The sequence below is a fragment of the Diplotaxodon limnothrissa genome, linkage group LG20 (genome assembly GCF_057381915.1).
Source record: "Diplotaxodon limnothrissa isolate DT_005_m linkage group LG20, D_limnothrissa_male_GT1.1, whole genome shotgun sequence".
Lineage (NCBI taxonomy): Eukaryota > Metazoa > Chordata > Actinopteri > Cichliformes > Cichlidae > Diplotaxodon > Diplotaxodon limnothrissa.
Window position 1 is genome coordinate 21,806,276 of NC_140615.1, and position 142,568 is coordinate 21,948,843.

The 142,568-nt window shown below is 40.5% G+C and overlaps 11 protein-coding genes across 12 annotated transcripts; 4 read left to right on the top strand and 7 right to left on the bottom strand.

Moving 5' to 3' along the window:
* Nucleotides 1-422: 422 nt before the first annotated feature.
* dnajc5aa (DnaJ (Hsp40) homolog, subfamily C, member 5aa) lies at nt 423-2,092 on the bottom strand. Its single transcript, XM_085344458.1, has 4 exons — nt 1,983-2,092; nt 1,688-1,901; nt 1,429-1,600; nt 423-526 (listed from the first exon to the last, which is right to left on the bottom strand). The coding sequence occupies exons 1-4, from the start codon at nt 2,090-2,092 to the stop codon at nt 423-425; spliced, it is 600 nt and encodes a 199-aa protein (XP_085200584.1).
* A 5,268-nt stretch (nt 2,093-7,360) lies between these two features.
* Nucleotides 7,361-9,353, bottom strand: LOC146610862 (tripartite motif-containing protein 16-like). The gene has a single exon (XM_085344847.1). It carries the CDS (start codon nt 9,336-9,338, stop codon nt 7,647-7,649), a length of 1,692 nt encoding a protein of 563 aa, XP_085200973.1. The 5' UTR covers nt 9,339-9,353; the 3' UTR covers nt 7,361-7,646.
* A 2,260-nt stretch (nt 9,354-11,613) lies between these two features.
* LOC146610863 (glucose-induced degradation protein 8-B homolog) lies at nt 11,614-16,644 on the top strand. Its single transcript, XM_085344801.1, has 5 exons — nt 11,614-11,759; nt 12,113-12,239; nt 12,333-12,529; nt 12,774-12,971; nt 16,245-16,644. Exons 2-5 carry the CDS (start codon nt 12,119-12,121, stop codon nt 16,416-16,418), a joined length of 690 nt encoding a protein of 229 aa, XP_085200927.1. The 5' UTR covers nt 11,614-11,759; nt 12,113-12,118; the 3' UTR covers nt 16,419-16,644.
* Nucleotides 16,645-18,076: 1,432 nt separating this feature from the next.
* LOC146610864 (voltage-gated purine nucleotide uniporter SLC17A9-like) lies at nt 18,077-27,008 on the top strand. Its single transcript, XM_085344896.1, has 13 exons — nt 18,077-18,201; nt 19,110-19,307; nt 19,436-19,575; nt 22,390-22,489; nt 22,578-22,702; nt 24,119-24,215; nt 24,339-24,435; nt 24,529-24,616; nt 24,718-24,752; nt 25,142-25,257; nt 26,573-26,628; nt 26,715-26,744; nt 26,839-27,008. The coding sequence occupies exons 1-13, from the start codon at nt 18,077-18,079 to the stop codon at nt 27,006-27,008; spliced, it is 1,377 nt and encodes a 458-aa protein (XP_085201022.1).
* A 6,444-nt stretch (nt 27,009-33,452) lies between these two features.
* On the bottom strand, nt 33,453-41,824 carry ythdf1 (YTH N6-methyladenosine RNA binding protein F1). The gene is made up of 6 exons (XM_085344212.1): nt 41,461-41,824; nt 41,063-41,090; nt 40,466-40,560; nt 37,582-39,195; nt 34,131-34,175; nt 33,453-34,008 (listed from the first exon to the last, which is right to left on the bottom strand). Exons 1-6 carry the CDS (start codon nt 41,488-41,490, stop codon nt 33,994-33,996), a joined length of 1,827 nt encoding a protein of 608 aa, XP_085200338.1. The 5' UTR covers nt 41,491-41,824; the 3' UTR covers nt 33,453-33,993.
* Nucleotides 41,825-43,400: 1,576 nt separating this feature from the next.
* On the bottom strand, nt 43,401-50,857 carry LOC146610866 (sodium/potassium-transporting ATPase subunit beta-1-interacting protein 3-like). The gene is made up of 6 exons (XM_085344469.1): nt 50,804-50,857; nt 49,709-49,846; nt 47,580-47,660; nt 45,801-45,998; nt 43,592-43,652; nt 43,401-43,456 (listed from the first exon to the last, which is right to left on the bottom strand). Exons 1-6 carry the CDS (start codon nt 50,855-50,857, stop codon nt 43,401-43,403), a joined length of 588 nt encoding a protein of 195 aa, XP_085200595.1.
* An 11,904-nt stretch (nt 50,858-62,761) lies between these two features.
* Nucleotides 62,762-74,064, top strand: LOC146610867 (uncharacterized). Its single transcript, XM_085345433.1, has 6 exons — nt 62,762-62,895; nt 63,835-63,892; nt 64,062-64,140; nt 65,829-66,292; nt 71,374-71,511; nt 73,525-74,064. Exons 1-6 carry the CDS (start codon nt 62,762-62,764, stop codon nt 74,062-74,064), a joined length of 1,413 nt encoding a protein of 470 aa, XP_085201559.1.
* A 5,639-nt stretch (nt 74,065-79,703) lies between these two features.
* uckl1a (uridine-cytidine kinase 1-like 1a) lies at nt 79,704-98,722 on the bottom strand. The gene is given in 16 exon segments (XM_085343973.1): nt 79,704-79,786; nt 84,181-84,337; nt 84,588-84,695; nt 84,921-85,043; nt 85,144-85,206; nt 87,340-87,433; nt 87,514-87,612; nt 87,819-87,835; nt 88,903-88,964; nt 89,066-89,255; nt 89,393-89,464; nt 89,704-89,874; nt 93,812-93,918; nt 94,124-94,311; nt 98,633-98,658; nt 98,660-98,722. Coding segments are annotated over 16 exon segments (1,623 nt in total).
* Nucleotides 98,723-99,334: 612 nt separating this feature from the next.
* On the bottom strand, nt 99,335-117,335 carry samd10a (sterile alpha motif domain containing 10a). 2 transcript variants are annotated; one of them, XM_085345181.1, is made up of 5 exons: nt 117,323-117,335; nt 115,569-115,750; nt 102,592-102,760; nt 102,365-102,505; nt 99,335-99,357 (listed from the first exon to the last, which is right to left on the bottom strand). In XM_085345181.1, exons 1-5 carry the CDS (start codon nt 117,333-117,335, stop codon nt 99,335-99,337), a joined length of 528 nt encoding a protein of 175 aa, XP_085201307.1. The 2 variants fall into 2 exon arrangements, with proteins under 2 accessions (XP_085201307.1, XP_085201306.1); XM_085345180.1 differs by lacking the exon at nt 99,335-99,357 and adding an exon at nt 102,038-102,201.
* LOC146610870 (uncharacterized) lies at nt 111,614-113,990 on the bottom strand. The gene is made up of 4 exons (XM_085345063.1): nt 113,133-113,990; nt 112,332-113,066; nt 112,089-112,214; nt 111,614-111,790 (listed from the first exon to the last, which is right to left on the bottom strand). The coding sequence occupies exons 1-4, from the start codon at nt 113,988-113,990 to the stop codon at nt 111,614-111,616; spliced, it is 1,896 nt and encodes a 631-aa protein (XP_085201189.1).
* Nucleotides 117,336-131,233: 13,898 nt separating the features above from the next.
* On the top strand, nt 131,234-134,442 carry emilin3a (elastin microfibril interfacer 3a). Its single transcript, XM_085345654.1, has 4 exons — nt 131,234-131,394; nt 131,527-131,646; nt 131,747-132,264; nt 132,482-134,442. The coding sequence occupies exons 1-4, from the start codon at nt 131,234-131,236 to the stop codon at nt 134,440-134,442; spliced, it is 2,760 nt and encodes a 919-aa protein (XP_085201780.1).
* The last annotated feature ends 8,126 nt before the right edge of the window (nt 134,443-142,568 follow it).

Below are 142,568 nucleotides of genomic sequence, written 5' to 3' on the forward strand. Positions count from 1 at the left end.
TACTCATTTGAAAAAACTGCACCTGCATGATGGGCTTTGCAAAGTAAAAATGTTGCAAAGGATTAAAGAAAACGTGGAGACCTTTTTTTCCAAACAGTGCATGCTACACCATAATGCAAACTATGGGAAAGGTAAGGTAGGGCAGGCGACCTGTGTGAGTAAAGGCTGAGAGATACAAAAGAAGAAATAAAAGGGATTTCTTCTCGTACTGGCGGGGAAATACGTAGCGGACCGATCAGGGAGGGAGGTGTAAGGGATGCGAATTCATTAGTTCCTTTCATGGGCCATGCTTACTAGTCCCCTTCACCTCCGCATGGCTCTCTTTCTGAAGTGGAAAGATGTTTTGCCCCTTTCGTTCATCTCACTGAGGTGGAGCAGGGAAGCAGGCAGGACCGCAGGCCAGGATCGATGGGAACGGAGGGTTAGTTGAAGCCGGGGTCGGTGCGGTAGGAGTGGTGCCCATCTGATGTTAACTGGGTTGTCTCTGTCGCTGACGGCTGCAGCACTATAGGTTCACCACCAGCCTCTGTACGACAAACACAAGGACAAACACTACAATTCACACAAACTCACCAAGCTTGGACAATAGAAGACTGAAAAACATTGTCTGGTCCGATGAGTCTTAATTTCTGCTGCAGTTGGATGCTAGGGTCAGTATTTGGCATAAACAATGTAAAAGTGTAGCTCCATCCTGCCTTGTAGTTCAGCCTACCTGAGTGCTGCTGACTCTATGACCACAGTGAACTTGTCTTCAACTGGCTTAGTCCACCAGGAATCACAAAACCCAAATCATCTCAAAATATATGGTTTCTTGAATATAATAGTGTGTTTAGTGTACCCAGTGTGCAGCCAGCAAATCTCCAGCAACTATGTGATGCTATCATGTCAATATGGCCAAAAATCTCTAAGGAATGCTTCCGGCACCTTGTGGAATCTATACCAAAGAGAAATGAGGCAGTTCTGAAGGCAAAAGGGGTCCAATCAAACACTAGCAAGGTGTAAAATGTACAATGCTATTAATTAAAATACTTAAATAAAAATGATTCAATAGCCAGCAGCAAGACTTCTTACAGGAAAAGCAAACATAATACACCAGCCTGAACGCCTTTGCACTGGCTTCCTCTTTGTTTTAGAAGAGATTTTAAGATTTTTCTTATTACATTTAAAGCTCTTTGCAGCCTGTATCCAGAAAACATATTGGAGCTGCTGTACCCATAACACCCCAAGTGTAGTCTGAGATCCTCAGGCAGGAGCCTGCAGACTGTTCCCACCCGTTTCCAGCAAGAGTTAGATTTTTTGGATTTTGAGTGTGTGTGATTTATGTGTTTTTGTGACACTCTTTGTAGCACTGTTATTTTTATAAGTGCTATACAAAAAAAACGTACTTGTGAGAAGAAAAAAAACAAACAAAACGGTGCTCGTTCTCACCTCTCTCATCAGATTGCAGCTGAGCCTCCAGGTCCTCAGGGGACACATAAAAGTCCTGCTCCTGGCCCTCTCGAGGCCGTGGTTTACATCTTCCACAGCAGCAGTTACAGCAGCAACACAGGCAGCAACAGAAGTAACAGCCAGTGGCCAGGCCACACAATACAAACAGAGCCTGTAGGAAACAGATTCATGAAATAAAGGTTAAGACAACAGGTGTAAAAGGTTGTACAAGAGCAAACAGTAAACGATCCTGTCTTACCTTTGCCCACCAGCTAGAAAGGACAAAGTAAGTGTTAACATTCTCCTCTCCAAACTGCTCTGCCACATATAGGCCTAGAGAGCCATATTTATCGTAAATGTTACGCTTCGTGGGGTCATTCAGGATGGCGTGGGCGTTGTTTATCTCCTTGAACTTATCTGCGGCCTCTGGATTGTCGGGATTCTTGTCAGGGTGGAACTTTAACGCCAGTTTCCTGCAGAATGCATCACAGTCAGCTTTACAGGTTATCAGACCTTTCTGTGAGCTAAGCCAGGTGACCAGAGTAAAGCCTCACCTGTAAGATCTCTTTATATCGTCCGTCGTGGCCATCTTCTCAACTCCCAACACATGGTAGAGAGACTCACCCGCGGTGGACAGAGAGCGCTGCCTCTGCTGCTCACTCATGATGCCTCACGTCCACAGGCTGCACACAGAAATGCACAAAATTAAGAGGCACTGCTTGGACTGTTTTACCAGGATGTACATTCATTCAACTAAAGTGAGGCCCTTGTGATTCCATGCTCTCTGCTGCAGGCAGGCAACAGCTGGTCCTGTGCTGTCTGGATGAAATACAGATGTCCAGTACTTACTAGAAACACCCAGCTGTGTGGGAAATATATGGAAAAAAAAGTCCTGGAAAGGGGGAAAAAATAGTGAATTTTTCTCCTTTTTTTATTTTGATGATATAAATTTTAGATTTTCAGCAGGAGATAAATTCTCCTTATTGATTTTTGAAGGTGTGACATCTTGGCAGGACCCCTGATGCATATGCTGCTTTAAGTAAATCAGCAGCTGACACCCACAGAGACAACGCACTGCAACAGCACAGGCTTCATCAGGTGAAGACCAGAAAACACACTCTTTAAAGAAGACAGAAGCCTCCAAATGGGTGTCATCTCGACACAAATCAACATCTACTACGCTGTTTGAAGCCCTATAATGCCTAATTTCTTAAATTTTCATCAAAAACTACATGTTCAGTCAAACGGCTGTCAAATTTCCACTCGTCACGAATCGCATCCCGCTCCAAAAGATGTCTATAGGAAGGATTAGACTCTGGGTACGATGCTGAGAGCATAATCTCCGTGCAAGCATCAGCAGCAGCACTGCTATAGCGCACAGCATCCATGTTGGTTCGCTTCCCCGGCCTGCTCTTGATGCAAGACAGGAATGGATCGTCAGCAGTTATTTTCAAGGACAAGGACCAGAGTGTCGAGGAAGAAAGGAAATAATGGAAATGCAGGAGGAGGCTCACCTTTCAGTAGGCTCTAATGCGCTGCGAAGCTAACGATCCCAGCAGGTTATGATTTTAGACAGTGCAGCGTGACTATGGCCGCATATCCTCGCACGTACCCGGACCTTCTCTGGCTCCCACTACACAACCATGGACAGTGCAGCAGTCCGCTGGCTCCGCCCCCCCACCACCCTACGACGACCCGACCTGCGCGTGCACGACGGGGAGGATGCTAGAGGAAAGATGTGCAGCTCCGCATTTGTCGTGAAAGCTAAAAAGGGAGTTCCTTTAAAAAATATTACATTTAATTTACCCACTGGAAGTTGTATAAGAAAGATTTAAAATGGATACTGAGTTCTATGGAGGGCCAGGAGTGACTAAATGGATTAATTAAATACACCATCAAATAATTAGTTAAATGTGTAATTAAATTAAATTGGAATTAATTAATTAAATAAATATTTAATTAATTAATTATTGACACATTTAATTAATTATTTACCGATGTATTTAATTAATTCATTTTGGCAGTCCTGACCCCTGGCTGTTCATGAATTAGTTTTATCTTTCAGGGTGGCCCTCTGTATTTATATATATATGTGTGTGTGTGTGTGTGTGTGTGTGTATATATATATAATATTCTGTAACTCTGTAACTTCTGTCGGTGCTGTGCTTTTTTGGAAATCGAATTTCCCAGAGGAACCCACCCGAGGGATTAATAAAGTTCTATCTTATCTTATCTTATCTTATCTTAAACTCAGGGGGCGGGGTTATCGCTGATCGAGTCAAAACTTTGGCCTGGTGGCCCCGTTTCTGCACACCAGCAACCCTGGCATGTAGAAACTAACTGAACTGTACTGAAAAAAAACTGTTTGTGTGTCAGCAAACACGCTTTTAATATTTTTTTTTTAGCCGAGAATGTAGTGGTTTATTTTTTCAGATATCTGGTCGGATTGTCAAGATACAGCCTCTTTGCAAAATTGCTTTGATGATTTCGGATTGGGTGAATGAATGAATGAATGAATGTGATTGGTTGAACAGGTGTTCGTCATCTGTGTTCTGTGTTATCTGCATTTCCATCAGAGTAGGAGACTCAGCAGCAGATTAGAATCAAGTATAATAAAATTTTTACATTTAAGAAATCACCAAATTAATCATTTGGTGATTTTGTGAATAATCAATAACCAAATTGACAATGCAACACACTGTTTGTGCAGAGATTTACAGCACAATGCTCACTTACAACACATTCCTCCATCATTCCCCCTTTTAAACACTTAAAACATGCAGCAAATAAAAGACTGAGTGAAAATGTGGCACTTCCTGCTGATTTTAAAAATCAAACCAGTTTAAGTTTGTATTCTCTCAGCTGCAGACTAGCTCCTGTTTAAATGTTTGAGAGTTAAGATTGGATATAAAACAAACGTCAAACATAAACTCAGTCTACATACACACTTGATATGAGGTCAGCAATTACAGTGTCTGTGTCCTGTTTTAAGATCATATATGTAAAATTGTTGTTTAAATTATAGTTTCGGAGTATCATACATAATGCCCACGTGAGGTGTGTGACTGTACACCACTATACAGAAATAAATCAGCTATTACTGAAATACACCTGCTATATAATAAACTATGATAAACATGTGAAGGTGTGATTAACATGTTTAGTTATAAAGGACAGCTTCCTGCCTTTAGTCTCATTCATGAGCAGTATTAGTTCTCTTCTAACATCCAGAAGTCTGCACAATGTGTTTCATAGTTTCTAACAAGCCTTTGAGAGTTAAAGGTAACATGACCGAAACACCAACATCAAAAAACAAAACAAAACACCTCACAAATCATATATTAACCTCATTTATTTTTATTTTACAGTTGAATAACTATTAACAAACAGATAATGTAATATTTCTGGACAGACAGGAGTCTTTCAGTATCCGAGGAGGAACCTTCTCGTTCCTCCTTGCATAAATTTTTTTTTTTAAATTCAAAAGTCACGGTTAAAAAAATCCAACACATATGAGCACCAGATGGTTCAGTCTAACATGTGCTCCAGTGAGACATTAAACTTCAGTAAAATTATGCAGTTATGAAACTTAACTGTAATCTGAGCCAAACTGATTTTCTCAGTTGTAAATAAAACAGTGAAGTAAATGTGACCCAACAGACAGAACCTGAGTGAATTATGTCCAGTGTTTAAACTCTACTGAGAGCTAAAACTCAGCGGAGGTTTTAAAGCTGTGTGCCGGTGATTGGATATCAGCTGCTCATAAAGTGGGTTTGCCTCTAAAGTGCTGTGCAGTTTTCTAAGTGTCCATCGCTCTCCGTTTAAATCCTGTTTGCCATCTTTAACCCAGGTCAGTCACTCTGAGGGAAACACAAGCTGCAGCAGCCCTGCGCTCAGGAAACAAACTACATTTTCTTAAATGGCTTAGAGAGCCATTTGAGCCTTAAATTAGAGTACTTTAAAATACAGGAACATGTTTAAAAGACAAAAATGAACATCCAACTTTGACTGTAGATATCTTTGACAGGATATCACTATTGGACTGTCTAACATGCCAACTTCCAGAAGGACTGAGACAAGTGACAAAAGAACAGAGCAGCATTCAGTGACCACCACACATGAGCATGTTCCTGCAACATTCAGCATCTGATTCTTGTTCATCTGTGTGCTTCTGCTTTTGGTAAGTATACTTACCTAACTACAGTAACTATAAAGCAGTCACTCTAAACACATGCTGCCATCCAGTTCTAACTACCTGGTTACTTGGTATCAGTTATTTGGTTTGTTTGTTACTCACAAATATCACCAAACTCAGACATTTTGCATTCTGTATGTCTTTTCATCTTTACCAGCCACACTCTAACTGTAATTAAGAGTTTATTAAATATTAAAGGGGTGCAGATAGAGCCAGCTTTTGAATTTCTATGAATTACTATGAACACTTACCATATTCTACCTGCACAATAGCGAGCAGAACTAACACTGGAAAAATACACCATCACATAGTTCATCAAACTCACATAGATAAACCTTATTTATGATATAACAAGGTAACAAGGTGAACAATGAAACAGTAACAGTCTAAAAAAGTGGATTCTAAACTCCAATTCAGTCAATTCTATAATTCAGTAGAACTGCAGACCCCCAAGTCTTCATCATTAAACCTCTAGTTGCTTCATTTTTCTGTTTTATATCAGATATCAGGTTTTAGTAAAGCTGCATTACCATGGTGAGGCAAAGTGCTTTTGTGTGTGTGTTGTGAATGGCTATGAAAGGCCTTTTCTTAAAGACCAAAGTTGGGTTTGAATTCGAGTTACAGCAGACAGTCGCCACTTTGAAATGGAACGCAGCCCTCCAAAGGCAGACGGCTAACATGAGGAATTGAACGCGCCGTCCACCCTAGCCCACAGCAACCACCATAGCAACCGCCTAGTGTATGACCTTAAAAAACATGTCCTTTCTTCATAACTGTCAAAAATATGAAATAATTTACAAAGAGTGAAAGTGTTACAGCTGCAGAGGGCTTTGGCGGTATCTTTGGAATCTGTTTAATAATATACAATATAATGTAACCATGGAGACAGAGTCAGTCATGTGAACTAGCGTGCGTGTTTACTGCAGTGAATGAGGCGATTGTGTGCACAGCGTCCACACACTGCACAGGGTCAAGACATGACTTCAATATTGTTTTATACAAAATAAAGTTGTTTACAAAACATTCTGTGTCTCCCAAATAAGCACAGCTGTTCACGTTTGTCATTACATGTTTATTTGTAAGAAAAATGATGAACTTCACATTGTGCACCTAATCGAAGCACATTTGATAAGTCTGTTTCATTCCTTTGCATCATGAGAGCTGGAGTAAACATATATCCTGACAATTAAAGTTGAGCAAACTTCAGTGAAATCATAAAACAGTAGACACAGGTAGAAATGGGATCAGATTCATCTCTGCATAGTCAAAAGCAGATACCTCCTGTGTTCAGTCCATCATATGAAAAAGGAAACTGTAGCACAGTCCATGTGCTTTTGCATCCATGGCTAAAATGTTCTCAAGCAGGTCAGTCTCAGAAATGTCTCTAAAGTAGACATGTACAGTGTAGTGTAAGCACTGAAAGATCATAGAGGAAACTCTACCATTAATGTCAAACTAATGTTGGAGAAACAAAACACAAAGGCTATGTTTGGTTTTAAGTGAACTGTACATTAAGAGGGCGACAAAGACAACATTTATACAGGAGTGAAAAAAAATTAAGAAATGCAACATATGTGGAGACAAATTCAAAAATGAAAAATGCAACAAACATCTCAGTTACAGTTTGGATTTTGTGTTTCACTTAACATTTGTGTTTATACTCTTGTAAATGTGTTGCTCTCATATAACACTGTGCTTTTTATTTTCAAGGCAAAAGTGAAAGAATTTTTTGGCAAATATGTAAAGCAGTTTACAATGTCATGTGCAGAAATAGTTTTGTAAATAAAAATAATCATGCAGAGCAGCAGCCTATGGGAGGTTGTTTCTGCCACTGAGGAAGTATACATAACCCAAGGTTTTATTTTATGGATGTTGTTTTTCAGTGGCAGAAACAACCTTCCATATAGCATAATAGCTAATTGCATACAAGAGCGTGTATGTTTGATTGAAAGCTGATCTTTATGAAGTGTGAAAGTAATGGTGAAATACAACTTTAAAGCCACTACAAATTAAAGATTCCTCTCTACTTGAGTTTGCAGAATTTAGTGGTTTTGACACCTGAGAAAAGCCAAAATCCAGCATAGAGCGGCTGACTGAACGTAGTGTGGACTCTGTGGAGAAGGGTCATAGTTTCAGATACACTGTAGAAGGACAGGATGCCTGCACTGTGATCCAGGTACACTCCTATTTTGGAGAAGTGAGGACCTGAGGTGGAAGTGTGGCTGTTGTTGTGCCAAAATTCATATGCTTTTTTGTGACAACTCAAAGCCCAACTTTTCTCATTGCGTCCAAATTTACATTCATCCCCCCACCCTGCTCTGCCAATATTTTTGTAGGCGACTGCAATGTGAGATCCTATCCCTATCCACTCCACTTCCCAGTAACACCGTCCAGTCAGACTCTCTCTGCTCAGAACCTGAGACCATGCAGTGAATCGATGTGGATGATTAGAATAAGACTGCTGTTGGTTCATTAATGTTGCCTTTCTGTTCCCCTCTGATAAGAGCAGCCATTTGTTTGCTGTTTTTGGATCCAAGGTGATTGCACGTGAATAGTTTAAGAATCCAGCTCTGGTCGTTGGCTCTGGTTTTGGAACTGACAGTAAAACATCCACTTGAGTGACTATGAGTGAGAAGTTTGACCATGTCTCACTCAGGATATCCTGTAGCTTCTCTCTGGTTTCTGACACAGCTGCTTTCACATCCTCAAAGTACCTCAGAGGACGGATATTGATGCTAGATGAGTCTGTAGGCTGTCTGAGTGGTGACAGTAAAGGATGGTTGTGCAGAAACAGATTGTGATCCTCTGTGTCTATGAGCTGCTTCAGCTCAGCATCTTTCTTCTTCAACTCAGCGATCTCCTGCTCCAGCTTCTCCTGAAGCTCTTTGACTCGACTCACTTCAGTTTCTTGCTGGGATCTGATCTGCCGCTTTACATCAGAGCTTCTTTTCTGGATGAGACGAATCAGCTCAGTGAACATCTTCTCACTGTCCTCTACCGCTTTATCGGCGGAGAAACTCATTGCCCTGACCTCCAGCTCAAGCACATTCACTTCTTTCTCTCGGTGCTGGATTCTTTGCTGGATTTGCAGTCGACTCACCTCGAGCGCTCTTTGCCTCTCAGACCTTTCTGCTACAGCTGAAACCGTTTCATGGCCTTTATGTTCATCTAAAGAGCAGACATAACAGATACTCTGCTGATCAGTACGGCAGAAAATTTTCATCACCTCACTGTGAAGAGAGCAGATGTTCTCCTGGAGCCTCTTGAAGGGGTCTGCCAGTTTGTGTTTCTTTAAAAGAGCCACATCATAATGAGGCTGAAGGTGCTGCTCACAGTAAGAGACCAGGCACACCAAACAGGACTTCACAGCTTTTAGTTTTCTTCCTGTGCAGAGATCGCAGGCTACGTCTTCAGGACCAGCACAGCCCTGATAAACAGAAGCAGCTTGGAGTGCGGTCTTCTTCAGCTCCTCCACTAACTCTGCTAACATTGTGCTTTTCACCAGGAGAGGTCTCGGTGTGAAGGCCTGCCTACACTGAGGGCAGCTGCAGATTCTCTTCTTCTCTTCATCCCAGTGGGTTTTAATGCAGTCCATGCAGTAGCTGTGTCCACAGGGAATTGTGACCGGATCCTTTAGTATATCCAAACAGATTGAACAAGAGAAGCTTTCTGGGTGCAGCTGAACTCCTTTCTGTGCCATTTTACCTCTCAGCATCTGTGCCTGTGTGAGTTTCGTTTCCTGAGAACTTAAACTGCTCTGACCACTGAATGTAAGAATCGTGTTTGCGCAATACACGTCACCACATTTTGGTTACGCCCATCTCTAAAGTGCAGGTCCAAAGGGGAGGGAACACACAAATGTTTAGACAGAGAGGAGCTCCGGTATTTAAAGAAGAAGTGTTAGAAGCTGTTTTTCATTCCAAGAAGAGGAACAGTACTCTGTGTTTAGGCTGTACTCAGTTAAATGTCATATATAGTCAAGTAAAGACAGCTATAACATTTAAAACAACAGCAATTGACCCAAAGTCAGATACAGACACATGAAATAAACTGCATTTCCCATACCAGTCACACAGAACGGGACACACAGAACACATATTCTTTTTTAAATTTTTGTTCCTATAGTTTCTTGTCATAACAGAATTTTATTATATTAGTACATATTAGTATTTTAATAAATATTAATAAAGTCCACAATTTACCAGCAGTTTACTATTGCTAAATTCTCCGTTGATTAAAAATGAGGTAGGGGCTTGATTTCACAAGTTAATATTTTTATATTATGACATGTATCTGTCCATCTTTTCTTTATTTTTGCCTGTATTGTTCCTCTAAATGTTTGTATAATTTCAAACTGAACCTATGGGCGCATTAAATAAGAAAATGCTGTCCGACTTTTAATTTAATCAGTAGTTCCGGTTGGTTCTTCCACTAGTAATGTGTCGGTCGCGAACGAAATGGCTCTTAGAGCCGACTCTTTGAAGTGAACGATGCGATCCAACTCCTTATTGGGAGCTGTGTTTTTTCTTTCTTTCTCTCACCCTCTCTCTCTCTCGCACTTTTTTTCCGCTTCGCTCCTCGCGAGCGCTGAGCAGAGGGGGGAGGGGCGGTAGTTATACTTGCAGTAGCACAGGAACAGTGTGGAGGGAAAGAGAGAGAAAGAGAGCCAAGGACAACAACATCATATTAGAAAGGTAGAGTAATCATCCACAACAATTTTTAGTTCAGGAAGTTTATTCATGCAGGCCTATATGACAGATCTTTCTTTTTGCATCTTCTTTTTGTTTTGTATATTTTAATTTATATTTAATTATGTTGTGGTTTTCAGTGTTTTGTGTTGTTTCACTTTAAATTTGTTTAAAAGGATAAGCTGAAAATTTTAATAGTTAAATTTAATTTAACAGTTAAAAGTTGAAATATAAATAGTTGTATGTAAATTGTTGTTTTTTGCATTATATGATTTATTTACTACATTTTATGTGGAGTGAATAAATACAAGTATATTTACGGTGGCCCATAGAGACAAAGCATGTACAAACTCCAAAACACATACAAACTCCGAAGCATGTACAAACTGCAAAACACGTACAAACTCAGAAGCACGTACAAACTCAGAAGCACGTACAAACTCTGAAGAATGTTGTTTTTTGCATTATATGATTTGTTTATTACATTTTATGTGGAGTGAATAAATAAAAGTATATTTATGGTGGCCCCTAGAGACAAAGCACGTACAAACTCCAAAACACATACAAACTCCGAAGCATCTACAAACTGCAATCGGATATTTACATGTAAACATATATAAATAACCACGTTTTTTTTTTTTTTTTTTTTTTTACATTAGTACAGTGAAACCCCGACTTACAAAATTAATTTGTTCCAGAGGGTCTTTCGTAAGTCAAAATTTTCGTAAGTCGAAGCACCTTTTTCCATCACCTTTTGAGTGAGGCGATGCTGGCTGAAGACGAAGTTCTTGGTGGAGGAGGAGGTGGCGGAGGTTGAAGAAAGCATGCGTATAAATGCATACATACGTATGTGCACATGTACATAACATTATGGAATTTAATTTATTTTTTAAAATGTTTTGCATTTTATCTACTTCGTTACGCAGGCATTTTGCCGTACCACGGGCAGAAATATTGCTGTTAAGTGCCTTCGTAACTTGAATTTTTCGTTAAATGGGGTCTTCATAAGTTGGGGTTCCACTGTAATTCCTTTTGTGCATAACTTTATATTGTTCTTGATAATAAATTAAAGCAACAAAACAACCTGAAGAGTCGGTTGGGAGTCGAAAGACTCGACTCTTTTTAGTGAGACGAGCCGAAAGAGTCAGTTCTCTAAAAAGAGTCGGAATTCCCATCACTATCTCCCACTGCACTCACCGTTACTGTTCCTCGGCAACCGTGACGTCACACCTAGCGCCAATCGAAGAGCTCGCAAGACCGACGCATCTATCGCGAGGTTATCACATTAGCTTGGTTAGTTAGCTAGCTGCGGAAACCCTGAACGTGTGTCCGTTGTTTATGATTTTATTTTATTCTTCTAAAGCGCTGAGAGGGCTGAGCAGTGCTTATTGATTATTGATTCCTAACGCGTGCAGGAAAGCATAATCGCCGGACCTTGTGTTTGCACGGTAAGCCATGAAAACGCTCGCTGTCTGCTAACTGGTCAGGGCTGTTGCTCAGGAGGAAATGGGTTTGTTTTGAAAGCCTCGGAGAATTTTCCCGTTATGTTTTAGCAAGATTTTCAATCGTGTAAAACCAATTTAGGCATCAGAAATGTTGTGTTATTAATTTTACTTTTTAACCCGTTGCGTGTTTGATTTCTGTGCGTGTTCATTTTGTAATATTGGTCTTATTTGCACGGTTGTCCCGTCGATCTTCGTGTAGGTACAAACTGTGACCAAGCTGTGTCAGTCTTGCTCACGTTTACAGTATTTGTTTGTTTGTTTGTGGTTTTTTTTTTTTTTTTTTTAATACTTTTCAGGATCCAATGATGAGTTATGCCGAAAAGCCAGAGGACATCACAAAAGAAGAGTGGATGGACAAATTAAACAACGTTCACATACAGAGGGCGGATATGAATCGGCTCATTATGAATTACCTGGTGACAGGTGAGGCATAGATTGAAGATACAACCTGTAAGTTGAATTTACAAATTGTAAAGTCTTGTTTATCTCTTTGTGTCTGTCTGTGTTTGATTTAAGAGGGCTTCAAAGAGGCAGCAGAGAAGTTCCGGATGGAGTCTGGTATCGAGCCGAGTGTGGACCTGGATTCTTTGGATGAAAGGATAAAGATTAGAGAGATGATCCTGAAGGGCCAGATTCAGGAAGCTATTGCACTCATTAACAGCTTACACCCGGAGCTGCTCGACACCAATCGATACCTGTATTTTCATCTGCAGGTGCGTTTCCGAAAAGCTGTGCAGGGCTCTAATTTTAACGTTGGAAATAACAGTAAGACATCTGATGTAGGTCTGCTCTGCTTTGCAGTGCATTTTCTCTAATAACCTATCCTGCCATTGCCTGTGATGAGATTATGTTCTTTTTCTCCTCCCACAGGAAAAGGAAGTTATTGTGATATTAGATAAAGTTTGACAAGACAAAGCCTGAACGTCAACACTCACTGCTTCGTTTCCCCTCTTGCAGCAGCAACATTTGATTGAGTTAATCAGGCTAAGAGAAACTGAGTCAGCGCTGGAGTTTGCTCAGACACAGCTGGCAGAGCAGGGGGAGGAGAGCCGAGAGTGTCTGACAGAGATGGAGCGAACGCTAGCCCTTTTGGCATTTGACAACCCAGAAGAGTCACCCTTTGGAGATCTGCTCAACATGATGCAGCGGCAAAAGGTGGGCAGGCTTTAGTCTGACTGTAAAGCTGGCCATCTATTTGACATTTATGTTGCATGCATCCAGTATTGTAGACTCTTGTGGATCTGAAATTGGAATAAGAGATCCAGCAGCCAGATGATGATCATTTTATTTATATAGCACATTTCATCACTTGAAACTCATTGGGCTTAACACATAAATTAAAGAAATTTAATAACTGTAGGTTTACAATCCCTTAAGGCAATGAAACCAGCAAAACAGAACAAAACCATATGAAAGAAAAGAAAAATGCATATAAACTGTTAGCCTGTGTGAATAGAAAGGTTTTGAATCTATTTCTAGATGTACACACAGATATAATTGATCTCAAGTCAGCAGGCAGCTTTTATTAAAAAAAACAGGACTGCAGTAACTGAATGCACACTCAGTAGACTGAGATCTGATTCTGGGACCAGTTAAAAGATCTGAAGCTGATGACCCGAGAGGTCTGACTGGGTTGGAGACACTGTCAGAGATGTACTGGGGGCCAAACCATTGAGAGCTTTGTGAACTAATAGAAGAATTTCAAAGGTGATTCTGTATTGTACTGGAAGCCAATGGAGGGTTTGTCCTGTCAGGATTCTGGCTGCTGCATTTTGGATAAGCTTAAGATGTCCTAGTGGTGATTTAGACAGGCCTGCAAATAGTGTTGCAATAATCTCACCTAGATGAATGCACGGTACATTTTCTCAGTGTTGGTTTGAGATGTGAAAATTCTAACCTTAGATGTATTTTTAAAGTGACAGAAGGCAATTCTGGTAACCTTAATGTTGTGGTTATCAAAACTGAGATCACTGTCCAAAATTATGCCACGGTTCCTGACTTGCTCACTGCGTTTCAGAGAAATGGATGAAAATATGAACAGTATTTTTGGTCTCTGACTTTTTGGAACAACAAGCTTCCTGGCTTATTTCTTTTAAGTTCTAAAACGTTTTGAGACATCCAACAGTTAATGCCATCACATTATTATTTTTTGAACAGAGGTTAGATAATCACAGCTGTGTTTCATCTGCATAAGAATGACAGGTTATATTATTATTCTTTATGACAGTACCAAGTGGGAGGTGGTAATAAACAAAAGATTGACTCTTGAGCAACTCCTCAAATACTTTGCTGAGAAATGAAACATAGAAATAGGTTATTATAATTATTAATTACCAGTGGATAGAAGTCATTTCTATGGTCATGGTGGGATTACAGTACATTTAAGCAATTAATAATATTTCCTAAATTATTTCTAAATGGTGAGACACAGATTTGAATAGTTTGATGGGGATGGGGTCAAGTAAAGAGGTGCAAGGCTTTAACTCTTAAATAACTTCTTCCAGATCTTTAGAATTTACAGGTGACAAAGTGGACATTGATCTTGTGGCAGCAATTTGATCAGAAAGTGAGTCCATCCTAGAGCAGGGCGATATGACCAAAAATATTTATCACGATATACATTTGAAAATTTGCGATAACGATATAACTGACGATATAATTAACACTAGACAAAATACTTTACAACTCCACAACTTTATTAGTGCAAAAAAAAAAAAAAACAACAACCCATCAATGTATTTTTACTTAAACAAGCAGCTGTTTTTTGTGTGCATTAAAGTTATATAAAAATTTAACAGTACAAATGCAAATTCCTTGCTGACAGTTTAACCAAAAGGCATTTCCAGTGGAAATTGGCCGACATATCCTCAGCATAACCATGTAGAATATCCACAAAACTTAAAAAGAGGTTATACACACACAATATGGTAATATTATGTTGAAGCACAGTACGTATCACTCCGCGAGGCTCTTGCCTACGATAGCCGTAATGCTCCGACAATCCATCAAGCGGTGCGGGTTCATAGCTTAGCAAAGTCGTACTAAAACATTTGACAGATTTTCGAGCGCCGTGTACCACATAAAATCATTTCAAGGTCAGTAAACACAACCAGAATTCATACACAAGGCATACGGGATTATAAGGAGCACTGTCCATTTTCAGAAAACAAAGGATTGATTTTAAGTGTGCCGTATTTTCCAAAAAAACACGGTAATAACACGGTAATAACATTTTTGCTAGCATGCTTTAGCAAAAATAGTGCTTTGTTGTGTATCTGATGGACGAAAGCTAAGCCAGTTCCACACCACTGAAGTTGCAGCATTTTTACAAACCAATTCTGGTTCATCCGTTTCATTCAACGATCCGCTTTCGCTCTTCTCATTCTCCGTCGCCGCCATGCTTTTTCCGCCATGTGCGTATAAAAACAAAGGCACTGCGCATGCGCGTTTTACCCATATTCTATTGCGATATTTCATTTTCTTATTGTTGCCCAACATTATACCGGTATTACCGTGAACGGTATGATATGGCCCAGCCCTAGTCCATCCTAGATAAATTACTTTGAAAGGCTGAGATGTTACCTTTTCTTGTAGAAAGATGCAAATTCATCACATTTATTTGTTGAAACAAATTCAGTTGGTATGGTTTTGGGGATTAAATAGTTTATCAATGCATTAAAATGAAAAAGCAGAATTAGACTGGCTATTGTTGATCAGTTGGGATGTGAAGGGTTGTCTGGCTGATTTGGTTTCATTGGTGTAGCAGTAAAGGGCATTTTTATAGATTACAAAATTAATTTGTAATTGTCTTTTGTGTGTATTTTCTCTCAGATCTCCTGGAGATTCTTTTTGCCATCTTTACCTTTTAGCTGTTTCTCCAGGGTGCTTTTGACAGGAGCAAGGCAGTCAATAATTTAAGAAACTGTATTTTAGAAGTTGTCCATTTCATCACATGATGACATTTTTGGTAATGCACACTTTAAGAAAGTCACTAATAAATGTGTCAGTCATCCTGGCAATGACATGATGCTTATTAATAAATCAGCTTGTATTTGTTTTGACAGATAAACAAACTTCTGAAAATAAGCTGTAATGATCATAAACAGCAACATCCAGGACATTTGTGATAAATGTTGTTTATATTTTTACTCCTTTTTTCTTTGTCTTAAATTGTTTTCCCACGTCTTGGCATACAGGGAACAAAAAAAAATTCTAAATGGCAGATATAAAAAAAATTATTAACTTAAAAAATAGTCCTGACTTTCTTCAAAATATGGTTAGGGTTGCCAGGTATGCTGTCTCAGAGTGTTTTAATTCCTGTTTTGTGGAGTCATGTGAAGCTGAATATAAACATTAAGAGCGCAGTGAATGCCAGCAATAAAAATTTGTTTATTTCAATTTGACTATCGCACACATCTCGGTGCACAGGTGTGGAGTGAGGTGAACCAGGCTGTGCTGGACTATGAAAACAGGGAGTCAACACCCAAACTGGCCAAACTGCTGAAGTTGCTGCTGTGGGCTCAAAATGAGCTGGACCAGAAGAAGGTGAAATACCCCAAAATGACTGACCTTAGCACAGGCACCATCGAGGACCCCAAGTGAACACAACAGACAAGAACCACCACTTTCCACTTCCCCTTAATTTATGATCAGTCAGTGACTGTGTGACAACCAGGTAACATATATGTAAAAACAAATGCTACAGTGTTTCTTTTTTTTCATGTTTCATTCATGAGAGGTAAGACTTAACTCATTGTGCAAACTGTAAATTGCTGTATTTGCAAAGTGGCAGAAATTATTTAGTTTCAGTACAGAACCTGGATTTTTAGGTAGCTCTCAGAGACAACAAAATTTAAATTGCTGTTTTATATTTTGTCTTTTTAAGCTACGATGGTAGTATTATTTATCGTGAACATTTTCCCCACCAGACTTTACTTTGCCAGGAAAAGTTGATGGTGTGAATGAGCACTGTTGGTACTGTGCATAGAACGGGGAGGGAGGGGGGGATTGAGACTCTTGAGACTGGTGAAATGAGAAAAAGTGACTATTTTTCAAATAAATGGAAATCTACACTTTATCTAATTTTAACAATGTAATATTTATGATTTTATTTACTCTCATTTTCGTTTGCCTCTTTTTTTTTGTCAGCTTTAAAATCAGCCACATGCTTTTTACGCCGTGAAGTTTGATTGTACCTTGTGTCTGTGGGATGCCTTGTAAATTCATTATTTAAGTGTTTGAGAAGGTGAAGGGAGTCCAAATGGAGTTGGTTTCTTACTGAGTTGAGGCCTTTTCTGATATCTACAGTGTGCACTGCCTCCAACATGCTCCAAATGGTTTTTCCTGCTGCACAGGTTTAACGTTCTGGTTAAGTTCAGCCAATCCTGCATGATGATCATGCAGGATTGAGAGAAAGGGCTCCTGTATCTGGATGATGGAGCTGTCAGTTATGGCTACTGTCTAGTTCAACCCCCTCGCGTATGAAATTAATTCAGACGGGAGCAGTTTCCTTTAGTCAGTGGCTTTGTTTTAGTAACTTAAAATGACCCAAAGCTGATACTTTTGGTCCCTAAACAGGTATTTTGAAGAGTGCTATAATTTTTCCACTTTTCAAAGCCATTGGTACTTTCACTTTACCTGCATGTAAGTGTCCCTTTTTTTTTTTTTTTTCCAAATGGGGGGGAAAGTACTTGTGCGTGTTTATTTTTGTTTGGTTTGTTTATTTTTATAAAAAGAAACTAACTTGCTGCTAGTTGTCCATCCTTAATTTCTTTTAAGGTTGTGTTGTCTTTATAGAAACTGGCTTTGACCCAGAAAGCTCACATCCCTTTTATTATTCCACATTTCTAAGCTCAGATTTGCAATTATTAAAATAAACTTTTGTGAACCATAAACTGGTTGTTTTGGCATTTTCTGAGTTTAGAGTGTACATGTATGTAAATTATAAAAAGATGCAATAATTAAAGTTAATTTAATCAGATAAAAGTTCATTGAAGATTTTAAATTACCTGGATTTTGATTTAAAATTCATATCGAAATTCATCTGCCCTTTATAGGGGAAACATGCAAATGTTGTATCCACTAAAACCACCAGAGACCTCTGCTGTCTGCACTGCAAATCACAACCAGGTGCATTTGAGTTTTCTTCAAACAAGTTTGACCTGTTAGGCTCATCTGCCTGAGGCTATGAGGTTCAGCTAAATGACGCTTCTTTATTGCGGAAAGGCTGCAGAGATGACAGATACGGCAGCGTTCTCTGAATGGCTGACAAACACACATCAGGAGCCGACAAGAAGGACTCTAATGGTTCTTTATTGGATCCTAAGATTTGTGAGCCTGATGAATGTAAAGAAGAGGAGTCGGGAGACCGAAACCTATGGCCAAGGTGAGACGGCAAAAGATTTGACTAAGAAAACAGCTAATGACTAGATTGTAGTCTGTCAGGGTATTACTGAGAGCTCACTTGAAACATGTACTCATTTGATACACTAAATGGCTGTCTTAACTCACAATGCCTTTTTTTGTTTGTTTTTTATAAGAACAATGGCAACTGGATACTAAGTGACAAAAGAAATTACACGTGTACTGTAACTATTCACTAGAAATGTAAAGACCGATATGATACACAGTAGTAGTGAAAACAAAGGTACTGGTAGTTCTTTATCTTTTTTAGGTATGTTATTTAGTTTGGTGTGTTTTTACATGTTCATCTGGCTTTGTCCAGGCTCAAATGTCTCAGCAACTCCCAGATGAACTGAGATTACATTTTGCTAAAGACATCAGCTTAATTTTATCACCGACAAGTGAAATTTTTCACTTAGAAGTGGAGTTTCTCAGCATCTACCAACTAGATGTAGCACCAACAAATTGACATCAGTGTTTTTAAATATATTATTTAAACTTCTTGATTATTGCACAGACTGCTGTGAAGCCCTGTATAAAGAATTATGCTGCACCTGAGATGTAATGACTTTTGTCTTTGCTTTACTTGCAAAAATATTGAGATGTCCATGAGCCTCTGGAGTGTTTTGTGTTTAGTACTAATTAACAAATATTAGCACGTTAAAGCACTAAACCAACATTATCACACCAGCATGTCAAACACCATCTCTGTGAGGATATTTACTTGCCAGTATGAGCATTTGCATTTGTCCAAGTGCAGGTGCACACAGTGGCTATAGACTCTTTGTTTAGTGCTGCTGACATCACTAGACTGGTTTTCGCTCACCCAGTTCGCTGGAAGCAGTTTACTGCAAAATCTGACTATATAAGCAAGAGCTGTTTGCCTTACAGATCCCTGGCTCGAAAATGGATCGTGATGCTGTTTATGGGCACCTGCTTCCTCTATTGTGCGCGGATGGCCATGCCTGTCTGCGCCGTCTCAATGGCTGCTACGTTTCATTGGAGTAAAATTGATTCCGGGGTGGTTTTGGGTGGATTCTTCTGGGGTTACTGTCTCACACAGATCCTGGGAGGACACGCGAGTGACAGGTAAGGATGTGATGCGTTAAAGCACACATGACTTCGCTTAATGAGCAAATAACCTTCCAGGTCTGTTTACTGTGAAGTTAGATTTTGAGTTTCAGGATGTTGCTCTGTGAATGATTGTTGTTTATTAGAGTGGGAGGAGAGCGTGTCCTGTTCTTCTCTGCATCATCATGGGCTCTGATCACAGCTGGCACTCCTCTGCTGGCCCATCTTGGCTCTCACACCCTGGCTCTCATGACTGTGGCCAGGTTTCTCATGGGAATATCACAAGGTTAGTATTCTACCAGTGATTATGTTCTAGTAAGAATGTACAATTCATTTATACAGATCAAAATCCCAAAGCACTTTACATTAAAACACAAAAAATATACATAACGGTGCAAAGCAATACAATATAAAACAACACATTTATTAAAAACTTGTCTGTGCAAAAATGTCAATTCCAAAAACTGGCAGGTAATAAACCTGTGACGGGGGCCAAAGTGTGAAAAACGGTGTGGATCATTACTGTCACCGGATGAAACCTCGGTGAGACATTGTCCCACCCCACCATCCTGTGAGCTGTTGGGGTCACCAAGGTGCGAGTGGAAGAAACAATCTCAAGCATGGATTGTGGGTAGCCAAAACATAGTTGCCCCTGGTGATGATAATGACCCATGCCTTTTTTTCACGCACTGGCTCGTGTAAATCACATGATCAATAGTGGGTTAATGACCCAACCCTCAGGACCACCTCCAAAGGGGTCGGCCCCTACCAGGGATTTATTAAAGAAGCCTCTTTGGTGACAGAAGAAGTCCAGTTTGTCTTTTTCACACAGGCAACTGAATTAAACTAAACTAAAAAAGTGTAAATTTGCATGTGTACAGAGAAAAAATCGAGCCAGGGTTAAGAGTTTTACGCTGCTTTGCAGATAGTTAGGCTGAAAAGTCAGTGTCTTGATCTGTCTCCCCTTCTGTGGTGCACTGAAGAGTTGGACAGCCCAGCAGACAAAAGACTTCCTCGATCTCAAAGTAGTACAAGACAGCCACAGGAGTCTCTTACTGAGCAAGCTCATGACAGACAGCTGTCTATTTAGTTCTTTTTTTCAACCACTGATGCAAGGGCTTAAGCTGCATGCCATAACTGCAGAGCCCATTGTCCTAACCAGTCTTTCCTAGTCCCTCTTAATGCTTTCCAGCAAATCACTGCATTGAAGAGAACACTCACTGGAGATTACTGCAGTCCAAGCTTGTTGCCCATCTTCAGTCTCATGCTGAACATTGAATAAGACAAAAACACTCTGATGCCTGTTCAGTAAATACAAAGTAGTGAGAGAGACTGGAAACAGTCAGTTGGTGGACGGTGGATCTGATAACCCATAGCTGGTGATGTTATCATAACTTTGTAATCAATGGTAGTCCTGGGCCATCATGGGAAATGACCAATCATGTTACTGTGATGTCAAAAGTTTCCAACAAAAAAGAAGAAAAGCTTTCAGAAATGGGCACACTGCTACAGGTCACCTGGTTGAGCAGGCTACCTATGAGTCAAAAGTTAGTCATGCATCGTCGAGCTGAGTGTTTTTACCATCTTGGTGTTATGAACCCAAACTTGGTGAGCGAGCTGTGGCTCTAACAATAAAAGAGAAGACGTCGCATGTTAGAGTTCAGTGAGCATGCTCTGCAGAATCTTTTTTGACCATAATTAGCAAAACAGACCCAATCTTTTATCCTGTTTTGCCTAAATCCAGTGATCAAACCCATTAAGCAATCAAGAAAGTGTTTACCGAGGTCACAGCTTAATTCCACATTTATACTTCTGGTTTCCTCTGACACACAGAACTCAGTCCCATGGGTTAAAGCTCTTTGTGGTGGACAAAAGGATAAAACAATCGTATCTTTAAATATTATATTATAAAATGAGCCACACTTTAGTCTTGTTTTTCCAAGCTGCAACTATGAAATCACAACTCTGTGACTGGTCTGTTGAGATGAGCAGCATAAATAGTGTGATGAAAACAACTCCAAGTAGCGAAAAGCTGCAGCAATTAAGTTGTTTTATCCAGTTTGTTAGCTGCTCAAAACCAAAGTATAAAAATGGGAATTTGTGGTTTGTTTGTTCTCTTGACTGAGAGCAGTTGCTAGGCAACAAGCATAAATGTTAGGAAGTGAGTGTTCCCAGTCAGAAGTGCGAGCAGGCAGATTTTCAAACAGAATTTTTGACTTGTTGCTGGTTTCACTTTCAAAAAGTACAAAACATATCCAGCTGAGTGTTGTGCCATTTTAATGCCATTAACCTTCAAGTGTAGCCATGCCAACATACTGGTTTTGTCAGGCAGAGTAAAATCACACAAGTTCAACATGGTGTTTTTTCTTTTGCTTGCTTTGTTTTGTTTTTAGTAATTGCGTGGCTATGACCCGTTACAATGACAGATGCATGTTGAGCTTGCTCTAGTTTAAGGAAGCTGGTTCCTGGTACAGATTTCATGCTACCACTCGGGGAATGTGATTCATAATGTTTAGCATAAGTTTTCCAAAAGTAAGCGCAGCCATATCTGACCACAAGCTGAACTAGTCCTTCAAATAAAACCTTCAGTTCTCCAGGTTTATTAAACATATTGTAGATGGGGTAGCTCAGGCTCACAAGTTCCTCCCCCGAGTTCTGCAGGGTTCTGCAGGTGTCTTTTTTTGGCTAGCATACATGTATAATAGATCTGAAACGACAGCAGTCCTTTTTCTGACTGTAAATGTAGTGAACTTTTGTGTGCACAACTGTGGGTGCAACTTCACCAGCTTCCAGTCCAAGAGGAAGAGGACAAAGTCTGGAGAGGTTAATACTCCCACACTTACACTACTTTATTGTTTGACTGACATGTTTTGGCTTGTGGCCCTCACCACTATAACACCAGAGTTTTTCTTCATTTCCTGTATGTTGATATGTGCCGCATGCTATCAACACTAATCCTGGATATAAAGGATCCTGACCACCCTATGCCAAACACCAGAATTCACCTCAGAGGGGAAACGCCCAGTGGTCATGTGCTTTTAATGTTGTAGCTGATTGGTGAATACTCTGTGAATTTAAAGTGTCTTGTAATTTCTCACAGGTGTTTTTTTCCCATCTTTGGCCAGCCTGTGCTCACAGCGTGTTGTGGAAGGGGAGAGAGGGTTTTTAATGAGCACATTGCAAAGCGGTACACATCTTGGGTATGTTTTACACACATAACAGCTGACATATGAATATACATTTATCTCTGATGGCATGCTTTTGTCTTGATCTCTGTTTCTCTTTCAGAACATTGTTAGCTGGTGGGTTGGGGACCCTGATGCTCGACCGCTATGGCTGGGAAAGCATGTTCTACAGTATCGGTTTCCTGTCCGGACTCTGGGCTCTCATTGTTTGGCAGTGTTTACTAAAAGGTACAGCAGTGAATCATGTATTCTTAAATAACAAAGAGGCTTAATATACTGTTTTTCTTTGACAGATAGTTCAAATTTTTTCATTTATTTATTTATAATTTTCAATCACTTTTTAAAGAAAACAAAAGCAGTTTTGGTGTCACAGTTCCATCCCAGATTTTATGTTGTACCTGGCTGGTTGAATGTATTCCCTGAAACGGCACTTGCCTCTGAAAGCTGCCCATCATCCACACAGAGTGGTTTGCTCCGGTTTCTTGGATGTACTTCAGGAAGTGTCTGAATCTCACCCTAGGTCTGTTAGCAAGTCTGTTCACTGAAAAACATTCCAATGAGTGATTACAAGTGGAAAATTAGAAAATAAAATCAAAGCTCATATTAAAAACGGAAGATTAGGAGTAGATTCAAAAACATCATGATAGGAATCAGTTGCCCAAATGCTAAAGTGGTGCATGGAGAAGCTGTTTGTGGCAGCTGCTCATTTCCTGAGTTCACTGGCATAAAAGTTTATGTATAAATTCATGTCTAATGACTTTAAGTGTAATGACTTTGGGACTTTTAATCTGGCGTCTCTATGATAGGGATCCTTTTTTTGGATTGACATATATTTGTCTCCTGGTGATCCCTAGGAGATTTTTTTTAATCTAGAAGTTCCACAAACTGTCTGATTTGATATGTTTGATTTGATGGGCCTTTATGTTTATATGCACTTATGCAGATAAATGATACATCCCTGCAAGTTCCTTTATAAATGTAACCTTGTTTTTAAAGAGCTCGAGCTACTTTTCTTCAGTTCTTGTGTTTAAAAATACTTTAAAATCTTCCAAAATTACTGAAAGCTACAAACAGAATTTGAAGAAACGCCTGCTATGTCTTTGTCCCAAACATTTAAATATTGTGTTGAAGAGAGATATTAGGTGCAGTTGCACGTGAGGCCCCTCTGTGTCGGGTTTGCATGAACTCGCTGTGCCTGTGCTTCCTCTAACAGTCGACATTAATGTTAGGTTAACAGCTGAATCTAATTTGGCTGTAGCTGTGAAAGAAACCATGAATAGTTTTACGCCCCTCTGTGACAGTCCTGTAATAGACACACTACACTGCATTCATTCTTCTATTTATTATGGTGCGGAAGGTGATTGGCTGTAAGATTCCAGCCATTTCCTTAATAACACTGCTTCTTTTTGTCATAAAAATTTGCCTGATGAAGGTCTAGTAGTGAAACACTGAAAATAAATATTTCTGCAAGTTAGCCAGTTTATGGAAATCAGTCTTCAGCACTTGTTATGAAACACAGGTGCTGAAGACCGATGTGTTTTAAAGCGTTTTTGCTAGTTTTATTTACTGATATATTTATATCTCTATCAATCTCAAATGTAATGGAAGATGGTAGTTTAAGCTCATGCTCAGTGTATGTTTTAGGTGAACTTACCCCAGAGGTGATGGAAACAAAGAAGAACTCAGAGTGGAGTCTGTCAAGAATACCCTGGCTGAGCCTTTTTAAGAAGCCGCCTGTCTGGTACAGCTTATAAAGTCTTTTATTTTTTCATAATTACCACCTCATATTTGTGTGAGTCTCCCAGCCTCACCGCATCTCTCTCCTCTGCTCTCTCTCTGGTCGCTATCTTCTTCTCTCTCTAAGGGCCATGGTGTTTGCTCACATGTGTATGTGCAGCACATCCTACACACTGTTATCATGGCTGCCAACATACTTCAAAGAATCATTTCCTCATGCCACGGTATTTCCACCATTACTGCTACTTAGCTAATAAGCATGGTGCACTGTTTCCTGGACCTACATGACAACCCTCTGAAGCTGTCTGTTCCTGCAGGGATGGGTCTATAATGTTGTTCCATGGCTAACTGCAATCCCATCAGCACTCGTTGGAGGATACGTTTCAGATTTCCTCATTAACCGAGGTATCAAAAAAAGGTCGCTCTTCTACTGTGATGTTTGTTATGTTGCAGTTAGAATATGTTTTATTAAAGATGTATGAAATGTTCTGGTTTGGTATCTGTAGGATATGGTGTAGCATCTGTGAGAAAGATAATGCAGGTAAGTGTGAGAGCGTAGCTGTTGTTTGAACAGTTACTGAAGTGTTCTTTGGGAATTTATGCAGTCTGTTTTAAACATGTATTTACAAGCCTGGCAGCTTTCATAGAACTGTTTATATGCCAGTGCTCTAGATTACTGCTGCATTATCTGCTCTGTAAGTGTAAACTTGTGTAAAAACTACAAAAAAAATTCAAACGCTTGTTCTTTATGTGCACAGTTTTATTATTCTGACCATCTTGAAGTACAGCTATGAACATGTGCATTGCATTAAGTATTGACATAATCAAACCATTAGAAATTTGCTCACCCGGCTGTCACTTTTGTTCATCTTTAGCCTGTGGACTGTGCCTTTAAATACTCACCTGTATGTCTCTCTGTCTGATCCTCAGTTTTTTGCCATGGGAGTATCAAGTATGTTTATTTTACCTCTCTCTGGAGTTGTCACATTTCCTGCAGCTGTGATTTACATTTGTGCTGCTGTGGGTCTCACCACCTTCACCAGCGGGTAAAAATGTCCGATTTATACTAAATACTCAGACCAGCTACTAATAGGTTTCTCAGGCACTTTTTACATTTGATGACCTCATTCTCACATCAGATCCTGGCTTTCTCACCATCCTCATTCTCCTTGACCTCAGTGCTGGTTTTGACGCTAGATGAGAATAGGTTATAATATGGTCAGTAGACTCTGTGTGGAAAATGACTCCTGTTAATCCAAACCATCAACCAGGACTTATGTGCTGTGTTGAGAAAGAAAGGGGTGTGTTCTAGAAAGATTAGATAGTGGTCTCTTGGTTCATGCCCTGGTCACCTCATGCTTGGATTATTGTAACTTCTTATATGAATCTACGAGAGTATCAGAAGTAAACAAGTCACCATTACTGCAGTGGCTTCTTGCCAAAGAGTGGAGAGACATTTGTTAGAAAGGGTAAAAAATATTCAGAGAAAGACATTTATTTTCAGTGCTAAAATTGGTTAAAAGATGAGTCATGACAACACTTTCTTCACACTCAACAGTTAACACAGCATATTTAATTGCCCTCAGTAGAAACACCTTTTAATACACAGCCCAAAGCCCATTACCAGCTTTAGACACTGAATCTTATGGGCCATGCTGTATATGCAGAGTGTCAGTAAAGAAAGAAAAAAAATAGATTTGTGGCTCTGTGAGTCAGCTGGGTTGTAGGTCTTCGGCAAATGGTCCTGAAAATTCAAAATGTATTTCTGTTTTCAGTAGCAAGGCACATTTGGTGCAACAGCATGACAGTGACTCAAAAGAAACTACAGTGCCCACATTTATTACCATGTGACTCAGAACAACACTGCATCTCGCTGGTGTCTTATTTAAAAATATTGGTGCTTGACAGCAAAGCTTTGTGACACACAAAAACCAGATAATGTACCAGGTTGTATTTGTTAGTTTTTATTGTTTAGTTTCATGTTGGGTTTTAGTGCTTAGAATGAATTTGTAAAAGTTATGTCAAGAGAAGTCAATGAAAAGCCATAGTTAACCTATCAAAACACAGTATTTCATTGAAATAACACAAAAGACTCAAGTAAACCCCCCACAAATCTAATTTGTTCAGTAAGTTCAACTATAGATGATTGCTTAAAAACAATACTTGTGAGATTAGTTTTTATTTTTTAACATTAGTTCCCTCTAAGCAACAGATGTGGTAAATCCTATCATACTGGATAAGAAGCAAAAACCAAAAAATCACAATAGTTTGTTTTTAAACAGTAGCTGATGTGTTTGCTCCTGCTGTAAATCTTTGTTAAAATTCCTTCAAATTCGTCTGCTTCTTATTTTTCTGTTTTAGTGGTGTTTCTGTGAATGTACAGGATCTGACACCATCGTGTGCAGGCGCCCTGTTTGGTGAGTTTCTGTGGTTTTTAGGTTCTTCAAGCTGGCCCAGTGTCTGGCTTTTTCAATGTCTAATAAAATTTTCTTTCCTGCTTCAGGTTTTATGAATATGATGGGCTCTTTTGTGGGTATGTAGCCAAAGTCTGACCTTTACTGTAGAAGTGTACATTGCTGAGCACAGGGGGTGATATCTGATGGCTGATATCTTTCTGTTTTGCACAGGGGTGGTGCTGGTGTCTTTATCAGGATACCTGATTGAAGTCACACAGTCATGGTCCGTGGTCTTTGCCCTCATCACTTTAGTAAATGCCACGGGTCTCGGTGTCTTCCTCATCTTTGGAGGTGCTCGCCGTGTGGACCTAGTGGAGTATTCCAGGATTATTGAGATATGACCCAGAGTAATTTATGATAATTACGTTTTTCAGAACATGTTAGTCTTTATTTATTTATTTATTTATTTATTTATTGATGAATCAGGTAATACACAATACATCGCACAAAAATGTTTATCTGTATGTATGTTTGGCCATGTTTAAAGTTCTACTTTTGGATAGTTGCAGTGCAGCCTTTGAATGGTGAGCACATGTCCTTAGTTATCGTGCAGTTTTCCCCCCCCCCAATTTTGTGTGCATATGAGTCGAAAACTTTGTCTATTTGACAAAATAATTTTAGCCACTCTTACCAAATAATATATTATATTATATTATTAAGCAGCAGATTTAGTGTATTAGAAAGTAGAGCATCAAGAGGGTATAGAGGTCATAATTTGTCACAATAACCTGTCAGGTTATTTAAACTTTTCTGAGAGGCAGCTGGACTCCTGGGCTGCTTTCAGGGTTTAATAGAAAATGTAATATGTGATGGGAGACTTCGGCCAATCACAGATCTTTTCAGAACAGGTAACAAAAAAGTGTATATAAAAACAGGTAGAGTATGCATCAGGTGAAGGACTTTTACCTGGAAGATCAGGGTTCAGGATCAGGGTCTTGTCTAGTGGGAGGAGCTTATAGGAGGAGTTTCAGGTTATCTGTAATTCCTTTGTTTTGTTTTGTTTAAATGTTGCATACTTTAGTTTTAACCAGCACTGAAGACCTAATGTTAAACTTTAGCAGGATTAATAAAACAACTCTTTTATATGTATTTATAATGACATTATAAACATCTTTATTCAGGTGTTTTCAATGGTGCTGTAAAGTTTGGGTCGTAAAAGTGTTTTAAATGTTTATACTTGATCTGTGCAGTTGTTGATATTTAACATCTACAAAAAGGTGTTTTGTTTTGTGGGTGTTTTTCCTTTAGTTTCTATTTAAATTTGGTTTTATTTAAAACATAATAGTGGCTTTTTACTTTCACCATTGGTTTACAATATTAGGAATGTGTATTCAGCTGATTTTAATAATGTGTCATTTGGTTTGTAAAAATGTTGCAGTACTTTTTTGAAAGCATAGGCTTGTATATGGCTTGTATAGGAACTTTTAGTCTTGTAAAAAAAGTAACATAAAAACTACTTTTTTAATGTGTCAGGCTTAAATTGGGAAAAGTGCACTACAAAAGTCCACTTCTATCGTGAAGAAAAAAAATTATTTTTTTTGTTCCATAAATAAAAATATAAATTTAATAAATAAAGGGGCATACATGTCTTTTTATTTTATTCTTCCTGTTTAAAGGGAGTCTTTCCTTCTCACTGTTCCCAAGTGCTCATAGGGCGTCCTCTGATTGATGGTGCCTCTCTCAAATATCGTAAGGGCCACAACACATTAAGGCAGCAGTTGTATTGGTCCTCCCGCTTTAAAGTCAGCTCTCTTCTGATTGGCTGTCCCACACAAACATGAGTTCAAAACAGCAGGTGTGTGGAACATGTTTTCACATCTTGTGTCTGAGATAATTGCTCTCTGTGACATCATAGAGAGCCAGTAGAACAAAACCTGTCTGAAACAGAGTGTTTTTGGTTCAGAAAGTTACCTTAACATTCAATAGCAAAGTAAATTTACCTTTTTATGCTTAAATTTGAGCGGGCACTCTGGACTTCTGGAGGTCAGGAATTAATAAAGCATAACATTCAAGAACTAAAGTTATTTTTAATTGTTCATGAATGCATGTAAATAACTGTAATTTGGCATCTTGATCATAACAGCTATGCACTTTATCATTTTCAGCTATAAATCAGCACTGTAAATCTGAAAATCCACGGATAACCACAATAAATATAACAATATAATATCATATAACTATTGTTTTTGTACCGACCATTGCAAAAATATAAAAATGATTTTGTTAATTACCAATACTGTTAATTTAAGGCAGCTCTGGCATAAACCTTACACTGGGTGGTGATCTAATACATTTAAGTACTGTATGTCAATAAAGAAGAAAGAAAATAAGGCAAAAGATCGTTGGTGACGCAAATATGAAAATCAATAATTCTTGTTGCTGATGAATGAGCTGCACATTATTCTGTTTCTTGTTTAGTGACGTATCTGTGAATGGATCTCACCCGGCGTGTTCAGGCGCCCTCTGCGGTGAGTTTATATATTTCAGCTTCATCGGAACTGGACCATTATTGCGCTTTTTAATTTCTCTTCCATTTCAGGTTTCATAGATATGATGGACAGTTCTATCTGTCGGTCTGTATCCTGAAAGGGAATCAGACCCTTAAAAATGCACATTGTTGAGTCACTGATAGCCGTTGTTCCTCATGTGTTGCACAAATGCTGCGAAACGGCATATTTTATGTTTTCATTTTTGTAATTTATGCATTTTCGTTATTTATCACAGTCGTGATATTTTCCATTATTTGCATAATTAGAAATGTTGCATTTGTCTATAGGATGTGTGAATGGTTGTCCTCAAGGAGCAGCTTCTTCTGTGATTTTAATGCGGTTACAGCGAAGAAAATACAACTTTATAAACTATTAGATTGAATATATTTAGGGGATGAAGCTGTATAGAGGCTCCTGTGCGGTTAACTGACTCCCAGCGGGTCCGCTTTCAGCACCCTGGTCAGCGCATGCGGATCTTTTCCTGCCCACAGAAATGAAAACATTGCAGTACCGCTCGGCATCGGGTCCATATATTTTATTAACACGCTCTGTAGACGCTTTAATGGGGTCAAACACTTTGCGTCTCATAGCGGATCCACGTCATGACGTTACTGCTTCAGCTGTGAACACCGGGATATGAAAGACGCACGCAAATCAGGACGGGGGCGGTTTTTGCTGTAGAGAAATGTGAAATATCCAGAAAACCGAAAATATCTGTCAGATACTTAAACCTCGGAGTCCGGAGGGCTGACGCAGGTTTTTATTTCCACTGACTCAAAGCCTGGCTGAGCATCACCAGTGGGCTTGCCCGCCCGCCTCGGACTGTGGACGGCATTGTCTGGCCTGCTTCACCTCCACACATCCATCACTGAGAATAAAACAGGACAGGTGCTGTGTCACGGAATGAAGACGCGCCGGGGACGATGGACTGATAATTCACGGTCGCGCAGGAGGGAAAGAAGACGAAGGCGCGCATTGTGTGATGTGTTTTAATTTATGTTGATGGTTGGTGTGAAATTCAGGTCATATTTTCAAGACGTAAACGGCGATGCAGAGTGATGGCGCTCAGGCCTGTCGGGTTATTTGTGTGTTTTTTCTGTCTGTGACGGTCAGAAGCTCCAACTTTCCTCGATAAGGGAGCCAGGGTTGCCGCTCCTCGTGTTCACGGCGGACCTTGATTTATTAGCCATACAATTAAGGCACGCGGTGAATGCCAAGAGAGGAATCAAACTCTGCACCATCCCCGCATCATTCACGGAGACGGAGGGCTGCTGAGACAGGAGGGAGCGCATCTGCTGCTTCTCATCCCATCGCTTTTGATCAAAAATTAACCACGAGTAATAGAAAATCATTTAATCTCATTTTCTATCGGTTTAGAAGTATTTTTTTAAGAACCCGTAACCACAAAATACTCATATTCAGCCTGTCGCTGCTTTCCTATCAGTGAGGATGAATCAGTTCATTACTTTATGTCAATAAAGTCCTCATATGTGTGTTTAACTGTGTTCAGGAGGAAAATAAACACAAACAGCATGACGCAAACTGGTATGAGCTTTGTATTTATTATGTTAAAGAGTACAACAGCTTTATCACTTGATACCTTAACTGAAAACTAATTTTTTAAAAACAACCAAGCAGATAATGAAATAAATTTGAATCACATTGTCCACATTAAGAAAAGATTTTAATGTAATTATACTTCCAGTATTACTATTTACGGGTACTTTCCTTTTCTGAACTACAGCTTAAATAAAAACACTGATTTTTGTATTTCAGACCATTCATTTTAGAGCTTTTATCACATTATTTCTTTTATTACTTAACGAAATAAAACTCTACTAAGATGTTAGGCTGTAATACTATAGATGACGTTACCTATAGAATGTAAGTATTATGAGTATGAGTATTATGCAAAGATTATAATCCAGTAATCACACATATGATACAGTGATTTAGATTTTTGTATTCTACTCATATAGGATTTACAAGAGTGGTAATAGTTGCCTCAGTAGACCCTGAAATTTGTGACTATTTCCTGCATCTGTATTTTCATCTGATTAAATATTGATTTCTTCATGTTGTTGTTTTTGGGTCCTCTCGTTAAAAAAAATCCTGGAAACACCTCTGCATTCCAGTGATCTTCATGGAGACATCAGATAACAAGCAGCTGATATACTGTAAATAATGTATTTGCTGATTCAAACATGAACTTGTAAAGATCGGAGGTGTGTCTGAAGGAGAAGCTGGGAGTCTTTAGCCAATAAAGCACACCCCATGCAGTCATCCTTTCTGGCTGTAATAATAACCAGACAAAATCACCTTTATGTTGTGTTAAGTAAAACTGGTGCCGGAGGCCATAAACTCGTTAGGAAAGTGTTTACTGAGGTCACAAGTTAAATTTATAATTTTGCTAGACTTTTATGTAACCGGACCTTTTCAAACTACAGATGCTGCCCCCTGCTGTTCATTAGAAAGATGGAAGGTTGAAAGTATTTCTGCTGTGGCTTCAGTTTTGTGACCTGAAAGCTACGCTCATCTTTTACATACAGTCTATGGTCCTAATGGTTATTGAACCATGCTTTTCTGATTTCCCACAGCACCACCTATGGTTCCTCTGTGTCTCTGTTCTGGTCAGTAAAGCCACTAAGCTCTTTTCCTCGCTACCTGAAATCATGGGCTGAGTTAGAAGCAGGGAGCTAAAACACCTTGTTTCAGAGGGTGAACTGAAGAGCTAATGCTCAATATAAGATAAGGACTATTTAAAACTGAATGATGCAAAGCTAGCATCGAATAAATAAATATTTGCAATTAATTATTTTAATCAACATTTTATAAAATGGAATTCCTCCAGAAAACAATCAATGCAACAAGCAAGTCTCTACACTTGGAAGCTTCTTCTTAACACTTTTTTTGTTTTTGCTATTCCTAAGTCAAAACTTCGAGTTAGTAAAAATATCAGAGAAAGTTGAGATGTCAAAAATATAGTCAAAAATTTTAAATAATATAAGAAGTTTTCACTTAACTGTGCCAGGAGAAAAAGTTTTTGTTTTGGTGGAAACAAGCATCCATACTATACTTTCTGTTCTCAAACTTGTCACATGTGCCTGTTTCAGCTGGAGGTCACTTCCTGTTAAAGAAGAGTTCTTTCTTCCTACCGTCACCATGATCAGTGACTGAGAACCTCAACTGGAGACGTGCCGTATCGATCTCTGAGACGTTCTAATTTTGTCCGCGAAGCTTTTGTGGCAACTTTTTTTATTTTTCAGAAACAAACTTCCTTGAATGGTCATAAAAACAGAAACACAAACAACAGATAAGTATGTCTTTAATAATGAATATGATCAAATCTAAGAATGTGATAGTGACCTCTGATACAATAGATATTTAATTCAAGGGTGACTTAAAACTTTTTTTTTGCATAAATTTTCTATATTCCAATACCATTATATAATTCTGATTGCTCCACAGTCCCTCTCTTTTTCTTCCACTCGCACACACACACACACACACACACCCACGCACACACCCACATCCACACACAATACAGCAAGCAATTAAAAAAAGAAAATAACAAAAAAAAAAGTCACAAACATATACCATATAGGCTAGTCTCTGCGTTTTCATACACTTGACAATAAATCAGTTAAGTATAATGCTACAGTTAAACATTTTGAGGCGATCTCAGTTAGAAATGCCAGTACATTAAAGCTTACATTTTCCGAGGATGAAGGTTATAGTGATGGAAATGATGAAAAGATTATTATAATGTTAAGAAAGAACAAATAAAACTAAACGACGGGCCTGGCTTGAGTTCTAAAAGCAGTGCATGCTACATTGCCCAGAATTTCATAAACAGAGAAAGGGGAAAGAAAGCAGATCCTGTGTTGATTAAAAAAAAAAAAAAAAAAAAAAAATCAACTTAAACAGTATTATTTGAATTTCCATCGTTAAAGTGAGAGCAGGACCACCTTTACGAGCGTTTGATCTTCAGACTTATTTTCCCTGAATCTCTAGCTTGAAAAAATAAATAAATAAATTGAGGTACAGTACTGGAAATAAAAAATATTCCACACTACCGCTGCAAAGAAACGTTACGGCTCCACCCTGTAATGACAAAATCGCACATTTTCTCAACATTACGTTAAACCTGGTGATACATCCTTCAATATATTCTTATAATATTAATGCCTTCTAATGCCACCACCTTTGCACAATTATGTCTATGCATATAGAAACCTTCAGAGACCCCTCACATGAGGGGGAAAAAAAAAAAAAAAAACAGAAGGAGGAGGAGGAGGGGGCATGATAGAAGTCATTATTTTGTCTTATGATAATACAAAATACAACTGGCCACATACAGATAGCAGACATTTGTCAATAAAGTTGTTGTTCACTCATTAAGATAAAGCAATACAAGCACTTAACATTTCTCCAACACACAAACCACAAAGTGAACAGTCACTGAATATCAGCAGCATGTTGTCGAGAGATTTTTCCAAACAGACGTGCAGATATTTAGAATTAGTTACCAATTTCAGATGTTCGAGGGTAGCGATAGAGATTTATAAGGCTAAAAAATACAGAAAAAACAAGAAAATAGATATTATTGAAGCGATTCATCTGGTGGAACGAGCTTCATCCCTGCACGCATATTGAAGACTGGAACCGGTGGCTCAAATAGTTTGGTCGCAAAAATTAAATAGAAAAAAAAAAATTCGTTTTCAGATATTTTTTTTTGTGTTTGTTGGTGTCCTTGTGTTTTCTTTTTAAACCTAGATTTCAGCATGTCCATTCAAACACAACCGTCGGCTGAGCTTTCAGAAGAGATTTCTATAGCTTACTTCTGACGGTCCTGAAAGAGAGAATTAAAAAAAACAAAAAACAAACGAATCGTTATCCATGTTTCTACAGAATTCATATTCTCATTCCAACTTTACCCCCACCTGAGAGAGAAAGAAGTAAGATAAGCTTTACCTGATCGATTCGGGATCGACTCTGTATTGAGGCAGGCTCGTAGCTCTGTTAGAAAAAAACACATGAAGACTTAATGAAGTTCTCAGCAGAGAATTATGCTAGGAAGCATCTCCTCAGTCACACTGGAGTAGAAATCTCCTCACGACTAGAAAAATTCAGTAGTTGCTTGGTGATTTACGGTCAGCAACCAGTTGCAAGTAGTCTGGATGCCCAGAGGTTCAGGATGATGAACCGCTGGGCAACCAATTTCAATCACAAGAAGTTCCCTTTACTTCATTAGAAGTGCTCATCTGGTGGCAGGCAGCCTGTCTCCAAACAATTGCAACCACTCAGAGAGATTGTTGAATGTTTGCAAACAATTGCTGTCTGTTTATAGACGCACACAGGTTGCCTACATGTTACAATCAATCTGAGTCTTGACTGCAACGTAGTTGTTTGCAGTAGAAGACTTTGAATCAGCTGGTTTAGCTCTGGTTGTATTCCTATAAAAATGCAAAGTCACCAAACACCTGTGTCATTATGCAGTTAAATCGCTGTGCTTGACCTCACCCAACTGAGACCAGCACACCGACTCTCTCATTGATTTTTAAATCACCATCTCGAGGCACCAAAGTTGCTTTGAAGACAGCAGTTACTGTAAGTGCTGCAGACTTAGTGCGAGTCTTCAGAGTACGCTTATCGCAATGGGTGGCAATAATTTTGGTAGTGTTGGGATCTCCAACCACTGTTTTCACTAGTGGGACTGTAGCATAAATGCTATAAATTTTGCAACAAAACTTTTATTTAAAATATAATTACCACGCAATAGGTATTATGATCCACAATAAAAACCAGGAAAAACCATGAATCTTTACAGCATAATTTACGCAATACATAATAATAGGCTTGTGCGTGACTAGTTTATCAGTGGGCTGATAAACTAGTGACAAACTAACTGTGGACACAGGTGGAAGCCTCATGGCTGAGTAGTCGTTCCAGTTATACTTTTTTGAAGTACACCGCCTGAGGTGCATGCAAATCCCCATGGTCACACACAAAAAAAACCAAAACAAAAAAAACATGGATATCCACATGAAATCTTGCGCTCACCATCTGATGATGAAATTTATATAAACTGGGACTCGGGTGAACAGGGAAGTATAAATGAGGTTTAACCAAGAGCAACAGGTCTCCATTCACACCCACAACCATTTCAGAATCACCACTTAACCTACTATACATGTCTTTTTGTATTTTTCTCATCTATGACACAACTCATGATGAGCTGCATCTGTAGCCACCAAAAGACAACATCAATCAGTATAGATAAATGCACCTGTGCTTCAAACCTTAATAGTTTATCAACCAACTCACAAATCAAGCTTGATTAGTGTTAGCTGATAACTCAGCATGCAACTTTCTAAATATGGTCACTTCTGACTTGTTCCTGATGACTTAATGGGCTCAGTTACTAGTTTCAGGTAATATTATGTGGCTATGTCCATCTTTATATAAGTCTATGGTTAGTTAACATAAATAACTCCATATAAGGCAACATCATAAATCAGGTCAAGTACACGTTTTGTGCACCTTGTTGTAAGACATTAAGAGTCGGTTAAGGTGCACAAGGTTCAAGGTTCAAGGTCCTTGAACCTTGAGCACCTTGTTGTAAGACATTAAGAGTCGGTTTCGCAGTCGGTGATTGAACGCAGTCCTAATCTAAAAAGAAAATTCAATGTCGACTACAATAGGAAGTTGTATTTAGTCTAGGATTAGGCATAATCCATGTGTAAGAAAGTAAGTCTACAATAGGATTATGGTAGGGGTGTTGTAGTTTTTATCTGAAGCAGTTTTTACACCTGAACCTCAGACACCGTCACCAGAATCAGGTCTGAGCGTTGTGCAGAGCTGTCCTTTCTCACAAGCAGCACACAGCAGGAAATAACCTGCGTCAGATGGGTTCTCACTGCTGGAAATACTATTTTTGGTTTAGGCAAGAGAGCTGACTGAACAGAGCGTGCAGGAGGCAGAACACATGACGCCCACTCGCTTGTTGTGAATTCACAGGACAGTTACCTGCATTGTTCTCAAACAGGCACTATCAGACATCACGCAGACCTGGAACTATGAAGCTGGCAGGTTTAAAACCGTTTGATGCCTGATCTGACTGCAGTTGCACAGGTTCTACTGCTGCTCGATTATGGAAAAAAATCCCAAATTTTCTAGTCAATTTTTACACCCGTGAGGAACACCTGTCAAGAAAACTAAAGACAAAAACTGTATTTTTATAAAGAAAGAAATCCTGTTTCTCACTCACTGCATGTACCCACAGGCTCGAGTATGGTGATACTGTTTATGTGCGCGCTTCTTTGGCCACTTTGAGCCTTCTCACTCTGCACTGCATCACTGGGAGACAAAAGTGAGATGGTCTTCTTTAAATAGCAGATGACAGCAACAATGTCTGATGTTTCCATGCAAGGTTGTGCTGCAAAGATTACCTGGTCGCATGTGCTCTTTGTTTAAAACACAGCACTTGCAGTGCCCAGAGGGCAGTTAAATATTACCTGTACCCTTATTTTCACACAGATTATTTATATGTATCTGTCACAGCTATTGTAGGTGCTGTTCTTAATTTGCACATTAACGAATAATGTGTTGCTGTATCTGTCTGTCTTAAACTGTCTTGAACTAAATAATGTAACTCTTTTGTGCACCTCAATGAGAGAAGGTCTTTAAATAAAGGATTTATTAATGAGCACGGTGGCACGGTGGTTAGCACTGTTGCCGCACAGCAAGAAGGTCCTGAGTTCAATTCCACCATCAGGCCGGGGTCCTTCTGTGTGGAGTTTGCATGTTCTCCCCGTGTTTGCGTGGGTTCTCTCCGGGTACTCCGGCTTCCTCCCACCGTCCAAAGACATGCAACTTGTGGGGATAGGTTAATTGGATAATCCAAATTGCCACTAGGTGTGAATGTGCGAGTGAATGTGAGTGCGAATGGTTGTCTGTCCCTATGTGTTGGCCCTGCGACAGACTGGCGACCTGTCCAGGGTGTACCCCGCCTCTCGCCCTATGACAGCTGGGATAGGCTCCAGCGCCCCCCGCGACCCTGAAAAGGATAAGCGGAAGCGAATGGATGGATGGATTTATTAATGATAGTACTGAGATCGTGATTATTCATTATGATTTCCCACTTTGAAAACATGGATTTAAATAGCGGCTTTATTACCTTCTTGATTATCTTGATTTGCTAATCACAAGAAATTAAAATCGGATCAATTGCGAAGCTCTAGTAACACACAGGACATGCTGTAGAGCATGTGTGCAAACAAAAGTGAAAAGCAAGGGTCCAAAGAAGATATTTTAGTAGAAATGTGAACAAAACATTCTTCCCCCACATTAACTTTTTTCATACAGCAGCAGCAAAACCTTAACAGATTCATTCATTTGTATTTAATATCAAAGACATGTCTACCTTTTTCACCACCTCCTCTTCCTCTTGCTTCTTCTCGTAGTGGGAAAAGTCATCGAAGATGGAGGTGGTGTGTTTGTACTGGGCAATAATCTTGAGCACCTGCTTTGCTTTTTCCAGAGGAACCTCTTGAGTGTCACGTGAGTTGGTGACCGGCTTGTTGTCGTTGTTTTCCAGGCGGATGTGGCGCAGCTGGCTATTAGGCACGTCCTTAACAAACAACCAGTTCACATCAAACTTGCCCTTCCACTTGTCCTGCGCCCACACACCTGCGCTGGTGCCGTAGTCCACCGGCGAGCGCATCTCCGCCACGCCGCAGAAATGCCCGCTGCCATTGACGCTGAACAGCAAGTAGACGGGCCCTTTAGAGTTCATGGCTCTGTAGGCTGAGTCTAGGCGCTTGTTGCCGTGCTCTGTGCTGCACCAGATGGAGTACTTGATGGAGCGGTGGATGTCGTCCTCGGAGTAGCTTTTAATGATAAACACGCGGCCGTTTTTCAGGTTCCAGTCAAACTCCTTGGGGTTGTAGCTATGGGCCGCTCTCAGTTTCTCCAGCACAGGGTGGGACTCTGATCCCAGGTCTGGAGGCCCCACCCCACCCCCTCCATTACCAACACCACCGCCGTTGGAGGAGCCGCTGCTGTCCAAGCTTCCTCCACCGTAGCACAAGTTGCGGTTGCGTGGGGCTACCCAGCGGGTCTGAGGTGTGGGAGCAGAGTTGTGGTTCTGGTAAGAATGAGGCGGAGGCGGACCCTGCAGGGTCATCTGCTGCACCAGGGACTGGGCAGAATGCAGGGATTGCTGAAGGGGAGGCAAGAGACTGGGAGCATGGGAGTGAAGCTGGGGCTGGTGCTGTTGGTGGTGGTGGGGTAAAGGAGGGGCCATCTTGGTCACAGTCCCTTTATTGTCCCACGTATCAATGTCCATGCTGTGTTTGATGGGAGGTGGAGGCAGAGGTCCTCCGACTATAGGAGGCTTGTTCTTGGTCTTTTGTTGCTGCAGCTTGGCAGGTTTACTAGCGATTGCAGCCCACGATGTCGGCTTCGGAGGGGGCATTCCCATTGGTGTGCCACCGTTGCCTGTGGCAACAGCAGCCGCTACACTGCCGCTGCCACCGATCACGGAGCCTGCACTCTTCACACCTGAGCCACTTCCAGTCACGTCCCCGCCTATTTTGAGGCCCAACATGCCCTGCTCTATGCTGTTCATACCTGGGGCCTTGCTTAGGGTGTCACTATGGAAACCTGTCTGGCCATCAGGGACTAAGGTGCCTCCAAGTGAGCTTGGTGGGTAGCTGTAGCTCCCCCCGTAGGCTGAGCTCTGAGTCTGCTGTCCCTGAGAACCACTGGTGCCCCAGGCAGAGAACGCTGGATTCTCTGGGAAGAAGTTAAACCTGTGAGGGTAGATGCTGCTGCTGAGCCCGCCCGGCTGCCCAAACACCGTGTCGTGCATGAAGTGGTGGTCTCCATTGCTGAGCGGGGCATAGGGTGTCAAGTAGGGAATCGGTGGATCACCTCCTGTAGACCAAGGAGCCTCACTGAGAGGATAAGGAAATCCAATAGAGGGGGCATAGTAGCTGGACAGGTAAGGGTCTGTCATGGACTGATAACTGTTATTCTGCAAAAAGAAACAGAAAAAGATCCTTTTAACAAAATCAAAGTAAATGTTTTGCTCTTTCACCCTTTTCTCCACACTCCACTGTCCCCTACACCTTACACTCTGTTATACTGAACCGCTTTAATCACCTGATAATTGTCGTGCTGATTCCACTCCATTTAGTACGCCTTTTAGTAAGGTACTTTATTTTGCTTTGTTGAATTTGAGATATTTTACTTTCCTCTTCTCAACTTGACTCACGGATGCAATCATGACTCATACGTGATAATAGGAAACACCACTTATAAACCCACAGGTCACGCTGTTGAACAAAGCAAACATTATGTCACAAAACAAACCAGCATCCTCCTCTGTCACGCCAACTTTCTGCATGTCCTCCGTCACTACATTCTCTTTCTTTTACTGTCTTCTTCGTCTTTTCCTCCTGCTCCATATTCCGAACCCATCTATCCAGTCTACCCACAATCCCTCTACTGCACATGTCCAAAAACCATCTCAACTTTGCCTCTATAACTTTGTCTCTGAACCAATCAACCAGAGGTGTCCCTCTATTCAATTCCAATGAAAACCTTACTTAATGACACCACTGAACAGCATGATGGGAAGAAAATATGCTAATCAAGGCTAACTGGCGATTTTACCCAGAGACAGAACAATTTATGCCACAAAGTTGGGAAGAATAATTTCAAATGGTTTTTATTTGAAAGCTGCATTTAAACATTAATGCTAATGAGCTAAACAATCATTGTTTAAAGACAGCAGCCCAAAAAAATTATATTAGTTTTGACTGTATAGTCCAAATACTATTTTTAGGTATGAGAGTCTAAGATCAGACTTTTTGTTCCTTTGGTCGTGCTGTTTCATTTTATTTTATTTCTTTTTTAATGATGACATTAAAGAGTTTTATATTTTTTTATAATGTTAACAAAATTCACCAGATTTTTTGGTCATACTGCCCAGCGCTACACTGATTCAAAGTTATAAGAGGATAAACCTTAAAATCCTAAAATCATTTTATTTATAAGGTCTCCAAAAAGTTAAAAGAAACAGTGACCCCACTGTTTTCCCTTTCAACAGATCGAACATGCATATGTGCGCACATGTATATTTAACCAATGTGATCATATGTTAATTCTTTTACTTCCTAAAACTCAAAGACTAGTTTGGTTATATTACATTGTTATTATTCAGTGCTTTCCATCTCATCACTACTTTTGAGCTGCTGTAACAGGTGAATTCCCCCCTGTGGGATTCAATAAAGTTTTCCTACCTGACTGGACTGGCCGGTAAGATAGGGCTCAAAGTCATTATCATGGACAGCATCCTTCTGATGGAGGGAGCCATTCTGCACCGAAACTGAAAAGGCTGCAATAAATAGAATCAAAGCTGCACACGGGAACTTATACACACACTTTGAAAGAAAAAAAAAAAAAAAGCTAAAAAAAAAGAAAAATACCCGTTTTTAATATTATGACACCTCATGATATATTCACATTGCAGTTAATAATGATACAAACTAAACACCAGCATGTATTCACTCTAAATGTACAAATAGGTTTCCAAAAGATGTGCACTTTGTGCTACACAGCTGTAGACAAATGAGAGGAGGTCAACGTGAATGATGAGTACCGAGAATTAAAATTGATTTTTCTGTCTTCCTGATTGATAAATATAGCATTTAGGAGCTGACCTTTTGAAATATGTGAGGTACCTTAATTTTAAAAGATTTTTGCAGTGGTTATCACTATTACAAACCGCTACAGAAACATGTTCCATATTAGGTGGTGATGCACTCAGTAATAAGCCTGCCAGGCCAGTTTGTCCCCCTCTAGATACAGAAAACATCTAGAGATCCATCATCTCTTACCTTTGCTTGCATCTTGTCCTTTCGATGTCTTATCAGTCGTTTTGGGAGGATGAAAAAAAAGAGAGAGAGAGCTTGTGTGGGTCACGACTGGAAAATTCAGAGCATTAAGACATCACCCTAGCCTCACACTGAGATGTATTCAGACATTTCCTCCGAAAAACCTCACTGACACATAAAAAGCATCAGCGCTCGGCGATGTGGTATGTTAGGGCCACTCTGATACCCACTGGGAGCTGTGGTCCAGGCCTTGGTTTGTTACCAGCAGTGAGTAGTTTTCCAGCTATCCTTAGCTTGCAGCGGGGGCATCGTCTCCAGAGAGGGGTGCACACCATGCTCATCTCTCCTTCCTGCAGAAATATAAACCCGAAGCTGAAGGTATCCCCCTGTTTGCTGCTTACCTGAGGGTCAATGCTAGCGGCAGACATCATTCATTCACCAGGTGCTGTGTTAGACTGGAGCTCCGATGAGACGTGCCGTGTGTAAGCTGCACACTCCGCGGTGTGGAGAGGCTATTAGCCGGAGAAGCTGGCTGCTTGCTCTGCGTTACTTTGCTGCTAACAGTTAAACAGAGTTAGCAGCAGCTTTTAGCCGGTGTCTCTACTCGACCCGGACTGTTTGCTCCTCGTAGCCCTGCTGGCACTCCGCGCTGCCCTGTCCACATTAATCCAGCGGGGCTGCGATCCGCTCCGACCCCCCTCTCTGCTAAATTAAAACCCAACCAGCCTCGGTGGCCCTGCTTCACTTGCCCCAAACGGCAGCTTCATCCGGGGTCTGCGGGGCGGAAATGACGCCACTAATGTGAAAAACGCGTCCAAGGCTACCTAGCAGCAGAAGTAGCAGAGCGAGCTCATGTCATTAATTTCATTTTTTTAAATTAAAAATAAATTAATTGATTAAATCATTTCTTAAAGGTATGGAATCTAATTCTAATTACGGCTTTTTAAGAAAACATTTTTTCTAGGAATGGAAGTTTTTTTTCTGCCACCGATTTTTTTTTAAAACTTACTAATCATAGGTCAAAAATTAAGTTAATTTAAATAAAAAAATTTCTCAGAAGTTATTTGGATTTTTCTCGGACGTTTTTAGTTAAGTCGAACCATTTGAGATAATGCTACGGAATCCTGAAATATGCATGACAAAAATGTTTCTGTAGGTCCAAATTTTGGGGATAAATAAATCAGTATATCTTATCTTTAAACACAAAATATATCAAAATAACCTAAATAAGTGGAACAGTATAAACTGTAGCTCAATAAAATACAATCCAGTATGACAAAAGAAATCTCTTAAGGGGAAAAAATATTTGAAAGCAAACAACAAATAAATAAATAAAAAATCAACTGAAAATGGTCCAAGAACACTATACTATAACACTATGTTTAATAATAATAATTTCCAAAATATGGGACGAATAATCAAATTACAGTCACTTACATTCATAATGCTTTTTTGTGCAGTAGTGGTACAAAATCATCTAAAGTAAATGACAACATTGCTATATTACTTTATTTTTTACTCTTTCTTTTATTACTGTTTGGTAGTTTGGTGATAAATGAAACATATTTTATAAGTTCACATAATTAATTTTAAATGTAGCTAGCATTTAAAGCTGTCAGTGTAACAAGTGCAACATTTTTTTTTAATCTAAACTGTACACGAGACAAAATTGCACACAAAGAAATGTAATCTTAAGTAATGTACAGTACTTGAGTAAATGTACTTACATTTCACTAATGGAGGTAAAACTGTATATGAATGAATAAACATTAGATGAACATTAGCAGTAATCCACTATAAGGCAAATTGTGGACACAGTTTATTCCACTGACTGATGACACACATTATACACGTTGGGGTCCTCCCTTCTTCTAATTGAAATTACACATAATAATAATTTGTACATTTTATGAAACATCAGAAAGAACACCAGCTGCATATGTACAAATTTAGAACCACAGTATTCTGTCAGACAGCCGAACCTACAAACAGTCTTTCACATACATGCTGAGAGGTAGCGTTACTACTGGATAAAACTAGAAAATATCAACATGCAATAGACTGGAGACTCCTCTTTTGAATCAGGCCACAGTGTGAGAAATGTACACAGTGAGATTCGGCATCTCTGTGTGAGTGTTATTGACCATGTCAGAGATGACGCACTATCAGACTCTGCAGAGTTGTTTGATCTTCTTCTTAGTTCCTTCTCAGCTTTTCACTTTTTTTATTTATAATCTAAAAAACAAAAAACATAGGAAATACATTGTGCAGCAGAGGATGGGCCTAGCTTAGCTTACATGAGTGCAAACAAATGTGGGCTACTTACCAATGGATTGTAACACTAGAAAAGCAACTTAGAGGGTTTGGATGGATGGTGAAACTCACCAATGAAGTTAACTAAAATAAACATAAAACAAAATGAATGAAAGGCGTGCATAAACATGCTGTTTCTTTGTAATGGATTGTTATCCAATAAATTAGATAATGTAAGAAAATGAGATTGTATTTGACACTGATCAGGAGGACACTTACAGCTGTCATCCTCTTCTGAAAATGTGCTGGCCACATAGCAGGCGTAAACAAATCCCGGGAGCTGTAGGATTATCACAAAAGCATAAGAAAAGAACAGCATATTTTAAAATCTTCTGTCTTTTAATATTAACGCAAAACACAAAGCAGACAGTAGACTTTGCTGACAGCGAAAGATTTTATGAGTTAGTGGGAAAAAAACATGTAAATAATAACTTACCTCTTAATTCCAGTTAGCTATCTTATTTGCATTCCTACTCAGAGAAACTATCTGTCTGTAGATGTACTCTTAAAATATTACACAAGAAATTGTTTTAGATATTAATGGTTTAAAATCTCTGCACACCTGAATGAACAACAGGTGCGTAGGAAGAAAGAATTAGTATTGAAAAGATTCATTGTAACCTCTGCACTACGTCTTGCTTGCCATGACTTTATTAAATCAAAACCTTTTTCTCCAACTGACGTTCATCAGCTAGAAGAAATTTTCACATAAGGACTCAAACACAGTTTAATATACATGTTCACCAGCATACACCTTAAGGCGATTTATACTGTACGGTAAGGACCCCACAATAATACAGAGAAAATATCAACCAATCACATGACATCATGTGACCAAGTCTTCAGTTTAATAGTGATTGGGTCTTCAATATATGGAGTACAATCAAAAAGTTGCCATTGAGCTGCCAGAAATTTGGCTATTCTTAACTTTCTACCTTTATGTTCTATTAGGACCACTTGCTCGTGCATTTTAATGATTTTTAGCATGCACCTCAAAATAGCATCCACTTTTTGCATCAACTTTTATGTTTATCACTGCTAATACTCCTGATACTCAGAGAGGAAAGAGCAGCATTCAGTGGAACAGTTATGTTTCAAAGTGTGAAGGAAGCACAGACATGAGTATACTGGTCATTTTCATGATATTCATAAAGGTTTTGACCCATGAATGCACCCTGCAGTTTCAGACTGTTGTGTAGATTTATGCTTTAGTCCCCTGAGGTGTTTGAGGCTTTCATGCCTGCTCACAGGACACTGAAGACTTAATCTTTGTCCACCTGCTCTACTTGCAAGTACAGCTTCTTGCAATTCTACAGTATCTCCTTCATCAACATGAAATTTAAGTTGAGCACAGAAGGAGATCACAAATGCACAAGTGCAAGTGGCCAAAATAGGAATGTGTGAGGACATTACTAGAAGTGAAGATCTACCAAAATCAAATCAGAACTATATTTTTCTTTTTATCAATGAAATTAAGGCACTTGTAATAGAGTCCAGAACACCACAACCAACTACTGGTATTTCAAAAACACAACCTTTCCTAATCATAAGCAAACCTGAAAAACACGCTTTATAAAAGCAGAATTTATGGCAGAGCTGCTGTGTTGAGTGTATTTAGCATATGCAATACTTTGTGTAAGGAAGTAGGCCTTCATCAGGGTCCCCTAATGAAGGCCACAAGCCAAACCATGTTGGTCACTTAATAAAGATTTCTATTACTTTAAGTGTCGCTGGAGTCTCCACGACATCTGATATCAAACAGACTCAACCGTCAATTTTTTTATATTCTGTTTGAAGTGAATAATTAAAACTACTTTTAGTCACGTAAATTAACCCAGTGTTGACCAGAGAAATGAAGTGCTGTATAAAAAAGACATAAATATAGATTCATTAATTGAACAAAATTGAAATAAATCACACCCAGCAGATTGAACTGGCTTCAAAATGTTTTCAAAAACAGGACCTAATATCGCAGTAATTCACTTTTGTAGATAATACACAAACTGAAAGTGTGTACCAGCTCTCTCTAGTGTGATAATATGATGTTATTCTTAAATATCGGCTCTGTTACTAATCTACAGATTCTGTTGCTAAGCAACAGTTAGTTCCCAGGTGTACTGATGCATGCTTATTACAATTAAAATGACATTAAATAATATATAAATACAGTTATGTCCATATGTTTTGGGGTAATGACACATGTTTTTTTATTTTTGCCATACTATTTTATTATTTGGTTTTGTTGTCATGGGGTGACATATGCTGATCTTATTTTTATGGATTTCTGGACCAGTGTAGCTCTAATGACATGAAAAGACAGCTTTTCCACTTCACTTTTTAACCAGCCCTTGCTGTGAAGGCGACATCTGGCAATGGTGCCATTTTAAAGTCTTGTTAAATGAAGTGTTGAACAAAACTAAAGACTCACTGATACGAGGAGCTGGATGATGCAGTGCAGGATTTCTATGTACTGGTATTCCAGCCAGCAGCTCAGCACTGTGGTAAGCTCTGGATTTTGCTGGTTCTTCCATCCAGCAGAGGGAAGTCTCTCGCTTTCACATCCCGGCCCATTCTCCTTCCACCAGGAATGATGTGAGGATACACCGAAGGACAGAATATCACCATCCTTAAGGGAGCAAACAGACAGGTGGTAGTTCATTTTGTTAATATTATTAAGCCTGAAAAGCAGCACGATATCCATAAAATTCAGAAAACATAAAAAACTCAATGCAGTACAAATTTTATTCTGACTTTAGTGAAAATGAATCCATGCACTAAGAACCAAGTCTTATTTCACCTAATTTTACTTTTTGTCCTTTTTCTTTATGCACCAGTCACGTAAGAGTGTTGCTACAAGCATATACTTACCAGAAATGTTATTAGGTACACCTTGCCAGTGCTAGGTTGACCTTTGCCTTCAGCCCAGCTTTAATTCTTCATGGCATAGCTTTAACAAGTTACTGGAAACATTCCTCAGAGATTTTAGCCCATTTTAACATGATAGCATCACACAGTTGCTGCTTTCATTCTACCACATCCCAAAGGTGCTCTTTTTGTGATCTGTTCACTGTTTAAGTACAGCAAAATGAATTTGAGTTTTGTAATATGGTGCGTTATCCTGCTGGAGGCAGCCATCAGAAGATGTTTACACTGTGGTCATAAAGGGATGGACATGGTCAACACTAATACAGAACCGGTAGGCTGTTATTTATTTATTTAATCAATGGTAAATTGGCAATAAGGGGTCAACGTGTGCCAAAACAAATATCACCCATAACACTACACCATCAGCAACCTGAACCGCTAATACAAGGCAGGATGGATTTATGCCTTCATATTGTTTAACCTAAATTCTGACCCTATTCTGAATGTTTTGGCACAAATAGAGATGGGCAACATTCTTTTAATCTTCTGTTGTCTGGTTTTGGTAAGCCTGTGTGAATTTTACCCACATTTTCTAGTTCTTAGCTGACAAGAAAGACACCTGGTGTGGTCTTCTGCTTCAAGGTTCCACATGCTGTTCATTCAGAGATGCTCTTCTGCATATGTTGGTTGTAACAAGTGGTTATTTAAGTATCTGTTGCCCTTGTACCAGCTCAAAGCAGTCTGCTTATTCTCCTCTGACCATATTGTCTTGACCATGTCTACATGTGTACATACATTGAGTTGCTGTGATGTAACTAGCTGATGAGACTTGCATTGCTACATCTTCAAATTGATATAACAGAGTAACACTAATAAATATTGCATAACTGTAGTGATCCAGTTATGAAAACACTACACAGGGATGATTTGCAGGAGAAATGCCTAAGAAATGTTTTACTCGACCAAATGTTACATTTTAAATCAGTGAACAGAATCCAACCATCATTAAAATTAAAATACAGCATTGTTTGTATTCGGGGAGCTAAGACAAGATTGAATGACTGACTTGAAAATTATTCTGAACAGTTTTATTTTTAACATTTGTCGTCATTTCCCTAAATTATAATTAGGGTTTGGTCTTCCCGAGTGCAGACAGTGTACATAAACAACTTAACGAGACTTGTTTGCGGCTGAGGATAGGCACATTGCTGTAAGGTGTCTGTCACTCTGAGTCTGTAATTGGAGGCAGATCTTGAAAAGAGTGACATGGACAGAGCTGAACATTGTATTTAGGAGCTCTTGGTCCCTAATTACCTGACACGTACATGACCATTAAAGTTACCTTTGAAAGCCCTCCCAAATCCAGGTAGAGACAGCTCACAAAGACATTCCAGCCAACCCACAACAACGTCCACAGCAGGTACTGAGAAAATAGAAGCACAGAATTACACTGGGAATGACAGCATGGACTGAGGTTGAGGTTGGCTGGGCTGAGATGTAGTGAAATATATATAATATATATATATATCACTATATAATAAAATGTATATTTTTTTCCTGTTAAATACAGTAAAGTTATACTACCATGACATATTCAGCATAATCCAGATCAACCCAGCTCACTGCTGCTTGGTGTTATTATACTACTCAGCTTTCTTACAAACTTAACATGAGATGGTTTTGGTCACAAACACCATACCATACACTACCAGCACAGTTAATGCTGCATAGCACAGGGAGCTGCTTTTTTCCACTGACTACTTGATATTTTGTGGGGCTTTTTTTAAATGCGTTTCATTATGTTTTTTTAATGTCTTACCCTTTTTTGTCATACATTAGATGGAAAACAAAGGCTGAAAACCTCTGTCTGTGCAGAAAATACTGATCATTTTAGTGCTTAGCTTGGTACAATGACATGAAAATGGGAGAAAATAGCCTAGATGGCACTTCAATCTGCACTAAACAAACTGCATCTTGTTTTTGTAATTCTCGCAAAAAGGAAGTGTAAAAGCCATTTTTAGTGGTTTTTTCTAGTATGTTGTTTTCTAGTAGGACTCGTTTTGGTTATTGGCTGTGACTGTGTATAAAAGATGAGTATAGCTACAGTTGCATTACCCATTTGTTTCTGGACTGCATCTTGAAGCATCTGGCTGCTGTTATATTGTTTTTTAGAGCTAGAATTAAAACATATTTTAATGAGAAGAGCAAAGTCATCAGCAAGATAACCATTAAATATCACTGTTTATCATACATATATATATGTATATATGTATGTACATACATACATACATACATATGTATGTATGTATGTATGTATGTATGTATGTATGTATACATATATAAGATAATATTGTGAATAACTGTGCAATTGTTCTTTTTGCAAAGCTTTTCTCAGTTCTGGCTGGTGGATTATCTCTTTGTGTTCGTACACTTATGCTTGAGTGCAATTTATTACTGAACTAAAGCATAAACTAAAATCAAAATAGATGAGTTATAAATAACTGATACACACTGCAGTTGTTATGAAAAGGGGAAAATACCTATAGGGACATTTTTTAACTTTTAGGCTTTAAATACATCAATAAAAACATTTTAATATGGAAGTCAAAGGGGATTGATATGCTTTTGGAGTCAGCGTCTAGTGGTCATTGGAGGAACTTCAGCCTTTGCACAACTGAATTTTTCAGCCCTGGAAGTGGCCACTCATATATATCTCACATATAACCAGCACTGGCATAATAGAGAGGCCTCAGCAGTTCAGACGAGACCAATAATGTCACTGTGCCCACTCAGCTGATCTCTCCTGATATACTTCAGCTGTAAGTTACACTGATTCATAACAGTTTGGTAATGAAAAACTTAAACACCCATAAGACAGATATGTTTCTGCAGTGCTAGCACAATTTAATTATTTGGTTCAGAGTATCTTACTGTTTCTGCAGCAATTGTGGCAACCAGTATGACAAAGGAGCACACTGAGCGGACAGGGCATGTGCAGGTCAGATTTTGGAAAGTAGCCCTGATGTCTCTTAAACTAAAAAGAGGTCAGCTTGAGCTGCTTGTTTTAAAGCGCGACCTTTGTGCTGAAGATATTGTGTGCTCACAGTCAGCTGCCCCAGTGTGTGGGGAGTTCATTGACCTGTTTCTGCACCTTGAGAATTTGTCCCTCCTCTTTTCCCTCCTGCATTGCCCCTGAAATATAAGACAGATAATTTTGCACTCTTCTGACTCCTCTGTCAAAGTTGGTTGCCTTCTAGTTCACATGGTCTGCTGCCAACTCCGGATATAACATATGATTTAAGTAGCTGTGGAGATGCTGGTAAGTCTAAATAAAGTTAGCAGTCATTATATTGAGCCTGACTACTGTGTATTCACAGTACTGATCTTCTTGATGGGAAGCTTGAATGAACTTTTTTATGACAAACCAAAAACAGCTGTTTCTTATGAGACAACACTCAGTATTAGACTTACCATTATAACGTAGCGTGATCTGTACTGGACTGCACCAAACAGGCCGAGGATGACCATGATGATGTGAAAAAAGTTGATCATGATGGGAGCCCACTGGTAGCCCAGAAAGTCAAACACCTGCCTCTCCAGCGCTGTAATCTGCAGGGCAGAGTTTTAAATGAATTTTAAAACAGCAGTGAGTGTCAGTTGAGCCTATGCTGCCATGGCTTGTTAGACCATGATCTTTGACCTTGTTTTCTTTTTATAAGTTTCCAAGGCAACTGAGCCATGGGAGACAAAGCATTCTCAGGGAAATACAGCTGGTTTATAGTGTCATGTCCTCTGGGGTCACAGTCCCAGTGAGCCATACAGGGGGCAGGGTGGGAAACACAGAGGAGGAGGGCAAAGTGGGAGCAGCCCTTTATTGTGGTGGTGGGCGGTCACTGCTATTCTCCACCTTCAACTAAAATTGCCCGCTACAGAAAATAAATGATTTGCTGCAGTCAACAAGTAGTAGCCTACTATTTTCATTACAGCCTATTCTGCTAATTGTTTGATCTATAAAATGCCATAATGCAGTCATTTTCAACTGGCCGAACCAAAAGTCCCAAATAAATTGACTTTACTGTAACAGAAGCGCTAACAGAAAAAACAAAAAACAAAACGGCAAATAATAAAAGAGCAGTTCGTTTAGGCGTTTCTGCTTTTTAGATTTTACTAGCAAATTTTACTATAATTTAATTTATTACCAACTGTTGCGGTATAATTGAATGACAAACCTGAGTTAATGTGAATGAAAGAACATGCGTAAAACCGTTTAACCTGCTTTTGGTCGCAGTTTGCCTTAAATGGTCTTAAATTTAATATAGTCTTAAAAAAACTGAAGCCTTAAAGCTTAATGCTGCGGAACTTCTTTCACTATAAACAACAAAGAAATGATTCAAGCATAACAGTCATTAACATGCAGTTTTAAATAGCATTTTTACTGTTGTTGTTGTTGTTGTTGTTTTTTTTTCTTTTAGGTTGCTTTGAGTTATTAAAGGGGATAGACAGCAGCTGGCCTGATGCCTAAACAGATGTGTTTATGTCGAAGCATCATGTGCGAAAAGCTCTTACCAGCTGCAAACAACACAGGAGGATCAACATGCATCGCGCCGAGCAGCACCCCATCTTCTTCTTCTGCTCCCTGCCCCCGCTGGTTTGATGATGGTGGTTGTGGGGATGCGGATGTGGATAATAAGGATTTTTTTAATCCGCTCAAACACAACAACCAGACCTGTGAAGCTTCACACCCAGTGGCAGACTCTGTGAGGATAGGTACCTTTACTCCACGAGTAAAACACGGAGGCTGCTGCGCGAAAACTACGGAGAAGGGGGAGGGCAGGCTGATGTATAAAGGGTGAATAGTGCCACACCAAACTTTTATTTATGTTTTTTTGGCAGAAAGTGTCTGTGATGCTCAGTGAAACTAAAGACTGTGTTTTCATCTTTTACTACTGAATTTATTTCATGTTGCTGTTGGTTTTCAATTCGGTTCAACCTCAACCTTGTAAACTGCACAATATGCCATATGTAGATTATGTGATACAATTGCACATTTATTTGCGTACCTGTGGTATGTTTAGGTAAAATAAAAGTACTATAGATGCTTAGTAAGTATCTTATATTGTGACAATGATTTAAAAAAAACAACAACAAAGAAAAATGGAAAAAAATGAAAATGAGGTTACATTAAAGAAAAGTTAAAAACAAAGTAAGGATGATATTGTGCAGAAGGGTAGTAAAAAATGCATGAATAAATAATATGCACACTATAAATCTGAGAAACAGCTTCTAAAAGTGTAGGAATCTTATGCCTGACGGTTTTGAAAAGAAGGTGGGAACGTTTTCCTGAAACGGGGTTGAATAAGTCTGAGGGAGACGGCGCTCTGCTGCCTCTGTTGTGGGGCATGGAGTGGGTATGATGGAGAGCAGTTTGTTCAGTGACTTCCCGTCCCCCACTGACTCAAATGCCTCCAGATTCTGGCCAATGATGGTTCCAGACTTTTGAATTAGTTTACTGATCCTGTTGGCATCTCTGGCACTGATCCTGCAACCCCAGCAGACAACAGCAAAGTAAATGGTACTTTCTACCACAGACAAACAAACAAAAAGCAATGCAATACGCACTGCAATATGTTCAAATACAGGGTATTAAAGCTGACTGTAGCTTCTCTCTTATTAGCAAGGGCCCCAACTGTTCCCTCTAAGCTGAGCGCGTGAGCAATCGTGCACTGCTGACACAGTCTCCGCGCACAGAAAATCAGCGAAATAAAATAAATACATGTATTTACTTTAATTCCAATTCAGACTGGATTTTTTTGTGTGTGCAGCGCAGATTTTCTGTGTGGGGAGACCATGTGAGCGGTGCGCGATTGCTCACTCGCTCAGCTTAGAGGGAACCACAGCGGGTAGATCTGCATATTTGATTTGGCAGACATTTTTCTTTGTTTTTAAGCGAATATCGTTCCTGAGACAACTCCAAAGGGATTTACATTGCCTCCCAGGACTGAACGGCTTCACATTGTAGCCTAAAATATACTGTAAAGCAAGCAAAATCATTTTTGTAGAGGCCAAGAATAAAAAACAAAAAAATTGACATAACAAGCCCACATAAAATATGATATGTATGATTCAAAGTTCAAAATAATCCATATTTATCTTCTACTGTACCCTGGTACTGCCCCTGGGTTCATCCAGGAAGCAATTTTCATTCCTTTCCTTATAAATCAATGTTCTTCTGCCAGAACCGAAGCACAGCAGATGCTGTAATAATTCAGTTTGTATAACTAAAATAGTAAAATAATATTAACACCGCTTAAAGTAAAATAGCACTTAGACTAACCTTGATACATCTTAGTTTTAGATAAAAACTGGCACATTTTAAAAGTGTAAAATAAACTCTGATGCGTTATTTCTCATTCCCCCCACTCACTCATGTTTTTTTCTAATCAAAAGCAGGATGTCAGTCAGATTTCTAAAAATCTCTGCTTAAAGAAGCTGCAAAAACAAATTGGTCAGGGTTTGAGGAAGATGAGTACTTAGAATATATGCTTAGTGCCAGTATGAAACACAAACAACAATTAGACATATGAACTATTTCAGGACATTTACTGAACTTCCAGTGTTAAAGTACCTGTCCTCTACGATCCTCTGTGGCACGGATCGACCCTCATACAGCAACACCGTCTACTGCGCCCTGATTGGCGGTTGCGCTTCCACAATGCTCTGAAAACACCAGCAGGTGGTGGTAGTGGTAGAGGTAAAGGCTTCAAAGGTCTGCGTATGGCAAGGTTACGCCAAACTACACCAGTGAAAAATCATCACTGGCCTACTTTTATATCCCTTTATTACATCACATTGGACATAAAATAACTTTAGGGAAATGTGATATATCTCATCTCATCTGCCCTGACTCCAGCTTTCACCTAAGTGGATAGGGTAAATGTATCTCACACTAGAGGCTCTTATAGGGGTCATGATCGTGCTGTGAAGCTTATGTGTGATCTCACGTCCAGGTTCAAATTTTTTTTAAATTGGTCATGGCAGTTTTTCTGACACTAAAGGTTTTACTGTAGGCTGCCATAAACCTTGCCTCACACATCAGCCATTTAAACAACCCCAGAAAAGTTATTTCTAGGACAAAAATACTACTCCTTAAACTATTTTTGTTCATTTTCAGCAGTACACTGCCTATAATTCTGACTGGATTTTCCAAATTTTTTGATACAGATCAAATTGTATTTTTTCTGCATCAGAATTAACAGAACCGTTGATTTGATTTTACAGCGGGGACTGAGAAACCCTCCTAAACTCTCCTAAACCAGGGTCACTCCATATATTAGACCTCCACCTGCACTTCCAAGTCCTGCCGAGGGATGACGCTAGAATCAAAAAGACAAAAATCATAATTGGGGGGTCTCCAGCTCTGCCTGTGTCACATGGAAGCACAGTAGCTGAGTCGAGGGGATGCGAGCAGAGATGGAGGGGGCTTGAGGAACTGTGGAGGAAAAACCTGGCCCTTGGAGATAATAGTGGAGATACAGCCGCGGCAGCAGAAAGGCAGGTTAACACTTCCCAGCCTCCCTTCTGGCTGGGGAGCAGAGGAGCACGGACAGGGCGCACGAGGGGGTCAGCGGGCGCTCGAAGGATGCCACATGCAATATGGTGCATTCCTGTTTTGTGAAGCCCAGGAAAGCCAAGTTATCGCCTTTGATTGATTATGCTCGCGGGGAGCGGCCGGTCCGAGGGGAAGCAGACACTGAAGGAAGCGACCGGGGTTGACGCTGCGCCTCCCAAAATCTCTGAGCTGAGTGAGTACAGGGATGCTATAGCGCAATGCTCTGTGCCCGTGGCTGTGTGACAGGCTGGAGGGAGGAGGGAGAGAGTGAACGGAGGGGGTCATTGATATGTGACTATACATTCAGCTCGATAAGCTGCACACGTACTCAACATCCTTAATTCATCCAGGGTCTGTAGCCTGTGCAGCTTTTCTTGTTTTTCTTTGTGCCCGACCTGCCGTTTCTTCATTTCCCCTGGTCATACATTTAACACAGAGACACGTGTGCACCCACCTCAGCGTTACTGCGCTGTCTTGCGTGATTTAAACCCCGAAATTAAGGGATTCATCAGAGAACTTAGTAGTGATTTGACGAGAGAGGGGCACAGGAAACCTCCGATCACGCGTTTTTCTCTGACTGTAAAGCGTAAAAGATCATTAACGTTAGACCTGCCCTTAACATTTGCAGCCCCCCCCCCCCCCCCCCCCCCCGTCTCCCTCCCTTCTAGCACTCATAAATTGGGGAGCAGGGGGTTGGGGTGGTTGTGGTGGTGGGGACAGGCTTTGTCGTGTAAGTTACCACCTGACCTCAGGGACACAACATCCTTTACCATCCTCACTTTGATCTGGAATTAATCGGAAACGCTTTGATGATTAGAGGAGAAGAAAAGGGAGGGAAAAATGAGCTACAGGCTTAATGAAACCACGATAAAAGCACACTGCATCAGCCTGACATTTTTCATTTTCTATAACCGCCTATAGCATCTACCTGCACGGGCATCTTTTCCTTTCTTTTTTTTTTTTTAACCCCCTCCTCCACCTCTCCTCCCACCCTAAATAATCCCCGTTCACACCCTGCATGGTTTTCGGTCTCAGGCGGCTTCATTTGAGTCGTGGTCTGTAACCTGTTGTCACCAGCATCACTGCAGTTTGCCAGAGCCGGAGGCGCGGCGAGCCGGGCAGCCAGCAGCCGAACCGTCACCCAGTGTGTGATTGATGCCTGCTGAGTGGGTGCCATCATGAGCCACATACATACAACCTCCCCTGAGACACGCACGCACGCAAGCCCTTCGTGGAGGGCTATCATTGAGTGTGAACACACCATTTCTCCAGCATCTCACTTCGGATAGGATGGCAATCATATGATCTCAAGAAATTATATTTATTCTGATTTGATTTAGATAGGAAAGTGTCACATGGTGTCAGAGGCAGGGGTAGCCACGGATAAAGACGGAGCCTCTTCCACACGGGCTTCAGCGTTCTTCCTCACAGGGGCATGGTTAGTCGTTGTTGCAAGCAAACATTTGACCTAATTCACATTCTCACACAATAGCAGACTCCTCTCCCTCCCTCCCTCTCTCTCTCTCTCTCTCTCTCTCACACACACACACACACACACACACACACACACACACACACACACACACACACTGCTGTTATTTGTGTCACACAGAGGGTGAGGTTTTTTTTTTTTTTGCTCCACATGAACTCCCAGGTGGTTTATCAAAACCTGAGCAGATTGGTGGAGAGGCCACTGTTGGCTGGCTGGGCTTGTTTGAAAGGAGCTCCAGGATTATTAATAATGAACAAACATGTGAATGCAGTGCATGTGCATGTTCCTAGAAAATTAAAGGCCTACTAGTATGACTTGCTTCTAGCGTTAAATGTATTCCTGAAGATGCATTTCTGTGGGTTTTACACCATAATTCTGTATTTTATCCCCATGGGCTTGTTTTATGCCACACATAGAGAAAATGAGCATGTTATTTTTTGAAATCATGTACATGTTAAAAAAAAGGGTGAAATTTTATGGTTACAGAGTATGAGTCCACATCAGTCCTGTAAACCATCCCTCTTCTTCTGCAGCCATTCCAATCAGGTCCAAGTCAACAGGTGACCTGCAGCTATCGACCGCTTTTCTGATTCACGCTGTGGTCCGTAAAACATCGGAGATCAGTGCAAAATCTCCTGTTTTCTCAAATATTTTTGCGTCATCTGATAAACACTCAAAATTTTTGCCAACCAGTTTATCATAAGGTGGAAATTACAGGAATGCAATAAAAACACAGCAAAATATTTCACTATTTTTATTAAAACATGCCATCAGTTTGACTCACCAGAGTCACCGCTTCATGACTCCTCATAGTGGTGCTTATCAAATGAATGAAGGTGAAGCTGAAGTCAGCTTGTGGTGAAAAGAAGAAACTGTTTTAGATATACTGTTACATAATGAGGTCAGTGCATTTCTAATCCCTGTGAGATGAAAGTTCAAACGGTTCTACACACTGTTTCAAACAGTTTTTTTCTACTCTTGACTCTGGATGATGTCACTGAGAGCAGATATTCCTGATAGGGTAATCACAGGCACAGATCTGGCTGTGAGAACAGAAGCTCCATCCACATGCTGTTTAAACTTTCTGCATATGAGGGGCAGCCAATCAGAAGACAGTTACCTGAAAGAGGGAGCTAAAACAGCTTGTTTCAGATACATGATGAGTTGAGCCCCAGAGGAAGAGAAACAGGGTTTGTTTTGAAAGGGGAACCATGCAAAGTTTGCCAATTAGACTCCAAGAATAAAAATATGGAAATGAAAATGAGCATAATGAGTCAGCTTTAAGTAATATGTGGAGTTTAGCTTTTTTTTAAGCAAAAAATACAATATTTTCTTCTTTATTTACACAGTAATTGTAATGCATCACAGATGAATAGCTTGCATGTGTTGTAGAATTGCTGTATTGTGATGCCATCATTATTGTGGTGAATGTATGATATTGCATTGTAGTAATATCGCACTGTCACTTTTACTCTTTCCTTAGACCAAACATAACAAATCCTCTCTGTGAAAATTCAACTCTTAGTCAGTCATCAAATCAGTTTTCTGTGAGTCAGTTAACTGAATAATCGCTGCATTCCCACAGTCAATGCGTTATGACCATGTGATCAATTCATGTTTTAAAAATATTTTGAACAAAACAGGTTATTTATTGACATCAACGAAACGGTGTCAGATATTTTTAACTGTTTTTTGTCTTTATCGACTGACTGCTGCGGCGCTTGCAGCCTTTTCTCCCCTGATGCGTGCAGAGATGAAGATATACAAAATATGAAGACAAAACTGGATCCAAAACCTTACGCTCTAGCCTTGGGAGCTTTTAACCACATCAATAGCGTTTTGTTACTCCCAAAAGTCAAAATCGCGCTCCCATGTGATATTTTGAATCATCAAAGAACCACATTTGTCAAAACCAATACTGATCAATGATGTTCCAGTTTCCTGGTCACATACGGTCTCATCTCATTTGTGATAAACAGTCAGGGCAACACCTGGCAAATCCACACCTGCAGGTATTGAAGGATAGAGCCCGTGGTTTGTAATGAGCACACTAAGCATCACAGACAGGAGGGAGGGTGGGCTTTGTGTAGCATAAAGGCAGCCAGTGGATGGCCATTTCTTGCTCTGAGCACTACGTTCAATTGGTTGGCTCATACGAAGCAGCTCTAGGGCCAGAGATTACACTGCAGTGCTGAGGCGTCACTCTGGCTCAACACCGCAGGCGAAGGCAAGGGGATAGAGAGAAAGAAGAATGGCCAGAGAGGTGTGGACACACTCACTGACACAGAGGAGCAAGAGGGAAGGAAGGAAGGCTGGGAAACCTTGTTAGGAAATGTGACAGCCTCTTTTCATCATCTGCTTTCAGTGTTTTCAAAAACACCTGCCACAAGACTCCCACACATGTCTTCCTCCCTCCTCTCTCTCCTTTCTATTCCTCCACACCTACATCTTTTCCCTTTCTTTTCTCTAATTATCTTCTTCCGCTCCATATCCACTCCTCTGCTCTGTTGTCAAATCTGCACACATATAATTACTCTATGAATTAACTGGTCATTGCCTCCTAGGTGACTATGGTTCTTTAAATCCAACATGATGTTTCAGACTACTTGCTCTGGAAGTTGTTCAGCTAAGGCGTAGCACCGGTAGATGATTAAGAGGCATTAAAAGCAGGTCACAGCCAGAATAGTTTTGTCAGATGTGCTTTGAAACCAGATTCCTGAGACACACTCAGAGAATTTAAAAATTGCATTTTACCCACTGTGGGAAAATGTGACATGGATCTTACTAATAACAATCACTGAAGAAAACAAAGCTCGTTAGTGTAGCGCTCTGGTTAGATCACACTGAACTTGCAATAGAAAAATTAACCAGAGCGCATAAAAACCGATCAACACGACCGTGTAGGAAGTTTTGTGCAAATTAGATTTGATGGTGGGAACAGTTGAGTTCATCTCTGGATTTCTACTGGAACAAATGCAAACTAGCAAAAGTCTGCAAAACTCCTACAATACCATAGAGACATTCAAAAATGCCATATGTTTGTACTTTATGTGATTAACTGAGTTAAACAATATGTTCTGAGCAACCGATTGGAGGAAAGACTAAGAAAGCAGGAACTAAAATAAATGTTAAAAGCCCCTTTCTGACATTATGTCTGCCTTTAAAACTTGGGTCACTTTTATTTAAATGTTCTTCATAGCTTCAAATGTACATTCCCCCAACATGGAGACACATGCTCATGCTTTGTTAAGGGCTGTGGGAGAGATGAAGGTACATCAGATAACATGAAATGTGAGAGATTAGACTTGTTTTCTTGTTAACTTGGGATAAATGTTAGCATGAGCCACGGGAATCAATAATAGTCATTGTAATCAAATATTGTGGGTTTACTGCAGCGACCATTGATATAAAAGCGAGAAGAATCCCACCATTCTCTGAGTTGTGCAAAGTTTCTCAGGCAACTTTAGAAACATTTGACTGTTTTTTGTTTTAAACTCAACACTTCACGCAGCTTTTTTCATGTGGCTAATACTCAGTCAACATTTCCTTCACAGTACAACTCCACTGGAGAACAACAAAGACTTTTATTGTGAAGAGGCCACAGCAGAGTTTTTTTTAATTGAAAATAAATATCTGATAGAGACAGCCATCAAATTTGGTAAGATTTTCATAATATTCCCAAAGTATACATTTTACTGGTGATTCCCTCAATTTTTTATTCATTATTGAGTAAAACAGATCAATATTGGCTGAAACCTGGTTTATGTTTAAAGTTTTTAGTTTCCACTTATTACAGTATATAGCCGCACTCAATGGATGTATTGCCATAAAATTTGGTAGTGGTAATTATAATTCCCGTAAGGCAAATTTTGTCTGGTGATTCTCCTGTAGGGCCATCAGAAGGTCAAAGTTTTCATCATCAAGTGAAATCTACCAACATTTAACAAAAGATTTGACAAACCATTTCAGGTTCTCATTTAGGGTTTTAAACAAAATCTTCATCCCCAGTCAGAATGAATTGGAATAACTGTTTGTTTATAGGGATCTATCCATCCGTGTTCTTTCATTTATCCAATTCAGGATCACAGGGAGCTGGAGCCTAGCCCAGGTGCCATGAGGCAAGAGGCACACCGTGGACAGGTTGCCAGTCAGAGAGACATGCAACCATTCACACTCACATTCACACCTTTGGGCAATTTAGTCTCACCAATTAACCTAGCCCCACTAGATGCAAATCTTTTGGCTGTGGGAGTAATCTGGAGTACCCAAGAAGACACAGGGAGAACATACAAACTCCGCACAGAAAGGCCTTAGCCAGATGGTGAATTCAAACACAGCACTTTCTTGCTGGGAGGCAAGAGCAACCTTCCCACAGGGAGACACAGGAGACCAAAATTCAGAACTTTTAACTGGTTATATACAGGTGTTTAGTTAGAGAGCGGAAACAAATCTATCAAGATAGGCAAATGCTCAAAAAAAGCATAAATTACAAATAAAACAAACAAAAACATTCATAAGTCGCCAAAACAGGGGACAGTAAGAAATGGCATGAAATCCTGAATGGTGATAACAAATCGGGCAATCAGTCAACTTGGAGGAGTTATGTAGGAGTTGTGGCATGAAAAGGCGGGTAAAGAAAGGAGTAACTGATGTTCATAACAAACATAGATTTCAAAACAAAACAGGAAGTGACTAAACAGTAACTCGACGTCATGAGAACTGTTATTATTAATTAGCTGCCTGCCTCCACTATCCTGGACTGAAGATGATGATGGTAGTCCTCCTTCTGTTCTGAGATCTGTCGTAAGCTGGACTGGCCTCTAAAAGCTGAACCTGTGGCAGGTGGATAACTGGTTCTGGTTCATGCACAGTGATCCTAACAAGGAACAAGGACTGTAGTCTAAGACTTGATGAGCTGGATGAGAGACTAATTAGTAATTTATTTGTTACCAGGTACTTGGTACATAAAATATTTGTGGACAGAATCACCAGAAATACAGTTCAAATCTATGACTGTCCCAAAGAAAAATGAACCCCAAACTGTATTCAACCAAATCACAAGGTGACAGTGAATGTGCACAGGTACAAGGAAGAATGAAGAAGAGTATAACAGCGATTCACACTTGATCTGAATCCTTATTTGGCCTCACACTCAGAATGCAGTGCGAGGGCTGAATTACCGGAGCCGCTTCAGGCTGATGTGTTTGTTTCTGAAAAGCCCAGTGGTAATGTGGTAGTTCCTCCTAAAAACAGCCCGAAGGTGTTCAAGGCTTTAGTTAACCTTCAGAGAGGATACATGTTGCTCACAAGACTCCAGACAAATTGGTAAAGTAATTCAGTCTGTGGTGATTAAATCTTGAATAGAAGGAAATTGTCTGCGTGGAATCCAAAACTAAATTACGTTGTTTAAAGAGGATGCCCATACGCAAACCTTACAAAGAGTCTGTCTAAAAGGACACAGTCCAATAGATTGTGTTGCTTAAAAAGAAATCCGTAGCTTTAAACTGAATAAACAGATAAGAATCAGATACATGCAACTTCAGTATGTTTCCTGCAGTCCGCAGCGTTTTTGCTGATAGACAAGTGACAAACACGCATTAACACACATGAAAAGATGTTGTCATAGTAGACAGATGGCATAATTTGACAGAGATTAGGCTTGTTTGTTTGGTCTTTTTGTTATAGCTCCGTGTTTTTTATTGTTTACTTGAAACATATTATGCTGCCAAATGTGAAAATTGTCTGCCAAGCACCAAGCAGCAGAGAGGAAGAGGGAGAGATGTGTGTGTCTGCTCGCTCCGCTTTCACACTTGTCTCCTTCGGTGTTTCAGGTCACTCTGCATGCTGGCATGTTCGGCTTTACTGTGACTCATTGTACCTCCTCAATATGGAAGTTTGTTCATGGCAGAACAAGCAAAACAGGGAAATTTACATTAACCATTTAAAACAACCTGAAAAATAGCACGGTGTCTCACAAAACTGCTCAGATTTTTTTTTTTTAGTTAGAACAGTGTATTCAGTGACAGGGGGGCCTATTATGTTTGTTTCAAACTTTATGTTTGCATTCTTGGACTTTTCTAGAGTAGTTTTGTATAATTCATGGTTCTAAAGAGTTTATCTTATTCTGGGTCTTCTTGCAGTCTGTCAGTTCATAGACTTTCTTAAAAAAAGGCTTCCTTCTCCTTCCTTTTATAACATCCTTCTAATTGGCTGGCCCTCACAATTTAAAGATTAAAACAGCAAGTGTGTGCACATTTAGTGCTAACAGCCATAAGTGTTTGGGCTGAGATGGCCATGTTAAGGATATCTGCTCTGTTTTTTTTCCATCATGCAGAGTCAAGAGCAGAAAACAAGTGTTTGAAATTGAGTGTTCAGAGAAGTGTGTAGCCTGAGATTTGCCGACTCAAGTACTGCAATCTTTTTGAAAATCTGGCTATACATCCTTTTTCTGCTGTGTATCCAAGTCTGGGTGACCAGAGCAGCAGTCTAAAGCTGAGATACCCAGACCTCCCTCTCCCCAGCTACCTGCTCCAGCTCTTCAAGAAGAGAACACTTATTCATTCCCAAGCCAGCCAAGACACATAATCTCTCCAACGTGACCTGGGTCTTCCCCGGGGTTTCCTCCCAGTTGGACAGTGGAGGCACCCAGTAGGCATCCCAATCAGATGATCGAACTACCTCAACTTTCTCCTTTGGTGCAGTAAAGGAGAGACTCTCTCTGCCAGAAGTCCTCCCACATTGCCACATACTCTTCATCTTACCCTTTTGGCTGAGCCCCGATACCCTTTGATGGAAGCTCACTTTTGCCGCTCATATCCACCATCTTGTTCTTACAATCACTACTCACAGATCTTGGGCAATGACTGAAAGGTAGCAGCTGAAGGCAGGAGCTTGTTGTTCTGTTCCTTGGCTGCTCAAATTGGTTTAGGGACAACTTTGGTTGAGTTTTATATGTACTCACTGCTGAAAAGGGAAAAAAACGTTAAAAAAATTGTAGGTCCCGTTTAAATGTATTGTTGGATCGATGCGGTAATGTTTAGACATAGATGCTATGCTGCCGAGCAGGTATGCTGTTGATGTCTATGTAGGTGTGACACAAAGCTCGGTAATCCCTCAAACAAGGTAAAGCAGCAGCACATGCCTGAGGCGTAATGTCTGTTCACTTCAGTGCTTCATCCTGGATGGGAATTCACTCTCTCTTCAAACTGCTGCTCTCCTTCTGCACCGTGAATATAATATTTTGGCTCCGCTGCTTTGTTAACGTACTTAATGTTTCGTAAAGGTTAGATCACTTTGTAATTAAGCACCGCTCTGTGCCTTCTCCCTGCAGATCCCAGTGAGACCGTGGCACTTCCCGGCGTGCATGAGTGTAAGGGTGTGAGTGTGAGTGTGTGTGAGAGCAAGTGAGCGCCAGCGCTCCCACATGGCCTCCATGCAGGACGGGCTGAACTTCACGGCTCCTCCCTACGGCAAGGTCCTGCTGCTGGGTGCTATCGCTGCTGCCTCAGCCTTTGTAGTTACGATCCTTATTGTGGTGCTCTGCGTGGGCTGCCAGAGGTGAGCGCTATGCACGCATGAATGACCGTACACACATGTTCAGAATCAGGATGTTCATTTTTAAGATCTGTATATTGGTTGCTCTTGGCCTTTTTGAATGATATTGGTATATTGGTGGATGAGTTTAGATTTATGGATGCCAGTTACTCATATTTGTCAGTTATCGCAGCTAAAGATTGTGTGATACGAGCAGAAAGACTTTAAAACAAGTCAGATATTGCTTTAGAAAGATTACTTTATTTTGCTAGAATCAAAGAAGAATTAAACAACAAAAACAAAATATAAAGACTAAAAACAAATTGGTATTGGCAGCATCTTTAGACCAAATTATGATTCCCTGCGAGTCACAATCAATGAATCCCTATTTCAAACCTTTTAAATAAGCTTCAGCAGAAGTGCCAGTAAAATAAAGTAGAAGCTCTATTCCACTGGCAAAATCCAAGCTGGAACTACTTTTACCTACTTGAGTGGTTTAATCCTGTGGTTTCAAGCATAAGTATTAGGCCCCCTGCAAAGGGTCAAAAGGCAGAAGTGAGGGTTCATAACACGATTAATAACAAAAAAAAAAAGGTTTTAAACTTTGAATTTCTTCTAATCTTTATTTTTGATGCAAAACTGATTTGAAGAGGAAAAAAGCAAAAAGGTTGACATGCCCGGTTTAAAGTTTAACAACTTGCTGTTTAAAAAAATGCATATTAATCTGAAATCTGGTTAAATGTGGTCGAAGGGCTCTTGTAATCTAGTAGAGAACATCAAACCTGCACTACAGTGCTCGAGTGCTCAGTAATCCTCCACCACTGGTATGCACATGTGCAAATGTACTTTGAATGTCTCTCTCACATATGCACAGTCATAGGATGACTCAGCCGCACACAAACAAGGCTCACACACACACACAGTGTTGAATCGTGTATGACAGAGTGGTTGTGTTTGTCACAGGAAGGGGAAGACACACAATGTCCCCGGCGAGGGTGGAAAACACCGCCTCATGGACATGGTAGGTATCAGACAACATGCTCCTCAGTGTTTTGTTTGTATTGCAGCAGAGGTAGCTGAATAAACTCAATCCAGCAGGGCGCACTATCATTCAGAGGGCACCTCTTCAGTCTTAATTAGTGTTTAACTGGCCCCTGTGTTTGTCTGTTTGTGTGCGTTTGTGTTGTCAGGGTATACTCAGGCAGTCGAAGCTGCGGTCCATCAGTAAATCAGACACTGAGATGAACAAGATGAACTGCAATGGCAAAAGTGAGTGCATCTTTTACGTACTAATCCTGACCTGGGCTTTTTATATGGTACGCCGCTGGTGTCAGACGAAAACCTTGCATCGCCATGATATCAGCTCTTTAGGAGCCGACCAGCTGCATGACAAAGCACTTTTGATATTATGCAGGGGGGTTTGGAGGGAATTTTCAGAGGGATGGGGTATTTCATTTTTTCCTTAGACACATTAGAAGCTTGTAATTGTTTTGTTAATTTAAATCCGTGTCAGTCACCAAAGCTGGAGATACACTAGAGCGAGAACAAATTTGTGCATGAAATGGTAAAACAGAAAATAATTTGAAAAATGTAACAGCCAATTAACAGCATAACAAGTAGAAGTACTATAAATAAAATGTAACCACTATCTGTTCTGTTTTGGCTTGTTTAACTTTATAGTTATTATTTATACATTTATACAAATATCCAGTTTTGTAATCATGTATTGGTAAAGAAGACCTTGGAAAACTGCTGGACACAAGTCTGGGTCAACTCCAAAAGTCAGTCAGATTTTAAGAAATCTTCAAAAGCGAAACACTCGAAAGGACTTTAATGGATTTTTTTTATACATATATTTATCTGTTTACTCATTTTGTCCTCATTTTCAGCCTCCAGGTCACAGTCTGACTCAAACAGTCATCTGAGACTGAAAATTCCCTCCCTCCTGAGACTTGTTTGTGATATTGTTTTGAGGTCATCACGATGACATCTCCAGATTTTTTCTTATTTCAATCTGAAATGTATTTGTGAAGCTATGATGTGAAAATGTCCAATTTTGCCCTATCTGGTAAAGAATCCTCCCAAACTTCCTGGATGAAGAGCTGGATCTGGATTGACTTCAAAAGTTAATCATCTCTGGTAAAATTTCATGCACATCCATCCGTAACCTTTAGAGTAATCCTGCTAACGAACCAACAAAGTAAAAATTAAAAGAAAAGAAAGAAAGGAAAAAAAAGAATTAAACCAATCACATAACTTCCTTGGCGGTGATAAAAAAAATTAATGTAAATATTGCAAATAAGTGCAACATTTTTTTCTCCACATCCGTACTATCCGATCTGGCCCTAAATCCACAAATCTTCTTTTCTGAAAAGATTTGAGGACATATTTGCGGAGAAATTTACCCTGAAACAGAATTCACATTACATTTACAACTCAGCCTTATTCCACTAGACGGTTCAGTCTTGATTTATGAACGTGCATCTCTCTCTCGCTCTCAAAGACACAAATCACAGTGCCAAGATAAATCCTGGAGCTACATCGCTGACAGTCAACAGGGGAACTGTGTTTGTGGGCACTGTGACAGTAGCCTCAGAGAGTTTGAAGAAATATAAGCATATGTCCTGCTTCATACTTGTCCTGCTTCCACTGCAGTGGAATGAAGCCCATTTGGATGCATATTCTCAAACATCTATGTCAGTTCCCAGTTTACTGTCAGCTTCAGATTTCCTCTTACCAGTGAGAGATTTATTCATGTTCACAAATGTTTGCTGAACCTTCCGGTAAAAGAGGAGCATAGTTTGTGAGTTCTGCTCCCTAGGGGGGTATCGGCTGCACGGACGGTAGAACAGCAGGCTGTATGTGCCTTGCAGAGGCATCTAAAAAGAAAAGGCTAGCCAGCACGGACCTTCTGCTGCTGCCCAGCCGCCGGTCTAACTCTGACCTTCGTTCTCAAGGCAGGCAGCTTCCCCAGATCCCCTCTGGGACTGGAGAGGACGGCGAGCACACTTACTCTGAAGTGGGCCGGCGCTCCTCCACTTCACGTACTGATGATGCCCTCTACGCCATGGTAGGCAGGGCCGGGCAGACAGACACTCCGGCCCCTCCGGCCGTCCCTGCCAACACCCCGGCGCCCCCAGACCCAGACGGCGATGTGGAAGGAGGGCTCCCCGAACCTGAGGCCCAGGTCATGACACCCCCTCACCCTCCGGAGACGGCCGAGTACGCCTGCGTCAGGAAGCTGAGGAAAGCAGATAAGGCGCCTCAAAAGAGGGACAGCGGGACGGATATGGGAGAACCACCGGCACCGCCTCCAAGACATGCCCCGCCTTCACATCCAGCTCCTCCTCCACCACACCCTCACAGCACCAAGTTGCCCCGTAGAAACGTCGAGGCCTTCAATGTCCCGTCCTTCCCAAAGGTTGGTAGGGTTAAATGTTTTGCATGCTGAAAACCTAATCTTTATGATCTGATAGGAAGAGTTTGACATTTTAGATTTGAAGTTACCGTGTTTGGATCAGAAGTTGGAGTAATCAGCTGGTTAGTAAGATGCATTTGTAGACTGTATGAAGCCAAGTTGCAACAAACCTCAAAAAAAGATTGATGCAGCAGAAATGGGTAGCTATAACAAATAAGTCATAGAGAATAATTACAAGTATACTTTCCATGAAGGAGGAAATTTGCTAGATTGACCTAACCCATATTTTTTTGTAACTATGCTGTGTAAAAATGGGCATTTTAACATTAAACTCTAAGCTTATTGACTCACTTTTGAATTCGGCTTTAAATGACCAAAAGAGGAACTGCAGTTTTTTGGCATTTCTACGCTGAGATTGCCTTTATTTAGACTTTAGACTTTATTTCATTCCCATTAAACTTCCTCCAGAGGTAAAAGAGAAAATATACAACAAACAAAACATAGGGTTATATAATACATATCATCAATAATCATCGTTAACAAAAAAGAAAAAAGAAAACTGTCAACAAATCACCCACATCCAAATACAGATACAATTTCTTTACTAATTTTTGCAAGTTTAGGCAGTAAACTATCCTAAGTATTAAACAACTATTCCAAACCTTTGGTCTCAACCTAAAATACACAGGCAGATATTTTTGACTGCATTCAAATAATGACACTCATCTCCAAGTTTTTCCAAGCTACAAAGGTCACATAAATGTTTAATATGTTCAACTCCGTAAAATCTGCCCATATCTACTGGGAAACCACTAACATGCTAAATAACACCGACTAGAATGATCTAAACTACACAAATAACTTTCCAGTTGGAGCTCTCGCTTAAATATTCTCTAATTTCTACAAAGACTATTATTAAACATTTCAGAATTGTTTGTCTCACAATATCAGATATCCTCATCTCAATTACTGCTTTTATATACCTGTCGTTCACCACTCAGGTATGTTCCCATATATAAGAAAGGCTTGCTTTAACGCCAATCTTCACCACAACTTAAAAACACCTTTATTATATTGATTTTTCAAAAAACTAAACATGAGAAATGATCATAAATAATGATTAATAATAATTTGCTTTAATAAACCTTCAGTTGTTTTTAAAGTCAAACCGAACTCCACTTATGAGAAAATAAATCAGCTGAACAGTTTCAAAAAGCACATTGCTTCTTCCTGCAGGTCAGGATAAAAACCAAGCCATAAAGTTTAAGTAACTTTGTAGACTTCCATGATAAAAATGTGGTGAAGTATAGATCAACACCATTTCTAAAGCTTCGAGTGCCCCCAGGAGTACAGTGGATTCAATAATTTTGAGAAGGAGGAAGTTTTTGCCACTAAAATCAGCCAGAACGAATGGGATCAGCTGTCCAAATCCAGGTGTACAAAGCCTTCAGAGACTAACCTAAGACGATTCAATGCTCTAAAGGATGCCAGAGGGGCTTTAAAAAGCATTGAACTGAGGGTCAGAACACTTTTATAAATAAGCTTTCAATTTTTGATCTCAATAAGTTTGCAACAAAAAGATCTATTTTCACTTTATAATTTTTCCCTTTCAAATGGAATCTACAACACAATAATAATGGATTGCATTTATACAGCGCTTTTCAAGACCCTCAAAGCGCTCTACAATTCCACTATTCATTCACTCTCACATTCACACACTGGTGGAGGCGAGCTACAGTTGTAGCCTCAGCTGCCCTGGGGCAGACTGACAGAAGCGAGGCTGCCATATCGCGCCATCGGCCCCTCTGGCCAACACCAGTTGGGTGGTAGGTGAAGTGTCTTGCCCAAGGACACAACGACCAAGACAGACAGAGCTGGGGATTGAACCGGCAACCTTCCGGTTACAAGATGAGCTTCCCAACCCCTAATAAGATGCGCAAACAGCTTTTGAGTACTTTCTGAGGTTATTACACATTCAAGTTTAGAGAAATAAAACTTTCTCAGGCACATTATAAAAATACTAACACCTGAACAGCTGGTGTTTGCACCTGGAACTAGAGAACTGATTTGAAAAAGAGCAATTTACAACAGAAGGAAAGAAATAGAAATAAAACCATTCTTTTTCTCCTGCTGTTCAGTTTTATCAGTTTTAAGTGGGAATTTATCAAATTAGATCAAACAAATTAATTAGTGAGCCCTGATAATAGGATATTGTTACTTGTGGACAGAGCTAAGCTTCAGATTTCCGTTAGAGACATGAAAGCAGCAGAAATCTTATCATCTAACTCTTAGCATGAAAATAAGCACGGGTTGTTTCCCCAGATGTTAAACTATTCTTTTAAAACTTGTCACAGGTGTGATTTATACTTGATGCTGACTCCACATGACTTTTAGACGTGGTTTTTATACAACACTCAAGTGATCATTTTAATGAAAAGAGGGAGAGATACTTTAAAAATTCAATTTAATCAAGATAATTCTTAAAAATAACTTCTCAGGTACAGTGTAGTAAAATTTGCGCCCTTCTGATTTCTTATTTTTTCATGTTTTATATTATATAAATATATATTAGACAAATTCTAATATTAGTCAAAGATAATCCAAGTAAATAAAAGAAGCAGTTTTTAAACGATGATTTCATTCTTTAAGGGAATAAAGTCATCCAAACCTATCTGACCCTGTGTGAAAAAGTAATTGCCTCCTAAACCAAATAGCTTGTGCCACACGGCAACGAGAACTGCAAGTTTTTTTAGGGGCATTCAGAGGTGGACTCAATGATGTGGTTTGGATCATTATCCTGCTGCATAGCCCAAGTGTGCTTGAACTTCTGGGCATGAACTGATAACCAGTGGTAATACACGAGCGGTAAAGGAACACAGACTTTCCAAAAAGTTCAGCTTTTGTCTCATCAATCCACAGAATATGTCCCCAATAGTCTTGTGGGTCATCAAGGTGTTTTTGGCAAATGTGGGACGAGCATTTGTGTTCTTTTCACTCATCTGTGTTTATTTTTCTCCTTCGAACTCGCTCATGATGCCATTTTAGCCCAGTCTCTTTCTAATTGTTGAAACATGAACCCTGACCTTAACTGAAGCAAGCGGGGCCTGCCGCTCTTTAGATGTTGTTCTGGGTTCTTTTCCGACCTGGATGAATCATTGATGCGCTCTTGGTGTAATTTTGGTAGTCCAGCCACTTCTGGGAAGGTTTCATCACTGTTCCAAGTTTTCTCCATTTGTAGATAATGGCTCTCACTGTGGTTCACTGCGGTCTCAAAGCCTTAGAAATGGCTTTATAATGCTCTCCAGACTGATGGATGTCCATGACTTTGTGTCTCAGTAGTTCTTGATTTTCTTTAGACTGTGGCACGGTGTTGTTTTTCTAAATATTTTAAATCATTTTATCCAAAAGGATCTGTTTGAGTAATTTCTCGATTCAACAGGTCTGGCAATAATCAGGCCTTAGCGTGGCTAGTGAAATTATACTTAGCTTGCCAAAACATGCAGTTAATTACCTTTTCTCATATGATAGCATTGTCACATTTTGCAGCTGGGTGGCAAAACTTAGCAGCACTTTGCTGAGATGCACACAAGAAATGAGAGGACAAAGACTGACGGATATGCCTCTCTACAAATCATCACGATACTTAGGAAAACATGTAATATTTATCATTTAAGCAATAAATGCAAAGTGATTCCTAAATAAATAAAACCCAAAGTAATGTTGATGCCTGACAGCTACATATTTCTGTGCAATAAGCCACAGAAACACAGCATCACCTTAAGTGGTCGGTTTTATGAACTGAAGGAAGTTAAGGAGGATGTCTAGAGGGAGAGAAAAAATTATCTGCTGAGTTTTTAGTGTCTTGTGCAGATCAGCCTTGGATTTTTTTCCACTCCTTACACTGGAGCTTGGTGCAGTATCTCAGGTCATCCACTTTCTAAAACAAGCAGTTTTAGTCCCTCCTCCTTTAACCCCCTTTCTTCTGATTGGCTATTGCTCTAAACCAGAAGGTTAGGCCAAGATGTGGGTGGGGTTTCTGTGCTCACAGCCAAAGCTGTGTGCCTGAGATGTCCACATTAGTGATATCTAATCTCTGACACTGAACAGAGCCATGAGAAAAAAAATCAACTGTCTGAAACTGATCGCTTAGAGCAGTGTGAAGCCATGTATGAGCAACTGCTATTGTACATATAGACATGACAGAAGCCAAGTAAACGGATAACAAGTTTCCATAGAACATGGGGCCATCAGTTTCTGTTTGGACAGAAATGTCAGAAATGTCACTGTGATCATTATTTCATTCTGTTATTCTCTGTCAGCAGCAGTACGACGCATTAATATACAGTTTGTGGTGCTGTGATCAGGATCTGCAGAATATTTCTTTCACAGTTCCTGTTGATACTGCAGAGGATCTGCTCGGTTGTAATTGTGCCAGTGTTGCAGTTTCCAGAGCACTTGGCTACATCATGCATGGTGCTGTGATATGTTAGAATTTCTTTGAAGTCTAGGCGCTGAGCGGTGTTTATTTGTCGAAGAGTTTTTGGTGATAGTGGGGTATTTCTGCTCTCAGCAGTGTCACCTCCTCCATATGTTCGCAGCAGCAGGAGTGTAGGCAGACTGTCTGCTATTACTGTGGCTGTAAGGCTTTGTGCACCCCTCCAGGTAACAGTGGGAAACCATTTGCTGCCCCGCGTGAGGTCAGGGGGGTCGCTCTATCTGCTGTGACCTGAGTTCAACAGCACGCACAGTTCACAGGCTTACATGTGTAAGCAGTTTGCTCACAGGCCTGTTCACTGCTGATTTTCCCGTGGATGACGCAAGGTGTTGAAATTGAGTCATCCAGAATATAAGCAGGCTCCACCTTCCAGGGAAAATCTATTCACCCCTGTATGAAATCCATCCAGTATGTTTTTATGTGCCGCAGGATTCTTAAGAGGGGTTCATTTGCCATGCATCCGCCCTGTTGCGTCTGTTTAGTAAAATCCGCTTTTTAAATTCATGAATGCTCATTTCTTTCAGTGCAGATTCACGCATGACCATGTGACCAGCTCTGCCCCAAATGTGATTTATTGTTCTGTTGACAGGAAGTGATGTTTATGGGCAACGGAGAGCAGTACATCTGGAAGCCTCCAGAGGATGATGACATGCTCATGCTCCAAAATAAAGCCCTGGGCCCGCTGAGTGCTCACACAGTGGAGAATATACAGCCGTCTGCTGCTGCGGTAAGCTGGGGGTTTCTATTTTTTCCGTCTATGGATCATCCCATTTAGAGCTCCCCATTCCCTCTTAAATGAATGCTTAACAAGATGTTTCACGCACATTATTTAATTGATTTAATCATTTAAAAACTGGGTTTTCCTTAGAAGTTAGGGAGGATGATCTCCTCCTATATGGGTTACTAGGTCTGGCCTTGGAAAAAAAGAGTTGTCAAACCTCGCATTTAATGACCTATACTGAGGTTTCAAAACTCATCATTAAGGGTATAGGGGAGGTTGTCTTTATGGGGTAAAGAGGTAAAGGAGCCATGGCTTTCTTACCAAGGGTTACGAGAGACTACCTCATATCTGCAGGACCCAGGAGACACATAACTGAGCATAAATGACAGGAAGCAGCTTGCCTGGATCTGTGTGCATCCTGACTCCCCCAGTGTACAGATAAGAAACTTAATTGATTAGTCTGTTGGAAAATAAAACTGTGTATGCTGCTGTATGACCAGGACTACTTCTTGTCTGGGAGCAGTGATTTTTTAAAACCCAAAACTCTTACTTTTTTCTTTGGGTTTCTGTAAGGTTTAATAAATGATGTAAAAGAAAATTGGTGAGCTTTAGACGTACTAATTCCCTACCTGTAGTGGCTCTAGCATATGGGCTGTTTTTCCTTTATCCATTACTAAACATTGTCCTGTTGAAACACCCAATTCTGTCCAAGTTTCCACCATGTAGCTGTTAATTTGAGGTGATACTGGACCGGCAGTAAAATAACCCAAGAGCATGATGCTATCACCACCATGCTTGACAGCTGGTACAGTGTTCTTAGGTTTGAAAGCCTCACCTGAACTGCTCCAAACATACATCTTGTCACTGTGGCCAAACAGCTCCATCTTTGTCTGACTGTAAAATATTTCTCCAGAAGGCATTTGGTTTGGCCATGAGGGCAACTTCAAATTTCAGTGGAGCCTTAAGGTGTCAGATTTGTTGCAGTGGCTTTTTACTTGGTCAGCACCCTCTTAGTCCATGATGATGTAAAACTCATTTCACTGTGGACAGTGATGCTGGTGTTCCAGAAATTTCCACTTCATGGCAGGCTTGAGCCTTGATGGTTCCTGAATATCCTTACCAATTTCCTCTCATCTGAGAGTGACAGCTTGGCTCTTGAAGGTCTTGAAAAAGTGGTTACACATCTTAATAATGTGTATTTATCACAATATTTTGAAATGATGATGTTGGATTTCGCAGTTTTTTATAAGTGGCTCCAAGAGACCTTCTCAAGTTGTGAAAATCTACAGTTCTCCTTCTTGGAGCTTCACTGAATTCCTTGGACTTCCTCACTGTTCCAAATATTAATCCAACAAGTGCTCTCAAACAAATCCTGCTGGCAAAGAGTGCTGTAGTCACTCGTGATCACTAATGACAAGTTATTAGGCCTTGGCCCTATCAAGACAATGTAGAAGTGCTAACAAAGAATTTCAGTTATCAAAACTAAAAAACTAATGTGTTTGACAGGCTCTACCACTCAGAAAAGCACATTACTTATTGTGGGGCGATCATGGCTCAAGAGTTGGGAGTTCGCCTTGTAATCGGAAGGTTGCTGGTTCGAGCCCTGGCTTGGACAGTCTCGGTCGTTGTGTCCTTGGGCGAGACACTTCACCTGTTACCTACTGGTGGTGTGTGCGTGAATGGGTGGATGACTGGTTGTAAAACGCTTTGGGGTCCTTAGGGACTAGTAAAGCGCTATACAAATACAGACCATTTATCAGATGACTGCAGATTAAAAGCTTCCAAAGGTCAACAATATGTGTGAGAAGTACAAATGCAGGGACTCAAATTGGTAAAGGTGAAGTCTTGCAGAGATTATAAGGTTTTGGGTGCTTCTTGCTGGCTTTATTCTTCAGCTCTGGAGGTTTACGCAGCTTGCCTAACACAACTTTTAGCTATAGTGTGAATAAAATGGCAGGTTGAGTGGGTTATTTAAAGTCCTTTTTACAGAAGATAATCTCTGAACTTGTTTGATTGCAGGTGGCCGAGATGTACTCTAAGGTGTGTAAACCAGGAAAGAAGAAGAGAGCTGTGCCGGGGTCTCCCCCAGCCAACCCCGGCTTCCGGACCTTGGGTCGAGGTGACCGGGACCGAGACCGGGATGGGGGGTTTAGTGTAGTGGTCAAACCCCAGACGTGGGCACCTCAAGAGGGCAAAGCAGTTGGCGGGCCCCTTGACGACCACTGCTACGAGTCCATTGGGACAGAGGAGTGTGATCTGGCCTATGAGAACATGGAAGGCGGAGGCGCCTGGAAGCGAGAGAGACCCCCTAACATGTGTGCCACCCTGCGGCCAAGGAGGAAGAAAGCCCAGCAGCCCTTGCAGCAGCAGCAGCCCCCTCCACCGCCACCAACGCAGCAGACACCCAAGTTACAGCACCTGCCTGCCAAAGCCCTTCTGCTGCCGGGGGAGAACCTGTACGAGAGCATCGGCGACCTGAAGCAGGGCTCTGCCACCTCCAGCACCACCACCATCTTCACCTTCAACGATGGCATGGAGATGTACGTAACAGGGCTCTGAGGCAGTGGCTGCACTGTGACCCCCTATCCTTCCAACACAAGGAGCTGAGCTAATGCCACAAGGAGTGACGGCTGAGCCCCTGTCATGCTCACCCACACATACTGTTTACATTCAAGTCATAACGTCAAGCCTTTCACGGGCTCCAGAGGCCTTGAGGTAGTAAAGTTGCTCTGTTATGACCTGGGCTGAATAAAAAGTCCAATTTATTATCCTTATAAGGAATCCAAAGGTAGTGAAAAATAAATGAGCACAAAACCATTGCAGAGCAATCTGTAGGTAACAGTAGCACTTCTATTTTACTGATACATATGTGCAAAGCACAATAAAGTAAAAAGCCTAAATTCTTCCTCAATTCTAACGGGTAAAAAAAGTCGCATATAGTAGGACTCCTATTTGGGGGAAAAAGGCAAAGCATTGTGTGAAATATTTTGGTAGCACTCAGTCTGTTGTGAACAGACCTTCCCTGTAGTTGGTCAAGACGTGATTCAGGACGGAATTTAAAGGATATAAATGAACGAATTACTAATCAAAATACTTGAAAGCTCAGGGACCAAGAGAAACAATTATGAGAGTATTATAAATTAAATAAAAAATTTGCACATATTTTGCATTCCTCCTAAAAGCTTTGACTAATTTCGACCGTTTTCACATTTTAAAAAGCCGACCAGATTCTTCCCCTCCGTCATGTTGTTTCATTATACATGGACTGAACACTGTCTCCACTGCCGTCTGTAAATGAAGTGTTTTACTTTGTTGATCCTGTTTCTGCACTTTGCCTGCTACAAGTTGCATGCTAAAAAAAAAAAAACCATGAAAAAAAAATTAAGCACTGTCATGTGGTACCTCTATATGAATGTTTTTTTTTCTATTGTCGTTGGTTGTTTATTTTTTGTTAGTGTGTTGCTTTATTTCTCTGTAGAGCTCAAAGCCAGATAGATTAAGGATGTCTTTGGCTCAGTGGGACTCTGTGCAGCAGAGGGGAGGATTATTTTTCTCTCCTGTACCTGAAAGAGACACAGTACAGATGTAACAAGACTGAGGAGAACTGCTCGAGTCCTAAAGGTGGAGACAGTCCACTCAACCCCACCCCACACATACGCACACAGAAACACATACACACAATCCTCCCGTCTGTTCAGTCCTCACTCATATCTGTGGACTGTTCATCTACATAGTACCCTCCTCTTGGTCATACGAGTCTGCTTTGGTTTCATCATAGTGCAGTATGGAAAGCTCCACTAGAACTGATGTGTATTAGCAAAACGTCATGTCTCATCATCACCCCATCGACGAACTCTCTCTCTCTCTCTCTCTCTCTCCGTTATCAGTGTTAAAAATATTGCAGAAATGTGAAGCAAATGGTTGGCTAAGCAGCATCACCCCGAGGACACCGCACAGAAATTGCATACAAAGCCTGGACAGTAATGACAAATTCATTTGACCAAATATCCCCAGCAAACAATGTGATTATACTGTATGTTGATGCAATGTGTATGTACATGACAAAAGAGAAAGAATAATAAATATATCATCAGTGTCAAGAAATCTATCTTTTTCTATTATGTTCAGTTGTGTTTTTGGAATGACTTTATCTTGTGACACAAACTGCAAAAACAGCTGCAATGTAAATTTCAGTGTATTCTGTTTGTTGTTTTTTCGAAGCCGTGGAGCTACGGTGTGTTCTTGGAAAGCCCTGCTAAGTTAAATGTGGCAGCTAATGTTGTGTGTTTGCTATTCAGACTACAGGGTCTTGTACTCAAAAGCGTGTAATTAAGTGCTAAGTGCAAAAGATTGTAATGTTTTATATCAAGATTACTATTCATGAAATGTCAGTCAAGTTTATACTTTTGTAATAAAGTGGCACTTTAAAAAAAAAATGCTTTATCTCATAGTCTCGGTTATTAAAACGGACAGAAAGCAGAATTTGCCAAGCACTGCTGATGATGATGGATTTCTCTAACAGTTGCCATCTTGTGATCTTAAAAGCTGCCTGTAGATTCAAGTATTTAGGCCTAGGAAGGAAAGAAGAAATATCTCTAGAAATGCATCCCAATAATTGTAATGGCCCTTTAGGGAAATGATTTATAAACACATAATGTTTTCCCACTGATTTAAATCTAAAGCTGTGCATTTTGTCCTTTGCTTCTTCTGTGCACAACCTTGCAGACCTCATTGAGGAGCATGTATGTGCATGTGTGTGAGTAGCATTCCCATCAGTGTGCATGTCTGTGCGCACGTGCACATGTGCCAGAGTAGCGGGGTCTGCGTCTGAGTGGCTGTGAAGTGTTGGGGAGGGAGGGGGAGGGAAAAAAAAATAGGTCACCCCTTAAAACAAAAAGCTTGCAGTCAACAGCGCAACCGTCTGCTGAATTTTCATTGGTGGGCTTGTCTCCATGGTAACAGGTTAACCTTGAGGCAGTAGTCACATGGCTGAGCGAGTCTTCTGCTGTCTTGGAGAATACAGCGTGCGTCGTATGACATCCGTGATCACAGTGTCACCCACTCGGCGAAGAGCTATCACAGGAAGGAAAAAAGGAAAACAGCCCAAAACAAACGAGTAGGAGATTCTGTAGGTGTGAAGATGATACCACGTTCACAGCTTATGTGATGTGATAATCTCGCTGTGAGGAGCATGAATGACTGAATAAACATGAATGAATGAGGCCGTCAGACGCAGTCAAAGTGCATGATGGTGAAAAAACAGAGGATCAGAGAGAGACAGAGGAGAGATAACACTCAGCATAAGGTCACAAAGTGGCTGGGGAGTCCGTTTTTTCTCCAGAAGGATCAAGAGACGCGAACACGACAGGAAGGTGATCTTTTACTGCTCATTTTTAGCCCTGAAACATTATTATTTACATGTTCACAAGTGAGCATTAACACACCGCACCCAGCAACAGATCAGTCAGTTAAACTGAGAAGCACAAGGATGTTTCCAGCTGCTCACCTCAAACCTCTAAATTGTGATTCAGGTGAGTCCGTGTGCATTTCCTGTGCTGTAAAATAACACATTTCTCAAAGGTAATAAACACACTATAAATCATACTGGAAGAAGCTTAATGTGAGCTATACTGACCCCTTCAGGCCTTAAAGTGCATTGCAGAGAGGAGCAAGGAGGCCTGTGCGTGAACCCTGAGAGGAGCTTTTAAAGTATTCAAGCATGAGCATGTGACCGTCCGTGACCCAGCACCTTACAGACACACAATGTCAAACTCCAGCAGTAACTTGGAGTGGTGGATGTGAGGGATGAAAACTGAATCTGTATCAAAATCTCATGTTTTTCATACCCTGAATCCAAGATTTATATGTTTTACATTTAAATCCTTATCTAATCCCTCCTCTTATGTGACTTTACTATAAATTAAAACAACAGCTCTGCTTCAGACATAAGTTTATCCCATTTCATACAGAAAAATCCTTCTAGAGCAGTGTGAAAGTGTGAAAGTTCACTGAACACTTTCTTGTTGCACCAGCTATTCATAAACTCAGACTTGTTTCCTTTGTAACTATGTATTTACAGTAAATTTTAATGCTTTAATTTGATTTATAAGACACAATAAACCCTACTGGATAAAAAGTGCTCACCTTTTTTACTTTTTGCTCTTTTTTATGTCGAGGACAAAAGAGAACTCTTTTCAGTTGAAAAACAGTAGTGATCTACAACAATGTTATTTCCAATATTTAATTGGTTTAATTGGCATTGGTTCAAATTCACTGCCCGACTGGAACCCTTCCTCTGCCTGCGTGGGGTCCCTCCAGCACCCACGGCTTCCTCTCACAATCCAAAGACTTGCATGTTAGGTTCTGCATTGGCTGTAGATGGTTGTCTGTGTCTCTTAGCCTGTGAAAGACTGGTGACTTGCCAGGGTGTATCCCACCTCTCACTCCATGACAACTGAAATAGGCCGCAGCCCCTCTATGATCCTATGAATTGGATATGTGGAAGAAAGGGGATCAAATGCTGTGTAAGTGTAATTACACTGTGTTTATGCCATTACTTTTATATGTTCCCAGTTCCTTTATCCATATTTCTCTCTTAATGCTGTTTTTACCTTCCATGTTTTACCTCTGTTTTGTTAATCCACCTGCCTGAACTGGAAAGCACTTTGGGTCCAAGCCAGTTGTTTTTAAATGTGCTATAAAAATACAAGTGACTCAACAACTACGTGCAAATGAACATATCCCCAATTTATAACAGGCTTCACCACACTAACTTTTATAGCCTGTAAATCCTATACATCACTGCTGCGTTCTATGTGAACCAAATACCCAGAATATAATATTAGCCTGAGCCGTTCAGATGAGTGCAAAAGAGTTAATTGGTTTTAGTTTGCTGCTATCAAGATATGGTTGAATTACATTATAACAGTAAAGGTCTAAAATTATGCTCACAAAATGGTCAAACTAATGACCAAACACGTGACCTATAATGGTGGTAGGGTTCATGCAATCAGACGTTTCACACTCAATCTAAATTGTGTGAAATGTCTTTCTTCTTAAAAACACACATTTCTCCAATGGAGCATAGTCAGAGCTACGTTTAGACACAACTGGTTTTATCGATAGAGATCAGTTCATCTGCGACTTCAAGAATCACACAAATACCTTCAAAATTGTCTGTTGTGCTGTTCACCCCCAAAAAGAAGCACCTCTAACTTTTCATCTAGCACCACCATGAGGATGAAATTTATGGGGTTTTTTTTAAATGTGAAACTTCCAAACAATTATAAGATGAATTACATGTATTCATTAATGTCCATTAATGAAGAAAAATTTAATTATTTAACCACTTCTACAGCCACAGACAAGTTCACCAATCACCAGTTAACCTGACAAACGTGTCTTAGAACTGCGAAAGGAAACTGGAGGAAAGCCCACATGTCTGCAGGCTCTCAGTCATCCAGGTCATGGTAGTCTTAAGAGCTTCAAAAGAAGGCGACTGGACTTCAAGCTCGTAAGAGGAAAGCCACCACACGCACAGGGAGACAGCCTAGCAATCAGCAGAAATCGAGCCTAGAAACTTCTTACTGTTGGTGATCTCCTAATTTTTATTCAAATAATATCATATGTGAGCTTTTCTTTGGTCCAATCTGCTGTACTTTGGCTTGGTAATATGTAAAACTGAGACTGTGAACAAGGCAAACATTACCTGCTACTGTGGGCATGTTTCCATACTGATGCTGCCTCACGGTGCTGCTGTATTGAACTGGAACTCCCTATATGCATGACAGATTTACACATTACTACAGTCAAAACTACTGAAGACATTCACTATATTTTAATTGCCCAACTAAATTTAGTACATTACTCTTTGAACTAGTTCTGGATTTAATAACAGCTGGTGCAACCTGGACCCATTTAATAACGTTATTGGATTATTGTTTTACTGCACCTCAAAGGCAATGGCACTGCTTTACTGTTCAGTATTAAAATATTTAAGATGAGCAGAACAAAATATCCCTCATGCACAAACCTGGACTCAGACATCATCTTCAGAGGAGTAAAAAAAAATAAAATTTTACAGTACACAAAAGTAAATATAACAATTTTTTTTTGCTAGTCTACACCTGAAGAGGAGGATGCACAACAGTTTTCAAGTAGTTTGTGTTTTCTTTCACAGAGTCTCACAAATGTTTGAGTCAGTGTGGCAGCTGCTCCTGGTCCTCTTCATCACTCCAGCTGTCGAAGCCATCAGTCCCAAAGTAACGGTCCCCAAAGTCCCCTAAAAAAACACACACAGCAGTGCACTCAGAGCAGAGCAGACATCGCCCCCGAAGCCAGGCAAGAGAAATATGTAACGATAAGACACACTGAAAAACACAGTGTGAAGAGATAGTAAAGCTAAATAGCTGTCAGGCGGCGGCTGTGTGAAGGCAAGAGAGGACCCAAATGCACGGCTCTAGACACACGGGGATGAACTCAAAGGCCGGTCTTTATTAACAGGAACATAAGAAGTCATATAAAACTATACTGGGAGCAACTAAAAGCTGAGGCGCTGGGAAGACACGGAAAATGCACACAACCTAGAGGGACGACGCAACACAGAACAAAGGGACACTCTGACATAAATACACAGAAGGTAACGAGGGAAGTGGGAACACACGGGGAACACAGCTGAAGACAATTACTCATGGCCGAGCAGGGAGGACACGAAACTGACGATACTGACACCAAGATGTGGACCTTAAACACAACACAGTATACAGAGATGAGCACGGAGAGAGAGAGGCAGAGAGAGAGGCAGAGAAGAAGGATGAATACGAGGGGATGAGGAGAACACAGAACACATAGGATGGGAACACGGTACCAGAGCAAACACCACAATAAAAACATGGACACAGGGGGAATCCAAATACCAAACCAAACAATCCAATGGACATAAGAAACAAAATACAAAACTACAGAAAAACTAAGAACACTGGGTCAAAATGACCCAGGACCATGACAATAGCAGCAAAGGTTGAATGAAAGTTTAAACTGAATTTCTGCTTTTCATATAGATCTCTCTCTTTTTTCTTTTTTTTTTACAAGCAATGGCTCAATAAGAGAAAGCTATTTTTCCACTGGTATTTTTCAAGGACGTTAAATTGATTTTATGTTCACTTTTCACTTTCTAATTAAACTCGACTCGCTTCCTACCTGCTTGAATCTAAACAACAACTGCTTGGACGGACATCAGTTTACACACACAACACTCAAACATTCAGGAGACTCTCGACTTCCACATATGTGCTCGGTTACAGTGATCAAATGAAGAATTTCTGGTAAAAAATCTGTGCTTCTACAGATATTCTGTTATCAGTTAGATGAATAATAAATCTTCCAACAATACACAAATGCTACAGAATAGCACCTCATTAAAGCATCTTGTTGTTTTAATTTTATGACCTCAACATCTAATTTATATCCACAAATGTTGAATTACACGTGATATATTATGACACCATCATGCTGCCTAGTAACCGCCTACCCACGGGCTTTAATGACCCATTTTGAGCATATAAAAACATCAACTACCCCTATTTTTTGTCTCAGTGTGATTAAAAATATCAGTTTGCATAAACACACAGACACAATACTCTATGTATATAAATACATATGAAGTTGCACTATTTGATTGAACCTTATTATGCAGCCCCAAGACTTGCTTCTTTCAAACTATACACATTTGACCCATAGTTCATAACGAGTCTAAATTGATAGGTAGAGATTTATGTTACATCTGCAGATTTGACTGAATGTTCACAACTACTAGCCTGCACAAGACTATCTGTTTTTTCCCCGGTAACTATAACATTTATAAACTTGTGCATTTCCCTGTTTGCATTTTCTTGCATGTGCTTTGACCTTAGAGGCCGCCATATGTTTTAATTCTTGTTCTTTCTCATTGAAAGAAAAAGTGCAGACCAAATTGTTCTTTAACTTCCCTTTTTTATTTAACAGCTAAACAATATCACCTCTGCAACTCTTTTGGACTCACTGCAGTCCTCGGCAAAGCTGAACCGAGACACTCCTGGGGCCCGTTCTTCGTACCTCGCTAAGTAGGTTAGCCGGATTAGATTGTTGACGATTTCGCGTGATCCTGGATCAGTCGGTTCCCCGAAGCTCATCCGGGACTTGCTGTCATAGCAACAGAGCCGTAAGCGTAAACCTGCTCGGGAGCAGGTTTACTTTATGTAAACAGGATTAGATCGCGGCCACGCAGGTATGTCCGCTTCATTTATACGAAAGCAACAGCGATAAATAAATAACATCAATGTAACTGAAGATAATGCAGCACTTGATCCTTTTATTGATGTCACACAGATACATACAGGTCATTTCCTAAAAAAGGGAAATGTACTATTAACATCCTATTACATGTATGTGATTATTACAGATGTAAGTCATATTTCAGAGTAGTAATTGTAAATTACTTCGTGTAATCAAGATGAGAGACCACGGCTATAAAAGCGAAGGTGGATTTGGGAAGTCTGTCGCAGCCATGTCCTGTCCGTTTACGCGACCAACCCATTGCGGAAGGTGCAAGATTGATAAGGAGAGTCCTCAGAATTCAGCGTATATTGCGGGACAGACAGGATCCTTTAGCTCAGCGCGACAGTGTGCTCATAGAGAGATATCGATATTCCCGTGAGGGTATTATTCACTTAACCAACTTGTTGACGAGGGGGTGCAGGACCACCACCTGTCTTTTTTTGCTCTGCCCTTTTCTTGGTTGCTGTTATAAACAAACAAACAGATTATTTCAGGGTCTCTTTCCAAGAGACGAAAAGCAATATAAGTGATAAATATTACCATTCTATAGAATATTCTTATATTTCACTTTTACTTGTTCCCATGTTCTAGTGGGTCCTGTTGTGGCTCTAATGTGAAAGAGGATATAATATAACAATATAATATAATGTAATATAATATTGGATAATATAGTGTGATATGATAAATCTACCCTACCGCCTACTGGTGTTGGCCAGAGGGGCCGATGGCACGATATGGCAGCCTGGCTTCTGTCAGTCTGTCCCAGGGCAGCTGTGGCTACAACCGTAGCTGCCTCCACCAGTGTGTGAATGTGAGAGTGAATGAATAGTGGCATTGTAAAGCGCTTTGGGTGCCTTGAAAAGCGCTATATAAATCCAATATATTATTATTATTATTATTAAATTACTTACGAGTTTAATTTGTCAGCAACTTTCTGCCAGCCCTCTCTCCTTGCTTTTGCAGCCTTTGCAGTGTTCCCTTGCGTTCTGATTAAACTCTGAAACTCCTGAAATCCCTCACTCAAGAGTTCTTGCTCTGCTGCCGAAAAATACCGAGCCGAGCGCGCTCCTTCGACATTTTCGCCGACCAATCAGAGGGTTGCCGATCAATGTTTCTACTATCGATGCGTAGCCCCTTTTACGACACCCAGTGATGTCACATTACTGCGTCCAGCTGTAGTAATCGTCAACAGCAGGTGTGTTCGGGGAACCGGATTAGCGAGCTCACGGTTAGCGCGATGATTTGATCTTGGATGTGTCATTTGATCTTGGATGTAGTAAGCGACGTACGAAGAACGGGCCCCTGATTTTGGCTAAGCTGAATGGTGGGATCTCCAATATGTCCACATTCGGCACTGCTGTCCCTAACTGCATTTTCACACATGAACTTCAAATAGCATTGCTACGATCAGGCTGTGATCAGGTTTCCACAGCTATCTTTTCTGATGTGCATGCTTCAGGAAATAGTCAGCTTCAAACACACTGTCACTACTAGAAATACTCTGTGTGGATTAGGTGGGGTGCTGCCAGGATGGCGCAACTGGAGGCAGGACAAAGGATGACCACTCATTAGCAGCAAATGTACTAGACGATTAGCTACACCATTCACACATTGGTGCAATCTGATACCAAATGGATCCTGTACTAGGGAGCAGGCAGATTAAAGACCGGCTAAAATGCAATGTGAGTGCATCGGACATTTGTGTTAACACTTGTCCCTTTATCAGGTAAGTGTGAGAAAAGTTCAGGACTGCAATGCCTTTAAGCAAATGAGTTTTATGAGATTTCAGGTGTAATCTTATACTTCCTATACCTGCAAAAAATTTTGTGCCATCACGTCTAGTACACCTCAAAAAACAGCTGCAGTATTTTCACTTGTATTCTCTGTAGGACAAGTTACATAATCACATGTAAGTATTTCTGTTTGTAAAGCTACGAGTGGGCCATCTGATGTTCACGTTGCTCACTCACTCAGTAGTGACAGAAAGAGAGGTTTGCTTCAAATCTAACATGACACAATCATAATATTACAAACTGCTGGTACAAGAAATTAAATTTGTCAACTAGAGAAACAGATGCTTATTATCTTTTTGTCTGCTGCTTTTTATTTCCTGCACAAAGCTAAAATCATGAACCCAACACCTGCACGCTGAAGGCGGTGTGGTAAGCTAATGAAGATTTATGAACTTGCATTAAATTTTTATTTTTATACGTCAGCTATAATTCAAAAGTTTTCTCCTGCTGACTCCAAACTGTAAAAAAAAAATACTTCAGGTAAAATGTGTGCACAGGTAGGAACACAGGCCATCTGAATTTACAAGACAGTACGTGAAAGAATGAAAAGATGCATGGAAGTGCTTACCGATACCAGGAATTACATGTAAAAAATCATCCAGGCCCTTGTCCACAGCAGTGGTGATGATTTTGACCTTTGGGAAGGCATAGGCCACAGAGTGCACCCCGAGCTCTGCCATCAGCAGCGACACCAACATGATCTTATTCTCCTGCACCTCATGATCCTGCTCAGTCACACACATCACAGCAACAACAGTTAGTGGCTTCTTGATCACTTTAAGAAGCTCAGTAAGTGGAAAGGATACATTTGAGGTTTTCCTTGCAGGAATAATACAACTCAAACTGCACCAGAGAAAAAGAATAACATCTACTCAATGCCCACACAGATGGGTAATAAAACACATGTGACTGCCCAAGAGGAGAGGGTCCCTACTGCTGCCTTATTGCAGGGTAATGATGCTAATTTCCACCCACCAATAGGACTCGAACTGCCATCATGGCAGCAGCGCCGGTGGAGACTGTGCTGTCCATTAGGATGACATGATCTTCACTGATGTCTTTGGGCAGACGCAGGTAATGCAGCTGGTGAGGCCAGAGAGGAGGAGACCAGTTACCATGGTTACAAAAGCAGGAAGGGTAGTTACCACGGAGACACACATCATGTGGAAGGGAAAAAAAATAAAAAAACAATCAAAACATTTTCATCTTTTGTTTGATGTGATTTTTGAGACACACCCAGGAGCGCGTGAAGTCTGGAAAGCAAAGCACGCACATGGATTTGATGGTAAATGACTCATATTTTTCTACCTCTGGCTCGCCTGAGTCGAGGTTGGTCTGGATGAGGATCTTGCCGATGCGGACGTCCTTGCACACGGCCCTCAGGGCGGGCTCCATGGTCTCTCCTGCACGCAGGATCGACACACCGGTGATCTGAGGAGACGAGGCAGCAGAGCGAGCATGATGACAGAAACCCTGAGGTCATATTCGACTGGAAGCTAGCAAGACCTTGTAAAACAAGAACATCACTTACCCCTTTACCGTTGTAACTGCAGCCCTCGTAATCATGGCCCTGTGGGGTCTGAACTGAACACGGCTGCAAAGGCAGAAGAAGAAATGATGTTTTATTACACACCAAACACCCCACAAACAAACACACCGACATAAAAAAGTGGCACTAAAGAAAAAATACACAAATATAAACCTGATCTTTAACACAAACACTACATTTGCACAAGAGTTCTCAGATTTATTTATTTATTTATTTTTTGCTGTAATGAGTATCATAGTGACGTATTTAGTTTCTTTTTCAGTAGGTAATCCCTATGAATCAAAATCTCAAGCTTCACACACTCAGTGTAAGGCAGTTTTCTTTTTTTTTCGTCACTCTGTGTGATGGCAGTGAAAACAGAAATCCCTGACATGGTCATCTCATGCACACAGCTCTAACTAGCAAGAAGCTTTGGTCCGCCCAGAAGCCACGCCCACCTGATATAAAAGATTTTGTTCACAAGGGGCAGCCAAGAGAGAGTAGCTTTGAAGATTTGAGCTGCACCTAGGCTCTTCAATCCCCTAAAAAAAGTTTATTTTTAAAATGTGAATTATGCAAAGCTACTCCTCAGAAATCCAAATATAAAAACCTGGAGGTGCAAATGGGCATAATGGGGCCACTTCAAGTTCTATCATATTTCTGTGTTGCTTTCCTTGCCAAAAAAAAGAAAAAAGGAAAAAAAAAAGAAAATCCCCAGTGAAATTAATTGTTACTGTTTTATGTGACTGAGGAGAAGCTAATAATATCAGCTCATTATGCAGAAAGGTAAAGTCAGCAGATTTAGAATGTGAAGTATGAAACATGCCCTCTGGATAATATGACTAACATGCATGAGCTAACTGTGAAGGGGGCTCTAATGAGGTGCTTTACTCAGTAAGCCTAACAAGTTTTATTACAAGAGTTCGCATCAAAAAGGGCAGCTTTTCATTCCTCAATTCAACATTAATAGTGTTCACTTAGCTTTAACACAAGTACATTTTCAGAGAAATACAGAGAAATAATTATATGTTCTGTTAAGTGGTTTTGGTTGTTAACCGCTAGGCAAACAGTAGAAGGTATGAGGATGAAAAAAGTGAAAACAGGGTTGTCTGCAGTTCAGTGAATCAAAGATGTAATAAAAAAAAATCTTAAGAAAGAAAAATAATCGCAAAAAGCTTTACAGCTGTTTTGTCATGATAGAATATGAAGATGAAGTGGTTTTCATACACAGTATGTGGAACATAACGCTATAGTTACAGACAAAACTTCTTATTTGCATGACAGTGACAGGCATCACTGAAATTTGGGAGCCGACAGGGTTCACCATGGCTTACTTTACTTTTTTAATTGATACAGCCGACTTACGAAACATGAAATGTAAAATTCAGATTATGTTTTAATAACATACTTAGTTTGACTATTTAAAGGAACACATGTATTGCACTTTCATACATCCAGCAGGCACATTGCAACTTTGTTGTTGTTGCTGTGTTTGTGTCCATTGAGGGGTGCAAAAAACTGCAGTTCCTTTAGTGACCACTTGAGGCTGGGTGCAAAAACGAGTAAATCCCCATACACTCCCATTTTAAAATGTCCAACTTTACAGCTTTAAAAAAAGCTTTTTGGGCTCTACGGATAGTTTTGACTCTTCCAAAAACTCTGAGACAGGTGAGTTTTTTATAAGTCACCCACCAGGATGATTGAGTAAAAGATGTGGCTGCGCTGATTTACAGGCAGCCAAACGGTACCTGTCAGACTCATCACAACACTTCGCTTCACTGTGTGTGCCGTTGGTGACTTTTGGAGCATTTTGATTGATAACCTGACTAATGTTATGGCTTGCTGTGTAGTCAAGAACATCCCAGTAGTTTGTTATTCAGGTTTGGTGAGTGTATTTAGGATTAATTATCTGGTATGTTGTTTCTCAAGCCCTTTTATCCATGCAAGGTAACTTGTGGCTCTAAAAAAAACCCAACACGGTGGGGGCCAAAACGCTAATGTTAAAGCTTCAAAATGCAGTCAGCTTGAAACCAAAACTATGAATTAAAATATGAGAAACTCAAGAGATTTGGAGGGAATTAATTACTGTTTTTTTGTTTGTTTTGTTTGTTTTAATCACTATGAGCAACTCTTTTCATGCAAGGGTAATCATATTAATAAAAAGTAATGATTCTAGATATTCAAACCAAGATTACTCACCTGAGATGGTAGAAATGTTAGAGCATGCTCTATGAGCAGCCGCATTAACCTCTTTGAGTAGAAGATAAACTCGTCTCGGCTGGTTTCTTTGTTCCTGCGGCGGAGGGAATCAAAACGTTTTTAAATTTCAAATTATAGGACTGCAGGAAGGACATCATGATCACATGTCACTACCTGATGATGGTGTGCAGGCCCCTGACCTGCGGCGTACTCTCGAGGACACTGAGCGTCTGGGGCAACGGCTGCGTCTGCTGGGCAGAGGCCAGGAGTGCCCTGAGACAAAGCAGATCAGATCAAAAGGTTTAACTTTGTTAGTCCGACACACTATCAGAGAAAAGAGATTCTGAGGCGGCAGGGAGTTTTCAGAGAGGGCAGATGGGGCACAGTGTGGAAGCCATAGAGGACACAGTTTGAATATAAAATTTCCAATTACAATAAGCCGGCCAAAGTCACAGAAGTGAAAATATGTATCAGCATACCTGACACTGAGTTCACGCTGCATAAAGGGAGGACAGAGAGAGACGATAAATGAAAATAATAGTAGAGGAAAAAATAATGTTTCAGAAGATAAGGATGGTGATGCTGTTTTTCCTATTTAAAAAAAAAAACCTTTTAATATCCTGCCCTGACACTACTAATGCAGCAAAAGCACACTTGGATAGAAAAACCAAAATGAAACACTTTCAGTCCTGGATCGGCCTCCCCACAGCCGGGACCTCAACACTACCGAAGCAGTGTGGAATCATCTTGACACAGAACAAAACAAAAGGCTGCCAAAATCCAATGAAGAGTTTTGAACGTCCCTCAAGAAGCTTGGAAAACTATTCCTAAAGAAAAAGCTTCAGGAGTTCAGGCTGTGCTCAAGAATAAAGGTGGTCACACCAAATATTTTGCACGTGCATGCATTAGAACTGTACAAACTCTATTTCTGCCTTATATACTGTATGTTTGCATGTTTCAATAAATCACTGCAGCTCTTTCACATTTAAACACAAAAAAGATGAGGGACGGCTCAAGACTTTGGCAGAGTCCTGTATGATTTTAGTTGGTTTCCTTCTGTCTTTGCATTTTGATAACTAAAATCGACATTCACATCTAGTCTTTGTTTTTCGTTTTAGTTACTGAGTACATTTCTTCCTAATTATTTTTTTAATTGAATAGATAATTTATTAAAACAGCAGGGCATATGTGACTCAAACACATATACTGCTTTTACTGGTTTCAGAATGAGCCACATTCGACTGATTCAGCATGTTCATCACAATAAAGGAACATGTCATCCACTACAACTGCAGGACTTTTCACTGGCTTTTGAACAACAGTAGAGGTCACATGGCTACACACATAACACTTGTAAAATCAACAAATCTCAGGTTTTGTGTTTTTAATTCAGTTTGCTGGCAATATTTTTCAAAGTTAAAGGGTTAAAAATGTGAAAGCTTGCTCGATGTATTTTCTTCTGATGCCACTTATCCCACAAAGAATTGGAAGTCTGCATGTTTCAGCCTTCAGACACATGGTGGCACCATGCTCTCAAGTATACGGAGCGATTTGGTGACTCACCTCCTCCAGCTGGCTGTGAACATGCTGGACAATCAGATCAATGGCCACCATATTCCCACCACCTTGGAGGGAACAAAAAGCCGAGAACAGCCAGTGTTAACAAATATGTCCAAACATTTTAGTTTAGGTGGTCTTTAGGAAAGACGAGGTCTGTCTGACTCACCTCTTGGTACAACAATATCTGCCAGCCTCATGGTGGGTTCGATGTACTGCTCAAAGGCTGGTTTCACAAACTTGTTGTATTGCTTGATTACGCCTTCAATGTCCCGTCCACGCACTGTGATGTCTCTGCGGAGCCGGCGGACGAGCCGAATGTCTGAGTCTGCGTCCACAAAGATTTTCATATCCAGGAGCTGCAGGTGCGAAGAGCCAACAGTTCAATAATGTTCATTTCAGCCAAGCAGCTGCACAAACAATTCCTGGTGATGATTAGTCTGCTTCACTCAAGAATTCTTCAAAAGAAAGGAAATAAAAGAATGCACTGTCTTACCTGAAGAAGCTCTTTGTCTGCAAAGGACATAATTCCTTCAAAAATGATCACACTGGCACCGTACACATTTTTCTGCAAGAAGAGGAGGGAAAGTCGAGTCTTTAAAGAAGAAAGCAGTCGTTTGAGCTTTTATAAGATTAAAGGTGCAGTGTGTCACTTTGACACATAGTTTTTAAAAATTTAAATTTCATTTAAGTTTAATACATTTTCAGCTTTGAATGCTGCCTCAACACTGGGGTTCTTTCTGGTCCATCTCATCTTTGGCATAATCAACACTGAGGTTCCTTTAAAGCAATAAAAACCAAACTCACCCAGTCTTTATGTCTCATGTGTGTGGTGAAATCATACACCGGGATCTTCACACTCTTGCCCTGCTTCAGTTTTCTCAGGGTGGAAACCAGCAGCTCAAAGTCAAATGCTCCCGGGTGGTCAAAGTTGTAGTCGTTCTTTGCGGCCAGAGCCTGCTCCTCGGGGGATAAAACCTGAAAGACACAAAATAAAGATGAATTTCAGAGGATCTTCCTCATTAACTTGATTAACTATTTAAAGATTTTAAATGAGGGTTTATTTTATCATTTAGATCAGCTTATTACCACAAATATGAACCATTAAACTCCTGGGCTGAAAATGCAGTTTTATTATAATGCTAACAACTGCACTTCTTCTAATGGCCAATGACTTCTTTAGGCTCTGCAAACAAGTCAGTCCTCATAGACTCCAAAGTTAAAATACGGAACTTGACAGAATTCAAATAATGTTTTAACTCTGGCACAAAACACAGCTTTGATGTTTTAAGTTAATGTACCCATTTGTGACAAGTGTAGTGAGGGTGAATTTTTCAAAAACTGACCCGTTTATCCTTTGCTAACGCCTAAAGTTAGGAACGTGGACCATCTGACTGAGACTTCATTTCAGCTCAGCCAGTCACTGAGATGGACGTCTCAATTGCATTGGTGCCTTCTTATTAATGCAATTATCTGACAAAAACTACAGATTGCTGTGTTGTTAATTGTAACAGCAGATTTTCTTCTGTGAAGTTGTGTTATTACTTTTAGATTATATTATTAATTAGCTGATACCTTTGTCTGTGAATGCAGAAGAGAGAAGTAAGACTTCAGCATACCTGATTTTGTCTTAATTTACTGATCCCACTAAACATTGGACGTCGGATAGACGTTCAGATCTATATTGGGTCCGTTGGTCAACAACTAGTTCTGGACAACTACACACAACCAAACTAGGTCTACAATTTGGACGTCCAACCATGACCCAGCTTGGACGTCAACATTTGAACTTTGGACTTCATCTGGACGTCTATGATAGGTGCAGGAAATTTATATGATTAATAAATGTAAAGGTAATAATAAAGGTGTAAACAAAAATCAACTGGTAGCCTATCCTCCTGACTACCAGCAATGCAAATTTGTCCTCTGTAGAGCACCTTTCTAAACCTGAATATCTCCCATGCACTGCATACTACAGAATTGCCTCCTTTTGGTATCTACAGAGGACATTTAGGGCTTTCCAATGATACCAAATGTGAAGGGGTGGAGCTTTGGGAACTTTAGTTTTTTCATTAAGGAACATGGCGGCCATCGCTGCAAGCACATTTTATGGGAAGAAGAAAAGTAAGTGCATAAAACTTCTTATTGAGCAATTTTTAGCTATAAATGTTGTTAACATATTTTAAATAAGTCTCTTAATAACACGTTAAAACATAGTATGCTTAATTCTAACTTCATTTTAGTATAGTATTGAAGTGTTTAAAAAATGTCCACAAGATGGTCTAAGAAAAACAAAAGGTTTGTCCATGTGCCAAGTCCACTGGCAATTGCTGAGTACACTACCAACATAGGTGACGTGGACCTTGTTGCCGAATGTTGAGTTTCTACAGGATGGTCTCTCGCACTCAGAAATTGACAGTATGTGCAGTTCTCTACTTTTTGATCTGGCAATCACCAACTCATGGCTTCAGTATAGCAATGACTTGCAGTTTTGGGGGAAGAAACCACTACAGTTCCTTGAGTTCAAACTTCTCCTTGGTGAAGAGTTGAAGCAAATATTTGCCATCAAAGTTCATTTTTACATGTTTTGCCTTCCAATGTCCTCTGCAGTGGACATGTGATATCTAAAAAATGTAAACTTTTTTTTCCCCAAAAAATTATTTCAGTCTTCTAATTACCTTACAAACATTGGGGGATTTAAATTTTTTTTTGATTGGACAACATTTTTTTTCCTGGTAGTCAGGAGGCTATAGAAAACATGTCCTCCACCCTCTGGACACACGGGACTAAAAAGCCTTAAGATGCAACGAAAAAAAATGGCGTGTAAAATGTGTCTAAGTTTGACGTTGAAAAGTGGTCCACAATGACCACATCGGGACTACAAATAGACTGTACACGAAGGTCCTATGGACATCAACACTACATGTTCAGTAGATGTAGAAAAAAAAGACGTTGCCTGTCATTACAAAACAACTCCTTCAGTGGCCCAAAATTTGACATCCAAAATTGACACATAAAAGACGTCACTCTGATGTCACTTTGTATAGTGGGAAGATTTGATGATGTTGATGAGATGAGATAGCCTTTATTTGCCCACAACTGAGATGACAGACCTTGCCGACCGTGGCATAAAGACGGGAATATTATTTACTGGGCTCAAAAATCCAAATTTAATAATCAATGGCACTGATTTAATGCTGGATGGCAGGGGTGGTGGATTAGCTCAATTACCATTTGGAAAGTTAGTGGTAATTAACATTTTCTATGTATTTTATTTACGAAATAAACTAACTAACTACAATTTTTCTTTTACTGATCTTTTAAACTCTACAAGACAACAAACATTTGCAGTTTCTAAAATGTTGGACTCATCAACAAAAGATGAAATTATACTTTTGATACATCTTCTTGGCTAAACCACATTTTAAGATGTTAAACCTGATAACAGTTTATGTGATTTATTCAAAATGATTGGTTCGTGTCTCTGTGATGGTGATGAATATTTTTTTTATTATGTGGTTCTGAACACTGGGACAGAAAACATAAATATTAACATTTCTCTTTGTAGTTTACTAACTTAAGATTTATTTATGTGACAAATTTAATTGAGATCAAGAGTTCCTTTGCAGCAGAGCAAATAGTTACACTCTTTCACTCAAAAAAACACCCACAATGCACAAAAATAATTGGAAACATGAGCAAGATTTAAAGTCTTATAGAGGACTGAACATCTCTGCTTATGAGTGTGCGGCTTACAAGAAAAAAGTTGGTCTGAGGAACTTGTTATGACTCTCTATCTGTAATGATTATGTTTTCCCAACTGATCTCAACTAAAGAAGTTGAGTCTATGAAAACAAACACAGATCACAGATCAGTGGGTGCTTTCTGGACTGTTGACTGTGTAACTCACAGCTGGTGAGAGCCGTAGCTGTCTGCAGTAATGAATAGCACGTGACGCTGTGGTAGAGCGCATCCAGTGGTTTATAGCATTAGCGACAGCATGAACCTACAGGATAGGTCCATAATCCTGTGTAGACAGTATGGTGGATCGTATAATGACTTGTTTTGGCTTGAGCATCAAATGGGAACTTTCTGTGTTTGAACAAGATGGAGGACAATCTACTGTCTAAACAAAATATGCAATGTTTCTGCACTGTATCAGTTACATGCCAGTTTAGAGCATGGATGGAAATTTTCAATTAATCTGACATCTTTTCTGAAGATTTAACAAACAGCCTAATATGTTGGTTTCCTGCTGGGACTCAAATTGATTACCTCTACCAAGAAAGTTATGCGATTGGCTCTGTTTGTTGTCAGGATTACACAAAAAGTTCTAAAACAAATTTACATGAAAATTTTATTAGTGGTGTAGCTTAGTTTCACCTAGAAATATGGATTCAGGGTTTTGTTAATGAGACTTCTTTACACATATTAAAATAAAAAGTGAGAGATATACTTTTGGATCCAGAAACTCAATTCACAAAGGCTGTGGAGGGAATCTTTAGTCTTGGTGGAAACCTCAAACTCTTTCTTGTTTAGTATACACTGGGTGATTTAAATGAAGTTTAATTGATGTTCTTACAGTGCATTTTGTTCCAGGTTCCGCCTAAACAGAAATATGTTACTCCATTGTTCTCTGTTCCTTTTCCCCTGCAGGTCTCTGTAGGTTCATTTTCACTGCTGCGGCACATGAATAGTCTGTCATTCGAAGGCTGTAATTTTAAGGCAAAACCACAACCTCTTATTAAATCAAGTGACAGCAGTACAGTGATTACTTCGAGTCTGTGATGGAAAAGCTCCTAAGATTACCGAAAGATTTTCTCTGCACATACATCATTTCTTCCTTTAACAAGCCAACAGATAATCTGTAATAATTACCAAATCGATAAAGACAAAAAACACAAACAGGCATCACCTTGTAGAAAGAATCCATCGACAGTAGCACAACCCACGGCACATCCAGGGCCTCAATGATCTTATTGGCTACGGTGGTCTTCCCTGAGGCACTGCCCCCACACAGCCCTGCAGATCCACACAGCATTTCAAAGGCCCATTATTTGTGTTTTTCAGAGTGTGTCTAATGCTGTCTGCTGGTATGCATGTGTGATAGCACTAAAATGTTTATGGATATAATATGAGAGAATAGGACATTAAGGACAGCTTCTGCAGCTCAAAGCCACGACTTGGCAGTCTGGAGGACCAACAACATCATCAGTGAGTGTCGTACCAATGACAAAGGCCTCTTTTGACTGAGCGCCGTGCTCGTCATACCAGGGCGGGCGGCCAGCGGTGTAGATGGTGCGTGTGCCTGTGCGGAGCAGAGGAGGCTCTGTTTTACTCAGCGAGGTAGCGCTCTTCCTGCGAGGGGCCCCAGCCGAGGGCAGGAGGCGGTCCAACGAGTCCTCCCCGCTCCCACTGCAAAAACAGCAAACAGCAGGGCAGGTCACAGCCTGAACAAACGATCCATGGAAGGAACAGGAAGGAAACTGTCACAGCTAGGCCTATGGAGTTATTACAGCAAATGATGTCGTCTGCATTCTCTGATTTCTAATGCAAATGTATATTTATTTTGAAAATACTTACTGGGCTTTTCTGCATGATGCAGCTAATTTACAGTCACACACAGTGCTAACACTAACATCACTAACACGTATTTTTTTGTGCTTATGGTCTTAAGAGTTAAAGGTTAGCTAAAACTTATGGCGTCTTCAATAGAGATAGATGGATTGAATTGATTTGGTCTGTATCTTTTGACTTATTTAAGCTAGCTTACTAAGTCTTAATGTAGTAAATAGAGGACATCTTGGGCTTTCCATGATATCTCATGTTTTTGGGTGGCCTCTCTTAGCTCCAAAGAGGAAGGAAATCACAAAAAAAGTTAAAGTTCCTCAGTTCTCAGGAGGATATTTTAACTAATTGTACAGAAGCAACTCAAATTTATGCTTGAATAGAAATGCAACTGGCCCATATACACATACATGTACATTCATACCTACGCATTCATAGGAATACAAACAAACACAAATTAAATTATACATTTATACATATTAAAGTTAATTAGTTCTTTTCTTCCAATAATTCTGAATTTAGAAAGCATTAAATCTGTACCATAGCCAACCATCCTTAAACATCCTGTTTAAATATTTTACTAAAAATGTGGAGCTCATGGTCAAAAACAACAACAGAAAGACACAATTTCTAGAATGCCAACACCTGCTGTGCAAGCAGAAAAGAGTTTTGTCCCTTTACGCAAACACATTACTGTTTATGAGCTCTGCTGTTGATCACAGAGGATGTAAAATCTCATATCCACATCCAGTTTTTCTGTAATAGCAGTTTAAGGACATCTGCTGCACTTTTGACTGCATGACATTTTGGCACAACTTTAAAAAAAAATACAACTTTCATTACAATACAAATCAAGAACATTTAAAAATGTAACCCAGAACTTTTCTGTCTATCTGAGCACTCTAAGCACTTCATACAACATGCCTCATTCACCCGTTCTTTTGTATGTAAGTGCTTTCTATCTAACGTTCTCACACATTCATACTCAGGCTGATCAGAGAGGAACTTGGGGTTAGTATCTTGCCCAAGGACTGGAGGAGAGTGGATTCTCACATTGCAAGAAATCACAGCTTTTCTTTGTATACGGTTACAGTAAATGTGAAGTTTAGACTATTCCTCATATATAACAAGACATATTAAAGTGAGAGGGTCTTGTGGCTCTGGGGTGTTTTGCTGGTAGGTTTTTTAGGTTTGCTTTGACTAAAATTTCACTGTTGTGACTGCTCACCTTTATTCTTTGAGGAAAATCTCTATCCTGATGAGAAGGAGCTCTTTCAGTACTAAGATGATATAAATCATATGCTCTGAGATTTACAGGAACCACATTTAAACATAAGTGAGCGTTTCTGGGAGACTTTACACTGACAGTTTGTGCCACCATAATTAAGAAGAATGGCGTTTCATCCCTCCAGTGAAGTTCTGAGTCTTCAGGAATTACACATATGAATTACTGGAGCTTTTCTAGCATGGTGGTATGAGAACACTTTATTAACATAAAGAGATAGTGGTTTATAGTAATGTATACTTTATTGATCCCCGTGGGGAAATTCTTCTCTGCATCTAACCCATTCTCTCAGTGAAGCAGTGGGCAGCCATTGGGCACCCGGTGAGTAGTGTGTAGGGACGGTACCTTGCTCAGGGGTACCTCAGGGTAGCCAGATTCGAACCCCAACCTTCCAATAATGGGGCCAACACTCTACCTACTGAGCTATCCCTGTCCCTACATAGGATGGAAATTTGCTACTACTGTTGTGCATTTTACAAATACAGAAATAAACATGCTTCAAGAAAGTATACAGCCGATTAATCCACAGTGAATACTGTTCCGGCTCCACCTCAGCAAGCTGAGAGTTTGAAAAGCTAACGTCACTGTACGCTCAAGATAGTGAATGCCAAGTTGATCCATAGGCATTTGTGCACATAGATAAAAAGTGTGCGTGAGGGTGACTGCAGCTTGTAGTATAAAGGCATTGTGAGAGCTCAGTAGGAGTGGAGCTGTATTATTGTTATCGTAACAATGCTATAAACACATGCTGTGATTCTTTCTCTTCACTATTTTAAGTTCTGATACTGTAGCCACAAAACAAAAGCTTTAAGTTACATTGTCATTTCTTTTACGGTTATGGTGCAGTACTGGCATAAAGAATATGAATACTGCTTTACCTATAGTGTAGTAGTAAGACTGTAAGGTAATTTATTAGGTACACGGCAGCTTAGATTACAGTGATTTAGATTAGGCTCACATCACCGTTAACTATGGAACATGGAAAAGTCAGCTTAGCTTTTGCGTCATGCTCTCTGGGGACTCTTTCTGGACTTATACACTCCCACAGGCAATAATTAGAAACTAAATCGGTACCCTGCTTGTTTTGGATGTGATGCACTACTACAGCGCATGCATACTAAATGGGACAAATCTTGAATGGAAGTGAAGACTAATGAGTGTTTTGCATATTCGAGGTCATTATAAATGTGCAGTAATGACACATTTCAAGCAACCCAAATAAACCCAGCTCTCACACCAAATCACTGCAAACTAATCCGGATACGGCACTCCCTCTGACCTGTCAACAACCCCTGGTTGCAGACTATTTATAGCACTCACACATGTATCCACAGTGTGTATGTGAGCTTTGTTGGGGGAAAACCAGCAGGGTGTCTGTGTTGAGAGAAAACAACAGCAGCAACACTGCAGTCAGCCACATCTTACCTGCGGTCAGACCTCAACGACCAGCAGCCGGAGATTCTGGCTCCTGTGCAGTCCAGCAGAGTCATATCTGCTTCGGACGACAACCTGTTACCCTCCAGCTCACCCGTCACTGTGGCAACCTCCCCAAAAACAACAGCAAGCGGCCCTCAGCACTGACCGAGGCCGTGAACGTGTTAAATACAGGTCTATTTCTAGTCTGTTTTCACTTTGTGCATTCACACGTCTGTGAAGCCTTAATCATCTGAAAAATCTGCTCTTCTCTCCGTGTCCTGCTTTCTCTCTCTCTGCGAGAGAGTGAGTGACAGCGTCTAAGAGGATCACTGTAACACTGACAGCAAAGAGCTGCTTGGCTGGTATTAATAGAGCCACCTCTAAATAAAAAGAAGCCATGATGGATGTCTTCTGTTGATCCTTCCTTTCAGTTCACCGACCTGATCAACAGAAACACTAGAAAACCAAATGGGGCAAAATGATTTCTTATGATACACGTCATGTGAGAAAACAGCGAAAACTGTCAGTCTCAGCCCTTACAGAGGGAGTTCGGCTGACCAACAACCCAAAGGACAAAGACAGAAGACAGACAGAAAACTGAAAACTGTAAAAATCATTCGTTATCATTCGTTATCTTCAATATCGCTTCACCATTCTAATGCTTATGGTGTCTGACCACTGGGTTGAGTTTTGAGTTCTTTAATATTCGTCTTTACGATGAATCTTGTGACACTGAGTCTTTGTTGGCTGTTGTTATTTGATCGTTATTCTTGTTTTTTTTTTGCGTTTTAATTTTTATTCTGTCCATTATCATGTCACGTGTCCCGTCACAAAGCTCAAATCACCTCAAACTTGTTTCATGAACATGACCATGAGTTCACTGTACTCACAGTCACCAGATCTCAATCTAATAGGGCACCTCTGAGATGTGCTGGGACAGGAGATTTGCATCATGGATGTGCAGCTGACAAATCTGCAACAACTGTCTGGCGTGTAGTACTCTGATTACATTCATAACAGGCTAAAATAAGTTTAACGAGCGCCACCTCAAACTTCTCCAACAGAAAAAATGATTAAGGTATTACTTCCTTGCTAATGTTTGTAATAAAGCTTGAAATGCAGAGGTTTGACTTCAGAGACTGTGACGCACGACTGTGTCAGCATGCAGCTCACCTATTTCTGAAGCGCATTTGATGCACCTTCATCCCCCATCGTGATGATACTGATCAGTTAATAACTAACTAACAGAGACAGGGTTTAACGGAATGGTGTGTAAACATCTGTTTATAGGGGGTGAAGGAAGGAGGAGGAGAGGAGAAGGGGCGTCAGTGTGGTTAGCGTTATACAGGACGAAGCTGCTGCGGACTATAAAAATGTGAATAAAATAAAATAAAAAAAAACTGCATTAATTATTTCAGGATTCAAAAAAATTCAAACACAGGTAAAAATACTGATAGCATCGTGTACCTGTCCGAGCGGGACGTCATTATTTTTACCGCACTTCGCCTCCGCTGGGATCCTGAGACCTCGGAGCCGGTAGCGGCTGGTTAGAGCCATGGATAGTTTCTTCGTAGCTGTGCGGAGGGATTGTGGGTAATGTAGTATCTTACCCAGGCAAAGGAACTACACACCACTCAGCTCAACAGAGCCTAACGACTCACTTGCAAAAAAACGACTAAATTTTAATATTTGTATTTATTAATTTGTTTTTCTGACATTAAAAAACGTTTCAAAGAGAAGAATGAGAGGAAGAGACGGTAAGAGAGGAACAGTAAATTGTAGCTTGCCATCACCAGTGTGTGAATGTGTGTGTGAATGGGTGGATGACAGGTTGTGTAAAGCGCTTTGGGGTCCTTAGGGACTAGAAAAGCGCTATACAAATACAGGCCATTTACCATTTACCATTTAAATTAATAATTAATAATTAATCACAGGCGGCAATAAATTGATAAATGGATTGTCATGATGCTTTTTCATCACAGTTCATTGTCAGTCTGTAAAGATGATATCAGTTTATCGTGCAGACAGGGAATGAAAAGCTGCCAACTTCCAGTTAACAGCTTTATTCTGGAGACCACAGCTCGCTGGATGCACATATCCTACAGATCTGATTCACATTTCATGTTACGTGATTATATGTTCTCTGACTCCGGTGTTTCCATCATCCAGCTAGGATATTCTTCCAAAGGACCCTGCAAAACACAGAACGATGAACACTTTTCAGATATTTTTTTTACTTTTAATAGCAAGTTTTTTAAACTTTTTTTTTTTTACAGGTGCAATAATAAGCTTTCACCGCTCGATCTCACAGATAAGTATAGACAAAGATTTTGTGTTGGTCCCTGCTGGTTATTGGAACAATACATCACTGCTGCCACCATATTGTTCAGTGGGAGCTGGACCATGTAATCCGTACATATCCCAAACCCTCTGAATTTACAAGTGATTAAACTGTTCTGGTTAGCTATAAATGTCAGAACTGTACAAAAGGCTTATATTCTGTTGATAACTGTAATATTTCCACAACATAATTATAAAACACAATAATAACTCAATATTACAGCTCTCTGCAGATGCTTTTTCGACCAACAGGAATACTCCCATACTTGTCATGTCTTGAGTCTGTTATCTTCAGTGCTGTGGTTCATGAATGGCTTTTAACTTTATCTTTTGGGAATCTGCAGACAAAACAAGTCCATCTGAACAACACTGTGGAGGTCTGACGGTTTCTGTAGATACAAATCAGGAATATATGTCAGTTAGCTGTTACTGAGCTGTTAGTACCATGAAAAATACTTAACAGTCAGATAATTTAGGACAACTTAACACAGTAACACAAACTGTGACAAATACCATTTTGTGTCAGGATAGTCCATGCAAATTAAGTCAGTTTTAAAAACAGACTGCTTATTATGACTATTGCTTTTCTTTCACTAGAGCATAAAAGATCAGCACAAACATTTATGTTCAGTCTAAAGAGACACATGTCACAAGGCCTGATATAGCATGTGTCTAAGGGATATCATCAGAAGATACCAATTCATATCAAAATTCTCAAAATATGACAATAATTGTTTAATGTTTGTTTTTAAACCTTTCTTTTCTACAAGCTTCAGCAAGCAGAATCATGGTCTGAATGCACTGATGTGCCAAACATATTTGATTTGCCAAGAGGATCCATAAACTATCAACTCTGTATAGGCTCCTTTTGCTAGCCAATTTCTTTTTATTTAATTATTTTTATACATGTATGGTGTAATAATGCCTGAGCCGACAGCTGGAAGTAAAGAGAATACAAAAGAAAATAGAAAAGGGGACAAACAGGAGAAAAGATAAGATCACAGGTCAAAGCACAAAGAAAGCAAAAGGACACACTGTCGCTGAAAGAGAAGAAAAACAAAAAAACAGATACACAAACAAACACACACCCATCCACGTCAAGTTTGTTTTGTCCTTTTATTACATCTACCATAGACAGCATCTGTACCGAGGCTGCAGGTCTGGAAGTGACAGAGGCACCATAATTTTAAATACAAGGAACATTCAGTTTGTTTGTTTGCTCGCTTTTTTGTAACTATGTTATCTAATTGGGTATCAACAATCATATAACTAACACTGATATTAGTACTGACTACTACATTTCTACTATCATAACATCCCTAACGCGTCTATATCTACATTAGACGACAACCAGCCGTTGGCATAAAGTAGCTTAACATAAAGACAGGAATCACCTGAAAGCAGCTAGCAAAAGAAGCACCTACCAGCACTTCTAACACATAACACTGTTTAAATGTAACACCAACAATCTGCTGTTAATTAAAAGGGTGCTGTGAGTCAAACTCTTTCTTCAGGCATCCATCCATTCCACCTAAACCCCCACAAAAACAAATAACTGGGACTTTCTATACTTTAGCTTTTACTTCCTTTTTTTAAATGGCCAAAGACTGAAAAGGCACAGCCAGCCAAGAGTTTCTGATAAGTTGTTTAACTGATTGATTTTCATTTGTTCTGCCAATCATGTACAGCTAAGATGCAACCACTTCTACTGGGCTCTCATGTTTCTAATTAGGAGAGTTTTATGAGCTGTAAGCAGCGACTTTGTGCAGGCAGAGGAAACTAATGTCTGTTGTTTAGCTTTGGGACTTCAGCCTTACTGTCTTACTTTGCTGCCTAATACAAGCATGGTAGAAAATCCTCTCTGCTATCTCTCTTAGCTCTAGTTTGAACAGAATTTTGACTAAAAATGTCACTGCATGATTTAAAGACATCGAATCTTTTCCATTAATCTTAAAGCCAAGTTACGTCAAACTCCACTGTTGGCTTATAACAACTGCTAGCATTCAATTATTTTCAATGAGAAGTCGCAGTGCTTTTAGTGTAGTTCACAGACATGTGAACAAAAAATTGGTTTAAGAAACAAAGAAAACCACATCTTTTACTGAACCCGTGTGAAGGGCTGACCCATGCACTGCTTGCAGGCTCCATCTGGCCAGTCACCATGGGCCACCAGGTGCTCTACCCCGAGTACCCCACAGGGTGGGGCCCCCGTCACAGTGTTGCTTTGTATATTAAAACCACAGTAGTCTCATCTGAATAAAGTGAATGGGAATACATAGAAAACAGACCCGCTTATTGTGTAAGTGTTGTTTGTTTACATTGCTGTTCTCATATTTACATCACAGAGAGCCATAACACTTCCCTGACCCCAGACAGATGCAGGGCTGGTGGCGGTGGACACACAGCAGAATGCCTCCCATGTGAAAAGCCCCTTTGTTTTGGAACTACACCCACCAACATTTTTCCAACGTTATTCAACCAAGAAGTGAAATGTATCCTTGGCACAGATACGCATAATTACAGCAGCAGGTTTTACAAGGACAGGAGAAAACAGAGTGGAGAAATCTCACACAAGCATAGAGAGCATGCAAGTTTTAACTTGCCTGCCTGCCTGCCTGGGTTTGAACCTGGACCCTCCTGCTGTGGGACGGCAGCACAAACTATGGAGCCATCGTCAATATTTTTTTTCCAGCTATCTTCATCATAAAACATGTAATTTTAGTGCTAAGCTAAACCACTGCTAGCTAAAGATTAATTTTTAATTGACAGGAATAGGAGTCAGAAATTTTAATGTGAAAAATGTCAAACTGTGTCTTCAAAGTCAAGGACTGGGAAGACTGAAAACACACACACTCTCACCTCTGCTGAGCAGCTGCAGGTTGCGTCCCTCCTCCTGCACCTGGAGCTGCAGCACTTGTTGCAGCAGCTCCTGTCGAAGTGTCTCCTGCACTAAACCCATGCGCTCCAGCTTCTCCCCATTCAGGCGCAGTAACGCTCGGCCTTTAAGGTGATGACAAAGTAATTTTTTACAATTAAACTGTAATTCATGAATTCACTAGTGGAACTGTTTTTCTACTATCTCAGACCTGTGATGGCGTGGTGGGAGAACGCTTCCACATAGGTCAGGTAGTTGTGTGGACAGTGTTTCTTCAGCCACTTGCACACATCTTGTTGAGACCAAAGAACAACAGGACGGATCAGGCTGGGCTGTGTTGGGCTTGTGTGATATATCCCATAATTGTCACTGGAGCGGTACTGTAGATAAGAAGGCAGACAGGAAAACATACAGATAAATGGAGAGGGTTAGTGATATAAGGGGACATTTAATGCTTTTTTTCCCCTTATGTCTGTCATATGTGTACCATTGGAGTAGAGGACATTCACATCAAACTTGGGTAAAGCTGCACATATTGAGGTCAGAGTATGTGCAAATTAATAATAATAATAATAATGGATTGCATTTATATAGCGCTTTTCAAGGAACCTAAAGCGCTCTACAATTCCACTATTCATTCACTCTCACATTCACACACTGGTGGAGGCAGCTACAGTTGTAGCCTCAGCTGCCCTGGGGCAGACTGACAGAAGCGAGGGTGCCATATCGCGCCATCGGCCCCTCTGGCCAACACCAGTAGGTGGCAGGTGAAGTGTCTTGCCCAAAGACACAACAACCAAGACAGACAGAGCTGGGGATCGAACCAGCAACCTTCCGGTTCACAACCCCCTGAGCCATGGTGAGTGAAACCAAAATCTCAGGTTTAAAATGGCACTAAATACACAACTTCAGAAAGTTTTTCTACTCTTGGATCCAAATGATGTCAAACAGAGTGCATATACCTAATATTGTTATTACCAGGACACACACTGGCTTTGAGCACAGAAAACCATCCACCACCTTTTAAAATCATGTGTTTCTGAGGGGCAGCCAATCAGAACAGGGGCAGGTAGCTGAAGTAGCTTAACAGAAGAAGAACACAGAGGCTACAGCAATGCTCAGTCTTAGATAAAAAAAGGATTATTTTGAACTTTAAATCTTGAAAATCTACAGGCACCAACCACAGAAGACGTAGCTGTAGCTCAGGCGGTAGAGCAGGTCATAGGTTAATTGGCAGGATGGTGGTTTGATCCCTGGCTGCTCCACTCTGCATGCCAAATATCCCTAGGAAAGATACTAACCCCAAGTTTTTCTCTGATGAATGTGTGTGATTGATAGACAGAAAGCACTCAAGCACAGAAAAAAAGTGTTTGCGTGGGTGAATCAGGCTCCTTGGTTTGCAGCCATCTCCCTTGTTGCTGTGTTTAAAAATGCCAGGTTGATTCTTGTGAAGGAGTTTAACCTGGTACGAGGTACTGCCACCAAATGCAAAACCCCCAAAATGGACTTGAATCAAGCTGAGCATGTGCTAGTGAAAAAGAGGCTTAAGGAGATTTTTCAAATAGAGAGATACTAAGATAAGTAAACAGACAGCATTTTTCAGAGGTGAGATCTGTTCAATGACTCAAAGTCCTTTGCACTATTACTACACCAATGTAAAGAGCTTGGAAATATAAGCAACTGAACTTCTTCAAGTCTCTTGAAGACATTTCCCCTCTTATCCGAGAAGCTTCCTCAGTTCAACTGAAAAGGTAAAATGTCTTCAAGAAACATAACAAAGTGCAGTTGCTTTTCTTTCCACGCTCCATAGTTGACAATGACCTGGATGCCTGAGAACCTACACAGATATACTACTACACTACTTCCACTTCTTTGGGTTCAGTATTTAGGTCTAAGACATGCCAACAGGAGGAGCCAGGGATTGAGTTAGTGAATCATCCTTCAATTAGCTGAAGGCCAGTTCTACCTCCCTTGTGCACACTAGAGACTTGTATCCCTTAATTTATCTTTTAAAAAAGAAAGTCTTAAACTTCACACTAACATGTTCACACAGGGGACATACTGTACTGATGTGCTTTGTGCTGAGATAGATAACCTACCACAGGCATATCTCTCATTAACTGCCAAAGATATTCAGTTATCGGTGGCATTTGACTGCTAGGAGATGTCTCCCATGAAAATATATCCAGAGGAACGGCACAAAATTCAGACTCCATTTAAAACCTGAATGAACCTTAAAGCTCTTTTAATCTTTTCGCCTGCTGTTGCCGCTGTGCATCCATACAACCCACATCTATCATGCGCTGTGTACAAATCTGCACACTGTCTTTTATTCGCTGTACATAACATGTGCACACAGCCAATTAAGTGAGCATCTGCTGGGAGGATTATAAGATGAATATTGAGTATCACATTTCATTTCACATGCCTTATATACATCAAAAGATGACAAGTTTGGGCCTCTACAGGGCTAGAACATGTTTCAGCCTCATTAAAGAACACAGGGGCGATCGTTGCCATATGTATAGGCAGTGTAGGCACATCTGTGTAGCTGTGAAGTTCCCTAGAAGAGTGGCGAACAAGCAGCAGCAACAGCAGCAGAAAAAGCACACAAAGACATGCATGTAGGCCAGTGTCATGTTGAGATTCAGCTCTTTTATCTTATAGATGTACAGGATGCAAAACTGGAGTTGTAATCAAGCTGCGCCTTTGATCAGCCAATCACTTTTTAAAAATGTAGCAAGTTCAGCAGTTCATTTGCAAGATAAAAAATATCACATCTGGCTGATGTGCAAGAGTCAGTGGAGCAAATGTTTTGCAGGAGGGTGTGCCTGATATGTCAGGATGCAGTGGTGTTAAAAACATTCTTATTCTCAAAATAGAACCAAAAATGGTGAGTTTGATATATTTTTTTAAGCATGTTCATCACTTCACCAACAATTTTTTGATCCATAGGATGTCAGTAATGATTCATTTCATTAAAATATAATATTAGTAATAATATGAATAATAGCAAGAAGAATGAAAGTATTCAACTCCTTTTTTTTCTTTTTAGCCATCAGAATTACTGTCTGAAGGCCAAGAAAGATGCCCAACGGATTTACTTTACCAAGTGGATCATCACGGCCTTGCCGTAGTGGTCCATTTGATTGACCTTTATTATTATTTATTTATTTATGTATTTTTATTTTCAGTTGTTACAGACGGGACAGTATTCCACTCCTGCATGAATCACAGACTCTGGAGATTTTCCATAACACAATGGTGATCTGCACTAAAAATCGAAGTAACTAAAAAAGAAGTAGTTTGCTTGCTTTTGGTTTTAACACCGGAGTGTAGTGCAATCATACAGATACTGAAAGTATATCAACAATATCCATCCATTCTCCTCCTTATCAGGAAGCCGGAGTACACATGCAAACACAGAGAAAACATGCAAACTACACTCGGCCAGATGGAGGATTTGAACTCAGGACCTTCAGTAGTGCTAACCACCACACCACCATGCCACCCTGCTTATTTTTAAGTCTCCTTTATTGTGATCAGCAATTAATTTGTGATGAAATATACAAATGCCTTTGACCTGTTCACAAAACTGATACATAATGTGAGTATTCTTCTATTTATTTTTGAGGAGAATGAATGACATTGGGCTTCGAGCTGTGAGCTGAAACAAACAAAACATTAATGTTTTGCGAGACGTTTTTAATCAATAATCACTTTTGGGTTGTTTAATGTAATCTAATATATAATGTTACACAATTTTTAAAGACATAGAGGAGTTTTAACTGTGCACGATGTCCTGTGTGGTTTACTCGCACACAGGGCGACATTTACAGTCTTTCTGTCACAACATTGTAGTCCTCAGTGTGAGCCTCACCTGGTGAGAGTTTTCAGATTATGGTAATTATGGTTTTTAGCTGGAATATGCTCTTCACCAACAATAAATAAGAAGCCAGTTATTCTGTTTGTTTTTGTATTTGGCATAGCTGAACACTCAATAGAGGATTTGGGGTTTGGAGCCGAGTGCACTCAGTTTGTTTTCCCCCCCTGTGTAAATTTTGTTTAACACAAAGAACAATAATTTGTCTTGAAGTTTTCACACAATAAATCAAGCAGCTAATGATATTAAACTTTTATTTCTCCAAAAACATGCCATGCTGATCAAGAAAGTGACCTATTCTGCTTCACTTCAGAGTGTTTACTGCTTTCTGATTACAGTTTTGTCTCACTGGGAGGTTTACTGCCGAGTCTTTTTGTGAACGGGCATGTCGGACGTGATGTGCATCATTTTCACTGACATGCTGCAGATACTGTTGCTGTGGCAATGCAGTTAATGGGGATCTAAATAACAAAGAAAGACACATTCAGAGTTTGAATCAAGTATTTTTCTGGCTCTGACTGACTTCTAATGCACCATGAATACTTTTATGGTGAGCTTTTATCTTTAGACTTCCTTCTCACCCTCTGGATTTCCTTTCATCACTTCCATTTATGCAGCAAACAGTTTTTCCTAACTTCACACCCTACCGTTGTAAAAACCTGAGCCCTCATGTTTGGCTTGTATATGAATAAATGTGGTTGGAGTGATCGCACAAAGGATTTCTACTTATTGGTATTTTTTAAACATTGTTTGATTAGGAGTGAACATTTCCCTTAATTCATTAAAAATAAAATGAGTCAGATGTCCTTCAATATGCAAAACAATCCCCCCAAATCCCAAAAAGCTCCATTTCTAATTTGGCTGCAGGTTATGATTTTTCATTATTAATTGTTTTGTGAATAAAACGACTGTTTGCCCAGTAAAATGTCAGAATATGTGAAAATTGACCACAGTCATGTAAAGTAGGAGTTGTAAAACTTTTTGAGGCCAGAGATCCCTTAGAGGCAGAACAAGAACCATCGCAAAATCCTAGCAATGATTTAGTTGGATAAGGGTCACTTGAGGACTAATTTAAATACACTCACTGACCACTCTGTTAGGTATGCATCTTCAACTGCTCGTTAATGCAGATATCTAATCAGCCAATCACATGGCAGCAACTTGACCTCAACGACCTGCTGAAATTCCAACTTAAAGCATGACGTGGCTGTTGGTGCCAGACAGGCTGGTCTGAATATTTCAGGTCAGAGGAGAATGCCCAAACTGCTTCAGAGAACCAGTCGTTAAAACCAAGGTTTGCAGATGAGCATCTCTGAATGCACAACATCTTGAAAGCACATATGCTACAGCAGCAGAAGACCACACCAGGTACCACTCCTGTCAGCTAAGAACTGCAGCTGACAGGTTTAAATAGGTGAGTTTTGATACCTACGTATTGTTACTGACCATCCCCATCCCTTTACAATATACCCATCTTCCGATGGGTATAACGCACCATGTCACAAAGCTCAAATAATCTCAAATGCTTTCATGAGCATGAGTTCATTCTACTCAGATGACCTCCGCAGTCACCAGATCTCAATCCAATAGAGCACTTTTGGGATGTGGTGCAGCAGCAGATTCACATCATTGATGTACAGCTGACATATCTGCAGCAGCTGTGTGATGCTATCACGTCAATATGGACCAAAAGTTATGTATTTATATGTATAGCTATGTATATTTTCATATTATTTATATTCTAAATTGTGTTTTAAGCTCTGGTTTCTTATTGTTTAATTTTTAGTGTAGTGAAGCCTTTATTGCAGTAGTAGTTTAATATTTTAAAACCTCAAATATGGGCCTATTTCTCATGGGCAAAACTTAAGAAGTATATCTCAGTAAACACATGCACCAAAGCCTCTTCTCGCTGGTTCTATTAATAAATCTAAACAGGTTGAGGAATACTAACTCTAAAGACCTTTTATTAAGGCATATTAAGCGCACGCATTGAGCGTTTAGAATCAGAAGTTAATATATAGTTTATATTCTCACTAAAAATTCTCACTAACCCACACACATAAATTATGAAGTCATTACCAAAAACATTCCAAATAATTTTCCTTTCAGCGGTTACTATATGTATTTTGCTGCTCTGAGTCCACAGCTGTGAAGTATAAAAACACTATAGAGACCATAATGAGTGTTTGGATGCCTGTGAGAGGTGGCAGAGATGCATACTGACAGAGTGAATACGAGAACAGCATGCCAAAAAAAAAGTAAGTGGAAAAACTTAACAATGGAGGAAGTGAAAATACTGTAAACACATTACAATGCAGCACAGACACACAACACCGATTAAGTTCATGTGCGTCGAGACAAAAATAAACAGACCACTACTTTATGTGCATCCAAGAGGATTGAAGCAAAGACATAATGCATTGCATACAACTATGTTATCAGCCCAGCCCAGTTCTATGTTTGCAGCTTTAGCTTCAGCTTGTAACAGCCTTTTAAAGAGCCTTTCATGGGGTGAAGACAAAGGCATGGGCTCTCTGACTTGTAACCAAGAGCTTTAAATGAGGCCAGCTTACAGTATAAATGGATTGTCTCTGCTGCCCAAACTGGCTGTGTGAAGAGACAATGCTGTATCAGATAACAAAAAACTATTAATTTATACCGGAACAGAATGACTAGTGGAAGTAGATATGAGGACGTTTTCACGCGAGAAGATCTATAGAAATGGATAACTGTTTATTATCCTGAAACAACAGGCACAGGCTGGATACTATCAGGCAGTTAGGATCAAAATAAATTCAACTTTTCTCTGCTCTCAGTCAACAAGCACAGTGGTGGTGCAGCATAGTGTGAGCATAGGAAGACCTGTGCTATTTAAAGCTAAAAGGCTGTTAGAGCTCACCAACCCGCTGGGGAGAGGGCAACTTTCATTCTCTACTAACAAAGTGTCCATTTACAACAATAGATGATGACCGGCTGCATTTGTCAGACTATGAGGTTTTTTTTATATTTCAGACTTTTCCGTGGAGAAATCTGAGAGGAGAGCTGCCAAACGGCAGCAGGCGTTTTTGCATGTGCTCATATATTGCTAATGCAACAAACACAGCAGTTTCTTGTATGAGCAGTGCAACTTTTTCATATCTGCATGCAAGAAGTCAGTGGAATGGAAAATAAAAAATAAAACCAGAAACACATAACACCACTAATTTCTTGATATCGCCATTGGTGCAGTTTACATAAATCACAGTAGTTATTTTTAGTGAAATACAACAGTGCTTAATAGCCATGGAAACTGAATGGCTATAAATGGTTATTATACTGACAAGTTATGTAGATGTGGATTACCCTCAATTTATTAAACATATTGATGCATTAGTAATTTGAAAAATCTCCCAGGCACAGGCACTGGCTCAGGTCCAGGAATTATGTCTTTTAGTAAATATCAAACAGTGTGTATGATGTGCAGAAAACAACCAGCAGAGAGTACACACTCCAGCGTGTTCACTGCAAGGCGAGGACATGACATTGTAAACAAGTTTAAGTATCTTGGACTCAAAATGAACTCTATTTAACCTTTAAAAGTCCTTCTACTAAGTTATCTAACATCATAAAATGCAACGTTAAAAGATTTTGCTACCTGGCCACTAACAGGTGGAACAACACTTTATTCAGTGCAAACATATTTCAAAAAAGCCACTAAAAGCTTTGATTTTCAAAAAAGTAATTTTCATTTCATCCTGGTAGCATCAAATAACAACAACAATATTTTGATCTTAGTGGATTTTTAAAAATGTATATGCTTAAAAACATAGGTGACTGTGAAGTAGCTCATGTCAGTAAAAAGAACTAAATATTTCCATTGCTTATTAATTGTAATAAAGCAGAATTCCTACTTTTAATCCACATTTCAAACAGCACATTGTGGCAAACCAGTTCTATAGTCGTTTTTAACTTTGGATGATGCAGGACTTGGATTATTCTTTTGACTTTGTGTGTCTTTGTGTGCTTTTGAATGCAAGCTACCCAGGGGATGCGGATCTAAATTAATCCAGCATAATTACTTAAATAAACGATCTTATATTTTCCTGCTAATGTTCATTAACATGCACTGTCTCTGTTACATAAACATATAAAGTAAGGCTTTCTGTCATGAATCGCTGTGCGGCAGGCAGGAGTTGGACCCAAAATGCAGGACTCACAGACTCGGGGAGGTGAACTCAAAACACAGCTTTATTTGCTGGTAGAACAAACATACAAACTAGACTAAACTGGGAAACCATAAACTAAGAACTCACAGCGAGACACAGGGAGATCCACACACAGCATGAGGGACGACGTCACGCCGAACAGAGGGAGACGCAGACAGAAATACACAGAGGGTTAACGAGGAAAGTGGGAACACACGGGGAACACAGGTGACACTGATAATCGTAACGAGACAGGGCGGGGTGAACTGAACATGACATGTACGGGCGTGAGAGTCACAAAGTAAACAGGAAGTGCACAGAGGTTCAGACAGGAGGAGAGAGAGCACGGGGAAAACACAGACATAACGGGCTGGGGAAACATGAAACAACCACAAAGGGAGACGAGGGCTCATAAATACACAGAGGGGCACACAGGGGGGGGAGAGAGAGCACGGGGAGAACTTGGACATAATGGGCAGGGGAAACATGGAATAAAACATAAGGAGAGATGAGGGCTCACAGATACACAGAGGGGCACACAGGGGGTAAAAGCCATGAAGGGAAAACACTTAGGGAACAACACAACAGGGCAACTCAGAAAACATGGCCTAAATAAGGAACAAAATACAAACATACAAGAAAACTAAGAACACTGGGCCAACATGGCCCAGGACCATGACAGTACCCCCCCCCCCTCAAGGGCTGGCTCCCGACAGCCCAAACCCGAAAAAACAAAAACAGAAAACAACCCACCCAGGGCGGGAGGCGGGGGACCAGGACGGAGGGACCAGAACGGGAAACAAAAACAAACAACAGAAAACACAGGAGCACATGACTATAGTCCAAATAAGGTTCAGGGGGCCGACCCAGAGCCCACAGGCACAAGAGTTCACGGGCCACACGGTCGGGGGGCCGACCAGGCGGGTGGCACAGGCGACAGAGCCGGTCCGGAGGCCGGCCGTGCGGAAGGCAGCGGCGATGGCGAAGGGGGGGACGACGACGGAGCAGTTCAGGGGGCCGACCGCGCGGAAGGCAGCGGCGGCGGCGAAGGAGACGACGGAGCAGTTCAGGGGGCCGACCGCGCGGAAGGCAGCGGCGGCGGCGAAGGAGACGACGGAGCAGTTCAGGGGGCCGACCGCGCGGAAGGCAGCGGCGGCCCTCCAGTCTCAGGCGTGCTGGCCATGGCCTGGTGGGCACAGGACCAGACGAGGCAGGACCAGACGAGGCAGGACCAGACGAGGCAGGACCAGACGAGGCAGGACCAGACGGTGGCGATGCGGGGGCCGGACCAGACGAGGTTGCAGAGGCTGAGGCTGGACCAGGCGGAGCTGCAGAGGCTGAGGCTGGACCAGGCGGAGCTGCAGAGGCTGAGGCTGGACCAGGGGGAGCACAGGCTGAAGCCGAAGCTGGGCCAGGCGGAGCAGAAGCAGAAGCCAAAGCTGGACCAGAAGCAGAGGCAGAGGCTGGCCCAGGCGTAGCAGAAGCACAGGCAGAGGCTGGCCCAGGCGTAGCAGAAGCACAGGCAGAGGCTGGCCCAGGCGTAGCAGAAGCACAGGCAGAGGCTGGCCCAGGCGTAGCAGAAGCACAGGCAGATGCAGCCGGACCAGGCGACGACGAGGCGGTCGCAGGTGGCGGCTGGACAGGCTCCTCGGACCCTCCAGCTGATGCGGCGTGAGGCTGAACGGGCCCCTCGGACCCTCCAGCGGAGACAGGAGGCTGAACGGGCCCCTCGGACCCTCCAGCGGAGACAGGAGGCTGAACGGGCCCCTCGGACCCTCCAGCTGACGAGGCGTGAGGCTGGACGGGCCCCTCGGACCCTCCAGCGGAGACAGGAGCCTGAACGGGCCCCTCGGACCCTCCAGCTGACGAGGCGCGAGGCTGGACGGGCCCCTCGGACCCTCCAGCGGAGACAGGAGGCTGGACGGGCCCCTCGGACCCTCCAGCGGAGACAGGAGGCTGGACGGGCCCCTCGGACCCTCCAGCGGAGACAGGAGGCTGGACGGGCCCCTCGGACCCTCCAGCGGAGACGGGTGGCTGAACGGGCCCCTCGGACCCTCCAGCGGAGACGGGTGGCTGAACGGGCCCCTCGGACCCTCCAGCGGAGACGGGCGGCTGAACGGGCCCCTCAGACCCTCCAGCGGAGATGAGGAGGTGCTGGCTGGGCTCACTGGAACCCCCAGCGGACGAGGTAGATGGCGACACGGGAGCCGCGGAGTGCTGGATGAGCTCATCCGAGCTTCCAGCAGGAGCCGATGTAGAGCCAGAGAGAATTGGGACCCCGGGCTCAACGTTAAGCTGGCTAGAAAACTGCACTGCTACGGGGAACTGGGCCAAAGGTTCAGGTGCGAGCTGAGCTGCTGGACACACGGGGACCTGAGCTGCTGGACACACGGGGACCTGAGCTGCTGGACACACGGGGACCTGAGCTGCTAACGGTGGAGAAGTAAATGACTGCACAGGGGACTGAACTGATGTCTGTAGTAACGGTGGTGGTGAGAGTGGAGTAGGTGGTGGAGTTAATGACTTCACAGGGGAATGAACTAGAGGTAGTGACGGTTGTGGTGCTGGTGGTTGAGTGGGTGACTGTGCTAAAGGAGGCTGCACTGGGGACACTGGAGACTGCACTGGGGAAAGCAGGGCTGCAGGAGGCTGCACTGGGGACACTGGAGACTGCACTGGGGACACAGGAGACTGCACTGGGGAAAGCAGAGCTGCAGGAGACTGCGCTAGAGACTGCAGTGATGGTTGTAGTGGAGGTGTGACGGGTGGAGGAGTGGCTGAAGTGGCTGCGGGTCGGGCGGCTAGTGGCTCAGCTACAGAGCATATTAACGGCAGGGCTATGGGTTGAATGTCTGACTGAGTAGCAGCCTGAATGGCTGGGTGTAGTGATGGTGGTGGTGGAAGGGAAACAGGTGGTAGTGTGGATGACGGAACTAAGGGCGACTGAGTGGCAGACCGAACTGATGACTGAAGCGATGGTAGAGGTGAAAATGGAGCGTGTGGTGGAGTTAATGGCTGTGCTAGCGGGGACACAGGAGACGCAGCTTGTAGCTGGGCAGCTAAGAGAGCTTCAGGAGGCTGGGCAGCTGATAAACTGTTCACATTACCGTCCGTAGCACAAAACACAGCCCCTGAACGAATAGTTCCACGGTTCGACACAAAAAAAGAGTCCTTACTCACCACAGCCGGCGATGTACAAGTCTGAATGTCCGGCTGTGGGGTGGCGCGCTGGCGGCGTGGTCGTCGTTTCTTTTTAGATGATGGCTCTGACGGGCCGAGCGGCTCCACATCCGGCCCTTCAGGCAGGTGGGCAGTAGCAGCTGGGGGATGAAGGTGGAGCTCATTTTGGATTAAATCCTGTTCGAGTGGGTGGAGCGCACTGAGTAGCCAGGGAAGACCAGAGATTAAACGCTGTAGTTTGGTTTCCACAGCACAGCGAAATTCCTTCCCCTCATGTTCGAGCCACAGATGCAGGAGTCTTTCCACGGAGTAGATTATGTCCAGATGCAGTTCTTCTGGTGGGTTGAGTGCTGCTGGGTCCATATCTGGTGACGTCGTACTGTCATGAATCGCTGTGCGGCAGGCGGGAGTTGGACCCAAAATGCAGGACTCACAGACTCGAGGGAATGAACTCAAAACACAGCTTTATTTGCCGGTAGAACAAACATACAAACTAAACTAAACTGGGAAGCCACAAACTAAGAACTCACAGCGAGACACAGGGAGATCCACACACAGCATGAGGGACGACGTCACGCCGAACAGAGGGAGACGCAGACAGAAATACACAGAGGGTTAACGAGGAAAGTGGGAACACACGGGGAATACAGGTGACACTGATAATCGTAACGAGACAGGGCGGGGTGAACTGAACATGACATGTACGGGCGTGAGAGTCACAAAGTAAACAGGAAGTGCACAGAGGTTCAGACAGGAGGAGAGAGAGCACGGGGAAAACACAGACATAACGGGCTGGGGAAACATGAAACAACCACAAAGGGAGACGAGGGCTCATAAATACACAGAGGGGCACACAGGGGGGGGAGAGAGAGCACGGGGAGAACTTGGACATAATGGGCAGGGGAAACATGGAATAAAACATAAGGAGAGATGAGGGCTCACAGATACACAGAGGGGCACACAGGGGGTAAAAGCCATGAAGGGAAAACACTTAGGGAACAACACAACAGGGCAACTCAGAAAACATGGCCTAAATAAGGAACAAAATACAAACATACAAGAAAACTAAGAACACTGGGCCAACATGGCCCAGGACCATGACACTTTCATATTGGTCTTCTCTGAGTCCTTGTGGATGTTACATGTTATTACAACACCTGTAAGTCATCCACGGTGCGTTGAGGTGGTTATCTCCATGTAGTGAACTGTGTTACAAAAATCAATGCATTTGGAATGAGATACAGAGAGAAGTGTATATATCCACACACATTTATTTTGATGCCTTCAACACAGATCAGCAAAGCCACTGGGACAAATAGGATTGTAACATCATAGACATAGTGTATGGCCTACAAGAAGCTCTACATCTATGTCCAGATAGAGTCTGTTTATTTGGCTAAAGGTGCTTAAATGCTTGATTTTCTGACTGGCCCTCTTGTTTACATTTCACCACAGTCACATCTGTGACCATTAGTTTAAGCAGTCATGCCTGCAACCAGCTAATCATGCCCAGATAGGTGGCCGTGTTTTCAGATAGGCATATACAGTAGTTCACGTGAAAAACTTTAGTCGGAAACTTGTCATTATTTTTCTCTGCAGTATCAGAAAAACCTCTAAAATGAGTGAAAGAGTAAAGGTTTCAATGTCTGACCTGAGAAACTATCGGCACAGGACCTTTCTCCTTTTCTTTGATTAGGTTTGCATTCTTACATTTCTTGTTAATTTTTTTAGCAATTAAATTAATCTTTAACATATTAGAATTCCAAAGTAAATATATATGGTTTTCCTAACTCTGGATTTGTGGCAAACATCATCAAGCTTAATTAGGCAGAAAGAAACATATCACCCTGAGCTGCAAGAATAAAGAAAACCTAAGGGGATTATGACAACATGCACCAGGTGCGCTTTTCGACATGCTGAAGTCATGTAGGTGCTCAGTACCTGCAGGGCCTCGGTCCCCGGCTGCTGTAGCAGCTTCACTGTTCTGCCTCCCGCTGTTTTCTGTCCACGGCCGTCATGCCAGGTCAGGTTCCCACCTGTCCGTCGACTCAGCTGGTGCTTAAAGTCCTCAGGCAGAGCCCTGTACTCCACAGCTGGCCTGCAGAAACTGAAACTGGATGCAGCTGGAGAGATAAAGGGAGGGGGTATAATGATTAGACAGGCAGACCTGCTGACAGTGTAAAAACAGCATGGGACTACTTCCCTACTCCCTTGCTCTGCATGACTTGGAAACAAAAGGCAGGATTGAAACCATATGGATAACCTGCCATTCAGGAATGGTCTCCTTAGCAAATTTCTGCAAATCTGCTCTATTGACACAAACCAGGCTTGAGTTAGTTATCTGAGCCTTGATAAAATCGTAGATGAATCCTGGAAGTCAGCGTTCAGGTACCACAATTACTTTGTGAAAAGCTTGTAGAGTTGTGAGACATGCCACTTTCTCATCATTAGGATGAGGCCTGCAGGCAGATATCCAAACTGACTCAACAGCAGGTGGCTTCCCAACATCCAGTAATTAAAGAGTGTGCAACTACAGTAAACACGCTGTTACTGGCACAGATTCTGGCAGAAAGCCACGGGTCACTACACATTCATGTGCCAGATTGGAAGGATTTTCTTACCACGTTTGAAGCTCCGTGTGCAGCTTGTGTTTGCGTGTGCGCTAATGTGCATTTTCAATATCTTAAGTTGACTAAGAGAATTTGAAAAGAGGACAGAACGAGAGAGGCTGTCAGGGGGAAACGAGGTTTTGAGGAGATGAAAGAGTGCCTTCGTTTCTCCTGCTTTGTGCTTCTCTTTTCTGTCATTCACCATCTCCCACCGAGAGCGGAGCCATTCTGCGTCCTGCAATCATCAAGGCAAACCAGCACTATCAGGTTATTACGAATAAAACTTGGTGTGCGATTTTTGGTTTCTTTGAGGTTTTACTCGAGGCATGTACGAACCCTCCTTCAGAGTGTTACTCACCCAGGCTGCCGCTGTAAACACAAATGTGCCCCTTTCATGGATGTAGTATGCATAATTAAGACTATTTGTCAGAGCCTTTTCCCTTCAAATGGAGAAAAAAAACCCTTCTCTTTAAAAAGTGCCAGTACTGGAAAGGAAACACTTTCATGATCAAAATCCTTACTAAACAAATTATGAAGTATCTGGCCTGCCTGCAATATCTTTAATCCTGTATTTTGGATGAATATAGTTAAATTAAAGCTCTTATTTGGGGTATTTAAAATTTTGACTTGGCACACATCTTTACCTATCAGAAATATGCACATCAGGACTTCAGAAGCTGGGAGTAAATTCAATTAAGAGCAAGCCAAGGCAGAAAAGTGACCACAGCAACAGTCACACTGATGGTGGCGATGCTGGATGCGCTGTCCATTTCAGCACCGTGTCACTGACCATCAGCGACCCCCTTCTGTTCCTTTCTTATGCATAATATTCTTATAATGTCTGAATGCATGTATATGACAGAGTCTGTTTTTAATAGATTTAATGTGGCAGCGTTTAGCTGCACTTTATTTCAGAGAGCTCTTTCCAGCTGAGGCCACTTACGTAACAGATAAACTGGTTTAGCAAGTAATGAGTTAAAGTAATGGAATCAGCGTGCTTTAGATTTCGGCGGAATGCGAGTCGGACTATTTAGAAAAGAGTTACTGATTATTATTATTAATAATATTGAAGTGTAACCTTCCTACCGTCTACAGCCATGATGTTTTCTCGGAGACAGCCTAGTGGAAGTCTCCCATCTTCTCCGGTGACCGACACACGGGCTGCGGGTCCAGCTCTTCCCCTCTGTGTGCGCTCCGCTCACCGACAAAAGTTTCACTGAGGTCTGGCAGGAGCAGCGACGCTCCACATCCTCTGACCTGAGCTGCTGGGCTAAGTGGGGATTTAAAAAAATAAACAAACAACCACGTCTTAAAACCAGCTCACGTCGTCCTCAGTGTCACTGGCTGCTGCTGTCTGTGAAGCCGAAGTTGCAGAAGACTGGACAAGAATGTCCCCGAGCAGCTGGCTGACTGGTTCCGCGGGCTCAGGCGGGCGCGAGCATGTGCGCGCGCGTGCGTATTTGTGTGTGGTTTTCGTCCATGTCGTGAGAATCAGATGCGCGGCTTTTTCTCAAGAGCATGCATGAGCACAGCGAGCTCAAAGTGCAGCCCCGGGCCCTGTAATTAACGCAGCCAGTGGAGACTCTGAAAAACAGCCGGATGAAAAGGCTTCTCATAGCTGCAGCATCCACCATAAGGAATTCCCCTTTGCCTTTTCTTAAAGAAAGGGAGCTCTGTGCGCGCCCGTGGGCACTGCGCCCTCCCTGTGATGGACCCTCTATGTCGGGTCTGTGCAGAAGAGCTGCAGGACGGTGACTGTTCCTGCTCACACCTGCCCTTGCACTCACTTTATTGGCCACATTTGGCCGCAGAGTAAAAGAGAGACCTCCGTAGGAGCAAAAGAGCACAAAACTTTAAGCATCCAACATAACTCAAAATACAATCAAAGCCATGGAAAAGACTATCTGTCTTTCTTTCTTATTTCTCTCACTCAAAACAAAAGGAATACGAACAAGATTCAACAGTGTGGTCTGTACAGACATGACAGCATCACTCTTGTTACACCATCACCAGCCTGAAGACTGACAGAAGGCAGAGTTGCTCCTTGCTTTCATGCTGTTTACACCAGCCATTTGAATATCGAACAACAGAAAAAATACACCATAGAAAAAACCCAGATTACTGCTGCTCACTGGATATTTTTCTCTTTTTTAGATTAGTACCTGAGTGGGATGCTTGTGTTTGAAAATCTCAATACATCCTAATTTCTGAAATATTCAGACCAACCTGTTCGTCAGTAACAACATGCTTCATTCAAAATCACTTAAATGACCTTTCGTTTTCATTCTGATGCTCAGTATGAACTTCAGCAGGTCATATTGGCCTGAACACATTGAGTTACTGCCATGTGATTAGTTCATGATCATTCAGTCACAAAAAAGAGAGAGAAAAAAAAAGAAAGTTCAGGTGAGAGAGCCCACAGAAGAGGCGTCATTAACCACAATCAGAAACAGCAGGGTGGAGGTGGGTTGCAAAGTAGCAACCATAGGCCGTCTAAAGCACCTTAACCAGTGCATGCTGTGTGAGATTTGCAGATAGGATGTGTAGAAGTGTTCCAGCTTAGCCATCATCTCATATAGGCTGGCACTGAGATCAACCTATCAGCCAAAATTGCAGATGAACCTGCCTCTGTGACCTGCCCAAGAGAAAACAAAAAGCCGTACCAAAAGCACCTTTAAACATATTCGTGACCCTCCTGAATCCCTTCACAAAATGAATGCACACATGTTGATTTCTCTTTAATGTATGCACATGCTGAGGATAGATGATACAACAGCACAAAGGTTCACTTACTCTAAATTTAAGTGCACGAAAAATCTTTTATTTTGTATTTTTAACTCATCCCTCTTAATGTTAAAGACTGTAAAATATCACATTCTCATCAGGGTTTGGTTAATAATTGTGTTTAGCCTCCCTGTTGTTTGAGGATATGATGTTTGGGTTAGTTGTCAGAGTTTTAGTTTTCATCTTATCTTTTGTTTTAGTTTGCGTCTTTTATCAATGTTAATGGTATTAGTGTTTCCCTAAAGTGTCATGTCTGTGTTAATCTCTTTAGTTTTTCTTCCCAGTTTTACTTTGAAGGTTTGTTTTCTTTTATGTCCTGTGTCAGTTTTGTTTTTTTCCAGTTCTAATTGTTTTCACCTCCTTCACTTCTCTCCTGCTTCATTCAAGTATTTATAGTCCTTTGTCCTTTTATAGGTGTTGTGTTGTTTGTGTTGCCTTGCTGCCTTCCAGGTGAAATTCCCTGGTGTTTTTGGTCCCCATTGTTCTTTTTGCGTCTAGCTGTTTTGGATTTATGTTTTGGACTTTGACGTGCCCTTCAGTATTAAAAACTTGTTTTTTGTATAAACTCTGCCTTTTGCATCCTACACTTTGGGTCTTCTTCACCTCCACAATCACCACAGAGCCACCAAGCTGTGACACAATCAGTCCATCAATCAATCAATCAATCAATCAATCAATCAATCAATCAATCAATCAATCAATCAATCAATCAATCAATCAATCAATCAATCAACCAACCAATCAATCATCCATCCATCCATCCATCCATCCATCCACCAATGCATCCATTTTATTTCATATTCTAACCTCAACTCAATGTATTGCAGTTCCAGACTGTGGTGTTTTCTCATAAAATATTTACATAACCCCCCAAAAGGAACTAAAAACATGAGGATAAAGTTAATCTTCTTATGCTCTGCCTTACTAGAGCTTCAGGAGATAGCTGAGGGATTGCCCCCGAAGGTCTCGACTAGAATTTCTTTTGGTTCTCATTTGTATATTTATAAATATTTCATGCTTTTATATCAGGCTGCTCTGGTTTTATAACGGTTTGGCTGAACTCTACAGAACATCAGGAAACAACCCACTCAAATCATGACACTGTACTCATTTGACAGCACAAACAAATACAAATGAGTGCTATCAACTTACAAAAGCACAGATTAAACTGAGTTTTTTTTTTAAATCCTCTATCATAAAACATGATTGTCCTGCTGTTTCAGTGCTGTAGGTGTGTTAATGAAAGCAGATTAGAGAGATCAAGGTAGCACAGGGGTGTCCATGGTGCTTGATCAGTGAAATATATACCAGGTATTTATCACTGGATAATCTGCATAATTAATTAACTTTAAAAAGATCAGATAATATGGCATTTTTAACCTCAAAATGTTTCAAAAAGGAGAAAAAATGGGAAAATGTGACAGAAATAATAAAGAAAATCTAATCCTAGAATCTGCACACATAAAAACAAATCATTTGAGTAAGTAAAAAACTAAATAATGAAAGAAATATTGATTCCACAACAAAAAATGTGTCCTCATTAAAAAAATCGAGAACAGAGACATATTTTTAGTCTGGTTTAAAAGGAGAATGTTGAGCAGATGTAAGTTTGTGGAGAATTCAGACAATCAAGGAGTGCTCCATGAGCTGGTTTTGAATTCTACAGCAAGCAGACAATTAAATGATGACCCAACTGATCTCTAGACTTATATTTTTAAAGTAAAAGATGCTGTAACACAGTCATTTCCTAACTTTGGGGATAAATAAAGTGCTTTGTCTTATTGTTGTTCTAAAGATTTGGATTCTGTACTTTTACTCCATGTGTCTTACACATTATCAAACATTTCAATTCAATTTTACTTATATTGCACCAAAATTTGAAAGCAGAGATCTCAAGTAATATTAATATATATATAATGACAAAAGTTGGATGGACACATAAAATATGCTACAATTCTTTCTACCTGAGATTAAATTCAAAGAATGTCTTTAAAATAAAAATAAAGTTTGACATTTTGGATTTTGAGAACAAAGTTTACTCTCTTTATAGAGAGAGTGATTTCACTGCCTCCATCTCACTCTATCACAATCCCTTACCATATCCTCTTTCATTACATCCATGAATCTTTTCTGTTCTTCTTCGTTGCCTCCTGCCTGACAGCTCCATATTCAGCATTCTTTGTCCAGTATATCCTCTATCCCTCCTCTGTGACTGTGTCTCCAAAATGCTAAATCTGAGCTGTCTGATGTACTCATCCTGGTCACTCCAAGTTGAAACCATAACATCTTAAACTGTGCCTCCTCCAGCTCTGCCTCCATCAACACCTCAAAGTGTCAAAATATTGTAGTGATGTTAATGAGTTAAGTCCTGCATGGACAAAAACAAATTCTCAGTTAATGCTGTCAGTTTTTATAAGGTCATGTGATATTAATTAGGACTATTATCAGGAGACTTCTTATTCATGTTTGGTAGTTTAATCAGTATGTCTTTTTTTAATCCGTGGTTTTTATTTGACAGAGATTCTTAAAGAGCTCAAAGGTCTAATCCATTGAATGCATGTGTTGGTGCAGAGAGCTTTCATTTCCCAATTATAGCTTCCAAAAAACGGTAGCCGTGTAGAAGGCTTTCTTCTCTGATATGTAGTGAAGTAGGGGTATTAGACTGTAAAATCTGATAAGCTGGCTTTGCTTAAAACATTATGCAAACTCGTTGCCTGAGAAAATAAGTAACATCAGCTTAAAAGGGGTGATTTATAATAATGTGTTTACTTTGAGCATGCAGTATTGGAGAAGGATAAGTCATATAAAGTTTTTATGGTACAACAAAGCAATGAATCTCTTTAATATTATGTTAAATGCATTCTATACAACCTCAGTTTAGCATTTTTTTTATTAGACAGGAAAAAAGAAAGCTGGTCTTCTTCACATTTAAACACAAACCCTGAACATGAACATTGACTGCGAGTCACCGGTTGCTACTAATATAAAATGTTGTTGCACAAGAATTAAGGACTAAACAATGCATGACTGAAATAATGATCAACTCTATTAAAGATTTAAAGTCAAACATTAACAGCTGCATGTGCAGAAGTGTTCTAGACTGAGAAAATGCGCTTTAAACATGTATATTATGGCATTATTGTGACATCGTAGAGCGTCATATTAAAAAAATTAAAGTATGTTGTACAGCTCTCTACATTCTCTTTCAGATGCTTTATTACTCCATATGTTTCTTTTTTCAAGTTCAACTGTGACCTTGGGTGCTAACAATAAAGGTCTAGGTCAAATGTTTAACCAGCCTAGGTATTTATGCCTTTATGCCGAAGGTCTCTTTCTGTTAAATGGAAACTTTTTTCCTTCGCCCTTCATTGGGGTTCTGTCTATACTATTCCAGGGTCTTTCTATTATATTATAAAGCACCATAAAGTGCTTTGAAAAGCTGCACTGTAAAAGTAATTAAAGGGCACCAAGCAACCCAGCTAAAATGAATTTAACATTTTGAAACTCCCTTGCTTATTCAGTCAGTCAGTAAGTCTGACAGAGACACGTTGTGCTTTACTTGGTGAGTTTAACAGGTGCAGCCAGCACCCGTCACGTAGTTTCCACAGTTTCTGGTCTTTAAGCTAAGTTGCAATTTTTAATCATTGCCAAAATAAAATTTTAACAGTGTTTCTTTAAAGGCAGGTGTGTCAAACACAAGGCCCGGCTCCAGAATCGACTGATCAAGGTCTCTACACTGGGAATAAAATTTTTGTTTGGCAGCTTTTCCTATTGATGAAGAGCTCTCCCAATGCTAGTAATACTAGCAAAGTACTTAAGTGATAAATAAACAATTATATGACACAACATTTCCCATTTTTTCACCACCTACAATAAAAATGTCTATTTTCTTTTACAATGCGTAGTTCATATGTAGTTAAACTTTCTTAGAATGATGGATTGGAGAGCTTCTTTGGTATGGCACACTTAAGATCAAAGTGAGGTGTGTACTGTGCATGTGGCCCACAATGTAAAATGAGTTTAACATCTATTCTTTAAGGCATGGCAAAAGACATACAAGCATTTCACGTTGCATATCAAAACTGAGGATGGTTGCTTAAGGACCCAGAGGTCCCTTCAGTATATAGGGCCCTTTATTCCTAGCTACACAGTTGTTCACAGTGACAGCTGCTCACAGTGATAACACGCTCTCTCTGGGTTTATTAGAATCAAAAGATGCCAAGGATGTATGTAAGGAGGAGCCCCCTGCTGTTTTGTTTGCTGTTGCATCATGTGGTTGATGTTTATTTGAAATGATTGCACGCTAGATGACAACATCTGCCAGACATCCTCCCACTATCAACACAGTGTTCTTCAAATTCACTGCTGATGATCGCTGCCTGGCCTGATTTTTCAAAACCCCGGTCCAAAGGAATGGCATTGTAATTTATCTAGACTATAAAACCCAGCTGACTGGTTTGAGTTTAATTGGCAGGGTGTGGACATGAGTCGTTTCTGCAAAATCTTCTGAGGAAACAGAATGCAGCATCAGTGCTCCTTTTAAACTTTAAGCATTGGCACATTTGGCCTGGTTAGAGCTCTAAAAGATGAAAGGAACTGTTTGAATTAATAGTTTCCACAGGAGAGAACATCAAAGAGCCTCAAATATTAATAATAGACATTTGAGGCTTACACTCAGCAGCCCGGCTTTGTTTTAATGTTTGACTGAGGAATTAGATTTTTTGGTCAGTCCAAAAAAAAAAAAAAACCACCCAAAAAACCCCACTGGGCTCAGTTTGTTTAAATAAATATCAGACTGTAACAGTAAGAGATGCAGCCAGAGCCAAAGTTTCTTGTATTGTGATCATATTCCAAATTTTTTTTATCAGTTGATTGCAAAAACAGAAAATTAGAAGAAAAAGGGAGACACTGGAGTGAGGTGTAGTTAACACAAGGGGGCAGTCTTAGTTTGATAACAGTGAGACATTGTGCGTAGGTTGATTTTGTGAAACATGGGACAGGATTATATGAAATGTGCAATGTGAACAACACAACACACAGCAGAAATCCAACTGAGGCCACAAAATACTTAATTACCATCATTATTATTAAATTATTCACATTGTTTAGTCTACATCAAAATGGACTGATTCTACTGACTTTAGCTCCATGTTTTTATTCATGGACTCTACTAAAGCTACTCTGCGTGATCCACATTTAAAAATAGTTGGAAAATGAACCCTTTTTATCCCACTCATCTCTGGAACTGCTTCTCATTAAAACCTGTTTTCTTCTGATTGGCTTCACAAACACAAGGTCTGGACTTCTGGTAGGTGGGACTTCTGTGCTCACAGTCAGACCTGTATGTCTGAGATGATCATACTGTGGATATTCACACTCTTTGAGATTCAAAAGTAGACAAAAACGGTCTGAAATTGAGCATTTAGAGCAGTTTGATGGACTCACAGGGATCACTCACACATACACTGACCTCTTTAGTCAGTTTGCATGTTTTCCTCGTGTTTGCATGGGTTCTCCCCAGGCACTCAGGCTTCCTTCGACAGTTCAAAGACAGTTAGTTGGAAACAATAAATTGCCCATAGGTGTGGATGTCCGAGTGAATGTGAGCGTGAATGGTTGTCTCTGTCTCTGTGTTAGCCCTGCGACAGACTGGCGACCTGTCCAGGGTTGCCCTAAGACAGCTGGGATAGGCTCCAGCGCCCCCCACGACCCTGAAAAGGATAAGCAGAACCGAATGGTTGGATGGATGGATGTGTCACATTATATAGAATGAAAAAAATCATAATGGCTCCCGTTTAAAACTATCTAAAGCATTCAAATAAATTAAAAATAGCTGAAAATTGACTTATCAGCTGTTTGTCTTTGAAATATCATTAATCTGTAAAATCCAGCATGTTAATACAAAATAAATGACACTTTTTGCCCATCTTTCTTCTGCGTGTTGCTTTTCTAATCTGTTGAGAAGGATTGCAAAATAATACGGTTTTTTTTCAGTCAATCTGTTGAATAAATTTTCGATCAACAATCCAAATACATTCTTAACCTTAGCGAGACTGAAATCATCAGAAATTTGCTGATCAGTGGGTTAAATTTCTGTCAACAAGCTAACATCAGTTAACCCACTAATGCCTTTAGCTCTAGGGCTAAGAGACAATAATGGAAGAGATGGCATCTCTTCTGTTTGAATCAAATCAACGAGGAAATCTGCAGAGTGCTAAAGGATCCCCAAAGGCCGTCCAAACAGGCATTTAATTATCCAGCTGTCTATATGTGAGTCTGTAAATATAATGAAAATATACACCGTGGAAAGAATCCAGGAAATCTCAGGATTTTCTCTGTTGTTCAGATAGTGAAATGCTGAGTCAGGACTCCAGCTGAAACCTGTCTGTTTCTTTTTGCTGCATTAAAGTCTTATATAATTAACTAAAAGTTAACTTAAGAGTTTTGGACAATTCAGCACCTATTGCATGTTTCATGAGATTTTTAAGTTGAACTGTTGAGCTGTTTTGTAAAAATGGCTTTGGTGCAACCATTTAACCAGAGTGCTGCCAGTGCCTGAATGATTTGCCCCAACAACTATACTCTTTTTTGATACATACATAAACACAGGTTAATAATCACTCTCTGTGGTTTGTTATTAGTATGCAGGCTGCTGAAATGTCATCTTACGGTTTTTGATTGAGCGACAAAATACTTATGAATACAAACTCATGAATTAAACAAAGGAAAAGGGTACAGAATGCAATGTATTTAAAAAAAACAGTCAGTATTGTAGAATGTTTTTCAGCAATGGTAAAAAAACAAAACAAAACTGTTCCACACACAAACAGAAAACGTAAGACTTTTTATCAGCAAGACAACAGAAAGCAGGAAGGATCACAGCGGAAAAAAAACGAGAGCTTTCTAAGCCAATTTGTGGCAAAACAGTTTTTGCATCCGTATGGAAATGTGTGTGTGTGTGTGTGTGTAGGTGTGTGTGTGTGTCTCCAGATGTGTACACAATGCTATGAGTCTGGCACCGACAAACACACTAAACCTCTTAACAAACCTGTGAAGTGCGCCGTGACCCCTGGCTCCACATGTGGCCACTAAATTAGGTTTGCTCAGGCCAACATTTGTCTTATTTATTGACTAAATCTTTTGAGAAGGTGAGAAGAAGGGCTCACAATCAATTCAGCATCCCAATTAAACAACTAAAACACTAAAACACTGACTTAAAAATATGCCAACATGGATTCACCAAAAGCCGACGGATTTGACATGAAGAGATTTAAGAAAGCACATAAAAGTGGACACACAAGCGCAGGAAACAAGCTCCAAGTTTGCAAGGCGCTGTTTGTTCTTTCACACAGCTGTGAATAAACAATAGTGGATTAAGACCACTCTAAGAAACAAAAAAAGGGCCACAAATAAAGAGGAAGCTGTAACATTTGCTACAGTTATCATGATGAATAAGTGCTGCACTGACTTTGTAGCTGTTGCTATATCATCATATAGCAGAAAGAAACAAACAGGCTGCTGAGGATTTGAAGCCAGACTCGACTCACAACACTAAGTTTACTTCACTGCAAAAAGAAACTATAAATAATATATAGATCTTTTATACACTTTGGATTGTGCTTCAACTCAATAGTGATTTAATTTGCAAATATTATATGAGTCAGCACTGTTGGGAAAGTGCTGCAAAAGCCCCACAGTCCTGCAACACAGACTTAGCTGAAAACTTAAGGCACACACAAAGAGATTTACAGGCCAGTTCAGAATTTGGACGGTTGGTGTTAAAATTAAATAAGCACAAAAAAACAAAGAAAGGAGAAACAACAATGCAGCTCCCCATATGCTGCAAAGTTATATGGTGCTCAGTTATTCACAGGCATGCAGGACTAACCCTGCGTCCACCAACAGCTCAAGTCTGACATAAGCATTATGACGGGCAGGTGAGTGGAGGCTAAAACACTTGTAACTGTGTGATGCCATTCAGGGAAACTTCAGGGTGGAGCTGAATAGAGAAGAAAGCTGCACTTGTTTTACAGGAGCAGAGCTCTGCAACATGTTTCACGTGATACAATGAGAGCTTGTTTACAAATCAAGAGGGTTAAAGTGCTGATGGATAATATTAAAGAACACACATGCTGCTGTGTATCTGTGCTGATCCGGTGTTTCCAGGTAAAAGAGGTGGGACCTGGTATAAACAGGAAACAGGAAATGGGTCTGCTTCTAAAACAAGTCAATCAAAAGATCTCGGCAAAGTAATGGATATAATGTGAGTTTTGTTCAAAATTAGGTCGAATGTCACATTTTTCAGAGCCTACGGTGCAATGGTAGCATGTACATATAGACATCAGCAGGAGGAAAATAAGAAACTCCAGATCAAATAAGTCTGTCAGTATACGCCAGGTGATCATTGTAAAATATTAAAATTAAAAATCATATTCTGCACTCATGTGCAACACATAGGACACGATGAGGTTATTAAGGAAGCAGGATTTTACTTTTGTACAACATATGGCCCCTGAGGGGCTGAAACATGAAGTGCCAAAAACCAAAGTTCCTCTAATGGGAGCTTGCGTCTGGCTCCAAAAGCGAGTCTGTCCCCATAGACACCCATGTTAAAATGCTCAGCTTTACAGCAGAAATAAACATGTTTACATCCTGGGAAAAAAAAAACTTTGATTCTATAATTTCCCAAAACTGTGACAACTGGGAAAAAAAGATTTATTCACTATTATATTGCAATATTTTGTGTAGTGATACTGTATCGATACAGGGACAGGGATTTTATTAAATAAATTAAAATACTCATGATGGGAGATAACCACTCTGCAATCATCCGCAGTCTGACTTGGACTGACTGCAATCACTCAGAGAGCGTGCTATCTAATTTATAAATGCAGACATGTTGCCATCAGTCTGAATGAGTCTTCTTCCATGCATGCAGGTCATGGGAACTCAACTCAGCTGGCCGCCAGCTGATTTAATTCTGGTTAGGCTTCTAAGTGCAAATGTAACAGTTAACTGTGGACTTCCATTAAATGTGAATTCCTGTTTATGTAAACAGCAACATGTGAGTTTTACTGATTTATCAAATTTAATTAGTGTATTATCCGAAATAGATTGCATGTAATTGCCAACCTGACCCCATATGATCACAGACTGACTCTGTTTTATTAAAACATCTATGTTAGGGACGGTGTCAGCCTCCTCAACAATCTCATTTTGCAGCAAAAATCAAGTGTCTGAAGTGAGATAACTTTATCAAAGTTTAACTTTCAGGACATAATTTGCAGTTTAAAATGGTGATAAATCGTTACATTAAATGTTAAACAACTGGATAATTTCAGTTTTTCCACACACATCCATTCCTGATCTGGCTGTTCTAACTTTACAGTTACTATAATTTCAATCCAAGACTTGAAGAGTTTTACAAGTACCTGTAGATTCAGTCTTTACGAATCGCACTCAGCATCTCACACAATGTTAAAATCACAATTGTGTGTTGTCTGGTGATTCACACCTCTACCAAATATGTTTAAAAAAATGAACTTGACAAAGAAATTGATGACATCATTGTTGCTGCATCTTTTACATACAGTCTATGTGTAGAGTTAACTTTACCAACATTAAATAAGCAATTTAGCCTCCACTGAAGGGTTAAAGATGAATGACAGGGAGACTTCTGCTTCACAGTTTTCTTTGTTGATGCTTCCTTAAATCTTTTTTTGTATATACTTTTGTATAGTATATATATTAGACCCATAAAAGCTATTTAAATAAATCTATCTGCAAAGTTTATTTTCAAGAAATAAAAAATAAAAGCTGGGTCTGAGCCAGGAAACCAACCAATTTAAATGAATTCTAAAATTTTCTGCCCAGAACAGTGGTCAAATATTCAGCCAGAATTATGCCAGAAGCTTGTCAATGGCCTCCAAAAGTGTCTGGTTGAGATGCAACTTGCTAAGCAACATTTAACCAAATATAGAGCCTGTATGTACACTTTTAACTCCATGTGCATTATAAAAATATAAAATAAAATCAAACTTGGGAACCCAATTCTTGCTTTTTAAGTCATTAAAGATGTGTGCTGCACAGTTAATTCACTCTGAAAAACAAAATTCCCAGATCAAATAAATCATTAAAAGATTCATGCCCATGAAGAGTGTATGTATACTTTTGACCACAACTGTAACAAAAGTAGCACTCAAAGACGCATCATCTGCCAACAACACCACGGTTTTAAAAATAGATGAATCCTGAATCACGACCAGAACTTAATGAGGTCATGTTTTGCCCATGACTCATCTTTTCATTCATGTTATGAAAGTCATCCTGGTAGTTCTTGTATAATTTTGCCAACAAACAGCAGTAAAAACATAAGAAAAAGTTAAATTTTTTTCTTTGTAAATGAATGAGGTATGAAGCTAATACTGCAAAGTGGCAGAACTGAAATATGAGCCTAAAAAAATACTTAGTTTACCTCCAATGTTTGTACAATACTTTCCATGTTATATGGCTTTATGCAACTAAAATGTTGCTTCATATAACCAGAAAGTGGAAAGTGTCCTAGCTGTGGTGCAATGGAGCTCCCGGGCGTGTTTCTGTACCCAGGGCGGTGAACTTAAACTGGACAAGAGCCGTGTTGTGCATGAATGTGTGGAATTGTGGGGCTCAGCACTCAGTCATGGGTGTGTACTGTCAAAGCCTTTAACACAGGGCATTTGTTTCTGTTTGTTCCCCTTTCTGGAGGTTTGCTGTTAAATGAAGGCTCAGACCGTGTCAACGTGTATGTGTGAAGTCAGGGAGGCCAAGATGTGTCACCTCATATACTGTCAGGTCGTCACATAACCTCAACACTATCATCACAGCTCGGCTGTTCTAGTGAGAAAATGTGTGTGCCATCCCATTTGGGGCTCATAAAATATTGATAGCACATATTTAAGATTAATTTTTTATGTTAGCATCAAGCTAAAAGGTCAAACATTTCCTGGTTTCAGCCTCTGAATGTGAGAATTTTCTACTTCATTACTTCTACTTCATGTTACACTGTGTTATATATTATGACAAATTACTAGCTAACTGGATTTACTTGAATGTTTTCATATTATCTAACATTGCTGTATGCTGGATGCAAAGACTATATCTGATATATTCTTCACATAGCATTCACTGGTGTTGTCAGCTCATATCAGGCTATTGGCAAATAGGATGACATTTACTGATATCAGAAGCTGATTTTTTTATTTTTGTGTCACATCAATTTTACACTGGCTAAAAGAGCAAAGAAAATGAAAGAAAGGGCTATCTCTCTGGGGTGATGTAAACAAATAACTGGAAAAAAAATTGGATAAAAAATGGCAGCTATGAACACATGATATACAATCAAATTTTACATTTATTAAAAATCTATAAATCAAATCTATAGCAATAGTTACACATCAAATCAAATCCATTTGAAGACCTTCTAAACATTAATATTAGAATAAGCAGTAAGTCTGTCTCTTGACTGCTTCTTACTTACAGCAGTGAAGGCATGTTTTCTTATTTAGTTTTTATATTAAAACAAGGCTTTTACCCTGAACATGATGTTCTTGTTTTGTTTTTTCTATATATAATGTTTATGCATGTCTTTCTTACTTTATATTCTAAAGGGTGAATAAATAACCTTCCCATTTTGGGACAAAGCTGGGTACTATACTCGTTGGAGGTGATGCAGCGTTTCCTCTCTGGTTTGCCGTGATGTCACTAAAGGAAAAAAGCTACTGAGAGCTCAGCTGCTGTTCTGGTTGGTGAAAGCAGCTTCCAGAATTCTCATATATTAAAATTATATAGATGACAACCACAAAAGAGTCACAGGTGGGACATTAACCGGGGAGATGATGGGTTTTTCCCTCCTGTGTTGTCAATAGGGTGTTACTTTGAGGAGGCTGAGTGGGAGGAGATATGCAGATGGAGCCGGTGGAGCCTTTTTAGTGGCGTCTGTAGTCCCCCCCCCCAAACTCACAGTGGACTTTTGTCACGGGAGTCCACTACAACCACAGCCAGCATCAGCACTCACAGGGTGGCATTTTGCTGTATAACCTAGAAATTCAAGTCTTTTTACAAGCAAGTGGAGAATATTTGAATATTTGTGGCCTCTGCTGTCCCTTGATAAAGGAATACTTTTTTCTGTTTTCAGTTTGAAGAGTTTTTTCACTCAACTTTTCACTGGACACGTGAATGCTCAGGATGCTTTTCTCAGGCGTTTTGAGCCTTTTTGTCTTCATGGCCCTATTTTCATCACTTGTTGAAACCAAGATCTACAGACCATTTGAATTTCACCAGTATAAACCTGGGCTTGGTCAACACTACAGCCAAGGAAAACCCACCAGCAGGCACAAGTAAGTGCTGTTTCTCTCCATCTCTGTCATACACATCACCACGTCAGATAATTCAGTGACAAATCTTGTAATTTTTTAAAAATTGTATCTAAGCAAGTTTTTTTCTTTCCTCTTTGATTTCCACTCTGAAAGGAACCACTGTGCCTACGTCACTGAAAAGACAGTGCCCTTCACCATACAGGATGGAGCAGCACCGTATGTAAAAGCCGAGTACAACAAGTGTTCACTGGGCCGCAAATGCCCAGCTCTTTTGTGAGTAAACGCTACTCGTGTGATAGATTTTAATTCAGGTTGCTTCACAGTAAAAAACACTGAATTTATGTTTTTAACCCATTACTGCTGCTCCCTGCAGGTATCGCCTGATGTACAAGCCACTTTACAAGGTGGCACATAAAACCGTCACAGAGCTGGAGTGGCGTTGTTGCCCTGGGTACTCTGGTTATGGATGTATGGAGGGACATCCAGTTTATCAATACCCTATGAAAATGATGCCACCATTCAAGGGCCCACCAATGAGAGAGTCCCAGTTTAAGGGCCCCCCTAGCAAAGTCCCGATGTTCAAGGGCCCACATGTTAACACTGCTGTGAAAGCCAGCCCATGGAGTCATCCCAAAGGCCCTCCTACTGGCAGTTTTAACCCCTTCCCAATGCATCCCTTTGGGCCTTCAAGGTCCTCCTCCTACCCAGACATCCCCTTCCAGCCTTATCCATCAGAATCAGAGCCAGCTCCAGAGCATGAAGAGCCACATTACACAGAGACCAACCATGAACATGAACATGAGAATAGCCAAGCACCTGAGGAATTTATACCTGAAGAAATCCCCTCTCCTCCCCCCTCTGGTGGTGAACAGCCTGTGGGAGAGACCACAGGTATGTCCCCATTTTTGAACTGTCCAATAAAGCTAACTGGGTTTTAAAAGTGATGTACCTGAATTTACTTTCTTTTTTTTTTAAGTAAAAGAACAACAAATTCTTAACAAGTTCTTAAAATGAACTAGATTCAAAATGCAGTCACATCAAAGCATAGTGTTTGGGATTTCTTTACTGTGTTTGTCCCCCTTTTAATAGCATCTCTTTATCTCTTCAGGCCATGCTCTTGACAGCGAGACGGAGGAGCGAATATATCATATGGAAGAGGATGTGCGGCGTCTAAATCAGGGTCTGGAGACTTTGAGGGTAACTGTGAATGGGCTAGAGGAAAGCCTGCGAACCTCACTCAGAGAGGATGCTAACAGGATGCTGTCAGCTCTGCTCTCTGCTCCCCCTGGTACTGGTCCTGGTCCTGTTCCTGTTCCCCCTCCAGATGTAGCCTCTCATCCATCCACCTTTGGGTTTGTAGAAATTCCTGGGGGAGACCTTGACACAGGAGATCTAGATGGTAGACATGTTGTTCCAGACCTCGCAGAACTGAATGAAAGGGTTGAAGAGCTTAGAAATGAGGTGCAAGCCAAGACAGCTGAGATTCAGGAAGTCAAAGTGACAGTGATGAGGCATGATGAAGCACTGAAGAAGATTTCTAATAGAACAGGTATTAGAAATCTTTTGGTATCAAACTCCAATGGCAAGCTTGGAAGAGCTATGGAGAAACTGATGGATGCTAAATTAAGCACAGCCAGAACAGAAATTCTTGGCGGATTTGAGAAGCGTGTGGAGAGCGCAGAGGACCGATGCAAGGAGAAAGCTGGGGATGTGCACCGTCAGTGCCAGAAGCAGCAAAGTGAGCGGCGGGAGCAGATGGAGGATGCTCTACAGGAAAGCACCATCAACCTAAGAACAGAGCTGAGAAAGCTCCAAGCACAGATCAATGGTTGTAATGGTACTGAGAGCTGCTGTGGTAGGATGAGTGGACTTACAGAAAGGGTGCAGCTGCTGGAAAGGTCAATGGCAAGCCTCAACCAGTCCCAGGAGCATCTGAGAGTGGAGCTGGGTGGACACAAAGACCACATAGAAGGAATGCTGGAGGGGCGTCTGGCATATGTAGAGGCCAAGCTCAACCTGACTGGGGAGATCAAAAGTGAAGAATCTGGAAGGACAAGTGGTGTCCCAGACAGAGATGCGACTGGACATGCTTTGGAGGCCAAAATGGAGGTTAAGTTGAAGAATCTGGAGTGTCGTTTACTAACAGCTTTGGAGGAGCTGGGTAATGCAACTGCTCTGGAGGATCACATTGTTCCCACTCTGGAGACAGAGCTGGAGTCACTCCGAGGCAGACTGGAGGTGGATGTGGACAGAATGCAAAAGCACCTCAACAATTTGGAAATGCTCTGCACCACTTCATGTCCCTCACCTCAAACAGTTACCATCCAAGGAGACTCTGCTGTGCCAAGTGAAAACCTGGCTTTGGAGCAGAATGTGAAGGAGGTACTGGATATGCAAGGCGACCAGTTGAACACACTCAATGTTACACTGCAGAACATGCTAAAGCGTCTGACCCTCAGGGAGCAGCAGGAACAAGCAGAGCAAGATTCTTCCATCCAGGGTGAGCTAACAATCCTCAAATTCAATGTGCGCTCAGTTAACCACACCCTGAGAGGACTCCAGGATTCCCTGGGGACAGTGGTCCACCAGGTTGGTGAAGCCAACAGTTCTTGGCATCAAAGAGAGACTCGTCTGGCCCAGCAGATAAAGGGCGTGGTGCAGCTGGTTGGACATCAGGCTTCCATGCTTGGGGCAGGTGAGCGCAGACTGACCCGGCTTAAAGGTGAGCTGCAGGAGATGAAGAGACGGCTAGCTGAAGAGGTACGGGGGTGCCGAAGATCAGCTATGGTGGTCCAGAAGGAGGTAACTGAGGTTGGTGGGCGGGTTGCCAGCGTAGAGGACCAGTGTAAGGGCTTAAACTACTTGGCAGACGACCTGGAGAGAATCAGGGAGGAGCTGGAGAGACAGTCAAATGGTCTCCTACTGCAAGTCAGTGGGACTCTCTCTAGCCATGCACAGCAGCTGTCTGAGCTGAAAGGTGAACTGAAAAACTGCACCTCCAAGGCAGAGCCAACAGAGCAGAGTTTAGAGGCTGCAGAGACACGAGGGGATACCTTCGCTCTGAATTAGTTTACTTCATATGGACAATGAATTATAAAACGGCGAAGAGTAAATATTTTGCAGGCGTAAAGGGGTTCCACTAAGCCCATTATTATACAGTTTTTACAATGCAAAGGTTTCGAATGTGCACTGAAATAATGATGTTTTGTCAGCTTACAAAAGGAGAAAACCAAAAGGCAGCTAACTTCAACCGCACTCACAACTGAATCTTGAAATCTAATCATGGTGGTGCTAAGAATAATCAGAGCCTGAGTGATTGAGTGAGAGATAAACAACTGCACCTGTGTTACTCTAAAGCTTTTAAGAAATCATAAATGAACAGTCATTTAATAATGTTTACATGATGAAGTTTTTGTATTGTTTTTTCTTATATTTAGTGTAGATGTAATGTTTTTATATGGCTCTGGCTTTTGAGCATTAGTCTATATTCTTACTGCAGTCCTGCATGAAATGTTTAAAGTATGTAAAGTTTAATTTTTAAGTTTTTCAATACAGACAATTCAATAAAAAATGATTTGATCTTCATGTTCTCTTTTCTATGTTAACTTAGCAGTCAAAGGACTTTTTACTACAAGTCAAATTCACTCATTCCTGCACACAATATAAACGTATATAGCACTTAAATATATATGCTTTTAAGCATTTTCTAACTATCACACCCACACACACACGCAGATTCACTCAGGGGCAATGTTGTGTTTGGTATTTTACCCAGGGACACTTCAGCATAGAAACAAGAGGAACACTGGAGAAACCAAAAGTAAGCGTGAAAAACAAACAAATAGTTAATTAACTAAAATTAGAGCTAATTAGAACTTGATCAGTTTCAACAAACATGCACCAAGTACTTTTGTATTGTACTACTGTACAAATATAATCTATCCATCCATCAAAATACTTTATTTCATATCTAAGTCTAGCCCCATATAATGCAAATGTAACACTGTGGTGTGTGCTCCAAAATATTTACACAACTCCCTAAAAGGAACTAAAAATTAGGATGAATTGAATCTTATTATGATTTCCCTTGCTAGTGTTCCATCCATCCATCCTTCCATTCATTCTTTTCCAATTATACACTTCATAAGCATGTTTGGACTGTGGGAGAAAGCCTGATTACCCTGAGGCAAAGGGTGAACCCGCACAGTCCACACAGAAAGGTCCCAGTCTTCAAACTCGAAACCCTCCCTCCTGCTGCCACCGAAGGCAAGCTGTAACTCTGCTATAGTTCTGTAGTCATGTTTCACTCTGGAAGTGAAAAGTGTTGGTGCAGAGGAGGACACCACAAGAGGGCAATAGAGAAGCATTAATAGACTCAACTGAAAAGTGCAGGGAGCATTGAAGTATGAGTGTAAATGATGTCTCCCTTCCAAAAAATTAAGTTCGCAGGGACAGGCCGTGCTTGCCAGAGGAAAATTACAAATTTGCATTATAGCCAAGGTGATGGAGAAAGACAGCCAAAGAGCCCTTCAGTGCAGCAGAAGCAGCCTACATCTCATTCTCTCTCTAGGCTACAAATTTACCAGCCCAGTTTTCTGAGCGCAGTCCTCATTGGGCAGTTACAATGGGGCGAAAGGTGACCTTGCTAATAACCTTCCCCTGTTAGTTCCTGTTTCCCCATCGAACAAACAACCATTAAAATGACAGGTACGTGGGAGATGAACCCACTGCTGTGAGAAAACTTTTTAGCCCGAGACACGTGGTGAATAATAATGATGGAAAATGCCACGGAGGGAAGGAGGGCAGACGGAAGAGATAGACACCAAATTTATGTCTGCTGAGAAGATGAGCGATGGAGCAATCTCAAGACCAATATACACCTCGATAATAATGATGCAGGTCTGCACATGCATATTGAGGAAGTGAGGGGGAGAGATGTCCACGGCTTACAGAAGCAACTGCTGCATATAACTGCCCAAAAACCATAAAAAAAGTATTAAACTATTCTGTCTCTGCTAGACTACAAATCCCACATTATCTTTTCTTAGTTTGAGTGTACGTATTTTTATTATTCTTGCAGTGCCTCCACGTTCATACAAACCCAGACAACAACACATTAATCATGTTTGTTTCCAACTAGACACTTGGACAGAAAGGGCAGCCAGGACTCTGGCGAATTTGTCCCCTCTGACTCTCTTCACTGCTCACTCATGGATCCGATTCAGAGTTACATTTCCTGCACAACTCACAAACAGCGCCTGGCCAAAGGAAGCTCCAAAATCACAAAAGGCAAAGCTTTGGCACAGACACAGAGGACAAAGGATACAGAGTAAAAAGGGGGGCACACTGGAGGAAAATGTGAATCATCTGATAAAATGTCCTCTGTAGAAGTTTAAGGTGAGAGGAGAGATTTTGTCCCCATTATAGTGATGGCCAGAGAACAGACAGGGTTGATTACAGCTGGCTCAGAAGCAAGGAAGCCCAGGAGAGGCTTACCTTAAATCAAGGTCTCAGGGCTACTTAGTAATAAGCTTCAGGATTTGGCATTCTCCAGGAAGCACTACTGGGTGTTTTGGGGTGTATAGCTGAAAAGTTATTGGTGAAAAGTTTTACTATCATAAAAATCAGGTTAAACAACAATAGATCCAAGTTGTTTGTACTTGGTTTGTGACCAGTTGCATACAATTAAAATAAAATTAACCATCATTAGTTTTGAAAATGCAAAATGAGGTCAAACTTTCTACCAGGAGGAATAACATATATATTGAGAGACAAACTTTAAATTACAAGAGTGGCAATGTGAAACGTTTGCAATGACACTAGAGAAACCTGCTCTCCCTAAGGAGTCCCACCTGACGCCAGTGACTCCCATTACAAATACCCTGCGTGATTCCAATTAAACAAATTGAATGACAACAGTAAAAGCCACTCAAGGAAAGTGAAGAAGGTTTATCATTCTGGAAAAAGAAAAAGAGGAAGTGAGGGGAAAAAAGCAGGACAGGGGTGAGCAGATAATAACATTTAAATCTAAATCTAATTAAATATAAATAAAAAATAATCTATTAGTCTAGGCTTAACTATGGGGGAGAAATTGCATAACATTATATCTTTTCCTTACTTGACATTTAACATTAATGAACTGGTAAAGCACCCTGGTGTGTCCAGCTCGACGTGATCGAGTCAAGTGCGACTCCAGGGGTCTACAGCAGTCAAGTTACTGAGTAACAATCAGACTGAAGAAATGTGGAAGCCCACCAGGATCAGTGAGTCGTTACATTAATAACACATCGTAAACAGTCATCTCTGTCTTGGGCATTGTTACCAAAATAAAAATGGTTTTTGGAATGGAATTTTTGCTTAGGCCCTCAACTGACTCACCAGTATCTCCATTGGGGACGACAGCAAATTTTGAAATCAAAATGTGGGGACAATGTTTAAACTTTAAATTCTGGCTATAAAAAGTCAGTCAGAATAACTGTTTGATGTACTTTTTGAATTGACACATGGATTAAAATTGACACAGGAAAAGGATAGCAGAAGGTAAATGAATTCGTACCTGTGGAGTGCAGATCGTTCCATAAACATGAAGATTTAATGAGGAAGAAGTGCATAAAGGTCTTCCACATATGAATTATAGATCGTGAGATTTAATAATTTATGGAATGTGCACCGGAGGTCAGGAGCATCAAGGTCGCACAAAACTAAACTCTATACATTTAAAGACCTCTTTTATTCAACACATGGTATTTTATGGTTCCCTGACATATATCCTTCAGTCCTGGATTTAATTTGGATATTATTTTTGTTCATGAAGTACTAAAATTGGTTTTAGCTTCATTACACCAATGTCACGTAAAATCAGTATTCAGTTTAATAATTACATTAATAAAAAAAAATAGGGGGCAGAAATGTTCTTCAAAAAGTTACTTTTACTTTCTTACTTTGAGTACATTTCTGAGGTTGTACTTTTTCACTTTCACTTGAGTAAAAAAGTTGTTTCAGTACTTCAACTTATAAAGGAGTATTTTTAACACTAGTATCTGTACTTCTACCTAAGTACAGCCCTGATCATACATTAGAACTGTGATGCTCATATTAAACATTACCAAAGTTTCAACAAAAGTAAGTCAAAACTGCTCTAAATGCTCTACAAATCTGAAGAAAGTTGGCTTAAAGGTTGAGGAACTCAATGCATGAGCTGAAGGGTTGCAGCAAGGTTACAATATCTTAGAGTGGCATGAACTATGTCAGGATGTGATCTGTGGCTTAATCAAAGCTACAATACTTTAGTCCAAGATAAATATATAAAGCTGGAATTGAGGACAAGAGGTTCCTACCATCCTGCAGTGCAGTTGTTAGCACTGTTGGCTCATAGCAAGAAGGTCTTCAAATCTATTCCAATCCACTGGCCAGCTGGGGCTTTTCTGTGTGGAGTGCATGGTCTTCCTGTGTCTGCATGTTTTTTCTCTGAGTACTCCGGCTTCCTCCCACAGTCCAGAAATCCATGTTAGATTAATTGACATTTCTAAATTATCTGTAGGTGTGAATGTGAATGGTTGTCTGCTTCTGTGTTAGCAACAGATTGGTCATCTGCCCTTGGTGTACCCCACCTCTTGCCCTGTGATAGCTGAGATAAGCTCCAGCCCATCTGTGACCCTGAATTAAATGAGTGAAAGAAGATGGATGGATTTTATAAGTAGCAATTATATTTTTTTAATGATAAGAATCGGGCCTATCTATAACCATAATGGACCGAAAGGCATTTCACATTTTTTCAACAACATTTACCTTCCCGGTCAGTCATGTACAGTTTAATCTTCCTTGAGATCACAATGAACAGAACCATTTAAACAGGGATTTCCAATTTAAATGAGAATGTTGGTACTAAGATGATGTGTTTACTTCAGTCAGTATAGTATAGGCTCCTTAAGTGAGTGGAAAAACTGAATGAGAAGACCTTTGTATGTGCAACCCATCAATTTTCACATTTTTATTATATCAGATTTAGCTGATGTTTTTTCCTTCTGTAAAACACATTAAAATCAATCAGTCTCTTACAAATGGGGGCGGGGCTTGTATTTAGAGCTGCTGGACAATTAGGATTCACTATGTAGACACATTATGTGCCATTAGGCAAGCAACGATAACAGCTATCAAACATCAACGTTATTTTTGCGTTGCTTGTTATGCTCAGTTTGCACTTAGCGTTCATCTCCTGCATATTTATTGAGATCAATATGTTTCCTCTTCTTAAGAACCTCCATTACCATCAAAACAAAATTTTTTGCAAGGGTCATGATAAAAATCTAGAATCACTGATGTTTCTCTCACATCTATTATTGTATTTAATAATAGACTTATTTAACAGAAACTTAATGTCAAGTGAAATGTTTATTTTTAACAAACATGTAAAAACATAATGAAACAAAACTGATGAAAGTTTGTATTAGTTAAATGAATTGTGTCATTCATGCACCCACCTAAAGACTGAAGCATTTGTACCAACGGTAGCCCACCTATTCTGGTGAATGCTGTGCCTGCACACCCGTGATCTGTCTTTTATGCACAGTACCTCATTCCTAACTAAATGCTGTTTCCTCTCTTGAGATGCTCTGCCAAGACTTTGCAGTTACACTCATTTGTTTGTGGGTATTTCTGCATTTAGTTTTTATTTAATACTTGAAAACTCACTAACTTGGTCACTTATTACCATTTGATCTCTTTGCATTAAGAAACTCGAGTTTCTGTTGCAGTATACTTTGGGTCTTAATCCATTTGCACTGTGAAGCAGTGTCCACTCAGTTTTGCAGCATTTGGCTGAATCTGAGCAGAGACTACAGCTCTGTGCACTTCAGAGTCCTTCCTGCTATTTCTAGCAGAAGTCACATCATCAATAAACACCAGTGACCCGGTTCCACTGGCAGCCATACATGCCCATGCCATAACATTGCCTCCAGCGTGTTTGACAGATAATGTGACAGATAGCATGGTATGCTTCAGAACATGAGCTGTTTCTCTTCTTCTTCATACTTTTCTCTTTCCAGCTGATACAAGAACATCTTGAATTAATTGGTCAGAAGATTTTTTTAGAACCTTCTTGTTCTTAAGTGTAACCAGTGGTTTGTAGTTTGTTGTAAATTCACTTGATTGCAGACCTTAATAATGATACTCCTACCTTAACAAGACTATTCTTGACTTAGATGTTACAAAGGTTTTTTTTTCTTAACAATAGAAACAATTCTGCAATCATTCCCTTTGTCATATGTGGTCTTTTTAGAGCTTTTAGTGTTGCTGAGCTGAGCAGAGCTGAGCAGTGCTTCTTCATCAACAGTATACCACGTTGTTGATTCGGCCACTACTGGTTTTGTCGTCTATCTGATAGTTTTGTTTTGTTTCTTCAGCCTAGTCATGGCCTCCACCACTTGCATCAACATCTCTTCACAGTAAATCATCATCATCATGCTGCAGTCTCAAAGTGACGCCTGAAAAGTGATAAACAAATAAACATTGCATGTTTACTTGTATTCTGGTATCGATTACAGACCGTTTCATCTTATCCTTTACTTCTTCCTGTCAGGTTGAAGTTATTTAACATGTCAGTGCTGTTTTGCAGCTCAAAATAAATGCCTCAGAGTGCATCAAATGTTCTCTTCTGACTCAGGCTGCTGTGACCAGGACAATGTGGTCTCAGCATTCTCTGTCTCGCTGTCCCTCAGGCAGGTAGAAATGACCCTAAAGCTGCAATTTAATCCTCAACACGAAAACAGACACATGATTGAAAATCAACTAAAGCACCAGCTTATGCTTATGGCATTGTTAGTAATAGAGTAGGATCCAACATGGCTATGAATGGGTATTAAACATACTTATTTGCTTTTTTGTTTTTATCTCTTTCCAAGGTCGTTGCTTTGGAACGAAAAGCAGTCCTCTAGTAGATATTGGGGAATCATCTGTTATGTAATTTATTCTTTCATTTCTTTTTTTCTGGCAATAAAATTAAATCATTTGATACTCTTATTATTTTCTCTTTTTCGAGAACATCTCAGTCTAGAATGAAGCATCCAATAATCAGACTGACAGCTATGTGAAAAGGAAGAAAAAGGGACTTTTTTTTATATGTAAAAGCTGTTTGCTTCCCTTCGTTCAAATTATTTATTGGTAAAAAGCAGACCAATTTCCTGCAGCACCAATTAATCACATTGTAGGGCCTTATCAGATAATTCTGTACCCTGAAGCTTTCTAATCTAATTGGCCTCTGCTCTCAGTCAACTGCCACTGCTAACAAGAGCTGAAAGATTTAAGCATCTTCCAGGAAGAGAAACGTATGAAAAACAAATGATTTGTAGCCACTTTTAAGCAATATTGTCAGAGTAGTAAATTGATATTTATTTCATGTGTCAGATTTACCGGTAATGTTGGTTACGTCTTTTCTGACTTTGGTGGGTAACTTTTACTTTTAAAAAACAAATGGAAATAAGAATTCCTTTGTTGATCGCTGTAGGAAAACTCATTCCCTGCATTAACCGATGCTAGACATTAGAAGGAGTAGGGCCTGGGGAGCAACTCCAGCTGTAAGGCAGTGCCTTGTTCAAGGGCACAGTGATGTGAGTATTTACTCAGCATGCTTTGATGCTGGAAGGAAACACAAGCACAAACATATCATGAAAATGCCACACATAACCACTGAGCCACCACACTGCTAAATATGTGATAAAATACAGTTGGAACTTGAGCCGTTCACCAAAGACAAAGTTCAATTTAACAGCTATCTTCTTATGTAATAAACAACAACCTTCCAAAAAAACCTTTCATTAAAAAAGTTTTTTTAAGTGAGTTAAGATGTCATATAAAAGGATATTTCTCTGACCTACATGGAAATAAATGGTGAAGTATCACTTTCCCACATCACAGCAATACATTTCATTTCAGCGGTCAAGGTCATTTTAATAGGCTTAATGTTGACTTTCCTGAAGCAATACCGATGTGTCTCCTTGGAGGATAAGTCAGAGTCAATCTAGGAACCCATCGGCTATCGTTTGCAGACTCAGCCTCAGGGAACAATCACCGATTTTTTATTTTTTTTTTAGCTGTCAGTGTAGGAAGTGGATGTCCCAGCCAAAACTTTCTGTTTTGGCTAAATCAAATAAAAAGCAAACTCATCATCAGAGAATATTGCATGTTTTGGAGACTGCAGT

What these genes read in the sequence shown, in the direction of transcription:
- LOC146610862 (XM_085344847.1), bottom strand. Translation starts at nt 9,338, where the DNA reads ATGCTGAGAGGTAAAATGGCACAGAAAGGAGTTCAGCTGCACCCAGAA.
- samd10a (XM_085345180.1), bottom strand. An exon ending in CGGGGACCGAGGCCCTGCAG is followed by an intron (nt 102,761 to 115,568) that starts GTACTGAGCACC and finishes TCTTATCTACAG; the next exon opens with TACCGCTCCAGTGACAATTA. An exon ending in CTCCCACCACGCCATCACAG is followed by an intron (nt 102,506 to 102,591) that starts GTCTGAGATAGT and finishes ATCACCTTAAAG; the next exon opens with GCCGAGCGTTACTGCGCCTG.
- dnajc5aa (XM_085344458.1), bottom strand. Translation starts at nt 2,092, where the DNA reads ATGAGTGAGCAGCAGAGGCAGCGCTCTCTGTCCACCGCGGGTGAGTCT. An exon ending in GATATAAAGAGATCTTACAG is followed by an intron (nt 1,902 to 1,982) that starts GTGAGGCTTTAC and finishes TGCATTCTGCAG; the next exon opens with GAAACTGGCGTTAAAGTTCC. An exon ending in TTTCTAGCTGGTGGGCAAAG is followed by an intron (nt 1,601 to 1,687) that starts GTAAGACAGGAT and finishes TGTTTCCTACAG; the next exon opens with GCTCTGTTTGTATTGTGTGG.
- ythdf1 (XM_085344212.1), bottom strand. Translation starts at nt 41,490, where the DNA reads ATGATGTCTGCCGCTAGCATTGACCCTCAG. An exon ending in AGGACAAGATGCAAGCAAAG is followed by an intron (nt 40,561 to 41,062) that starts GTAAGAGATGAT and finishes TATTTATTGCAG; the next exon opens with CCTTTTCAGTTTCGGTGCAG. An exon ending in TTACCGGCCAGTCCAGTCAG is followed by an intron (nt 39,196 to 40,465) that starts GTAGGAAAACTT and finishes TTCTTTTTGCAG; the next exon opens with AATAACAGTTATCAGTCCAT.
- emilin3a (XM_085345654.1), top strand. Translation starts at nt 131,234, where the DNA reads ATGCTCAGGATGCTTTTCTCAGGCGTTTTGAGCCTTTTTGTCTTCATG. An exon ending in AAACCCACCAGCAGGCACAA is followed by an intron (nt 131,395 to 131,526) that starts GTAAGTGCTGTT and finishes CCACTCTGAAAG; the next exon opens with GAACCACTGTGCCTACGTCA. An exon ending in GCCTGTGGGAGAGACCACAG is followed by an intron (nt 132,265 to 132,481) that starts GTATGTCCCCAT and finishes TTATCTCTTCAG; the next exon opens with GCCATGCTCTTGACAGCGAG.
- LOC146610870 (XM_085345063.1), bottom strand. Translation starts at nt 113,990, where the DNA reads ATGGACCCAGCAGCACTCAACCCACCAGAAGAACTGCATCTGGACATA. An exon ending in TTTCCCCAGTGCAGTCTCCT is followed by an intron (nt 113,067 to 113,132) that starts GTGTCCCCAGTG and finishes TCCCCAGTGCAG; the next exon opens with TCTCCAGTGTCCCCAGTGCA. An exon ending in CTGGAGGGTCCGAGGAGCCT is followed by an intron (nt 111,791 to 112,088) that starts GTCCAGCCGCCA and finishes CGCCTGGTCCAG; the next exon opens with CCTCAGCCTCTGCAGCTCCG.
- LOC146610863 (XM_085344801.1), top strand. Translation starts at nt 12,119, where the DNA reads ATGATGAGTTATGCCGAAAAGCCAGAGGACATCACAAAAGAAGAGTGG. An exon ending in TATGAATTACCTGGTGACAG is followed by an intron (nt 12,240 to 12,332) that starts GTGAGGCATAGA and finishes GTTTGATTTAAG; the next exon opens with AGGGCTTCAAAGAGGCAGCA. An exon ending in ACATGATGCAGCGGCAAAAG is followed by an intron (nt 12,972 to 16,244) that starts GTGGGCAGGCTT and finishes CTCGGTGCACAG; the next exon opens with GTGTGGAGTGAGGTGAACCA.
- LOC146610866 (XM_085344469.1), bottom strand. Translation starts at nt 50,857, where the DNA reads ATGGGGTGCTGCTCGGCGCGATGCATGTTGATCCTCCTGTGTTGTTTG. An exon ending in GATCACGCTACGTTATAATG is followed by an intron (nt 47,661 to 49,708) that starts GTAAGTCTAATA and finishes CTATTTTCTCAG; the next exon opens with TACCTGCTGTGGACGTTGTT. An exon ending in TTCAGAAGAGGATGACAGCT is followed by an intron (nt 43,457 to 43,591) that starts GTAAGTGTCCTC and finishes TGTTTATTTTAG; the next exon opens with TTAACTTCATTGGTGAGTTT.
- LOC146610864 (XM_085344896.1), top strand. Translation starts at nt 18,077, where the DNA reads ATGGCTGACAAACACACATCAGGAGCCGACAAGAAGGACTCTAATGGT. An exon ending in TTGGCAGTGTTTACTAAAAG is followed by an intron (nt 22,703 to 24,118) that starts GTACAGCAGTGA and finishes TGTATGTTTTAG; the next exon opens with GTGAACTTACCCCAGAGGTG. An exon ending in GTGTGCAGGCGCCCTGTTTG is followed by an intron (nt 26,629 to 26,714) that starts GTGAGTTTCTGT and finishes TTCCTGCTTCAG; the next exon opens with GTTTTATGAATATGATGGGC.
- LOC146610867 (XM_085345433.1), top strand. Translation starts at nt 62,762, where the DNA reads ATGGCCTCCATGCAGGACGGGCTGAACTTCACGGCTCCTCCCTACGGC. An exon ending in GATGAACTGCAATGGCAAAA is followed by an intron (nt 64,141 to 65,828) that starts GTGAGTGCATCT and finishes TTCGTTCTCAAG; the next exon opens with GCAGGCAGCTTCCCCAGATC. An exon ending in TACAGCCGTCTGCTGCTGCG is followed by an intron (nt 71,512 to 73,524) that starts GTAAGCTGGGGG and finishes GTTTGATTGCAG; the next exon opens with GTGGCCGAGATGTACTCTAA.